Below are 132,252 nucleotides of genomic sequence, written 5' to 3'. Positions count from 1 at the left end.
CCATTCTGTGTTGGGTGCAGTCCTGTCACTGTGCTGCAAGCCTACATTACCAGCGTGTCAACCGGGGTCATAACCTGTACTGTGAGTGACAGTCCAGCCTCGTTTCTGAAATGCTGGAGGGGGTGAAACTGAAGGAAGGTCACCTTTATCTGACCCAAGGTCTGAACAGTGCTAGACTGCATACAGAATAGGCTTGCTTGAACAGTGCTAGACTGCACACAGAATAGGCTTGCTTGAACAGTGCTAGACTGCATACAGAATAGGCTTACTTGAACAGTTCTAGACTGCATACAGAATAGGCTTGCTTGAACAGTGCTAGACTGCATACAGAATGGGCTTGCTTGAACAGTGCTAGACTGCACACAGAATGGGCTTGCTTGAACAGTGCTAGACTGCATACAGAATAGGCTTGCTTGAACAGTGCTAGACTGCACACAGAATGGGCTTGTTTGAACAGTGCTAGATTGCATACAGAATAGGTTGCACGCTCCACATTTGGGTGATAACATGTCATTGGAATAACACTGCTGCTGGATGTGAGAGCACAGGATTCAGAACTGATTCAGAACCTCAATGATTATCTTGATTGTATTGGTCCTGCCACCTCAGTATTACTATTTGCTATCTTGCCCTTGACGTAAACAGTTCACACCTTTCAGGTTTTTCAATGCTGAGTTTCCACAGGCCTGCTTCCATGCATTATGCATCACATGAAGTTACTTAGTGACATTAGTGAACAACTGGTTGCCACAACTTTTTTTTTTTTATGTCTTAACTTGTGTTTGGAACCACCAGCCTTATTTGTGCTGACGACCTTCATACAGCAGATCTGTATTGAGGTGCTTTGAGTTAATTTCACAATTAACAGTTCCTGTTTTAATTCATAAACCCAAACACATTAAACAATCAGTTCATACATCAGGAAATGGTTCAGCAGAGTGGGACTTTATGGTAAAGGAATACTGCAGCTACCAGTCTCCGCTCTAACCGAGGAGTTTAAGTGCGCCAAGGTCAGACTGGAAATGACATTAGTAGAGTCATGCGACAAATGCGTAAGGGAGGCAGCACCTGTGTTGAAAACTGGAAGAAAGTGGGCGGCAAAGAAAGCTGTGGGGGATGCAAAGGCTGCCCTTCGAATTGGTGATATCATGGGGCAAGCTCCTCCTACATGGCACAAGGCAGCCCCAGCTCAACGGAGGAAGCTGGTAGTCAACGAGGTGCAAAAGCAGGAGGAGAGGATTAGGTGTAAAAGGCCATTTCCCAGGCCAAGCAGAGAGAATGGATGAGATGGGAGAGTGTGGAACAACGCAAGATTGGCTGGCAAGACCTATGGTCAATGGAACAGCGCAGGATCAGTTTCCTCATCAGGTCAACATATGATGTTCTCCCATCACCACAGAACCTAAACCTCTGGGTAGGAGAGGATCCCTCATGTCCTTTGTGTTCATCACCTGCAACATTAAGGCATATTTTGACAGGATGTAAGGTGGCTCTTAGCCAAGGACGGTTTATTTGGCGCCATGACCAGGTGCTACGATGTTTGGCCTTAGCATTGGAAGACAAGCGTAACATGACCAATAAGTTGCCACCTGTTCCATCAAAACATTACACACAAAAGACAACATTCCTCCGCCCAGGAGCGCAACCACCAAGAAAAGGTGTTAAAACCAATCCTCGCCCAGGACAACTGGCAGATGTTGGTCAAAGGCTTATATTTCCACCTGAGATTGCCACCACTAATTCCTTTGATCAGATATTGTCTTGTGGTCTGGATCAGCACGCCTTGTTCACATGGTAGAGTTAACAGTGCCATGGGAGGATGCTGTAGATGAGGCGTATGAGAGGAAGAAACTTCGGTATGCTCAACTAGCCACTGAAGCGGAACAGCGAGGATGGAGAGTCCAGGTTTACCCAGTGGAAGTGGGTTGTCGAGGATTTGTGGCACACTCTACAACCCGGTTTCTCAGAGACGTCGGATTCAGTGGCCAAGAGTTGCATCGCACAGTGAAGAACTTATCTGAAGCAGCAGAGAGGAGCAGCAACTGGCTGTGGTTGAGACGGAAAGATTCTGGCTGGGGATCTCAAGCACAATAGAAAGAAAGAAACGCTGATGTACGGGTAAGTAAGCTGGGCTGAGTTGAGTGGGGGACGGAGTGGGGTGATGCTGGGACACCAGAATCACTGTCGAGCCCTCTTGAGGTGTCGTGGGCTAGTCGACGAAACACCGAGGATGGAAGGTGCCCACTTGAAGACCCCAGAGATGTACCCTACTTCAATGTACCCTGCTCAATCCAGACGCTTGTCATGCTGATGCGCTGGGGAGACCGCACTGTAGTTGATCCCCGGAGCCAGCATCGCAGCCGTTGTGTGTGCTGATGTGCTAGGGAGGCAATAAGCTGATCCCTGGAGCCAGCATTACACTTCAGCCATCAACAACAGACAGAAGGATATCTACATCATCATATGGAAGGAAGCGCAAATGGATGGAGACACAGATAGATCACATTAGTTTACTGTAAAGCTACGTCTTAGTTGGTGCTTATCTTGGCGAAAGCCGAGTTCAAATCAGCATGAAGTTTTAACATCTATTCTCGTGTAATGGAAATCATAAAAACAAAATGAGCAGTATTTGTGAATGCAGTAGTAAACAAACTGTTAACAGAGTTTCCTGTCAAATAAAGCGTGATAATAAGAAATGGTCAGTCCGATGCTATCAGACCCTACCTGCTAGTATCACAGAGATCCATACGCGGTGCGAGACTGCAGCTTGACCAACGGCCGGCCCGTAACAAGACATGCTGTCATTCTGGCCGTCATTTTTCCAGGTGGAAATGTTTGACATGCCTTGATGGGAAAAGGATGTGCAGGGACTGGTGTTTAATCATGAGAACACACAAACGTCATGCCTGCTTTTATCTTCATTCTTCCAACACCCAATAAATAATGTCCAGTCCAACTGCTAAACAACGTTTAAAGCACAATGTTCTAGCAATGCAATGTTTAAAGTTCTACTGCTTAATAAAACAAAAACGAGAGTCACCATTCACCCGGGGAAGGGAAACAAACCCGTGATATGCTTGAAGTCAGGTTCAGTGTAGTCATGTTACAGCATGAGGCTGGGCTCCTCAGCTCAGTATAGTTGCCAGTGGTGTGAATTACAAGGGTTTTGTTCAGTAAAGCTACAGTGTCTCACAATGAAGTCTGCTTTAAAATCAAAATGTATTTTTAGCAGGGCAAGGCACACGCTACAAACACTTCATCTTCTATAGTTTCACCTTTTGTGTACTTTACTTTAACAGACTCTGCTTACAGTCCAGTTTCTTTACATTTCTCAAAAGTAATTTAATTTGCAGGTTAGTTGCAGGAGTGATAATAAGTGGGAACATACATTGTTAAAACGATATGGATTATTGTGACACATGCAGTTTATAAATTGTTAACAACTCTTGTTCAATTTGTACTACGTTAACCTATTTATAAACTAAATGAAAAATGTATAATAAAATAAAACCTGAATTTCATTTGATAAATATTACTACAGTAACATCTATGAAGTGCCTTTAAATAAATCTAACCCTATTTAGTAGATATTTCTTAATGGGTTATGAACTAAAACCATGTGTGACCTAATAAAATAATGATGCAGTGTTTTGACAGTAGCGCACACCAGATTCTCACGTATTACTAGTCTTAACTGTTCAACCAAAGAGTTTAGTGTGAGTGTGTGAATTTGATATGGACACGATGACATCATGGAAATCTTGCTCTCAACGTCCCTGTTATGAAAGAGGTTGGCTGCACCAGCTACACTTCACAGACACACTTCCAGTCAAGAATCACTGTCTCTCCACCATTGCAAGTATTGAAAATCAGTTTTCTTCAATTTTATTAGCATCTGCAATGTCATCGTTGCCCCCTTTTATTATTGTACTGAAGATCAAATTTGTCCTTTGCTTATTTTGTTTTGTTTTCCTTTCATCATGATGTGCAGGCTTTTTAAATGAAATGCTTGAGAACATCTAAACTGTAGCTTCCTGGTAACCACCTCCTGTGCTGTTGGTCACATGCTTTGATTGCAGAGAGGTATCAGCCTAGTTTGTTTTAGTTTTACCCAGTGATAATGTTAGTAGTGCTATAGATATGGATAAAACATTCATTTATTGTGGTTATTTTTTTTCCAGAAATTAGCCCTCAGATGTAATGCAATTGTTACCTGTTCTCTTTGTAATGTCAATAGTACTCAAATATCATGTCACCCTTTAGTGAGCAAAGGTAGGTTTGTGGATTCTGGCCCTCTTTACCTGTCAGATAAAGCTGTGTTTCCACAGCCACAAACCCATTCTGAACTCCATGCTCCTTGAGCACACTGGTCCAAAGATTGCCTTCTTTGAACAAGAATGGTTAGTAAGGCATTCTCAGGGCCCGTTGAGTGAGCATACATGGTTCAAAACAGGAAATGATGTCAAGGGTCAAAATCCAATTTTTGGAAAAGATGAGTGATTAGTAAACATTTACAAAAAATAAAGCAGAATTTTTTTTTATCATTTAATATTATTTTTTTAATGTATATTATGTTACATATTACTTATATGTTTAAGTAAAATTGATGTTTAAGCACCTAAGAATAGCACAGTTTACTTCTGCTGTTACCACAATCAGTTTGTGAACCATACATTTAAAAACATTTTATTAAAAAATATAACAAACACAATTTTTTGCCTCCGACATGTTCCCTTTTTCACCTTTTGTATGAACAAACTGCTTGAGGGTTATGACCTGCTAGAAATCTCCAGCGGACATCATGAACCGGATTATAATTTGGTATCCCTGTGTGTCTATAAGTGCAACATATTTCAACAATATCTCTTATCTCGTTCCTTACCTCCAACTGAAAATGCACAGTAAAATCACATTCAAACTCCATAAACCATACTGTGAAAGTTGTGTGTATTCAAGGGGTTTTACCATTTTTACAGCAATAATAAAGAATATGACAATGAGGCGGTCTTTAATAGGGTAGATGAAGGAGACAGAGTGACTCATCTATCACATCTGTAGGCTTGTTTTCTAGCCAGATATCCTTGACTGACCCATTCAGAGTCTCAGTCTTTTTAACAGGAGAACAATGCCTCACATGAACAGGAATGCTTTCAAACTCTCAAACAGGGTCAGAGAGAGAAATCTGGACGCGTTTCATGGGATTTCTGAATTTAGTATATCTCCCTCACATTGGTTGTCCGCACTCATAAAAGAAGCAAGTTCAAATAATTATTGCCTTGGAAGGCACGTGTATTTAATTGTATTGTTATTCTCCCATGTTGTATATTCAGTGTACAAAGTCAATGTTGGGGGTAGGGTTTGTTAAGAATGTTTAAAATATGCAATATTCACGCACAGAAAGAAAAAAATAAATATAAAATTAACAAGGTTTGCATGAAAAGTGATGTCACCCAGTGACAGGCAGTCCTAGAAAAATACATAAATGATTATACTATATATATTGTAGTGTATTGGTCTTGTATACAATGGGACCTTTCTTCATAGTGTTGATTCAAATTTGAATTTCAAACAATTAGTGGATACTTTGTTAAGAAGATGCAAATACAGTATGTGTACAATAAACATCTAAACAGCAAGGTTCAAAATTATAATAATAAAAAAAAACATGTCATCTCAAAAAAAAGTTGACAGTGGCACATTTGACTCTTCATTCAAGACTATACACTATACATATAATATCTATTTATCACAAATTACGTCTCAGCACAAACATTACCCAGGGAGAATGCAGCTATCTGTCCATTTCTATCTTGCTAGTGAGGGATCCATCTGTGTTGAGTATTACAAACTGGACACAGAAACAGGGGTAACATTGATTAGAAAAAAGAAAAAACATCTTAAAGTGCCAGTTTCAATGATAAAATTGACTTACTGCAGTTGAACTTGAGTTCTGAGAAATTGACAGAAACATGCAGTAAGTTCACAGATTTTCCATCTGTACATCAACCACCCACCCCTTCCCAGGTGGCATGCCCATTATAGACCGATAAAGAGCAGGGAAGGTTTAAAATAACTCAGCAGGCTGGTGGGGCAGAGGAAGACAGACAGCAACAGAACTACCACGAGAGGAAACTAAACAACTACAACAATGAGCTGTGACCTTGACAGACAGCGACTGAGTTACCTCATTTCCCTGGGCAGACACAGCTTGTCCAGGTGGCATGTCTAGAAAAGGCCTATGTGTATAAAGTGTATGGTATTACTGTTCTCAACAGAGACTTGTTGGCTCAGGCTGTCAGTTGAAATAGAAATAAACAATGCTTTAAAGCCCATGCTCTTAGCTGTTATTAGCATTACAATAGTCTTATCTTTTCAGTGTTTAATTTTGACATGGATGAAGCTAGGTTGATACTGCCCCCTATACAATCCACTTCTTCCTGTTGTATTAGCACTCTTCAAACTCCTAGACTATGGATTCAAAGGGGTGGGGGGTAGGGGGTGGGGGAGTAGGAGGAATCATATAATTATCAGAATGCAACACGCATTCCTGTATAACAGCCATCACTAAAACGTGCAGATGGGTAAAGCAAAGAATAATACAAAGTAGGATCAATCCTACTTTAAACTGTGTTTATATCTACTACATTATCAATGTATCAATTAAGCACAAGCTGTACACTTGTTACAAAGCATGTTTTTTTTTTTTTCAAATATAAAATAAGTATTCAAGTAGTTTGTGACTAATGGTAAACATGTCAAATGCACTCACGTGCCTCGTGTATAATGGCACGCCACAATGCTTCTAAAATGTGTAACAGGGTGTGTGTTATATATTAACAGTTATGGTAGCCATAATACCTCCTGCCCAGGAAGTGCTTGACTTGAGACAAAATGAAATTCCGAAAAAGTAAAATATAAGCAGCAAATTGAACTTGTGAGGAGGTTGTAGTGCAGTGGTTCTTAATCCTGAGCCTCCTGGAAAATGAGATCTCTGGTACTACACTAGGTACACTGTACAATAAATCTCTGTTTGCTACCTCTGTTTGCTCTTCATTTCATTTGGAGAGTGACATTGTTCTGGATGAATCAAGAGTTTAATGAAACCGCTCCCCTTGGGTTGAAAAAGTGACCGCATGACCAATTGTCCACTGCCTCTCACATTTTCAACTCTGGGCAACAGTATCAACTCCAGTCAATATTTGTATATTATTGAATTTAACTATTGTTTACTGTATTAAACTATAGATAACAGCACAACTATACAACAGTAATTTTTCGGTAACACTGCCTTACACAGATGACCTCCGAGTTTTGCCAGGGGTTTTGTGCAGTATTGTATGGCACGCTGAGTCACACTAGACTGTCTGGGTCAAACCCAGCATTACATTTTACATCTTCCCATTTGCGACAACACTTTCTTCACTAAGCAATCCCACAGATTAGCAGATAGATTTAGGTCAGGGTTTCGAAAGGGGGGGGAAGGGTAGTGAATAGAGGTCATGGACACCCTTACGATATATATTGTGACAGTCAGAGATATGTTTTGCATCTTATGTTGGCTCTAACTGGATTATAAGTAATACAGTAATACTGTACTGTACATGTACTCCTGTTGATTAAGTGACCAAAATCTCCTCCAATCTAGCTACTGAAATAGAAAATGTATTTCTGCATTTTATATAATTCTTTCCATGTAAATTGGGTATAATTTTGAAGCTCAATGGGAAAAGCAAATGTTCAGAGAAAACTAGCAAGAAAGAGGAAGCAGTACTGTAGATACATCATGTTTAGGTACAATACTTCAGTTCTTTTTTAACTGTAGTTACTAATACTAGAGGGTACAGGTATTTTTTACTGTAATATAGCATGAACTCTTTCAACACTGCAGATCTGCACACATGTCTAGGAAATAAAACTGACTTAAAACTGCAGACCACTAAGGTGGTATAGGAAAAATACAGTAAATCCATTAAAAACTAGATTCCGTAAAAAAATAAAAAAGTCACAAGTTTGTGGTCGGTAATGTCTGTGCCAAGTTTCATTGCAATTCTGTTAGCTCTTCTCAGAGATATGCATCCTCCTGAAGGTATAATAATAATAATAATAATAATAATAATAATAATAATAATAATAATAATAATATCTTTATTTTTATATGGCGCCTTTCATAGTGGACCACCATCACAAAGCGCTTTACAGAGGTAGGCTGTGAACTGTGCATACTGATAATAACCAGTATTCTGTTGTTCTTCAGAGTACTTTTGGTATAGCTGTCTAAACATCTGTGCATTCATTTATGATAATTAGAAAGTGTTCACAGGAAAAGTCTATTGGACTGGAAAGCAGTACCTAATTTGAGCTACACCATACTAAGCACCAGTGCAGTAAAGAAAGTGAGAACTGAGCTAGTCATCTGACATAGAGCTTTTGTAAAACCCAGACAATTTTTTAGTAAACATCTTTCAAATGAAATGGCCTTGAATATAGACCAACGCAAATATGACTGTCAAGTACATTTATCTGTGCAAACAATTGTGGTAACTAAGCAAGAGATTTAATTAACTTACCATTTACTTACCAGCAACAAAACTTGGAAATAGAAAAGTTTCGATTTTTGCAACTTGCTAGCAAACACTACACTGCCGATTGCTCACTGTTGCACAGCAGTAGTTGCCAGTGTAGGATGGTCCTTACAGTACTGGATGAATACAGACTTTCTGAGGAGAGACTGTAGGTAACACCCCCTTTAGTTTTAGTGCATGAAAACATGGACTGTCACAAGGAATGCTTGTTGAAGTGTGTAAAAACACTATATCAGGTAAAATAGAGCTTTGAAAAATGTAACAAATGTTTCATGAAATGCAACCTTTACTTAATAATCAACATTGCTTTTTATAAAGTCAGTAAAGCTTTTTTGTTGTTATGCTAAAACATTTTACAAGCTATAACTTCAGCTATCATTATTATGATGCAACAGCCTTGTATAATTATTATTTATTTCTTAGCAGACATAATATATAAATAATATGTGGCACTGTACAGTACCTTTCAGATTAGCCCTCAATAGTGTTTAAGGTGTGGAACCAGCTGTGAATCACACTGATTAAAATCAGTTTGACTGTGAGCTTTGGTATACTGAGTTGTGCTACACATTAAACTGTTTACACATAAAACAGAGTGAAACTCAAACAAGGATGAAGCACAAGGCCTCGGTTATGCAATGCGAAATGCTACTGTCAACACACTTAAGGTCTAAAGTCCTTTCTCACACCCTCTTAATGATGCTAACCAAAAGGCACCTCATTACACTTTCCTGTAACTTTATAATCAGTAATTAAAGCGTAGCATTCATCCAAACACCTAACCCCTAAAATCTCAACTTAATTATATTCATATCCAGTACCGTTTTGTCTGACAGGCGAGAATTATAGTTTGCAAATAGCGAACTGTAAGAAAACCCAAACAGCAAAACCCCCAAACTAGCGCTTGTCGCTGCTGTTCGTCATTAGTCAGCTCGCCGCCGATATTGTTCAGACCTGAAGCTCATGTTAAAACAGGGCTAGACAAAGGTCGGCATGCAGTTATCAACACCATCAAGAAGGCACGAAACCAACAACCATATGAGAACTTGAAGCATGTATGGAAGCTACTGGAAATCAAGATCAGTAAACAAAAATATTGTCCTACTTCCTTAATCAGAAGATCCGGTACCTTTTTGTTTACAAACGAACCCGTTCGTAAGCCATCAGAAAAACCATCAGAAGAATCCCTCCATCAGTATTTAATAAAATTACTGTGGCTGTTTGTCTGCTGCATGTGTGCAGTCTTTAATTGTAAATGGAAAAGACAGTGAACTGTTGAATATGACATGAATTGGCTTTGTGTAAACGAAGTACTATGCAAACACGAAGGCAAACACGTTTTGCCTGCATATGTTTGACAATGGTTAAACTTTTATGAAAAGTTCTAAACATTTCATTATTTTTAGTTCAAATGTTTGTTATCCAAGTCTTAAAATTCCTCAATTATTGTAAGTATTTTTTAGCCAATAGGCAGTATTTAACCATATTTTAATCTATTTTGACAATATATTTCTCTAAATATCTGTGCAGAAGAAAATATGGGAGGGTGTATTTCTGTAAAACAAATGACAAAAGCAAGTGACATGGATTACAGGTTTACCAAATTGAAAATGAGCAGACCTAATCTTTGTAGGACAGAACTTCTTCTGCAATGAATACTAGACAAATCATTTCTGACACAGGCTTTGGAAATAGGTTTTCTTTAAAAATAAATAAATAGCTACAAAGAGCAAACGTGACATCATGTGTTTGTAGCATTTTCTTCAAGGTGAATGAACAGCAGAATGGAAAGTACACACTTGCCAATAAACAGTAAATTGGATTATTTATGGTTCCTCAGCCTATACTGTTGATGAGCTTATTTATAGCAGCCTTGCCCTACACTATGCCCTAGTCACCTCAAAAAAGACCCAGCCATCCATAGTTTAGCAGGACTGTCCTCAGATGAACGTGTCCAGTTATATTTGCTGTTGAATGATTCATGTAGTCGCAGTACAAATGGGGAGCTGTATTTGACTGACCACACCTGCATGCCTGTCTAAAGGAAGTGTTGTAACAAAAACCCTCATACAATGAACACGATTCAAAGCATAATTTTATTGTAAGGTGAACACCTGAGCAACTTACACACAGCAGTCCACTATTCCGTGTTGGATGTGTGTGGAAAAGATCAGTGAACAAAAACAGGTTTACTATACAACTGCAGCTGCTTGCATTTTTCAATCCATTTCATGCAAACAGACAAGGCAGGAAATAAGGATCTACTAAATTACATTTTTTATTTTATTTATATTTTTAAACAACCTAAACGTCTACTTTAGTCCATTTCCAAACGGACTTTGGAAGAAAGCTTTGTCGCAACTCAAAGTAGTATTGTAGTATTCTAGAAATCATCTACAAATTTGCATTGGTCATCCCAGTTCCTTGGCACTCAATTATGTGGGTGTCTTCATTAGAATCCTGATCCTCTGCCTTGGTAACTGTAAATTTAGCCTAAGAAAGGGAAAAAAAATAATCTTATGAGCACTACTACAACATGAGGAAAGAAAACCATTTTCTTTCAATGCCAACTTTTTACTAAAAGTTTGTGACAACTCCATCCTCCCATTTGAATTAATCAAGCCACATTCAACACTGAACCTATTTCGGGTTTGTCCAGTCGACTGAAAAAACAGCAGTGATGATGGGCCATGGAATCAGGATTTATCAATAATCCAAACAGCTGCAGAGATACAAACTGCCACCATGCAGATTAAATAGGGGTATTTGTGGATCAAGATCACAGAAGCCAATATTCAGAAGTGCACGCAAGCTTCTTTATTGTATTTGTGCCTTTAAAAAGTATGTGAAAAACACAAAGGTCAAGGACTATTTGAGCTGATATTATCCTACAACTGAATATTCACATGCAGTCAAGAGTTTCTGGCAACTCTGAGCTTGAGTGGGTGAAAATCAACTTGTTTTTTATACCACACCCTGTACTATATCTTGAATAATAATAATAATAATAATAATAATAATAATAATAATAATAAACCAGTATGGCAAACCTCAATCTTTTCCATCGCATACAAAGAGGTTTCAAATGGCGGAATCACATGTATATGGGTCTACTATATACATTTTCCCCTGAATAGATCCTGATTGCAATTCAAATGACCGAGAAAGGAATCCTCAGCCAGGCATGCTCCTCCACATACTCACCTTTGTTAACTGTTCTGCAACGTGAATGGCAGTCTGGGTGTGGAGTGTTAGAGGACCTGTCCTTATTCTTGACGTGCCATTTGCTAATGCCATGAAGATAATCATCTGTTCGTGGAAAGAAAATAAAAACATTGCATAGCATTAAGATATTGTACATGCAAACAAAGCAGTAAAATGATAAAACGTTAAACGATTTATCCATCCAGATATTTTAACGATGAATAAATAGTGTTGAAACATCTGATGCTGTAAAACTATGGAGACAAAGAACATCTTATTGTGCACACCCTTCTAGGTACAGAATGTCCATCATTCATGGATTGATTTGGTTTTGAGCAAATTAATCTGGACTCCGATTTTGGTATTGCTGTAATACATAATGCATTTTGAAAGCCCTAATGTCCAGTATAGTTGAAGCAATAATATACAGCTCAGCATTAGCTTGGTCATGAATTCAATAGATCTCTTACTTGGTCCTGCATATATTCATCTACACAACCGTTGTGTCTTGTATTCCTCAATAGCATCTCAGCTGCTTCGCACCCAACCTTATCAGCATAGACACCTAAGAAGAAAAACAAAGTAATTATTTTCTTTTACTTTATATAAAAAAATATATGCAGAGGCACAGAACAATAGGAGTCTGGTAGCTGATAAAAGGGAAGTTTAAATACAAAATAAAAAAAAACACACACACAATACTGCCCTCTACAGGTAAAAGATTTCCTTCAAACCCAGTAAATGTATAGGCACTGTGGCCAAACTGTTGCACTTCCTTACTCCTGAACAACAGCATGGCATAACAGTAATGTTAACTATTTGGAGAAACCCTAAAAGGTGTACTAAGGTGTTAACCCATTTTCTACCGCTTCCACACTCTTATTTGCCCGTCTGCTTTAGTTCAGCTTTCTGCCTTAGATTCAAGATCACCTTTTACAGTTAACTCCTCCAGGACCAGGTGTTTTTTGGCTGTAGTTGACTCTCTTCCTATAAAAGTTCACTAAAAATCTTGCAAATGGTGTCCTTTTTTCAGAACACTCTGGGGAACATTTTAAAGTACTTCAGAAACCATATAAACTTTGCTTTTTCTCCCCAAAAATATTTTGTTTTTTTTGTTTGTTTTAAGTACATTTTATTATGTATTCTGCTTAGAGATAAAAAAAAGCGTTATTCTATGACCCGAGTAACCTTACAATACTTCCTGAAAGTTTTGAAAAACATTGATGTTTGGGCAAATTACAAGACATTGCTTCACCTGAGTGATTGCAATGACATAATACATGTTTATTCTCAGGGTCTTTATAAGTAGGGCATCTAGTTTTCAGTTTTTATTTTCCTTCTCTCTCCCTCCCTTTAAACCTTAATTAATAGTTGTTAAGCCTTAACTGAATACCAGATTGTTTAAATTAGCAACGCACGACTAGAAACTAACACAGTGGAAATTAATACGCTGAATGCGGCGATCAGAGTCAGAACGAAATGCAGGTTCAAATAGAATCAGGGGAGATCAATGCACATCGTTTGTGAACTCAATCAAGATATGAGGGTAAAAAGAAACAACTTCCTTTAGTAATTAGTGTTTGATTAAGAAAGCAAATTGGCTAAAAATGTTTAAAGGGACATCACATGATCAAAAATAAAACCTGAAAACTAGAAGCCCTGTTTATAAGCAATAATGGACATTACTCAATTTATTTTCTCAAAATAAATATTTATAAATAAAATAGTTACTCATTTCATCATCATCAGCAATACGGCAATGAGTTCATGAAATATTATACACTTACATCCACTCGTTTCTTGATATTTATAAATGTTGTAAAACCATATATATTAAAACACGAGACAGAATAAATGTTCTAAGATAAGTCAAATACATCAGATTTACAGTGTTTCCCCTTTTTTTATTCACTCTAAACAAGTTCCTGTGATGTTTTCTTTCTGCTTTTGGATCTTCCTGGCTGCTGTAAACTGTCTCCGCCCATAATAAATGCCCGTCTTAGCGACGTCACACGAATAAAAAAAAAACTAATCAAGAAGTGAACGTGAGTCCCTCCCCTATCCACCGATGTGTGTTTCAAGCCTGTACTGTAAAGTACAGTGGCCCTGTAAGTCATCAAAACCAAGTTCTTTTTTTTTTTTTTATCGTGTTTACATGATCACAGTCCTAGAAGCCCATTTCAGTATGATCGTGTTAACATGACCCCAGTCCTTAAAGGGTTAATACTTCACATAACCAGATTACTGCAAATCCAAATGAGAAAGGATGCAAAACAGGATTTAAAAACTGCTTATAAAAAACTCACCCTTTTTCCCTAGTGCAGAAGCAGCAAAAACACAGCCTGTGGAAGACTCTGCAATGAGGCTAGAATGAGGGTAGGGAGAGAGAAACAAACAAACATTCTGGTTACTGAAACTATTTTTAACTATAGGTAAATAGGAAATTAAATATTTTTCTTGTAAGGTGAGGCATAAGTAGCTCTAAAGCGTAGTGGCTACTAATAGTTTTATATAATATAAATAAGATGTATAACTTAACCACAGATGAATCCTGTCTTTATGGTACAGTACACCCTTGCTATAATATAAACTGTTGGAGTAAGTTAATGATGAGATTGTGAATAAAAGTAGAATGACATGTACCTGATCGTGTCATGTATGAAGTTTTCTGCCTTTGCTTTATCTTATTCGTTAAATTAAAATGCAGTACAAAAAGCAAAAATCCTGAATTGAAGCTGAACTTTCCAAATCAATTTGACACGAATCGTTTCAAAGTGCACAAAATCTAAATTCAACGTGCAAGAATCCCAAACTGAGCTTTTATTCCAAATCAACCTGACATGAAAAGTTCATCAGATCCTCAATTTCTTTGTTGTTGTTTTTTCTTTAATCAATTCTGCATTGCCACATGATTGCTGAAAAAACAAGTGTGCTTTGACAACCTATATTCATAAGAGAGATGACTCCTTTTTACAAATGATCAATAGTTTCCAGCTTTGTTGCACATAATAAATTTCATTTTGGATGCATAGTTATACAACATGTATTATTTATAAACAAAACAGAGTTTACTTCACTGCGGAGGTGCCATCCCGTGCGTACAGGCAGAGATGTTGACAGTGTGCATTTATATTATCTTTTGTTAATTTTATTTTTATTTGGGGTCCAGGGGCCAGGTTTGTTATAGCCGAAGGTTTGTTATAATGAAGGGTGTTCTAGCGAGGGTGTACTGTATATGGTTTCTTGCGAGCTGCACTTGGGCAAAAGGATCAAAAAGCACCAGCTGAACTATTCTGTCACCCCAAAAAGTAAGGAATATGGTGGTATTTTACCAGACAGTTATTCCACATAATTTAGCACTGTCTGCCCCTCTGAATTAACCTCAGAATTATCATCAAAGGCATAAACAAGGCAACACTGTCTTACCTCACAGGGTTATAAAATGACTTAACCTGATGTATTATTTAACTGACCATGAGAAATGTGTGCAACCAGGCTCCTGCTTAATGTGTGCTGAACAGATTGCACTTATCACAGCAGGAGTAAGTATCAAGGACAGGGACTTGTTTGCTTAAACAGCTGTCTCCTGATCATTTAAAAAATAATATCCCATAATTGAGGGTAGTTCTGAAACCCAGGCATGCAGGTCTAGCGTGCGTTTCAGTATGAACAACATGACTGGCCTTTATGTTTGTTGCAGAATATCATTTTGCTCTTTGCTGCTTTATTTATTTATTTTTTTTAAACCTACCAAGCACTAGCTTCTACAAGATAAACTACTTCCTCCTTGTACCCAATCATTTCCTGTGCTGGAGGTCATTTCACTGGATGTTAGACTTTGGGATCACTGTCTTTACTGTTGTACAGCTAGAGGGAAATGCATCCCCTGTATGCTCAGCAGAGGAAACATGTTGAGGAAGCTTGTTGAATTTCATATGGCCTGGAGACTCACCTAGTTAAAATGTAAAGGCTGTGATATCAAGCAGCACTTGAGATGATTCTGGGTCTGGAATCTGATTATTAAAATATTAGGATTTACTACTCACATGATTCCATTCCCATTCCCAAAAGACTCGTCTTTCTTCTCCCTTACAGCCTGGATATTAATGTAAAGGTCTTTGATCTCTTTCCTGATGTATCGAACAGCTGCTGCCGACATGTCTTTTGCAAGCTAAACGATTAAAAGAACAACAAGGACTTATCATTTGGAAAGCGTCGGTTCCCAGTATCTAAACATATACTTAAGAGTATTTTAAGCAGATGGGTAAGTCAAGAAAAACAATGATGCATCCACACACACAAAAAAAAGCATCCAATATGAAAACAAACAAAACAAAAACAATTAATTCCACATACAGACATTTGTAATTCATAACAATAATTGTGTTTTAATGGACACTTGAAACAACCAATGATAGCAGGGATCTCGATTGAGCTGTCCATTCAGAGAAGAGGGATGTAGTTACAGGGAGTGGCTTAGTGAAAGCTTGCCAATGCTTTGCTTCCCAAACTGTTCACGGATGAGAGGTGGTGTCAATGTCTGATAGCCATTGCATTTAAACGTGAGTGAAAAAAATAAATAAAACACACATCTACTTTCACATTTTATTTCAAATAATATTTTTCCCCCTTAGTTATATTCTTCTATAAATACTGCTAACAAGCTAACGTGTTCAACAACACTTATAAAGTGAAGAAGCGTTTTGTTTTTTGCTTTTGAATCCCTAGGGCTGGAATTTGATGGTAGCTATTGGAATGTGTGATGATTTGTTAAACTGTAATATCCGGACTCCTACTTAAACATTCATAAACTAATGTCGTTGTCTCCGACACTGCCATTAAGCAGTGCTGCTTGTGAGCGTGGGTTTTCACATGTCAACATTTGAAAAAACAAATCTCAATCCCACCTATCAGCCTTACCCCTTTCTGCCCTGATGCATATTAATGTGCAAGATGACCACTGAAACCTTTGATCCTAAACCCTGCATAACACTTCTCTAGATACATGCAAGACACACAGCCTCCAGATTCTGATGGTCAGCTTGTGCTAAAGAATATCCTTAACAAGCTTCATCATGAACGGGCTGTATGTACGGCCGTCTCACTCATACAGTATATCCCAGTCACCCCCTAGCAGTGGAGACTCAATAACCACCCCCCCTCATCATCATCATATTACATTTTATATTAATAGCCTATGTTTATATTACTGTCAATATTGCTGTTTATAAAAGGATTGAAGTCATGTACTCAAAAAGCAAAAGCAACACAATGTGTTTTTAATCCTACCCTTGCTTGGATGGACCACCTTCTTAGGGGTTGAGGGAGCCCTTCCGTGTCCATGTCCATTCAGTCCTACATACCCAGTGTCAAATTGTTTGAGACCAAAATACTCACTACAAGCACTGAACCAAGAATAAGGCTAGTAGTACAATAACCCAGAGAAAGCCCATCAAGCCTAGCCTGTTGATCATGGGATCAGTGTCACGTATGTGCCCAGCACAACCCTGACTCCTTACCTTGTGAGGCAGTACCCCTGCAACAAATGCTCTTCCATAGATCTTAGTGATGGTGCCACGCTCTGTTAGGGTAACGGGAGTAAGCTGTTTCACTGGGTTTGTTTTCACAATAATTTCTCCACCTCCCTTGGGATAGTAACCTCTGTGATAAAACAAATATGAAAGCATGGAACACATCCTAATTCTGCTGCAAGGTTTTCTGTAGTGTCAGTGCTGTACAGTCTCAGTTCATATATTATATAGCTTATCTAGCTAGGATAGCAACACCAATAATATACCTGCAGTAACCATCCCTGGCATCTACAACTCAATTCAATGATGGCTTATTTTATTGCAAATTCAGGAAATCATTATAATAGACATGTTCCTTAAACGTTAGAGCATGCTTACAGCTGTCATAACAGCATTAACACTTACCTCATCTTCAAATCACAGTCAAAATTTACACCAAATCTTTCCACCATTGGCTTGAACACCTAAGAGACAAAGGCGATGCCATTCATTTAAGGTTCATCTCTCACTACATGTGGCACAGTATATGCTACATTACCTGCACATTTCTTGAACGAAACAGTAGTGTGAAGCACTATGTAAGAATCTAAAACATCCCACAGCTCTGTGCAATCATGAAAATAAATAAATACTAAATTAAATGATCCTGATCAGAAAGATTTACAAGGTTTCTACTGTTATTTTATTCCTCTGAGAACTTGACTTTGTAATTGTTTCAAAACAGGACCTCTAACAATGGTACATCTACTGTAGTCTGCATTCACTTCCTGTGCTACAAGTACTTTATTCCGAAACTCGAGGTTCTTAAGTGCAGCACAGAACACAAGCAGTTTTTATAGTTAATTGTTAGCTTTTCTGCTGCTATAGTGACGATAAGCCAGTTGGTAACTCAATTTTACGACAACACAAAAAGACCAACTTCCTGTCAAATGTTTGTCTAGTTTCTTTTTGGGTTACCCGAAACAAAAATAAGCAGCATCCTAATTATATTATTTACATATAGAACAAAAATGCAAGGTATGCTCCCAAGAAGTGGTAACCAGTTCTGCAGGGACGACCAGCACATGTACAGTCCTTACCGTTAAGGTGTAATCTATCTGGGGTGCCATCTCAGCATTAGTTCCTCCTTTCAAACACAGCACAGAAGGAGAGTCTGCAAACAGCACACATGGCAGGGATACTTGCATCAGCAGAACTACACTCCTAAGAAAAACAACAATTTGCATTTATAAAATGTTTAATATTAAGAATATTCTTAACCGTTGTTAACTTTGCATATGTGAAATACAGGTTTTAGCCCCGGTGAAGAGTGTGTGTTTGTGTGTGTAATATACACACACACATACTGTGCAAGACTAATATTTTGTTCATGTTAAATGTGTTCAAACAGCTGAAATTATCTTTGATGAACAACTGAACTGAACCCGACAAAACCACGTCAAAATGAAACAGGCTTCTGTGGGAAACTCCAGTTCATTGCCCTAGGCGTTGTGGTTTTGGTTTTCACAATGCACATCAACTTTAAATCACGTGTGTTCATTTTTTTAAGAACTATTTGGTAGAGTGCAAGTAGCTATGTATTCATTTTAATCATGTAAGGAAGTAGTATTATTCAATTCATAATAAATAATTTCACACCTCGTTGGTTGCCAGTATATAAAGAGAATTTTATAACAAACAGCAAAGAGAAAAGGCTCTGCGTCAGCTGTCCTTCAGTGGGGGGGACTTGAAGTAAAGAACTGTGTTGCAACAAGATGTAAACAGATGTAAACAAGACATGCCAAGATGTTGATAATTAAGGTATGGAGTTTGGTTACATATTAGGAATTCTGCTTGGAATCCTATGTAACTTGCTGTACACTGTCCATGTCGATAGTATAGCTTCTCATGTCCAGTGTTGGGTTATGCATTTGGTGTCCTCTGCAGCCATTATCTTCCTCCAATCAGAGGTCATTTGCTTCCGACCAATCAGAAGCGGTCTTCTAGGGAGTCTGTCATTGCTGGAGGACGAGTGACACTTATCCTGTAACCGAGTTTTTTTGCCGAAATAAACTTTTACAAAACGTGACTCCTTATGCACTGATAGCGTCAGTCCGTCATACCGCATGTATGTGGACTTAAGCGTGGAAGGTATTTGAGATTGTGTTATCGACTTGTATTATTGTTACTTCTGTGTAGTATTTGCATTGTTTTTGTAAGACAGATGAGCCTTACCCTGCAGTTTTGGTGTCGGCTGTGTAGTCTCCTCCCTTGATTTTACCAGTTGTTAAGGTTATTTCCGTGGATCCCACTTCTCCCCCTTCAAGCTGACCTGCGCACAGATCTCGGACCAACTCAAGTCCTGAGAGATGTTGAGGCCTAAAACAAAATCAATCAAATCCATTTACCTGAACACAGCATAGTGTACATTAATTACAGCACACTTGTCAACTAATTAGAAAACTAGTAAGATCTTATGAATGTTACATTTACATGGTTAGCCTATGAAAAACGATCACCAAACAAAAGTCAGATATTATGGCAGACTCTTGATGATGTTGTTTAAGTTTGACTTGCAGTTAAAAACATTTTTAGAAGAAAAAAAAATGTTTAGGAAAATACTTCAGTTTATGTGCTCCGCAGCTTAAAAAATAAACAACCAAAAACACAATACAGTATAACCAAAACGTTTGATCGACATTTCTGTCCGTATGAGAACTGTAAACATCTTAATAAAAAAATGAAAACGGTTGAAAATGGGTTTTGTTTTCATCATACCATGTGCGTGGGAGTTAACAAAGGACCAGATGGGTAAAAAAAAATCAATGAATGTAGTATAGGCTATATTGTACAAAAAATAAATAAAAAAATCATACACGTTTTTGTCTCTGAACTTGACAAACCAGCTTTCATCCCGCTGCGGTTGCAAACTGTGATATATAGTGGGTAGAACAGCAGGTAAATCTACATTTAAGAAAGTTGGCCTTTCGTCTTTGTCGTCTCATTCACACCGCCCTGCGGTTTCTCCGTTTAGACAAACAGATGTACATTCATTCCAACCTTGGTATATGAATGATGTTGTTTATAGCTATACAATATCCGGATAACATCACTACCCGTGCGTAAACAGACAATTAGATACTGTCAAATGGTTTATGAAATAGTCATAAATGGGCATAAGTTACCTCAAACCTGGGGTACTCCTTCCAGCCCTGACATTGTTGATTTTGATAGATGCGCCTTGGATGCAACTTAATGCTGTCGACACACGAAGGATCTGCCCTCCCTAAACATAAGATTATTTTATAAAGCGTTAATTGAAATTTACAAAACAGACTTTTTAATATATGCATATTTTTTTTTTATTTCTGTGCAATACTTACCCCCTCCATTATGCTTCCATCCATTTCAAACGTTGTTGCGGCCATTTTCTAAAAAAAAAAAAAAAAAAAAGAAATTCATTGTCCAATAAACTTTAAACAGTTTTTCCAAACGCAGTTCAGAACTCTTTTGCTGTGATGATTCAAGACACATAACTATATTGTTGTCAGTCACTCACTCAGTGAGTCAGGCGCGAGTTGATCGCCGGGTTGCAGAATCAATGAAACAATGCCTACTGCTTGCACACATGTATTGTTTGGGCCCCCTTCTTCCACGGTTTTGCTATTTGCCTCGAATTGATATAGAAAAAAGTTGCGACTTTACCCTACTTCTTTGTGTAGTTTTACTTTCTTGTGCAAGTTATTCACTTTTGTTCGCAGTAGACAGCTACTCAGATCCGCATCAGAGGTAGTTAAATGGACTGCGCCATATTAATAGAACGAGACATGCGCACTAGAGCAGAGGGAGTTCCGGCTCCTCCACAAAGAAATGTTTTTGACTCAGTAGTGCTAGCAGTATAGTACAGTTCTTCAGTTTAAACGGAGATTGTGCTTGCGTTGCCACTGGCACATCATATCAACCAGGGAATGCCCCGTCTTCACGTGAACTATATACAATGTGTTGTTGTTTTCCCTTAAAGCTGCAGACTCCCATAACAATGTTAAATTCTTCCATAATTTAGCTTCAAATCTGGTTCCATTTTATTATATCCCCAAAGGGTTTTATTATTATTATTATTTATGTCTAAGCAGACGCCCTTATCCAGGGCGACTTACAATCGTAAGCAAATTGGGACACGTTTGGGACACGTTTTTTCCACCTGTGTTAATCTGTGAGACAAATAAATGAGTGCTACCTGTTTTGTTGCAGCTCAGGAAGAAATGTAGCTACTGATTTCACTCTTGCCCTTTGAGCGAGATGGAATTAATCTGAGAATGCACTACTGGGGGAAATATATTTGAAGGCGTAACAGAGCTTATTACTGTAGTATAGAGGCTTGCCTATTTGCCTTGCAAAATGCAAGAAGTGGCTTATGTGTTTTATAATTATGAACATGTGTTTTTTAACAATTCATAATCTGTTTAACTTCCTAGTGCCACCAACAACTAAAGCTACCGTTAGGGTCTGTAAACTAAATGAATGTTAACGAGTGTCCAACAAAGGTTAAACTACAATGGAATTGAAGGATGTAGGAAACACCTTATACGATTTATATATATAAAATTGTATCTTGGCTTCTATATTCTCATCACTGGTAATGCATTTAAAAGAAAGCAAGGCTGATGTTAATTACAAAAATGTTGGTGTCTTTGGTCAGTTCACCTAGAGAGAAAAATGGACTCCACCCCTTCAGCATTTTCTTTTCTGTCATATACCAAGCAGCTGCTTCCCCTAATGACTGACATGCTTTGCAGCCAATTACATACTTTGACCCCAAAGACACCAGGAAGTGACAATACCTGAAAGCAAAACATATAAACGAGGGCTTCTGTTAACCTTTGCTGGTACCAGATATCATTTTTTAACAGAAGCCTGTGGTTTTTGAGACCGACAAGGCACACTGAAATCCAAGAACTCCAAAACCTCCTGTATTACAAAGGGCACAATATCATACTGTAATTCTAAACCTTGCCTTAAAAACTTAAACACTCAGTATTTTTTTCTAAAAGCTTTTAAGCTTTTTAAAATATTTAAAATAGCTGAAAAAGATGTATTACTCACAAGCCACATAGCCAATACATTTGATACTTGTATTGTAACACTTGAAATGTATTTGCTTACGATTGTAAGTCGCCCTGGATAAGGGTGTCTGCTAAGAAATAAATAATAATAATAATAATGATACAAGCAAGGTGTCCCATTGATATGCTATGGCTTGAATGCAGGCTAAGATCAGTGCCTTCTTAAAACACAGGAGATGGCCAACGACTCCTAGTAAAAAAAAAAAAAAAAAAAAAAAGCCTTTTGGGGTTTACAAGTGGCGGGGTTATTACACCTTGACTGTAACGTCAGAACTTGAATCTTATTACAAAGATAAGCTTCTGCATCATAATTCAGTCCTGTATGGTACATAAGTCTATTAGCTGTAAATGCATGATACGTGTGCCCCAACATGTCATCATATCAAACATAGTTAAATAATAAACTTTGAAAATTAACCTCTAAACAATCTCAATTCCTTGTCTTGTTCAAACACACCTCATGCAAGAATACCACTTTTTACAGGAGTGATGACCACCCGGGTCATTCTACATCATTCTTAACCACCAGGAAAAACACTTAAAAGTGTCAGATAATGACACAAAATATATGTTTTTTGTTTTAATTGTTAATAAAACATATGTAAGACAGTTATATTGCAAACCATTTTTTTTATATATTGTAGAACACGGTCAGTACCATGAAATTGGCTTGTCCCTCGGGTCAGGAGTCGTGGTTTAGTGACATAGTTTGAGTTAAAAAATATATTTTTCTCCCCCTTTAAATGTCATAATACAAAGGAAAGTATTATAGTTATTTAGTGGACTACTTAAAAACTAAAATATCAACTAAATATTATAAATAATTTACAGGGAATAGCTGTCCCTCAATTTCATGTCACTGGTGTTAAAATTTATAAAAACCACCACTTTGAAAAAATACAACATCCTTGCCAACTTCTTCCTGGGATAAAGGTTCATTGGAGGTGGGGCTGTTTTGAAGAGGCCATGGTGAGTGTGCACTCTCTCTTCATATGTTAGCAATTTGATGATTAATTTAGTAATTTCATGCAAGGACTTAAGATGTGTTACTGGTGTTATACAGTTTATAGTAAGGGGAAAGGAAATTTGTTTAAAATAATTGATCAAATCGCATGATTAAGTGATTTATTTACAATTTAAGAAGTGTGGTTTGAGCTACTGTGGCCGCCATCTTAGATATGCCATCTTGTCTGCAGATTTCTCACTGGTGTTATCATCACTGGTGTTACTGTTCCTGCTGGTAACACCAGTGACATGACGACTTTAAATTCAGGAGACATCTGTTCAACATCAGATGGCAGTACAGCATCTACCGGACCCTGAGGGAAAACCTGACCAATGATTGCCTGATCCATATAGACTTTAGTGAGAACTTCACTTGCAAGTACGCTTCAGAGATCCAGTCAGTTCACTTCAGGGCATCACACAAGCAAGTGACGCTCCACACTGGTGTCCTCTATGTGGCGGAGGAGCCCCCCATCTCCTTCTGCACCCTCACCCAGCAGAAGGCATGATCCAGCAACCATATGGGCTCACCTGGACCCCATCCTGGACATGATAAAACACCAGTACCCTGCCGTGCAACACCTTCACTTCGTCAGTGATGGCCCTGCCACACAATATAAACAGAAGGACAACTTTTACATGGTTTGCACGGAACCTTACAAGAAGCGCTTCCAGGGGACTACGTGGAACTTTTTCGAGGCCAGTCACGGAAAGGGTGCTCCGGATGGAGTGGGGGTTTCATTAAAGAGGTCAGCCGACCTCTTGGTCCGCCACTGGAGAGACATAATAGATGCAATGTCTTTCTACCAGGAGTTGAGGGACTCTGGCAGTCAAATACAGTTGTATTATGTCAGCGAGGAAGAGGTGGAAAGAAAGGCAAAGAAGATGTCTGGGGTACCTCTGGTAACCATGAAAGGAACCATGCAAATGCACCAGGTTGTAAGTATCACACCTGGCATCCTAAAATATAGAGACATAAGTTGGCGTTACCCTGGCATTATACTGGAGGTCGAAGAACATAATGTCAAAGTTAAGTGCATGCACAGGAATGGAGTCAACAAGTTCTACTGGCCAAGCCCAAGAGATGATATCAACTGGTATGGGGATGACCAGATTGTTTGTCTGATGCCAGAGCCGCTGCCAGTGAACAAAAGATCAGATCAGATTGACCACAGTATCTGGAAGTACTTGGAGGAGCACCTGAATGTGTGAAAGTGAGAGATGGGAACTGGCTACTAGTGAAGAAGCCGTCAGTGGCTAGAAAGCAATGGAGACTGGCTCGGAGATAATAAGAGATGGACGCGACATAATAACATGGCAAAGACAAACATATCTCAAGTAAAAGTGAAGAACAGTTAGTACAGGAAATATTCCATGAACATGTTTTAATGCATACAAAATGTTCGTATCAGTGCTGTTGGGAAAACCAGTTTTAGTTTGCGTTCAATGTTAGTGTTTCTAATGTTCTAGTGGACATGTTTTGGATGTTTGTATGACAATGTTGTGTTATCAAAGACACATTTTAGTCAATAGGCTTCATCTTTTGGTCTTAATCTTTGACCAATAACCTTCATTTTATTGTTCATATTAAATCAACACATCTTCTGAAATCTGAAGTTATTTATAATGAAAAATATTACTAATAAATTGATAACATTTGTTTGAAATTATGTCATTGGTTTCACATTGCGTCACTGCATTGCGTCACTGGTGTTCCTGCATGGCATATTGGTGTTCTGGCATCAGAGTTGCCCAATTTCATAGAATATGTTTTTTGTATCTACCTAACTGTTGCTCCATTCATTAGTAAGCATTTTAAGGATATGATCATTCAATTTTGATGACTCAACCTCAATTATTTCTAATGTTACAACAAAAAACACAATGGTAGAAATAGAAAAATGTCACACAACAGAACTTTACACATACCTGTTTAAAGTAAATTATTACTAATCAAAACAATTTCTTAATATTATCATTAACCTTTTCTCTCTTTGATTATATATGCAAATTAAATAGTCAAATTACATTCTGCAAAGCCTGAATTGTCATCTAAAATATAGGTAACACCAGTGACAAAAAGGCAGCACAAGCATTTTTTAATGTAATGTAGTAAAAATATAAAAATACATTAAGCTGTCATTTATGTTGATTTATAATGTTAAGGGGTTAACTATTATCTCTAGCTAGACTACCACCTCAGCAACAATGGCTGGAATTTTCACCAACGATTTACCAGCCACACAACGTGCATCTAGTTTATGATACTGAAACAAAAGGCTCTTGCGTTCCCTGCCCACCAATTATCGCTTTGTGATTGGTCTTTGAGTAAGGGGCGTCTATCTGTCGTCAGTTCCGGATTAAGATGGCGGCAGTGACTGTACTGAGGTGTTCAGGCAGGTTTATGGGACGCTTGGTAAGGTTAAATAGAAAACAGAGTTTTGTATGATCGTATGGGAGATAGCGGGAAATCGCGTCAAAGACACGGCGCATAGTCATAAAATGCATGAGGTTAATAATGTACATACAGACCAGAGTTCTTCTTACTCAGTTGAGTAACACTAGTTGTAGAGGTTAAGTAGTCATTCCTGCCTGTGTAAAAAGCAAAATGCAAGGTATGTGACTGTACAAAATCAAATATGAAAAATATAAAACATATGTTATATATATATATATATATATATATATATATATATATATATAATGGCTCAAGAAGACGACAGGAGACTGGTGTGATTGGACATTATGCCTACAGCTGATTTGTTTTGCTGTGAATACTCATTGCACAGCAAATATGCATTGTTTAAAAACCAGTAAACACATAGGCGTGTTAAATGCTTCATTTGCCATGCCCTTGGTTTGCACCAGGCACCTCATACCGTGTGTACAAAGTGGAAGGCCTCGATGTATTTGTCGATTTTATAAACTTCCTTTGCATAACTCGGTCATTGCAAAATAATAGTTGGCAGGATTGTATTATGGGTCAAACCAGATAGATACACATAGTTGTAGGAAGATATTCATTCTGTTCCTGAGAGAACACCAACATTGTAGTAGTGTGTTTTCTAAAGAACCCATCAGTGTTAAAGTGGTTAGAGTTTTATATTGTAGTTTGTAACCCTTCAAATTAGATATAGGTTATGTCAAGCAGATTTTGACATTAAAAAAAAAAAAAAATCATCATGTAAATCTGCATTATCTCCATATTGTACACATGTACCAAGTCAATTTATATATGGTGTTTATTAACATAGACTTGCATACTGTACCTATTATTTGCATTTCAATTTATCTTCCTGTTTTAAAGACTATAAAAGTAATCTGTTTTTTTTTTCATCTACAGATCTGTGCACCCCAATTTAGATCCTGCACTAGAGGTCGGTTCATTAGATCTGACTACATCCTAAATAAACCCTCTCTAAAGATCGGCCAGCAGAGGAGGTTTTTCAGAAACACCCCTGGTAAGTGGCTTTCCATCTGAAGTGACTTTGTTCTGTTTTTTCAGAAATATGCAGAACATTACAAAAAAAAACAAATACATCAGACAGTCTGTGCAACAGTTCATAACACTTTGTCTAACTGCATGCATTAGAATTCTTCATATACCTTTGATAGGATTATTGTACTTGCCTTTATTCACAATATCTTGGTTTAATTATCCTAAATTTAGCAGCAGTTATGCTTACAGTGCAGTCTTTCCTTTCCTTTGCTAGGGGTGTTACTGTATTGTCTGTTTAATCTCCTGAACATTTCAACTTTAGTACTACATTTAAACCTCTAAACTTAAACGTATCGGGGATGTGTGTATCATGAATTTGTCTAACACTTTGTACAGCATTTAGTTGCATAGGGAAAAGATTTGGAAGATATACTGAATATGAAATAAACATGGCTATTTTGTGCACTTATTACTATGTATAACACTAAAGCTTAGACATGTATTTGACCTGCATATTTTGGACAAAGATTAAAGTTCTAGGCAAAATTCAAAACGTTTAACTTTTTGCAGTTGCTGCAGGACAGGTTCTGCAATTTAAGCTGTCAGATATTGGAGAAGGGATTACAGAGGTAACTGTAAAGGAATGGTAAGCTGAAATATTCTGTTTAAAAATACAAAAAACAGAACCCATGTGACTGTAGTGGAACAAAAAGTATAATATTAATATTTGTTATTATTTTAATAAAAGCTTTTGTGTCCATGTACATGTTTTGTTTTTTATTTTAATAAGCTTTTGTGTCCATGTACATGTTTTGGTTTTTAAACTCACAAAATATGTCATTCCTTTTAGTGAATAAGGACAAACAGCAAAACTCTTTTACCTGTTCAATATAATTTAGGTTAGGGATTCCACTAAAGGAAATGTGCAGTTTGGCCTTGGGTTGTACAGTATTTTAGCCACTTGGTGGGGCTATAACCATAAATAATGGAGTGAGTCTAATTCGTTTTGAACAATTATATAGTTTTTTCTTTCTTAGGTAATTGTTGGTTAATTCAGGTTTCATTGTTTTTAAATATGTTATCTATGAAAATACTTAAGCACAATTCAAATATTCTTTTGTTTTGAATAATCTTAAAATCTGTAATTAGGACTATATTAAAGACATCTCTCAGGAGTGAAATAAACATTGCTCCCCATCCACTGACCTGATAAGTACTTCTCAACAGTAGAATGTTAGTTATCAAGCCTTGTACATTGGTTTCTATTTCACAGTATCCAGTCATTTATATTATGGTAAAGATATGCAGTCATTTTTTTCTGATCTGTTTTTTGTTTGAATATTCTTCCCAGCACAGAGTTGAATGCCTTGGCCTGTAATACTCTCTCTTCCCCTTGCTACACACAGGTATGTGAAAGAAGGAGATACTGTCTCTCAGTTCGACAGCATTTGTGAAGTTCAGAGTGACAAAGCATCTGTTACCATCACCAGCCGCTACGACGGTGTCATCAGCAAACTGTATTACAATGTAGACGATACAGCCATTGTGGGCAAGCCTCTCGTGGATATAGAAACAGAGGCTGTGAAAGGTAAGAGTCAAATACTGCAGTGAAGGCATTCCAGGCTGTGAAAGGTATGAGTCACACACTGCAGTGAAGGCATTTCAGGCTGTGAAAGGTAAGAGTCACACACTGCAGTGAAGGCATTTCAGGCAAGACCTTATTCAGTGTGTGCAGTAAAAGAGCACGTTGGTGCTTTATTTGCCAATTTTTTCATGTTTATTATTATTATTATTTTTTACACACGGTCATAAGATGTTCAGCTGTACTCGAAATGCTAAAATAAATATAATAAGTGTTTAATAGTTTTAATAGTTATGGATGATTAGTAATACAAGATTATTATTATTTTTTTTAAATACACTTCTCAATTTTGTGTGTGTGCTTTGTAAGTCCATTGTAGGTCTTCTGTCATTTGTTTTTTTGAATTTGCTGCCCTGGAGTTCTTTCCTTGGCTTCCTCGTGTGGGTCGCTCATCGTTTTATTATCAGTATATTTAGGTCAACGATAACTAGGGTCTGCAATGTTTAATCTGGAGCTTATCATGACTGTGTTTGTTTTGCAAGTCCATGAGGTGACGTCCACATGCCACAAACTTACCAAAGCAACAAATATCTAGCTTAACAGACCCTGTAAAACCAGTTTTTTTCCGGGGCTTTCGTTTTTGATATACTGTATGATATTAGTGTTTTCGGTTACTTTCCAAAATGCTCGAGCATTTTTTTTGTCAAAATATGTATTGTAACTCAACAGTACTTGCACACTTAAGTTGTACCTTCTTTTGCTGTCTTCCACAACGAAATCCCTATGGTCACGGGCACATTCTTCTGGGGTTTTTGTGTGTAGACATTTTTGTACATTTCGCCACAATTCTGTTTTAAATCCTCCGTATCTTAACTGTAATACAGCTTTAAATCCTGCTTGCAAGCCTCCATCCTGATTGTAATCTTGTTTTAAATCTCGCAAGCGGAGTCTCCAATAGAAATGTAGGAATGTGCTGTTACTCAGTAGTTGGGGCGGGTTTAAAGTGTTCAGAACGAATCAATGATAGATACAAGTCAGAAAGGCGGGACATTGCCCAGCAGCACTGGGAAATGTATTAATTATTAATTTTGTAGTATGTTTTATTTTTTGTTAATGGGAAAAGGGTAAAGTAAACGTGAATAGATTAGATTAACAATTTCCACAGTCTTTACGGTGTTTTCCGGTGTTTATTGGCTATCCACCAGTTTAAATTTTTTTGTATCGGGTGTTTTATTAGGTTTTATCAGTTAAAACTGAAAATCAGAAGCCCTAACTATAATATCGCAGCATGTTGCTGAAACGCACGCTGGCTTTGAGAACAGAGTGCTCTGAATGTCAAGTGGAGAGAGAAGCAGAGTGGAGACCCCGCCCCCTCCCCTTGCTCTCACCTAGCGCTTCTCTGTCTGGAGCTCCCTCAGCTTTAATTGCCCCCCCCATTATCTTTCCCTTTCCACTCATCTGGCTGGACTTTCGAAGCACAGACCAGCCCAGTGTGAGCTTGTTCCGCATCATTGTTTAAAAACAAGACCCCTTCATAGTTCAGTGGTTATGTTATTTTTTTATGAGCTAACCTGCTGGGAAGCAGCTAAATACTGCGCAGCAAATTGAAGGAAATCAAAAGACATTCTAAACAGAATACATCAAAATACAATTATTTTTCAAATGTATACAATGTTTAAATAAAACATCTGATTACTTCCCTCTCTTCAACTGTATTTGAACAGATTGGTGCAGAAAGTGCATTGCATGAATTAGACCAATAAAATCAACTGCTAAGAAACTAAATGGCAGAACTTCTCAAAACTGTTGCACAACATAAAAACTAATGAAATATAACAGCCTTATAAATCTCATTAATTACAGTGGTGTGAGTAACATAAGGGGAACTGTCCCGTTTTAGTTAATTTTAGGAGGACAGGATGAACGGGCAAATGCATCCTCCAAGATTCAGGGAACAAGCCTGTTTTAGCAATGCCTTTCTGTATTCTTTGAAGAGGGGATTAGGTTGTTGAGTTGCCAGCTGATCTTGAAGTCTGCGTTCAAAAGCTTGAGCTCAGCAGGGGCGCAGAGACCTGGGCCACAAGAGGAAACTTCTACCTGCAACCTAACAAAGAGCCATTATTGAAGAGTTTATTAAATACCCAACGGGAAGTCCGTAATGCGCTCTGTAGAATTCCATCCAGTGACCCTCCGTCAATAATTAAAAGAGCTGTCCGCAGCGTACTGGAACAAAACTGCTTCCTAGACATGTCCGGGAAAGCTGAAATAGCATGAGATCGTGAACCTAGTGAGAAATGGAAACCAAGCGCCCTGGTCATGCTGGCGAGGTTCATGTTAGCTCAAAAGATGGAGGTTCAACCCACAACACTACAAAGTTAATAAAATAGATGGCCACTGGTTTTGTAATACAATACCGTTCACAAAAAAAATGGTTCCTGTTCACTTTGGCGAGAAGACATTGTCAAGCTCTTCATACCAATTTGCTCCATTTTTGGATTAAGAAAAGCAAAAGTTTTAAATCTTATCAAACTAGAAACCAACAACTTGTAAAGTTAATTGAAGGCATCAAAGGTGTGCCTACAATGTTTGTTACTTTCTTCATAACATTAACAAAAATGTGTAAATCCCACAGCCTTTAAGGACCTTAACATTAATTAAGAGGGCTTTGTTTCCATTGTCAGTAAGCCTAATACTGTACATAAGTTATGCCCAAGTACAATTTTGACCTTTATTTGTTCTTTTTTGAAGGAGAATTGTAAGTGTTCCTGTGCAAGCTGACTGTGTGTCCTCTCTTTGTGCAGTCGGTGCCCTGGAGGAGGATGTGCTGGAAGCCCCTGCAGTGTCCCACGATGAACACACACACCAGGAGATCAAGGGACAGAAAACGATGGCCACCCCTGCTGTGCGCAGACTCGCCATGGAGAATAACGTAGGTTCAGACCTGACTGCCGGGGTTATTGCCGTTCAATTTATTTGTTTATCCAGAATACACAAAGCTATATCTTACAGTGGCCGAATAACAAAACTATTTTTTTTTTTGTTACAAATTTTCTTTAATATTTTAAAGAACAATAGAGAAAAACAAAGAACATGCGTTATATAGGATATTTAACGGGTAAGAAATTAAATATAAGGTACAGCCGGGTTTTCTTGATGTTTACAGAGAGAAGAAATCAGTACACTGACTAAGCAGGAACTTCAATACATGGTTAAACTTGTAAAAAGCTCAAAGAGCTACATTTTAGCAATAACTGCTCCAGTCCCACCATAAAACTGGAATCGCTGTATAGCGCTTGGAGTTGCTAGGCTGCAGCAATGAGTCGTGATGGATAGTGATGCTGCTTTTCAGCTGCACGGCAGCGGTGTCCTTTTACTGGTGGTCGTGAATCCTTTGTCTTGTGTGCGAAACAGATGGCTTTTAAAAAAAATGTATAAAAAGATCATTAGTTAGCAGGGTAACAGGGTTGCTATGGATGCTGGAGAGATCGTAAACTGGATGATTCTAAGCTGCGTGGCTGAACCAGGCAATAATCCCAGGAGTGTTATTCAGGGAACGCAATTTCAGAAGTGTTTCCATCAATATTTTTTTATTTGTATTTTGGAGAGCCTTTGTCATGTGCTTTGCCAATATTGTAGTAGACTATACAAAGTATAACAACACTTTTTTATATATGGTACAAAATTATTTGGTGTCCATTCACAGTAATGTCTATATCAATAAATATAGAGCCATTCTATTCGTCTATCTGCAAGTGTTCTTCTGCTGTACCATTCATAAAAGTATACTTTATTTTTATGTTATTTTGTTTAAATGGGAATTTACGTTGATGGTTCTATTTTAATAATTGAGGGTTCATTCTTCTGTGATACTTGAACAGATCAAGCTGAGTGAAGTTGTGGGCACCGGGAGAGATGGTCGGATTCTTAAAGAAGACATTCTCAACTACCTGTCCAAGCAGACTGGGGCTATTCTACCTCTCTCTCCAACCCCAGAGATCGTGCCACCGCCACCACAGGCTAGGACTGCTCCCCTGCAGCAGAAAGACAAGACACTCCCTGTGGCTAAACCTGCTGTCACCAAACCTGTGTTTACAGGCAAAGATAGGACAGAGCCACTGAAAGGTAAATCGTAATAGTGAAGGGAAGATCACCGGCAATATACTAACCTGATATACTGATATGGGTTCCTACACTGGAACTATTTGATTAGTTATCCTAGGATAGTCTTTCTGTAAAATTACTAACTGCTAAAAGTGAAGTTTTAATTTGTGAAGTTATCAAACCCCCTCTCTGAGCACCGCTTGGGGTTAGTGGAGCAACCACCTGTTGAACGGCCTGCAAAATCATTTTGAAGTGTTTTTCAGGGTTTCCAAAACTGGGACTTCTTAAGTAATTGCACTGCTCTTATCAGTGCACCCAAACTAGTTATACATTTGCGCTTCATGTGAGAGAAATGCATGCTTGGCATCCCTGTGTCCTCAGTGCAGTCATTCCATTGCAGGCTTCCACAAGGCGATGGTAAAAACCATGTCTGCTGCCTTAAAGATCCCTCACTTTGGCTACTGTGATGAGATCGATCTGACCCAGCTGGCTCAACTGCGAGAAGAGCTAAAGTCCATGGCTGAATCGAGGGGAGTGCGACTCAGTTACATGCCCTTCTTTATTAAGGTAAAGCTGCCGTTTCGAGGTTTGTCATGGGAGAGCTGGCTTGAGCAGTTATGTTCTACATATGCAGTACAGCCCATGTATATTGCTAATTGCAGTAACATCCTTGTATAAATCATTCTACACTCTTTAAACTTTTTGTCGGTGCAGCCTAACAGTGCAGTGGACTAATTACATTTAACAACTCAAGTAAAATGTATAAAATAATAATTGTTTCCAACAGGCTGCTTCCCTGGGACTGCTGCACTATCCGATTCTCAATGCTTCCCTGGATGACAGCTGTCAAAACATCACCTATAAGGTAAATGATTAGGTCTATGATTTCATTTTTTATTGTAAAAAAAATATTTGGCACCATGCAATTCATTTACTTTATTTTTTTTAAAGAAAGCCTGCAGTAAATACATGGCAAGGCAAACACAGACTCGAAGCTTTACAAGGGAAAGGCACCATTCAGCTCTGTACCCTTTCAAAGAGGTTTCATCTTGCTCTGATTTGAAGAGCCTGTGAAACGACCCTGACGCAACAAACGATTACTGTGAGATTCATTTTTTTTATTTTTTGGTACCAGGCTTCTCACAACATCGGTCTTGCTATGGACACACAGCAGGGTCTGATCGTCCCCAATGTGAAGAACGTTCAGTTGCTGAGTATTTTCGACATCGCTGCTGAGCTGAATCGCCTGCAGACTTTGGGAGCAACAGGACAGCTGGGAACCAATGAGCTGACTGGGGGAACATTCACCATTTCCAATATTGGATCAGTAAGAGGGTTCACAGCTTCTTTCCAAGACTGAAAAGTCAGGAGTAGGATTTTTTTTTTTTTTTTTTTTTAAATATAATTTTTTTTGTATTGTTTTTTATTGATTATCGTATATACTATAAATCAGTTTGGTGACAGGTGTGTTATAAATGTATTCAATTATCAGGTATGGAGAGTTATTCAAAATAAATGAAAACCTGATTGTAATTTTGTGATCATTCAAGTTGTTTTCAAGTGCATCCATGTAGGGTTGTAAAGACCTAGTTACACAGTCCACAAAGATAACAAGATAAATTCATATACCTGGAGACAATATACTGTTAATACACTGACTGTTGTCTTCCTAGATCGGTGGAACGTACGCTAAACCTGTCATTCTACCTCCTGAGGTGGCAATCGGAGCTCTGGGAAAGATACAGGTTTGTTTCAAATATGAAAATGTAATTCAGTGCTTAAGTTATTATGCATTCTCCATAGAGGGTGCATTTATATAAGTGTTAATAATTCTGCCTCAACTTGTGAAATGCAGCTACTTATTAGTTTCCAAATGATAGAGGTGAATACATTTAACACATGCTTGCTTTGTTTGTGTCCGTTTCCAGGCCCTGCCCAGATTCAATGCCAAAGGTGAAGTTGTAAAAGCTCACATCATGAATGTCAGCTGGTCAGCTGATCACAGGATTATTGACGGAGCCACAATGTCCCGTTTCTCCAATTTATGGAAGTCCTACTTGGAGAATCCAGCCTCTATGCTCATGGATCTGAAGTGAAAGCCACCAGAACTCTCAGTAACAATTCCCTCCTCTTTGTAACAATGGATAAACTGTTACCAGATTATAATGTACACTACGTTTCTGCCCTCTGCTATTCCACTTGTATTAATACAGTCTAGTATACAAACACACGGTTCCACTAAAGATATTCTAACTGACTAAGAACTAACATGTAGTGACAGTCTTCTTTGAGTGTTACTGATGGTACTACAGTCATGGTTACTGTACAGTTATGAGTTGTTGCTTTGTTTTTTCTATATGTTTTCGATTACAAAGGATGATCAACGCTGGTGTATTTATGTGGTTCAGGATAGATGGGATCATATATATGGTTTTACAGGAGACAATGGGTGTATAGTACAGTTAAAAGGCATAATTCTGAATTTCAGAAATGGGAAGATCATGTAAGTACCTAGATTGTAATTCAACATTTTAACAGATTCTTGTTGTAATCTTAATGGAAAGGTTTCAATAAAGTTTTAGCATGTGAAAGACTTGTCCTGCTCCTAATTTTCTTACCATTAGACTATTTAAACAGAAATCCCCAGCACGGGAGGGGCAGTACTAGCATTTAGGGACCAGTTCTGGGCAGCAATGAGACTGACATGGTATAAAATTGTACCATTGTGATTATTTGCTTCAGGGCCACCACGCAATTAAGTCCACAGTCCCCATTTGCTCCTATTGACAGCAACATAAAGCCTGCTTCAATATTCAGGCAAGTATAAGGCCACCATCAGCAGTTCCAAATGTACCAAAGTGTTCAATTACCTCTTGATTAATAGTTAAAAATAAATAAATAAATAAATAAATAACCTAACCATCTGAAAACCTGGATGCAACAGTGTTACTCCTTTGCACATTTGATTTAAAAAAAAAAATAATCCTATAAAACAGTAAATTAGAAAACTAAAATAAACAACATCTTCAAGATAATTGACAAATGTTTTGATTACGTACCATCAGCAGTAAGGCTACATTTCTGTTGCCTTTTGACTGGGCTTATTAGCTAGATTTCATGGTTATATAGAAAAAAAACTTGGAAATGTCCTGTCTTGCAATTGTGGACCATTGACTCATGCAAATGTGCGAGTGGCTTACATCCATCACATCATTGAGGAAACATCAAATGTCATTGAATTATATATTTTTTTACATTTCCCTTACTCAGTGGCACCATGAGGTACTACTTGGAATTGCACAGGCTAGTATTGATGATATTAATCTAACCCAGAGGAATGCAAAGTTGTTCTGTTGGTAGAAATCATTCTTTATGTGCCAAAACGTGTATAGAATACAAACCTAAATACTGATGAGAGAAAAACTCTCTGCATATGGGAGTGAGACGAGGCAAATGCAAACCAGTGTACGTGTGACAATCTGGTACCACAAAGAAAAGTCATTTAGCTCCAAAGTCTATTGTTGCTATAGACCTTCAAAAGCTTGAATGACGCTGACCTTTTGGTTACCTAAGATGTTAATAGCTTATTAAAAGCCCCGGGTCAGTTCTTTAGTTACCAACGTGGAGAGTTGATTGCTATTAAACATTTAGAACAGAGCATCTTTGATGTGAGTTAATATCAAATCTAAAAGTGATTGACAACCAGCTGTGCAATAATAATGAAAAGCCTTCTTTCACTCCATTGGTGGGGGGTCGGGAAGTATGTTAGTGACGTCACTGGAACGCTGGCAGGAGCGTTCCCTTTCTAATCTGAAAAACAAGTGTTACAATACATCACTGGCTATGTGTAGCCTAACCTACGCGTCAAGCAGTCTGTGGGGAGTACAAATAACCTGTAATTGTAGAACGGGGGACGTTTCTTGTTATTTAAACAGAAAGTGGTAAGTAATGATCATGTATTAAATAAACGTTCCCATTCTTTACTGAAGATTTACTCGTTTTAACTGTTTGCCACTTGAATGTGCAAACCTTACTAAATGTTGTTTTTTTTGACAATTGAAAGACAGTGAACGATTTCTAAATTGGACTGATTTATATATAACATTGAAATAATATTTGTGTGTGTGGTGGGGGGGTTGCATTGAAAGAAAACTGACATTTCTTGATTTAGGTGACACAACTTGTAGTGCAGAGGAATTCATAATGAAACTATTTTGAGGGATTGCAAATGCTTGGGATGCACGGGCGATAACAAATTGAATGTAATCTGTGCGTAAAAGACCCTATACCTTCACCGATTATTTTCTATATACATACCTGCCAGGTTGCACCGAGAAGGAACTTGCAATGGAAATGGAAAAACAAAGAAAACCGGCTAGCTGTGATGCAGTGAAAGCCTTGTGCAGTACAGCAGGCACGGGGACAAAACCGAGAGACCCCCAGAGGCTCCACACAGCAAACCTTGCGAAAAGGGAGCGCCACAGGAAAAGAGGCAAGGACACCTGGACTGCCAAGTCGAGGGAGATCAGCGGCCAGAACATGCGCTCCATCAATTCCAAAAGCATCGCAGCAAATAAGTCGTTATTCAAAAACCCTGTGGATAACTGCTACCAGCCGCAGCCAGAGAAAACGTTTTCAGCGGAAGAAGCCCGTCTGGTGATGAAAGCAGTTGTAGAGGAGCGACTAAGGAATGCGGAGTACGATGGAAACGCGTGCTCAGCGCTGGCACGGGAACTCGCAGACTGTGTTAAACACGCGGTGAAGGACCTGCTGTTTTTCGAGAGATATAAAATAATCTGTTTCGTGGTTTTGGGACCTGTCAAGCAGTCGGACTTGTGTTGTTGTAGTCGGAGCGTGTGGTGTCCGTCTGCAGACACATATGCAGAATACTGTTTCAAAAACCACTCGCTTTTTGCCCTCTGCGTTCTCTACGCCGTGTATTCTGAATAAATAACTTAATCTTAAACTGCTGCAATGTTTCAACGATAAATTAAACAAATTGGGTCTGGGTCTCTTAATTCGTACGCTACCCCCGAAGTGAAGATGCTAGCTATTTGCTGCCCTCTTCTGGATTCATTAAGACATTACCAAGACACCGATAAATTTGCCAATCTTAAAAATTTCAGACTACAGTTTTGAATAAAATCAGAAATAGTTGTTACTTATGTCACCTACTCATCCGAGAGAAGCTGCCGCTGGATTTCAGAACATTTTACAGCACTCTGGATTTCATCAACCTATGTGAATTTATTGTGGTCTTGTGGTTCGAAATTACACCTAACTCCAGTTAAAAAAATGGAAAACGAAACAAGTATAACTTGAAAATACTTGAAACTGATATATATATAAAAGATATATATATATATATATATATATATATATATATATATAAGCAATGAGAACGTTTTTATTGGACAGCACGGTTAAAAGTAGCAACAGCACATTGTTAAAATATAGGCTACAAGTGGTCAATTATACTTTCCACCATAATTAAGATTTATCAAAACGCCACAGTGCAAACTACAATATTGCAATAACTACACGCTTCAAACAACATTTTAATATGTCAATTATGTCAACAACAGTAAAAGCGACCAAATATTTATGTAGCTACAGTATTTAATTAAACAAAGAAATCTCTTTCCCGCCTAGCCAAAATAAATAAATCAATTCCACAACAAAACACATGAACATGGAGCAAAAATGCATCCCCAGTGAATACGTTTTGTCACACTGTTATGATTTTTACTAGATTGCATAGGTTACTTAAAAACTTTTAGTTATAGCTCAAATCTAAAAAACAAACCACATAGGCCTATATTTAAATTAGAACACGGTTGTTTTACTAAATTTAGGATTTAATCGATTTACTTGATTGCTGACAACTGTGTCCGAGACACACAGGCCCCATGTGATCGCTTCTATTCCCAGCTTGTCACAAGTTAAAATTAGACGCACTCCCGTCTTGTCCTGTCCCACCTCGAGTCATGTTAGCAGTGGCATACGTGCTAATGCAGGCGCATTAATTTGACATTGAGAAGCAAAGCAACACCTTGAATGGATATGTTTCCATTCCCCCTCATTTTTTAAAGAAGCGATAATTTAGGTAAGAAAGCTGTTTCTTTTGGTGTATGGAAGTGTACTGTATAATGGCTTGAAGGAGATTGAAGTCAGATCCTCAAATCCAGGGACACACTCCTGGGGGGGTCAAGGACAGCTGACAGCGGGAGAGCAGTGAATACTATTGCAAAACAAGTCTTTGTAGATCCGTGCTTTTTAAAACATAGTTTTATTTATGAAATCCCCATTGCCTTAGAAAATGTTATGGGAAAGTGTAAATAATATTAATAAACGTAAGGATGTGGCATGTGCATATTTAACATTACTGTATGTTTTCGTTTTGCAAAAATCCAGTCCTTTTAAGTGTATCACGGTCATTTTACACGGTATGTAGACATTCCCCATGCCTTTCCCATGCTTAGAAGTGCATTTACCATAGTTTACCCTGGTTTGCCATGTTTTTAAATATGCGTTACCATATCTCTCTGTACTTTACCATGCTTTCACTGTGCTTCATTACACTTTGCTATGCATTTACTATGGGGAATTTTTATTAGGGCAAAAACCTTCTTTGAGTTATTAAAATACACTGCAATGACATGGGGCGCAGAGCTTTAACGCAACGAGTTATTTATTATTCAGAGCGCATATCACACTTCGACAAACATTCTTTAAATAACTCGCGTTAACGTTTTAGAATATGACTCAAATATTGTATTATAGTGTTGCATGCATATACCACGGTTAATAAACACTTTGTAGGATTTCTTTGGTAGTCTACTACTGCACTTCAAGCATTCTTCTCTCGTTTACCGCATTTGCCCTCCAAGCATCAGGGATTATGTTGTAAAAAGGTGTGATGCACGTCTTCAGCCTGCCTGAGAGAGTGTGTGCCTCTGTTCGGAACCATGGCGGGGGTAGCGGTGTGTTCTGGAGCAGTAGCCTCAGCCAAAGCGCTATGGGAAGTCAGGATACGGAAGCATAAAGAAGATTTAGCGAAAGATAGAGCACTGCATGACAGAGCGTCGGTGGGCAGGTAAGTCACGTGCAATTCTAATCTATTTTATTAAAAATGTACACTTTTTAAATCTATGTTTTTGATTTCTTCTATGGATTATAATATATATATATATATATATATATATATATATATATATATATATATATATATATATATATATATATATATATATATATATATATATATATAATGGCTCCTTCTATCCAGTAAGACAATGATTATTTATTCCACCCAATTGAAACGCCCTCTCCCCACCATATCAGCAAGATTATTTGGAAGTTGCTCTAAAAATGGGCTCCATATGTTAAGAAATGACTCCTCAGCCTCCCTTAAAACAACACTCAACCTTTCTAGGGGAAGGACTAAAAATCTCTCCATACCACTGATTAACGGTTGGTGAATATATCAGAATACATTTTCTAACCACAAATAACAGTTTCCTATTGAGTTTCAGTTGGGTGGGGCTTAACATAGTCAATTTAGGAGGCATGCCCAGAATAAAAAGCCAGGGATCTTAGTCCAGCCTACAATCAAACTTTTTCTCTAATTCCTGCTGGATCCCGTTCCAAAAGCAGGTTATCAGTGAGCATGTCCAGAAGTAAAGAACATAAGTTCCAGTACACAACCTTTGTGTGTCTAATCCATAGAAAGCCATAAAAGTGTTTATTCGAAATATCATATTTTGTTTGTGTGTTGAAATGACATTACATTATATATAAATTAGAGGGATCAGTCCAGAGGACAATCCTCTTCTGCCAACAAATGTAATAATTTCCCTCCACACCCCAGTAGTGTTGTAAATGAGAGGATTATTCTTTAATTCAGGTGTCACTTGACTTGCACCCCTGGTTAACACACTAATCAGCAAAAACAGTGAACAACACCATACAACCCAAGTGGACTCCGGATCACCACAGATCCACTGCAAAATGATGCGCGCATGACCAGCCCAGTTATATAAAGACATATTTGACAAAGCCAAACCCCTTTTCTCCTCTGGTAATTGCAGCTTTTTAATCAGATTATATATTTCAGTTGTTAAATAAACCCGCAACAGCATAGAACAGGATTCACAAATATCTTATTAATCCATAAACACATTTTAATTGGTTTTTAAATTGTGTTGTACATAATGGTGTAATTTCTTTTAACATTGAACCTATGTAACACCATTTATACAATAATGAATATACCATTATAGATAAAGTATCTTATAACGGTTTACCTCAATGAAAGCACTCTCTAATTTCAGTTTCTATGCTTTCCCTTGCTTGTATTACGTATCTACGCATACCTGTCAAGTCTCTCGAGAGAGCTTGATTCGCCGGTGAGACTCAAGAAACTCCTGGTAATTTACATTGCCAATTGTAATGCATTATTACCTTAAGTAAATGTTCTCTAAATTTGTTCTAACATACAGAATAGAACACAGTGTACCCTAGCTCCCATGATCTTCTAGAAGGAACAAATATTGTCATCTAACATAATTAATGCTGGTTTTACACAAAGTGTGACATGTACTTCCGTCAGCCTTCCCTAGATGGCAGCAGCAACAAACTTTCTCTAGTGGATTGCCACTGCTAATGGAAATTATGTAAATCCAAATTAATTAATGGTTATAGTAAGATGGCAGAATGGCCAACGTATTAGAAAAAAAAACACAAGTACTCTAATTTGAAGTTGAATACAGATTAAAAATTGTATCAGTAAGCATGAGGAAAATGCTTTGTTTCATCTGTCTCCAACATTTTCATATCAAACACTGTGATGGCAACAGCACAAAGGGTTTACTAAGCATTTACATATCACAGTCTTCTTTTTCATGTCTATAGAGGGTTTTTAAAACCTTAACGCTTTCTGCACTGCAGACCTGTAATACAAGTCTGAAAAAGATAAGTCCACTGAGAACTGCAAACCGCTGTTCCAGTATAAGAGGGAAGACGTGAAGGCCACTGGGATACGTTTCTTTTATGAAAAGCCACCAGGATGTGAGGACTGACACAGAATGATACACAAAATGATTCTAAACAAGATGAATATAATAGTTAAGATAGCTGTGGCGTTTCATACCCTTACCAAGTTGATCTTAAAGGGACCAGTACAAATGAAAGTTTTATTTGTATTTAAATACAGTATTGGTTATTTAAGGGTTAAATCACCTTTTAAGCGTGCACTAAGTTCAGGGCTCTACTATGGTAATTGCGAGGGATGTAGAGAACACTGATGCCTTGATATAAGGTTTATAGCAAGTCCCCTGTTTAAGATGGGGGGTAGCAATTATAAGAGAGGGTTCAAAGACAAAGACAATGAACAGACATACAAACAGATATGGGGCAGAGGACAAAGGCAACAGTGTCATCTGTCAGTCAAGTTGGGGGGAATGGTAAGGGTTTGTTCTTTGTGAATATGTGCTGAGGGGAAAGATTTGCATGTTTATAACCAGTGTAAAACTGTATTCATATGTTTCAAGTGTTTGACTGCAGACTGCCCGTTTCCAGCACCTACATTCAGTCATTCGTAAAAAAAAGTATTACAGCTTAATTTCTGTTTTTTAAAAGGACATTTAGCTCCAGTATTAATATGTGCATGTACCAATTGGTGAATGTGTGTTGAAGGGATATTAATTAAACAAGTGCCCCCTAATACACATCTCATTTCATGTGCTGCTAGGCTGGCGAATGCGTGGGAAGACAGGATAGCCCTAGCGAAGCTGAAAGAGAAGGTTGTAACTGAGGAGGGGAGGATTGTCTTAAGGATCGAGAAGGAAGAATGGAAGGTACAGTCCAACAGAGTTTCATTTTACAAAAAAAAACAAAAAAAAAAAACACTGAAATGTATTTAGAGGCGAAAAGGGGCGGTTTCTTATTTGCTTCATTAATTTATAAATGACTATCAAAAAGATATCAAGCAAAGGAAAGTGCATTAATGAGGTCTGTAATAAATAAGTTTCTACTCTGTGAAAGTTTCTCTCCTTTGTGTATATGGTAATCTGATGGGGTACCAGGTTAATTAACTCTTGAGATGTCTTTACTGTAACTGTAATTCAATTGCAAACCTTTTCAGCTAATTCAGAATGACTATTCAAATACTGATTTGATGAAGAAAAACCTGTTCACCCTTATAAAAGTTTCCCACAGTAAAAGCATAGCAAAGTGAAATAAAGCATGGTAAGGCATAGGTATGCTTTGTAAAGCCCAGATAGGTATGGTAAAGCATATTAAAAAAAAAAAAAGACAAACTACCAAATTATTGTGCAAACTTACTGTGGTAAACTTTTATAAAGGCATCCCAGCACTGTTATATACTTATATCATGTAGGTATTATCCTTTAATTCAGACATGTGTTGTTTTTCTATTAATACAAGTAGTGTACAAGTACTACAGCTGAGGGTGTGTTAAAAATAGTCATATCCATTCAAATTTGAATACTAACATTATATCTATCTTTACTCCTATAGTACAGCATTGTGCTTTTTATTTTCTATTTTTTTTGCTTCATTATACTTGGTGCATATTCATATTTTCACATTTTCAAGCAACACCCAGGGAAGATGCCTTTCACCTGCGGTGTTTATAGAAGTGCTAATGTTCCCAAGGAGTAGTTTGAGACCTCTGTATTTAATTCTCGAAGGGTACTGTAACACTATTTTCTTTCACAGTCTCTGCCCTCTGCCCTGGTACACATGACTAACCTGCAGGAATGGCAGATTCACAGAACGGGACTGCTGAAAATCCCCAGATTTGTAGGGAAATTTGACAACCTCCTTGTGCTGGATCTGTCAAGAAACTCCATCACCGAGATTCCCAAGGAAATAGGTCAGATACTAAACCTTTTAAAATACATATACAGTACATTAAATCCACAGCCTGGCCACTTTATTAGGCCCTGTCTACCTGACTGGATTTGGCATTGTCTTGGTGTGAGGCATGTTCTCCCGGTAGGTAGGTCCCTTGATTAAACATGGTTTCAGATCAAATCATAGAATAACGCTGTTCCATGGCCACCACAATAGCTGGATCACAATCCAGTTGAGCATGTCTAGGATGAACAGCACGTCTGTCATCACAGCCCTCTACCTACCTCACTGCACCAGTTGGATTTTGACAAAAGGGGCCTAAAGGTTTGATTTCATCAATTTATACCCAGCCAGTATAAACTACTCCTGGATAACCAGTTCTGTAAAACGTTCCAATCAAATCCACTCCTAAGACCATTAAAAGGAGGTCTCTGAAAAAAGGAAAATCACCTATAATCTCTACCGGGCTTGGCTAGACAGCAACACTCATTACCTTGTGCTTTATGTAACTATACAGGCCAGCTGACCAAACTGAGAGAACTGCTAATCAGCTACAACAAAGTGAGAAGAGTCCCGGAGGAGCTGAGCGACTGTGAGAGCCTGGAGAAACTGGAGCTTGCCGTTAACAGGGACCTGAGTGACCTCCCTCCCCAGGTATGAATCTCCAGAACTGGTTACTACTGATAGGAAAGGCCCCTGTCATACAGCGGCCAGGCCCAGGTCACAACCTACATTGTCATGGTGTGCCATTGTCATTTTCTTCTGCTTGGTATATGCATACAATTTTTTTTTTACTCCTTAAGTTAAGCAGACTGAAAAACCTTTACCACCTGGATCTGTCACTAAACCAGTTTACTACAATCCCAGACACAGTCCTCAGCATGCCAGCACTGGAATGGTTGGATATGGGAGCTAACAAAATCCAAAAGCTCCCTGAAGACATTCACAGGTGCTTTTTATTTTTGTGTCTGAATTTTAATGTAACTTGTGAGTCATGCGGCAGTATGTCAGTCAAAACAGCAGACTTTAGACTGTGATAGAGGGACGATATGCCACTTACAACATCTCTAATTTAAATGAAACTCATTATCCCTTAACTGAAAATAACAGCTGTATTAGAACTTTCATTAACTGGATTTCAGTTAGAAAGCCTGCAGCTACAGTCAAAGCACCTTAACACAGACTTACCTAAAAAATGAAATACAATATTTGAGTTATTGCAATAAGAACCACTCAGCATGATCACAATCATAATAAAAGATATGATATATATATTTTTTTAATTTAAAGATATTTTACATATTTTTAAGACTGCGCATGGACTGTTGAAAAGTAACATTGAGTAACATGCATTGTAAACTACTACACTCTGAATTCAAATCTCTGAACACTAACAGTTCGATTGTTTTTAACCAACAGAATGGAAAATCTACACACCCTGTGGCTGCAGAGGAATGAGATTACCTGCTTACCAGAAACAATCAGTAAAATGAAAAACCTGGGCACCCTTGTGCTAAGTAACAACAAACTCCAGGATATCCCAGCTTGTATGGAAGAGATGGAAAACCTCAGGTAGTGTTGCACTTGAGTTCCCTTAAATATCAGTTCATGTCACTGTTCCCAGTATGAAAAGATTCTTTAATGTATTTGATACCTGCAGGTTTGTAAACTTCAGAGATAACCCGCTGCCGCTGCAAGTAACTCTACCGCCATGTGACAACCCTGAAGAGGACGAGGACAGAGAAATGTTTGGAAGGGAATTCATGAAAGCTTACATCCAGGAGTCAAAAAACAAAGGTGACCAGCAGAAATGACCATTCTTTTATTGAAAAGTTACCTGTTATCAGTACTACCAGTTAAACAGGTCCAGCATTACTACGACATTGGATTTGATTAAGCAGATGCCTTTACTTCAAATCTTATAAACACGACAACTAAAAACTTTTTTTAAACTGTTTTTAAAGAAAAGGAATAAAACATGCTGGTGTTTTTTTGTTTTTCAGAAATCAGTTACACTTCTGTATTAACTGTGATGATTGATGCAGTGGAACAGAAGATTTGCACCTGACATTTGTAATTTGGGACTATCGCTTTCTTTAAAGCGATTCCAACCTGCAAAAATAGTTTTGGACTATCAAAGATAAACCACTGCTCACTGAGGGATGCGTGAGGAGGTCACCGCTGGTCCTGTTGAAAGAGGAAGGTTTATGAAGAGTTGAAACACAAACACGGTCGCTGGTTTAGAAGATGGAGCTAATCAATTTCACTGTGATTCTGTCAGTGGCATGTTGGATGTAACGGCTCAGTGTAGCTGTCATCAGTCTTTGGCTGGTACAGCTCTAAGGAGAACGTTCTCCAAAGATATCGAAGGACTGGTGTAATACCGTAAAGTGGCTGCATATCCTTTCTGTTGCAAGTAATAAATCCTGCCTTGATCTATCAACAGCTTGCAGAGACGGCCTACCGTCTCCCGCTCTTCAACAGCAGGCATCCTAGAGACAAAATGACAAAAAAATGTAATTAATAAATACACTTACACATACCGTACAATACCAGAAACAGATGTGCTAAGGTACTGATCAAAAAATACCCCACATACTACAAAAAAAAATTAACCCATTGGTGGGTGTAGATTGATCAGATTACTGAATCAACCCCCCCCCCCCCCCCCCCCCCCCCCCCCCCAACGTACAGAAAGACAACCAATTAAAAAAAACTGATGTGTGTTTCAATCAATAAACATGTATTTTTTAAAACAAGTTTAAATCAACCAGTTTGTTTTACAAGCTAGCATGCAAAATGCCAGGTTAAAGGGGTAACAGTAATATACAATAGGCACACAGTTAAGTGAGTGTTAAAGTGGCAACAGCCATGTACAATGGGCTTTGTTACAAGACCGTCACATTAAAAATATAGGAATAGTCCATCCCAGAGGCAGGGCTTAAATACTTACCCTTCTAAATTGTATGCTAAAGTATCCCCATCTTGGTCATGTTCCTCAAAATCCTCTTCTTGCTTGCCGTTGCCACCCTCTGGCAGCGCTGCATCACTGGCTGGTTTTCTCATGCCACAGGTAGCCCAGCTCGACATGCGCTGAAAGACGCCGAACTCTTGTGGCCCAAGCCCTAGAGACCTGAAAAACTCCCTCCCGACATAGTGCTTCCAGTCACACCTGTGATGACAGCACAGCGCTATGGAGATTCCAGCCACCTTCAGCCTCTTCTCTGCCACGGTTTCACTGGCAGGCTGTTCCTCATCTACACCGGTCTCTGTGTGAGCTGGATCTGTCTTCAAGCGTTTCCGCGGTGGCTCTCTGTCTGTAACCTCTTCGCTTGATCTGTCTAACAAGCATCTCAAAGCAAGATCTAAGAGAAAATAAATCCAAGAAAGAGTATTTTTTACAAAAAGCTCCATATCACTTACTCATGTCTTGTGTCAATATGCTGCCGGGATCAAGTTGATTAACTTCATGCCATCAAGAATTCCTTCTGCTCCCAAGTGTTTACAGCAAAGGTCACAACGATATCGCTCTGCTGTCGATGGAAAATAATAGATTCAGTTTCAATTGAATTTCAACACAGTTCCAGTAGTAGATGGAAACAAGTCATTAGGGGCTCCCAAGTGGCGCTTCCAGTAAAAGCACTTGCGTAGAGTGCAGGATGCGCCATATAGTCTGGACGTCGCGAGTTCGAGTCCAGGCTGTTCCTTTGCCGACTGAGGACGGGAGCTCCCAGGGGGCGGCGCTCAATTGGCCGAGCGTCGCCGGGAGGAGGGAGGGTTAGGTCGGCCTGGGTGTCCTCGACTCACCGCGCACCAGCGACCCCTGTAGTATGGCTGGGCGCCTGCGGGCTTGGCTGTAAGCTGCCCGAGAGCTGCATTGTCCTCCGATGCTGTAGCTCTTGGGTGGCTGCATGGTGAGTCCGCAGTGTGAAAAAAAAGTGGTCAGCTGACGGCACACGCTTTGGAGGACAGCGTGTGTTCGTCTTCGCCCTCCCGAGTCAGCGCAGGGGTGGTAGTGGTGAGCTGAGCAGAATAAAATAATTGGCCGTTCCAAATTGGGAGAAAATAATAAAAATAATTGGCAACTACTAAATTTATAAAAAAGAAAAAAAAGAAACAAGGCATTATTGTAAGAGTAAAGGAACCACCTACTGATGAAGTTCAAAATTACCTGACGATTTAGAGTTGCAGCACAGCAACATCGACACCTGAAAACAACTATTCTCTTTATATAAAAAAATAAAAAAACACAAAATGAATAAAGTATTGTACATGTACATGGCTGTTAAAGTGCTTTTAAACAGAAGAACACCTACAAATCTTGAGGTTCCAGAATATGTTGTGTAGCAATCCCAGCATTCCGATGAAGAATTTCTAGTTTCTTGCTAACCACTGGTTCCTATGGTTTCACAGTTTCAATAATATGCAGCAGTAATGAATGAATTACCTGTAGCGGCTCCACACAGATGTTTGCCAATTCCCACTACAGGCATTTTCTCTTTGATTAGGAGGGGAACTTTGCCTGTAAAACAGAGAAATAATTACGTTACCCGATTATCAGGCAAATAAAATATTAAAAACAGCTAGACAACCTTGTGAAGTCTTACTTACTTAAACACAAGTGCTGAATGTCAACGTGCAGCCTTTCAAATACAGATTCACTACTTTTGTGTTTACCATCTACCTATAAAACAAAATGAACAGAAACTGTCAACAAATATACTCTTTGTTTGATTGAAGTAAATTACAACCAATGCCTGTATAATTCAAATTTGAAGTGGGTTTAACATACAAGGGTATAGACTTTACTCCATGCTTTGAAAGATTAGTCCAAGCATGTATTAGTGATCTTACCTAGGGCAAGATCTAGGGCAGCACTGAGGCAAACACTTAAAAAAAAAAAAAAAAAATAAATAAAAATCCCAGAATAGTCTTAAACCTTAAAGCGAGTGGTTGCTCTTTCTACCAGTAGGAAATGGGTGTTTCTTGATCCTTGCAAGGCAATGTCTACCCAGTGCGAGAGCTTTCCTCTTCCTGCACCAAACTCCACAAAACACCTGTCGGGACCCAGCAAGCCCAATGCTTCCATGTTACCAAGAAGGGATGCCTGCAAAATAGCAATACAGCCCTTATTTATAAAGTATTTACCATTGTGCAAATCTTGCCTGTGCCATACAGTAAATGTTATTGATGTTTTTGGTTTGTTTTGTTGCCAATGATTGACAATGGAATTACATGTAGAAATATTAAAGCATTATGACCATCTGGCACCCACCCCATACCCACACTGTATATATGATTGCAACCCAGTGGGGTATAGGTTGATGGAAGTGACCCCTAAGTCCAAAGCTTTACCTGTTTTTTTTTAAGCAATGGATGTATTATATTACAGTGAAAGGAAATGGTTGTAGGTTATGTAGACAGCTCAATCTAGTTTACATAAGGCAGAAACTTAAAATTGTAATCGCAAGCAATAAGAGCTTTAATATTTTAAACATAATTCAGTCATCAGGGGTTCCTTCATTTTTGGGAATTGTATAGTTCCAATGTTCTGTCCCTCAGCCAGCAAACAGTAATCCTTATGTATTTCTAATGCCTAAAACAAAGTAAGTTATAGAGCTTCATTATACCCCTTGACAATTCTGATCCACAGCCTATGTAACTACTTGTAAAAACATTTTTTAAATAGTGGCATACCTGTTGTTTTAGATGTTTGAAGGCAAAATCCCCATTGTTTGGATCGTTTAAGGCTTCTTGTAAAGCAAAATGTGACAATATTTGTTCTTCATGCTTATGATTCAGTCCTACAGATATATAAAAAAGCTTTATTAAATCATTGATCAAATATTCTAAAAAGGGTTGTGCTATATTAATATGAGCCTACACACAAACATCAAGAAGCTGAGGTTCCAAAAGTGGCAGATTAAATTGTCACCAACAATATTCCTGCCAGTTGTTTTAATACATCAGTAGTTTAACACCATGAACGTTCATAGAGTACTGTAGGTAGTTCACAAATGAGGATAGCCGAATAACCCACGAGCCCCCGAGTGGGCTGTTTACAGCTGCATTATAAGTGAAATACCAGTATGAAGTCCTACTGGAAGGTTTTTGGACTACTTAAGATCCAGTGATACTGACTTTTCTTTCATAAATTAATTCTCTTATCTAAATGTTAAACAGTTTTCTTACATTGAGAGGTTACTCTATAAGTGAAGCAGACACACATTTCTGCAAATGCCTTTATTTCATTAAGAGTGAATGGGCACATCTGAAGCAGGATGCAATAGGTAGACCTCTGACTATTTCATTGTAACAATGACAAAAGCCTTAGCCTGGTCTATTATCCCAATAAACGCAGGAAAAAAAAAATAATAATTCAAGCAACTGAAATAACCATAGCCATTCATACAATCTTACCAGCTGCTGCATGTTTCAGCTTTTTAATGAATACACCCAGTTCTTCCTTAGAGCGAGAGGATAGTGTAATCTGAAAGATTTATACATTGGAAAAACATTTTTAGATACTTTTCTGTTTCAAGTTGTCAGAAGAATACAAATAATGCATCTTCTTTACCATCATTAAACTTAGAGCATACCTGTTCTTTACTGGTGTCTGGGTCTTCTTCTAGGCCTGCATTGACATCTTTAACATAATACACCTAGAGAAGCATAAAGAAGATAAAAAAAGAACTATTGATCAATATGTCTTCAGTCCTGAGAGCTCAGGCAGAGGAGGTGAATTGTGTAACTTAAATCATGTTAAATTAAAGCAAGGAGGCATTATATTACACCTCTAAATTAAATACATTTTAAATAATAAAAAATAACCTAAAAACAACTGCATGACTAGATGCATAATCTCCAGAACAACACAGGCCTTTTACGGACCAAAATGATTCACATGGTAACATGATGTACAAAACAGTCACAATTGGGCTAAATAAGGACTTGGTTAAAGCTGATTGGGGTTCTAGGGTTTTAAGCTCCACCACAAAGGGAAAGTAATACATTTTATTGCATTGTGTAACAGGGTGAATGTTTTGGGAGTAAAAAGACCACCCACGCCCCACTGAAGCAGGCTCTTGTCTGGAATACTGTGACATAATGTACTACCTTCTTGCTGTCTTATTAGATACTTTTCTACAAACACTTACAGGTTTAGGCTTCTCCCTCGAGTTGCACTTTTTAAGATGCTTTTCAAGTTTATTTTCAAACACTGTGCTGGAAAAGACAAAACAAAATGACATGATTAATATACTCTGCAATTGGAGATCCCATATTTCATTGGTACGGTCAGATTTTAAGGCAATAAATGAACAAAACTACTCCCAGGTTAATATGTAATGCTAAAACTGAACATGCTTCTGTGGTGAGTGAGACCTGCAGTTAATGGATGCTTGCCAGCCAATGCTGATATAATGCCTTTATGGAACAATGCAGATTTAAGTTAATACACCTGCTTTCAGTGTTCTTGTCAAACCCAATTTTGAGACCTGATTTTATTGAGGGCTATTCTACTGCTGAGGAATTAGGTCATAAAGCATATTATAGCCAGATATCCATCTCGCAGAAAACAGTAGACCCGAAGCACAGAATCACATGAACGGTAATAAAAGAATGATGTTACCAATAATAATACAAATAACTCACTGTTTGGGATCCAAAGGACATGGTATTCGTTTTACATCATCTTCTTTCTAAAAGAACAAAACAGAAACGATTTCATTACCAACAGAAACATGTAAATGGCTGGCAAACAGGCATTTCTTATTCTAGAAGAATTGTTCATATTATCAGTTATCTATTCAACACAGTATGCTTGTACCTGAATTGTGCTGACACTGTGAATGATTATACAGCACCTTATTAAGTTTATCAAATTCTTTACAGAAGCTGACAAACAACTTAATATGGAATTCTGATTTTATGATAAATGTGTACACGAGGAAATCAGTGAAAGATATATCTGTACAATTTCTGTAGATTTTCATTTTCAAAATCTAGCTAACACTGTAACGGGAAACAGGAACCCCACCAACATGACGTCAGAGGTCTCATTTTAAGCGTTTGAAACACATGGCTCATCGTAGGGTTTATTAATACAGCAGTAAATACTGCAGCCTTTAAACTGGTTTGTAATAAGACTGCAAGAAGGCAATGGTACAATACCCCAGGTTAGACGGAACAAATACAAATTTTGTTTCACTGTATTTGTATTGTACTTAAACGTGTTCTCAAGAGGGGAGTATAAAGGCAGCATTATAAAACGTGCTCTTTTGTGTATAAGTTAGACAATGAGGCTGGCTGGCTCATTCTTAATAGAAAAAAAGTTGAAGATTTAACACATAACACCAATCACTTTCTCCTAGGAGACTTAATAGTTATAAAAGTTACAAATGAAGGTTATGCTTTCTAACAAATTACAAGCAGAATGTAGTACTGGTTTCACAGACCTCGATTAGCACTAATCTGGGACTACTTTAGTTTAATCAATCCAAGATTAGTACATTATTTGTATTTGTCCTAAACTATGACAGTGGTGGCATTCTTAGGATACTGCCTGACAATGTTTCCCACAAAACCTCAATTTGCCACGTATTGTTAGCTAGCTTACAACATACTGCATTTTTGTTTGCGTTTGCGTGTTCTCCGCAGAACGTTTTCCCTTCTGCAACAACCATTTTGCAATAACGCTTCTTTCTCTCCACAAAATATCCACATCTCCCCAGCAAAGGTCCATTCACACCATCTGCCCTAGTTTCCGCCATGTTCCCAACAGTGTACAAACCAGAATCCAGTAACACGTTTAGAAACGAGGGGTAGACACTATTTATTTAACATCACAGGTATTTGTAACACAGATTGTCCGATCGCAGTTTTATTTACAAAACCGAACAATTATATATTAATATATATTGAAATTATTATTTTTTTTTTTTAAGTGCCAAACTAGTAAACTGTACACTCCCCCCCCCCCCCTATATATTATTAGCATGGTATTGCCCACCAAAGAGACTACGAAACGGTAGCAGAATTTCTGCAGTCGTGTTCAGCTATTTCTTTAATGAAAATGCTTTGTATTGCAGTCAGTCTGGTTTATATATATATATATATATATATATATATATATATATATATATATATATATATATATATACACTGCGACAACTACTTCAAATGCAAGCATGTTTAAAAGGGGGAGGGGGGTTAAAGGGCATAACAAATATAATTAGTTAATATTTTGTTTTGGTGTCACTTCAAGTCTTTACATAATCAAACTGAAATCTGATAAAATGCCATGGTAACAGCAAAGTAAAAATAAAAACGCATAAACATTCTGGGAACTAACCGGGTGCTCTACAATGTACAAAATTACAGTTTAAATAGAAAATAAAACACACGACATAAACCTCGCACAAAATACCTCAAAAATAATTTTGCTTTGTAAAGTATTGTGTTGCTACATTGAGAGACGTTGGCGTGGATACCTGCCACAGTGCAGTTGCATACAGTTTCAATATTTCATCAGTCCAAAAGGTAAAGTTGCCAAGGTGACTATGGCAACACAGGAAATCAGGGACCTCCCTTTTAAGAATCAACAAATTCCGGTTTCCGCCTTTTAGAGTAACGGCCGTCCGCGGGAGTGAAGCGGCAAACTCAAAACAGAAAGCTGAAACATATTTTTAAAAATAAAGTAAACGGAATACCGTAAAATCACCAACATTTCACGTTTAATATCAGGAATATGAGCTTACCATGACAGAAACCATTTTCAACCAGATACTGCAGGCCCAAGTCAAGTGTAAAGACTGCGAAGACAGGTAAGAAAAAGTTCGGATTAATCTGCATTGTATCTACTAGATCTAGACAGGCAGTCAAACAGACACTTTATATATTTATATGACCTGTCTAGTATTAAAAGTTGTAATTGGTTGAAGTAAAATATGGAGCTCTTGTGCTTTGGCAGACTCTAGATATTATTAACTGATTACTGGAATGCAGATGCACGGATCAGTATAGTTCATTGTATACCACTGTCAGTTGCAATCATTAACCATTCCCAGAGTTTACAATTATTTTTCAACAACTAGATGATTCTTATAATAAAAACTGCGAAAGAGATGCGTACCTTAAAATGTATGTGTAGCCTAGGTTTTGCACCTAAATGAAACTGAACTTGTGCACCACATTTAAATCTCGGGCTGTGGCTTGATTTAAAAATGTTCCTCTTCATATGAATTGCAAAAGTCCCTAATATTGCATGGATATGGTGATAAATTGTGCATGGTGCTACTGATATGTATAGAAATTCGAATTACAGCACTATAAAAAGTGAATTTTCAGTTGATGAGTTAGTTGACTTCTCTAATAAGACCTAGGTGGTATAGGTTTTAATGGGAATGTGTTTACGTAGCCTTCTGAAGTATTGCCAAATACAAACAGCATTTTAAGTATTATACATTGCATAACCACATACTGCTGAAGGGATAGAAGGGGAAGGATAGTGCTCTGCACTGTGACCTGATAGCCTATTAAATTGGGTGCAAGACACACATTTTTCAAAAACTACAATATATCTCTATATAATATACATGAAAAATCAGTTGTTGTAAGTATTTCATTAATTTGTTATTGGGTCATTCTGTGTCAAATCAACCACATTTTGCATAAATGTCACCATACACCTCAGATTTTCATAACATAGATAATGCTAAATTATGAGCAAAAAAAAAAGTTGTATAACTCTTCTCAAAATAGTTTTTCGAGATATGGCAGGTTGTGGAAAAATCAACCTATAGTACTGTAAAAAGCCAATAACTTTTGAAATATTCATGATAGGGGTGCAACTTTTCCTGTTGTAAGTTATGCATTTCATGGCTAAATTGGGCTCCAATGGTCATCAAGGAATCATTTTTTTCGGCAGTCATGTTTTCCCACAGATGTGCCAAAATGAAGATGTGGCGTCAAGTTGAGTTTGACGCACAAAGGGAGACTTAATAGGGGTCTGACTTTGTCCAGAATTTCCTCTATTTCTGAGATACTAAGGATTAGCCAGGCAGAATTGCATTGTCAAGGCATCGTCTGTTCCAGGGGAAAAAGCCATTTTTTAAAAATAAAAATCCTATTTACCAAGATTCACGTACATCTGAGACACCTGGTGACATGACTGGTTGTGTTCACACGGAATTACCTTATTATTTTTTTATCATTATTTTTTCTGCAGGAGAGCCAATATTCGAGTCAGCATTGAACTTCAGTCCACATCAAATCCAGTCCACAAAAAAGTGAGTTTAATGCATGGCATTGAAGTTACAGCATTACAAGATCCATAAGACTAAAATAGTTTTGATTAAGACTGTTTGCATTAATAAGAATCCTGGATGTCAATTGTTGGTCCTGCATACTTGTTTAGCAACAACTGTCCTGAAGTCTAACGCACAGAAAAATTTCAGATTTTATAGAGAGAGAGAGAGAGTTCTTGTGCATTTAGTACAAAAATATAATATATGCAACACAAAATGTAATTTAATAGTACTGAATTATTTCTAATTTGTATTCAGTTTGAACCTAAATATATTTTGTTCGAGATCTGTGCAAGGAGAATATGGATAGCTTATGTATTCAACATTTTTTTTGGTTTGGTTTACAGGATTTGGTAGTACGGATAACAGATGACATAGATCTGTATTTTCTTTACAAACTTGTTATATCAGAAGAGGATTTCCAAAGGTATGTTACTCTTTGACTGAAAGTATTGCAGTTTCTTTCGACACCCTGCAAGTAATGTTTTACATTTAATCAATTTACTATAAAATTGCGCTGTTCTATTTTAAAAATGTTAGAAATATTTCTCTAGATTAACTTCAGCCTTATACCATCATCTATAGTGCCAAATACAAACTGCATTTTAAAGCATTTTTGTACAGTTTTGCAAATGGTCTTACATACAGTAAATGCACAGTGCAGTACAGTACCACAGTAAAGAAAGGGGAATGATGTGGTATGACCAGGTAGTATTGCATTCAATCTGTTGCTTTTATGTGCTATGGAATGTGATACATTGTGTAAGAATGAACTGTATAACTAAGATGTGATGTTCCAAAACTATATAAAGCACATTTAATTATTTGTTGTTGTTAAAAATGATTTGTTTTAACTTCAAAAGAATGAGTATTTGTCATTTAGAGCTTTCTTTATATTTTTACAGCTTAAAGGTCCAACAGGGTCTCCTTGTAGACTTTTCAGCGTTTCCACAAAAATTCATAGATCTCTTGCACCAATGTATCCAAGAGCAAGACAAAGAAAACCCAAGGTGAGTGACTAAATCCAGTTTTGAGAGCTGACAGACTGCTTCACTTGTTTTCTGACTATTTACTATTTACATTACTTTTTTCTTTGCTTACATGCAATTTAAAAAAGTGCATCTAAAGATATACTAAAATCAGAACACACAGTAAAAACTGTACACATTTCCTAATCATCAATATTTAAAACGGCAGGTTACATTTTACACTAAAATGTCATTCATGTCAACTACATTCTTGCATAGTTCTGTTTTCTCTACATTATCAGCAAACAGACCTTGTTTTTTTGTTTTAGGTTGTTTTGAGTTGTTAGATGACTCATCACTCTTTATGCTAAATATGCATACAACCTACAGCAACAGGAGGTTACGAATAATTAGCTCTATTACTGTACAAGAATCAAAACAGAAAATGTACAATTGGATTGTCTTTCCCCAAATTGTTTTTGTTATACTGATAATGTTTTAAGGGAAACGCTATAAAGCTGATATTATAAGGTGTGACCTTTTACATACAAAAATATACAAAAATATATTTAGAAACAAACTGTACTTAGAGTTATTAATTTGCCTTTCAACATTTCATATTTACTGTTAACACTTTATATTATAATAGTTTTTGTTTAAACTTATTTCCTTTTAAGTTTAGACTACAATTTTGCAAAATATTACATGTCTCTAATATCTATTTTTCATAATATATTTGAGAATGTTTGTATTATAAGATTGCATATATGTTATTAAAAAATTCTGTTTGTCTTGTACATTAGGTTTCTACTGCAGTTCCTTTCATCAACACCAGTATTAGACCACACTCCTGCCCATTTAAACATAGTAGAGACAAATGCCTTCAAACACCTTACACACCTTTCCCTCAAACTCCTACATGGTACAGATGTGGAAATAAAGAAGTATTTGGCAATCTGTTTAACGTGTGTAAAGGTAAGTCAATATTTGCATTGCAGTTTTCCTGTAATATATTTTTGGAGCATCCTTAAGTAGCACTGCATTACATTAAGAAAGATCATTAAGTATAACTTTTGCTTATGGCAATAGGATGAAAGGTTGTTGTTGGAACAGAAGCTTCAGAAAACAGAGGAAGATCTCTCCAGGCAGTTAAGCTACACACAACAGGTAAAGGTTTCTGTGTAAAGGGGTTGAATATTGAATCTACTGTATATTATCTATATGACTATTTAATATTATGCAATAATGCAGAAATAGCCACTATACAAGCAATCATGATATGCTGCTGAAAAAACACATCCCAAATCCATTTGAAGGATGCTACCTACTTTGTGTTTTATCTTTCAGTGCTGCTGTTTTTAATCTTGACGATTCAACCCTTTGAGTTAATTGAGGCTCAATGTAAACTTAAACCTGTAGCATTTATTATGTTGCCTAAACTGAATAACAAAATCCTGTAGAGATGGGTCCTCGGGGGAGAAATAGTTGTTTAAATTATGAAGTCTGATTTTTTGGGGGGCCGTTGTAATCTTCCATGTGGGAAGAATTTAACCCCATATGTTGTTTTCCTTCTAATAAGAGATGAGATAGGAGTTGTTGTAGTTTTGGGGAATTTGTGTATTTGTACTTTCATGATGCCTGTTTAATTGGATAAATATGTGTTTTTTTTCCAAATCAATGAATAGACTCTGTCAGAAAAGAGCAGAGAACTTGACAGATTGAGATCTGAATGGACATCCCAAACTACTGCCCTGTCAAACAAGCATTCTCAGGAGCTAACTTCAGAGAGGGAAAGGGCACTTGAGGTACAGTTGAAATGAACCCTTGAACTGTGCTGTCACTATGCAGGCACGTAGTTAAGATGTAAACTAGTAGGGAGCATTGCAGAGATAGCAGGAGAGTCTGCCGATCAAAGTTTGTAAATTACCATGAAAAGTAGTTGTGATTTTATTAACACATTTTGCCTGCTCCAGATTTTTACTGTCTCACATGGCTAGCAGTAATGATGTTGTCTTTCTTGTAAACCGTTTATGCTGCTTTCCTTTAGAGGGCCAGACTTCAATCTATATATTTTCCTTTCAATACAAAATACATTTGCTGAAAATTATTCTGGGGTGTGATTCACCTTATTTGTGTTCAAAGAAGTAATGTAAAAATATAAAAAATATGTATAAAGCCAACTTCAACTTTTATTAGTTAACCAGCTAGTTACTACTACTTGTAATCTATAAAGATATGCTAAAGCAATATAACTTTATAAACTCTATTTAATAATATTACATTAATAAATGCTAGGTATGAGAAATTTGCATTTTGAATGTAATATGGCACCCAATGATTTAAATCTAATACTTGTCAAATCTACACTGCAAGTAGTTCTATTACTTAGTTAATTTAATTTAATTATGAAAATTCTAGTTTAAAAACAAAAAACAGACTGGATCCCAGAAATCACTTTTCCTTGAAATTTTTATTTCATATATTGGCAATAATAAAACATGTCTTCTGTTTACAGGCCCAGACAAAGTATCAGCAGCAGTCTGAGCAGCAGCGGAGAGAGTCGGAAAGTCTGCATCAGAAAAACATAGAGCAACTACAGACCAGACTAGTCGAGCTCGAGACATGCAACAAAGAACTGACAGAACGGAAATACAAATCAGAATCAATCATCCGGGACCACGCGGCTAAACTTGTGGGCCTGGAAGATGTAAGGGCATTGTTATGTTTCATTGGCCAAGATAGGATTGCAAAATCTTACATGATCTTACATGTGTTTTCATTTTAACTGTGCATTTGTTAGTAATGGACTGGACTTGCACATTATTACTTACACAAGAATGAAATGGCTAAATCAGATATTTTTGTGTTGAATGTTGGAGGCTTTCTATTTATGAACATGGCAGGCTTTGCACACGTAGTTGCAGTGTGAGGTTCCCCACATTGTCCTGCAAGCAGACCCTGGAGGCATTGCCCTCGCGGTGCGAGGGAGCAGTTCATTGAGAGCCAAGTTAGACTTGACCTTCAGACATGACATGCTTGTGCATTACCCAATGTGCCACCAAGCTGTTTTTTTCTGTGAAAGCAAATATAGAAATATTTCTAGGTTTGCTTTTTACAGTTTTATTTATTTTATAATAGATGCTATTAATTCATGATTTCAGTAGAGTACCACAATATTTTCTGTTTTACCTAGAACTAAGGTGCAGTACCTCAGAACTAATGGGGTCCTCCAGCTTTAATCTAATTTTACTGCAAAAATCACAGAAAGGTCATGCTGGTAGGCAGGAGTTTAAACACTAAGGGCTTCATTTTGAATGACAGACACAATACATGAATCTCTTGGCTACTGATTCTTTTAATTTTAATATTGCACTACTCAGTCTTCTTCAGGCATCATATTCTGTTCCCTTTTCGATAGTTTACCTGATTTTATTACTATTTCTTGTTAGGAGTCGCACAGAGCAAAGCAAGAGGTCCTGTCGCTGCGCCGGGAAAACTCCACCCTGGATGTGGAATGCCATGAAAAGGAAAAGCACATCAATCAGCTGCAAACTCGTGTGGCTGTGCTAGAGCAAGAGATCAAAGACAAAGATCAGATGGTGATCAGATCAAAAGAAATGTTGGATGCCACTCAGGAACAAAAGGTAGCGGAGCATCTTTGCAAGATGATAATTTAGGGAACAAATAATACATAGATGAGGGCTATGTGAGAGTAGTACATGAATAGCAGTGATTTGGCCATGCATATCAATGTAAGATTATGTGATGGATGATCCAGTATGTTAATCCTCACACGCATAGCTGTGTAAAATATGGGGCAGATTATGCAAAACCATGTATTCCAATGTATATATAGTGCATGTGTATAACATGAATTATGAGGCTGACTTGAACCCCTTATGATGTAGATGTAGCCACCATACGAAGTATTTCTTTTTTTACAAATATACAAACACCAGTTTTGTGGCTAATGTTTAAAGGACTGTTGGACATAGCACCATTAATTATCTTTACAGTTTTGGAATGAAAGTTGCAGTGGTTTGTTTTAAATATAATTGTTTTTGGATTTTCAGCTGACCATCGAAGAAAATGCAGAGAGAAGACAACTTCATGTTGGAAAACTTGAGGCAACAGTTCAGTCTTTATCGGAGGAGTTGATTAAGGTATGGTAAAGAAAGCAGGGTGAATTCATTGTTGTTGAGTTCCTATAGTTTGTAATTAATAGAAACAAATGGAAAATTCAGATTATCCTTTGAGGATATATATATATATAATTTTTTTTGTACCTCAGGCAAATGAAATTATTAAAAAACTACAAGGAGATGTGAAGATTCTGGGAGGCAAACTAAAACTAAAGAATACGGTTACCATTCAGCAAGAAAAACTGTTATCTGAGAAAGAAGAACAATTGAAGAAGGAACAGAAAGAGCTGCATGATGTTCAGCAGGCTCTTCGACTGAAAGAGGAGGTGGTGAGGAACAATGTGTGAGATGTGCAGTCAACTCACTCACTTCTGGGGATCTTACCCATTTCTTAGTCTTTCACAGAAGAAATGCTTTGTAACTGATTCTTTTCTTTTCACTTGTAGGCATCAAAACTGCAAGAGCAACTGGAAGCTACTGTTCAAAAATTAGAGGAAAGCAAGCAGCTGCTTAAAACTAATGAAAATGGTTTGTAGTTCCAGCTTTAAGTAGCATTTTGTGACCCAGACATTATAGAACAATTGTGTGCAGAAAAAAAATCACCTACCAAATTCTACCACAGGAGAAAGCTCATCTTGGTCTTTGTGTTCTTCTTCCCCAAACAAAAAGCTATTATTATTATTATTTATTTATTTATTTATTTATTTATTTAGCAGATGCCTTTATCCAAGGCGACTTACAGAGACTAGGGTGTGTGAACTATGCATCAGTTGCAGAGTCACTTACAACTATGTCTCACCCGAAAGACGGAGCACAAGGAGGTTAAGTGACTTGCTCAGGGTCACACAATGAGTCAGTGGCTGAGGTGGGATTTGAACCGGGGACCTCCTGGTTACAAGCCCTTTTCTTTAACCACAGGTCCACACAGCCTCTTTATTAACTTGATAAGAGGTAGGTCAGGGCCAAATTTACATAACTTTTGTTCAAAACTGCCCCTATGGAACACGTAATTACATTTTCCACAAGTGTAGGTAAATAAAACGGGCTGTTTTGATTGATTGATTGATTGATTGATTGATTGATTTGATTCTTTACCCTAGCATTCAGATTGGTGCTACGTGGGTTGTAAATTATTTTGTGAAAAACTCAATTATTTGTTTGTTCTTTTCAGTGATCACATGGCTTAACAAACAACTTAATGAAAACCAGGTGACAAGGAAGCAAGAACCATTAGGAACGTTTGACACGCCGCCTGGTATTTCTTCCAGTGGAGGTTTCAGAACTGGAACTTTAGCTCAGAATATGGTGGTAAGACTAACATTATTAGTAATCCCAAATTCTTTGATATTTGGGCAGTTCTAATACTGGAAAGAGTTTGGGGGTTTTAAGATGCTGCTGCTGTTCCTTCCCATTTTAGCCTATTGGTTACTTGATTCATATTATCTTTTGTGGTTGATCATTAGCGCATTACATAAAATAGATTATAAGTACAGTAAAACCAGTCTAATCCAGCCCTTCTGTGAACAGTCATTCTGTATAAATTGACATCATCAGTCCCTATTGAAAATAGAAGCTGTTTATTCTGGTATGGTACATTTACTGTAAAATCCATGTTCACATAATGTGATTGATAACTATTTATTTTTAAGTACAGTATTAGATTTTACAATACCTCTAATCCGGCACACTGTATAATCCGGCACAATTTTCCGGTCCCAAAAGATGCTGTAATAATTTTTTGGTTCTGTTGATTAGCATTCTACAACCATGCCACTTAGGTTTTTCTTTTAGCTACATATTGTAATCATGTATTTTCAGCAGTATTAATTTTCCTTTTTTTTAAAGCTTCTTTTTGTTAAACGTCTTCCTTGTGTTCCTCCCTTTCTCTCATCTTTTCAGCTTGAAAATCGACCCCTTCACTCTGCCTCGGGAACAAACTATCCTGTTACCTCTACCTTAAATTCAAAGCATTCCTTCTTCCCACAGTCCTTTGCTGTTAGCACTGGCAGCTGTCCATCCTTAGTACTCCACAATCAGAGCTATGGACCAAAGGCAGGCATATTTTGTCATATACTAACTAGTACTAACCAGTTGTAGCCTATTTTTAGTACTAAATTTAAATGTATTAGACATATTTTTAGTGCAATTCTGTAAAATAATTTTCATCAATTGAAGCCCTCTGCAAGAATTAAGCACGATTATTGAAACCGACATGTATTTTCTGACTCGCAGTGATCATACAATTAGTTAATAGGTGTTTTTGATGAATAGGGCAGGAAACCTTTTTTGTGGAGGCATTTAAAACTTCACTTCTGTGCCTCACTTTTTAAGTCGTGGTGACCTGTACTTGCACTAATGGCTTGTTCATGGCATGTTGTTTGTATCCTTTCTCTGCACCAGTGTTAACAGATTATTTTTTACTGCACAGGTCCAGTTTAATCCTCTGATGTCTAAACCCAGTGTGTCTCCTGTCGACATGAAACCTGGGGCTCCTACAGCACAAAATGCACATGCCTTCTCAAATAAAGAAAAGTATGTATACTGTAGAGTGTGTAACGTTTAGAATTTGTTATACAAAAATGTGCGTGTAAATGTGAATTTAGTTGTGAAAGTGTTTATGTATACATTTTTTTTAGCAATTTAAGTGTAGTTTTAAACACATCACTAATTTTTTATTTTTTTTAATATATTTTTATATTTGAGGACTGATGGATTTTATGATTTGGTAATAAGTGTTCCAAATATGTGAGTGTGTTTATTATTAAAGTTAAAATGTTTATTAAATACACAGGAAGTATTTATTGGTACACTTTTAAATTCTAAGGAAGTTACACTTCACCAGTGCCATCAATCAGTAATATAAATAAACTTACCATTTTACTTTAAACATTACAAATACAGTACTTCTGTGTAGTAATAATAAAAACAAAAAATAGTATTCCTATTAGTTTGTCTCCGAGTTAGTCTTCGTCATCTGGATGGCTATTGCCAAACTCATTGACCCGATCTTGCCCCGCCCCAAGTGAAAACTAAAAATTCTCCGACAGCATTGAAAATCTGTGTTTTTCCGCAGCAAACGGATTCCTAGTTTTTTTTTTTTTCTCTTCTTTGAATGAAAACTACATCTATTTTGTGATGTGCATTTCTTTTTAGTGGTGAACCTTTTGGGCTGGAATCGAAGTATTTTCAAAAACGTGAGGACAGCATTCCTCTGCGTGGAATTGTACCAAATAAAGGTATGTGTACAATAAATGCTGGGAGTCACAAATGAGTTAAGGGCTGTTTACAACCTTCAAAGGACTGCATTGTCTGAAACACTAGAACATTGTTCATGAGGGTGAGCTGCTACAAGACTCCTTGTACAGTGAAAATCTAAAGGTTGATTTACAGTCTTTAATATGGAGTTTTAGACTTTTTTGTTTTATAGAAATGGTTAAATGTTTTACTCTTCCTTTTGTCTGTTTCTTCAGATGTGTCCTAAAATATTACACCTGCAATACCTAATGTACAGTATGAGTTTTGCTGTCAAATCTGTTAATAGTCTTGTTGGGAACCTCTGTGCTCCCAAGTTTTGTAATTCATGTAAACATTTGTGAGATAATGAGTATTCTCTCCCCCCTCCTCGATTTACAGAACTCCAAGTTGGTGCTGCACATTCGTCTTCTAAACCAGGACCCTATTCTGCAGCATCTGCCTACTTCCCTGGACAATAGCCAGGATTATTAAATGTTGCGCTCAGTTCTTCCAACCCCCACCTGAATTTACTGTACATTTTACAGAAAGCAACTGTATAGTGAACTGAAGAATGTGAGGTTTCAGTTCCCTTTTCAGAAATTTTAAAGCAAATGTAAAGTGATCCATATGCACTATTGTGCATATGTTATTAACTAATATGTGTATCTATTGAATAACTGAACCAATTTTTAACCTCAAATATTGTAGAGAAGTTGAACAAGCAGCCCATTTCCTCCAAAATACTTTGTTTCGGGATGTTGTATTTATTTCTCAAAAGTTATTTGCATGTTCAATTTTTACTCTACATCAGTGCTTATTTAACCATAACCAAATATAAAATGAAAATTAGGGCTTTAAAGACATTCATCAAAGTAATTTAATTTGGTGTGCTAAGGTTGTAGGAGTTGTGGGATCCTGTGCTGCATTGTACTTTTCTAGTTCACCGTTGTGAGGTATCCTAATACTGTGCATGTATTTCATACCCAAAAGGTCATTTTAACTACTCCATTGCCCGTAGTTTTACTCTAATTTTCATGCAGTTTCCATAACTGTCTCAGTAAGATTTGTACAGAATTTGCATATGAATTTACATTCTGAACAATGTGCATTCATTCAAGAAAATGCAGATAAGTGTATTACGCTTATGTCATCTGGATATAAGGAAATTTCAAATGTGAAATATTTCTTTATTTCTTTACAAAACGGTTAATGGGGTCCAGTGATACTTACTGAAGATGGGACTGTTTCAAACAATTACATCTGAGTATAACAGTATCTAATTATTCAAAAATGTAAACAGAACTAGTCCTAGACAAGTTCTTCATAAATTCATACCACTTTGAGATTAAAAGAAGTGGAAATTGAATTTAAATTCTTGGATTTAAAAATCAAACTGTTCCAAATGTATATTACAAGGAAATAAAAAAAAAAGAATGTTAAAAGTTAGTACTGTAACTGGTTTATATTTACAAAACCTTAACAGGTATAAAAACAATACGGTTTACTTGTTTGTGGTTTGGAAAGCAAATTATTATTACTCTACCTCTCTTGGACAACCTTTGTTTTTTAAATCATTGATTTATTTTAATTGTTTTGCTGTGTACAAATTGTAAAGTTTTGTTTTCAATCAGGAGTGCTGTTTGAAAAGCATTAACTAGTAATGTTTTATAGAAAAATTGCAATGTACATATTTTCTTTCAGAGATTTATAAGTGATGTTTAAATAAAGCAATGTTTAAGTCTGCATGATTTTGAAGTTAATTTATTGCAGTACTGCATTTTTCATAGATGAAAGTTTAAACTTTGCACTGTTTAAGGGTAATTGTTCCTTATGGCTAGTAGGCCATACTGTTTTAATTAATCTTTGCACTGTCTGTTATATATTTCCAATTGTAAAAGTCTACGAGATGGGTATTAAATCTTAAGAACGGAAGAAAAGTTTGAGAACCCATCAAGACTCGTCCCATGTGAACTAACGGAGACAAGATGAGGTTGTCCGAGACCTGTGAAACCAGCTGTAAGTGTTTCATGAGTCACCATCTCAAAGTGACGACTGGGCCATGCTGGAGAACAGACTTTTCTGCAGCTTCTTTGAGGAATACTTGCACAATTTTCCTAAAGGTTTTGTCATGTTGAATCAATCTATACCCTGCTTACAGTGCTCTGACTGGTGTTACTATATTTCTGTTTGTTTCATGGGTCAGTTGGGGGTGTCAGAGAAGCAAACAAAAAAACTTTGCAATTTGAAATACATGTCGAGCTGTTAGCAATTCACATAAAACAAGTCACTCACAGTACAATAAAATATCACTTTATTGAACTTAACCTTTTTAATATTTACAACTTTTAGGATTTTGTCAACAGCTTCTGTTCAAAGTTGAAAATAAAACATGGCATAAAACAATATAACAACCACAGAACATGATGAAAAGCTGTTTAAGCGTACAGTACTTTATACACTAATCATATCTTAAACAAAATCATTCAAATATTACAAGAGCACTCAAATATACAATTTCAGAGAAATTAACACCTGTTTTATCTTTTCATATATGTGATCAGTTATTTGGTAGATTAGCATCTGTTTTTATGTGTGACAATCAGAACACTTACTGAAGGCCACTATAAAAACAAAGATCTTACACTTCAAGGCTATAGATTTAGTTTAATAAGACAAGTTTGAGGTCCATTATAAGTCAACATTATGTGGTTGTGTTTAAAAGGCAGAGCTGCACAACATTAAAACTTTCTAGTTCATAAACTTGCTACTACAGGCAACATTAAATTGTTAATACTGCATTTGTAACAGTGCAAAAAAAAAAAAACTTGCAAAGTACTATTGTATGTTAACAAATGTTTATTTTGCCTGTCAATACTTCTTCACATGTCAATACTTCTTCACATAGCTTTACTTGAAATCCACTGATGGATTGTTATACGCATATATATATATATATATATATATATATATATATATATATATATATATATACACACATACACATACACACACACACACAGACAGGTTGCCGCCTCACGCATAGAGATGTACGAATAAATGAGGCAGTCTGCCTCTGGAGTGCGACTTAAAAAAAAAAAAAAAAAAAAGATTTTTAGTAGTACCAAGTTCATTCAACTTTTCAACTTTAATGAGGTCCCAACTTGACTTTAAGAACGATTATTTATTAAGGCTTTTCATCAATAAAGTCAAGATACTATATAATTATGCAAGTTATCCACACTATCTTTTTATTACGTTTGGGTATGCATACAGTTTTACTCTAGGAAATAATTGGGTTTGCCAAGGAATTGCTTTTGTGTTTTTTGTTTTATTAATTTTTCCCCCCCACTTCTCATCAAAGCAGAATGATTGAAACAAACACACTGTGTTTAGTAACATTCCAGTTCTACATGGCACAAGTACTACAATAAGCCATGCCAATATAGAATTTAAAACCAAATAACTTTAACTTCCTCCAGAACCAAAAATCAAATAAATAAAACTATTGCAAATAGTGCCTTTGGACTGATCTCTTTACAAATGGTACAATTTATTCAAACGCCTAACACTAATTTGAAATGTACATGTCTGATATCTTCATAAATAGATAAAAAGAGGAATGTGAATCCCCATCTGCTTTTACTATTAAACAGGCTATAAATGACATCATACATTTGGGTCCTGTAATAAAGGTTCTTTAGCATCTCCAGGCACCGGTAGACTGTGAGGGTGGCCGTGGTTTGCCAAGTGCTTCTTCCAGTTGCTGCTTCTTACTGCCATATTTGTGTGTTCAGGAATAAACAAGGCAACAAGCAGAGCCAGCAGCACAGAACATGCTCCAAAGAGGAAGGGAGGGCCAGGGATAATTGAACTCTGGGGGGAGGGCTGAGGGAGAAAAAGCATTAATAGATGGGAACAGCAGATTACAACACTTTACAATTCAAAACACACAAAAACAGTACAATACAGAATTGTCAAAAAATCATATATTACGACAGATTCTACTTAATAAAAAAAATGTAAGGCCATACGAACCGTTTTATAAAAGCCCATTTTGATTATTTAGATCACATCTGTACTTCCTGTATAGAAATCAGAAGCATTTGGAACATGCATGACTGCTGGGGTAGAGGGTTGTATGCAATAGGAAAATGAAAAACTGCAATCCCAAATGAACGTGGAACAAAGGGAATTATACCATCGCTCTGTGACCCAAGTCAATTTAACAGTTACAAATATCCTACAAATATTTAGTGTGGACTGGTCTAAAGTGTAATTTGGAAGTTATCCCCACTAGAAACCCCACACATTCTTAAATTTAAAACTACCATAGGCTGTTGCAGAAACTGCAGGGAGATCTCTGGAAAATCATTAGAAGACAAGGGACCACATTCACCAAGCATTTTACCAGCTGTTTGCAATCAATATGTTAAAGATTTCCAACATGAATTGTGGCTGTTTATTTGTTTTTTTTTTTACAAAACAAGCTTTTGTCTGTGTAAAATAAACAAGACACAAACTTTGCACAGGAATAAACACTTAAATCTAGCTCAACAGGAACACAACATGTACAAGTTGCTTGAATGAATCACTGGAACCCTGCTCCCTGCACAATTGTTCACAAAGACACTATAACACCTGCTTAGGTAAAGTAGTCTCCGCATACAGGAACACCTCCTAACAGAACACTTCGGCTAAAAGAACAACCTTGTGGTGAAATTGATTTTTCCCATTGTAAATGCTCCGCCTAAAGGAACAGGAACTTCGCTTAAAAGAACACATTCTTGGCACCGATAGAGATTCATTCACAACTGATACAGTACTGTTTTGTAACCCGGTATCTCGTCAAACTTAAATTCAAATGGTTTATTCAATCTTTTCAAATGTGACTTGTCATCACGTGTGTCTTGAGGCACACTGGATTAATTTATTCAAAGAATTTTGAATAAATCAAATCAGCTCTTTCCAGAACCGCCATCTTTATCATTGCCTCGTTTTGTATTCTGATTTCCACTACGAGTGCACCACAGCACTACAAAATGGCATGTAAACAAATGGGGAAACATGCCGCTGTTTCTCTTGCTACAAAAAGCTGGAAATTGTTTGAGCTCTTGAAAAAAACCTTAAAATCAGACACAAGTCACTGAGCAATTTGGTGTTTCCCATTCTGTTAAATAATTTTGTGTCTTGAATATTGCTCCTATACATGTATTCATAATTAAATCTAGAGCTGCTGCTGCATTTAACGCGTGTAGGGGTGCTGTGTTAATTTTGTTTGACAGTTTATTAACGTTAGTTTGTCCGTTACTTTATTATTATAGTTTATTAACATACACTTGCTTATTGCTTTTCTCTTATTCTGTTAATTTAATATGTTGATGCACGTGCATCATGAAAAGTAATAAACAAATATTTATGTATTGATTCATATCGTGTCTGGTGGTGAACTGTGTCTTCGAGAACACTTTGCTTGCTTGCCGAGGGGTGTTCTCTTAGCCGGAATCTACAAGATGTGCTTTTAACCCTTGTGGGTGTGTACCCAGTGTACCAGATGCAATGGAAAACGCTCCTTACCTGCCGATCAAGTGTATTCTGGTGCGGTACAGACACACTGCCCCCTAAACTTTGACCACTCGCTGGTAGTTCATCAAGTTCTACATGAAAGATATAGAAAATAAACCCATAGAGTGCCGGTCCCAGGCCATTGCAAAGCCCTCGAATTCCAGTGATCATTCCTTGGACGACACCTGGAAACAGCAAGATACATAAAAAAATCATAATCTCAGGTTAACAGGGAAACTTTAAAACCCATACTAGTACTACCAAAATTGTAACTGGTTCCCTTTTTCTGTGCTGAAGACCTTTTGTTTATTTTATTTTTTATACTTTAAAAAAGGTTTAAAAGTTCTCACAAATTTAACTGACTGCACTTCATAATATACAGACCTTAGGAACTACGGTAACTTGAATTGTTTGTTTCTTTCACAAGTATACCAAGAAAGCCAATGCTAGGACATGTCTATGCAATGTAAAAAATAAAGCTATATAAACCGTAGCTATCCTTCTCTATAACCTTAGGTACACATCTCAATCCTGCTAAAGAAAGATGCTCAAAGAGAAGGCCATTCTTTTTAGTACAGCTTACCTTGCTGATCCGGGTCTGCTGTCCTTGACACCAAAGCACTGACTGCAGGGAAGGTAATGCTAGACATTGCTGCAACGGCTCCTGCTGCCCACATCATCCTATTAGACAAAGGAAGACAGTACTGAGGGCAGCCACATCTCGGGGTCAATGCACAGGAACTGCATTTACATTTACAGCCATTGATGAGATTTACAGAAACACAAGAAGAAATCTTAAGACAAACGTTTTGAGGTCAAGTGTTTATCCAGTTGCTGTTTAGTACCTCTACATTTAAGATTTATAATGTCAATGTGAACAGGTACACAGCAATGGAGAAATAATAAACTTCAGCTGTTGGTTACAGTTTGTTTTCTTTAAAAAGTGTTATCCTCACACCATCTACAATATGCAGATTTCTGGTTTGTTTTTGTTCAGCATACTAGTGATCTTTACCATCCAACAAAAAAGCTGCTGGAAAACCGATTAATTTTACAGGGCCCCGAATGCATGTTGACACCCATTCCATATCAGCAGCCTAGATGAATTAATATCCTTTACCAATAAATGTAGACCTTTAGAAACTCCCTGCAGCACAGAACACAGACCAACCAAAAAGAGATGATGTTCATGCATTACACCTGAAAGCTTCCAATTTCAATAAAGTCAATTAAATACCATGCAGCTTTTAAAACATGACCATCAAGACCCAACAGTACAGCAAGATGGTGCATTACATACCAGGGTTCAGATCCAAAGCCATACCAGGCAAGCTGTAGGATCTGGAATCCCAAACCCAGTAAAATAGTGTTCTTGTTCCCAATGGAGCGCATCAGCAAACTCAGCACTACAGTCTGAAACAGAAAAACGGTAAAAATCATAAAAACGTGGCGTTGTTGGTACAACCATATTCCAATATGCATTACACACTTTTTAATAACACATCATGCAAAAACCCATATTTGGGTTATCATTGCTGTAGAATTGTTTATGGACTAAAGTTTATGCTCAACTATATGCACTTTTCTAATATCCACAATATGACGTACCAGTCAATTTCAAATGTCAAAAAGTAAATACTTACTTGTGCAACGATAGAGAGTAAGCCCAAGACTGCTATAAAATCAGTAACACTTTCTGGTGAAAACCTCATGATCTAAACAGAAATGGACACTTATTAATGTTGTGGAGAATTACAGGTACACAGACACTTATTTCTGTCAGTAAGCACTCCAAGATCTCCAATTAATTTGTACTCTGAAGTTTCATATGCATTTTGATATATCAAACACAACTGCTCTCTAATACAGTATGTGTAAACTGATAAAACAAAGTCTAAGTGTTTTTTTATTCAAAAGCATTTAAAGATGGTTATTTAAAGTGCGATGGTGGTTATCTTATCACCGGCACTGAACTCACCTGTCTGAGATACAGAAAGAAGCTGGAGTACTGGCCTGCTTCAGGGAGGTAGGAAAGGAACACGGTTATGCAGATCAGCAGCACTGTTGAATCCTGACCCACTTTTTTAAGAGACTAGGAACAAATATGAAGAACCACAATCAATGCTCTGTATAGATGCAGGCGGAATTCTCTTATTCCTTTCATATTCTGCGTTTATATGGTAAGTGGAATATTCCTTTTATGCCATTAACGCATACGTACTTTGATTCCCAGTGCTGACTGTAGCAGAATAGTTTGCTTATTGTAAAGAGCTGGTGGTGTGGACATATTTCTGTTATTTGTTTTTTCAGATATGGAATCTGATATTTTGAGATTGTGTAGATGCTTGTGGGTCTTAATTCAGTGCAATGTGTTCACACAGATATGCACGCTTGTAACAGGGAGACAGACTGAAGAAGAGTTGCCTCTGTTCAGCCAAGCACATCGTCAACAAAGCTTAGAGTCAACAAATGTACTGTGGTACTTAAGAAATTTTGAAAAATAAATAAAAATAGATAATATGTATGTGATGACACTGACAGAATTATTTTCCTTCAGTCTTGTCAGTCAGCTGGTCAGAGTAACTTTAGATAATACACTTATTGCCAATTTTGTAATACCAGTACAAAGTTGTGTGAATAAACACACCTACAGCAAAAGCACAGATGTGGGAAAAGCTTGCAAACAGTAAAATGTACAATATGTGCTTGTTTCTTGTAGTTTTAAAAGGTTTTTTTTCCCATCGTCTCCTCTTACATGGCACGGGATGTGCTGAAAGTGTGCACTCTCTCACGGGATTTGCTGAAGGGGTGCACTCTCTCACGGGATGTGCTGAAAGGGTGCACTCTCTCACGGGATGTGCTGAAGGGGTGCACTCTCTCACGGGATGTGCTGAAGGGGTGCACTCTCTCACGGGATGTGCTGAAGGGGTGCACTCTCTCACGGGATGTGCTGAAGGGGTGCACTCTCTCACGGGATGTGCTGAAGGGGTGCACTCTCTCACGGGATGTGCTGAAGGGGTGCACTCTCTCACGGGATGTGCTGAAGGGGTGCACTCTCTCACGGGATGTGCTGAAGGGGTGCACTCTCTCACGGGATGTGCTGAAGGGGTGCACTCTCTCACGGGATGCACTTTCGCATGCTACACCGAGTCGGTGCAAGATTGAAGTAAAAATTGATTGATTCGCCCCTCTTCTCTTCACTGCTGTATTTGTTATTGCTTGTGTCTGTTGGGTTATGTGTCAGTCGGAATATGCTGTTTACATGGTTTTATATTCCGCTAATACTCCGCATACTACTGGAATATGCCACCTCCAATATTCCGAACATGCAGACGTGGAATATTCCTCTTCATATAGCCGAATATGTTGTTTACATAGCAGAATACAGTGCCTTGCATAAGTATTCACCCCCCTTGGACTTTTCCACATTTTGTAGTGTTACAACCTGGAATTAAAATGGATTTAATTGGGATTTTTACCATTTGATTTACACAACATACTTAACACTTTGAAGGTGCAAAATATTTTTTATTGTGACACAAAAGTTAATTAAACAAAAAAAAAGACATTTGTTGGTTGCATAAGTATTCACCCCCCTGAGTCAATACTTGGTAGAAGCACCTTTGGCAGCAATTACAGCTGTGAGTCTTTTTGGTTAAGTCTCTACCAGCTTTGCACATCTGGATCCTGCAATTTTTGCCCATTCCTCTTGGCAAAATTGCTCAAGCTCTGTCAAGTTGGATGAGGACCATTGGTGAACAGCAATTTTCCAAGTCTTGCCACAGATTCTCAATCGGATTGAGGTCTGGGCTTTGACTGGGCCATTCTAAGACATTCAGGTTCTTGTTTTTAAACCACTCCAGTGTAGCTTTGGCTGTGTGTTTAGGGTCATTGTCCTGCTGGAAGGTGAACCTCCACCCCAGTCCCAGGTCTCTTGCAGACTGAAACAGGTTTTCCTCTAGAATTTCCCTGTATTTGGCTCCATCCATCTTGCCCTCAATCCTAACCAGTTTCCCAGTCCCTGCCGATGAAAAGCATCCCCAGAACACGGTGCTGCTACCACCATGCTTCACCATGGGGATGGTGTTCTCAGGGTGATGAGCAGTGTTGGCTTTGCACCTCACAGCATTTTGCGCTAAGGCCAAAAAGTTCAATTTTGGTCTCATCAGACCAGAGAACCTTTTTCCACATGTTTGCTGCGTCTCCCACATGCCTTTTGGCAAAATCCAAATGGGATTTGATATGGGGTTTTTTCAGCAATGGCTTTCTTCTCGCCACTCTTCCATAAAGCCCAGCTTTGTGGAGCGTCCGGTTTATAGTTGTCCCATGGACGGTTTCTCCCATCTCAGCTGTGGATCTCTCCAGTTTCTTCAGAGTTACAATTGGCCTCTTGGTTGCGTCTCTGACTAATGCCCTCCTTACCTGGTCAATGAGTTTTGGTGGACGGCCTTCTCTAGGCAGAGTCGCGGTTGTGCCATATTCTTTCAATTTTTTAATAATGGATTTAACGGTGCTCCGGGGGATGTTCAAAATTTGGGATATTTTTTTATAACCCAACCCTGATTGGTGCTTCTCCAGAACTTTATCCCGGATTTGTTTTGACAGCTCCTTGGTCTTCATGATGCTGTTTGTTTAGATATGCTCTCTAACAATCTATGGGGTCCTTCCAGAAACAGGTGTATTTAATCTGAGATCATGTCACAGTTTAATTGCACACAGGTGGACTCCATTCAACTAACTGTGACTTCTGAAGGCAATTGGTTGCACCAGAGCTTATTTAGGGGCGTCACAGCAAAGGGGGTGAATACTTATGCAATCAAGACTTTTCAGTTTTTTATTTGTAAATCATTTTGAAAAATATATAGATTTTTTTCCCCCACTTCAACATTATGGACTATTTTGCATAGATCAGTGACAAAAAATCCCAATTAAATCCATTTTAATTCCAGGTTGTAACACTACAAAATGTGGAGAAGTCCAAGGGGGGTGAATACTTATGCAAGGCACTGTATATATTCGGATTATTGAGTATTTCGAATACTAGTGGAATATTACTGGCCATGTAAATGCTACATTAGAACATAAGAAAGTTTACAAAACGAGAAAATGAGGAGGAGGCCAGTCAGCCAATCTTGCTCATTTGGTTGTTAGCAGCTTACTGATCCCAGAATCTCATCAAGCAGCTTCTTGAAGGATCCCAGGGTGTCGGCTTCAACAACATTACTGGAGAGTTGGTTCCAGACTTCCACAATTCTCTTTGTAAAAAAAGTGCCTCCTATTTTCTGTTCTGAATGCCCCTTTATCTACTCTCCATCTGTGACCCCTGGTCCTTGTTTCTTTTTTCAGGTCGAAAAAGTCCCTTGAGTCCATTATCAATACCTTTTAGAATTTTGAATGCTTGAATCAGGTCGCAAAGTATTCTGCTTTGTTCAAGACTGAATAGATTCAATTCTCATAGGATATGCCTTTAAAACCAGGAATAATTCTGGTTGCTCTTCTTTGTACTCTTTCTAGAGCACCAAGATCCTTTTTGTAACGAGGTGACCAGAATTGAACATAATATTCTAGATGAGGTCTAACTAATGCATTGTAAACTTTTAACATTACTTCCCTTGATTTAAATTCAACACTTCACTATATATCAAAGCATTTTGTTGGCCTTTTGTTATAGCTTCCCCACATTATCTAGATGAAGACATTTCTGAGTCAACATAAACTCCTAGATCTTTTTTTTATTTTTTATAGATTGCTTCTTCAATTTCAGTATCTCCCATATGGTATTTATAATGCACATTTTTATTTACCTTACACATTTCTATATTAAATGTAATTTGCCATGTGTCTGCCCAGTTCTGAATGCTGCCTAGATCATTTTGAATGACCTTTGCTGCTGCAATGGTGTTTGCCACTCCTATTTTTGTGTTGTCTGCAAATTTAACAAGTTTGCTTACTATACCAGAATCTAAGTCATTAATGTAGATTAGGAAGAGCAGAGGACCTAATACTGATCCCTGTGGTACTCCACTGGTTACCTTGCTCCATTTTGAGGTTTCTCCTCTAATCAGTACTTTCTGTTTTCTACATGAACCACTCCCTAATCCATGTGCATGCATTTCCTTGACTCCCTACTGTGTTCAGTTTGAGAATTAATCTTTTATGCGTGTCTTTGTCAAAAGCTTTCTGGAAATCTAAATAAACCATGTCATATGCTTTGCAATTATCCACTGTTGACATTGCTTTATCAAAATGTGAAAAAAAACATTGATTAAATATTGAAATAAAAGGTTACTCTGCAATGCCGCGATGGACTACTGCAATAGCTTTGACTGCACTCACTGCGAATGGATCAGCCTGTTCCCAGGAGATCGGGGCTCCCCACGATGCCGGCCTCATTTTCTCCGGCAGGGATTCTGGGACAGCCACTAGGATGAAGCAGATATCCAGCAGCGCTATGGCTGTGGCCAGCACTACCACCAGGCTGTCCCCATATACTCTGCCAAGGTAGGCACCGATAGCTGGGCTTGTCACCAGACTGGCGGCAAAAGTGGCAGATACCTGAAATTCAAATACAAAAATATATTAAATCTAATATAAAAAAATTAAAAAAAAGAATCCACAGTATTTTACCATTTCAGGATATACATACAGCACATTCTTAGCTGGGGTTGTTTACAATGGGCATCTTTCCAAGAGTGGAAACCAGTTATAACCACAAGACATTACAATAGAGTTTAAGATATGCGTACTGCCTGATACACAATAAATGCTAGGCCAATGAGCTGGTCAGCTGACAGTCAAGCCTGCTGCTGCACAATACTGCTCAATCCTGAGAAGAGGAGCTGTGATTATATGTAATCACCAAGATATTTAATAATTAACCCTATTACCCAAAATGACTAATTAAATAAAGTTTAATATTTATTAGGGCTGTCAATTAACATGTTAATTTTTTTTGGAGATTAATTATTTTAACATGTGTTAATCCCATTGACGTACTTCAATTCCGGCCTCGGCAACACTGGATTGAGTGTCCGAGTGCAGTTATTGTTTAAATAGAAAGTTAAATCACCGAATCACGTATGGAGCAAAGCACTAAAAATTAACAGGAGTTTTTTTTTTTTTTTTATGTTACGTTCCGATGGCTCACTGGACAGAAAAAGACGCTTATTGGCTACTGTGAAAGTGAGTTCCAGTATCGCACAAGTACATCTAGTCTGCTGCATGTTAAACATGCCTTCACTTCTCAAAACACACTAGCAGCTCTTCTGCAACAGACAACAACAATACAAAAACAAATTAAACCCACCAGTTTCGACAGAAATTCAGGATTGTTGCAAGCCCATGAATCAGGCTACATATGAGAATCCTAATATGCTGACCAAGCTTGAACCACACGTTTTATTGTGTTGGTTATATCTGTAATTTCTAAATTATTGCCCCTACTAAGTTTTGGTGATGGTCTCAATGGGTACATTTCCTGGTTAAATAAATAATAAATTAGATGGACGTAGTATTATATCAATTTAATATGCGACTAAAAATGTTATTTTTAATTATTTATTTACTTTTTTTTTTTTTAATTGCGATTAATTATTATTTTATTTATTTATTTTTTATTTTTTTAATTGCTTGATAGCCCTAATACTTATAAAACATTTACAGAACCTTTCACAGCAGGTTCTCCCCCACCCCTCTAGTTCTGAAACTAGTTTTTACACATTTAAAAGACCCAGTTCCGTATAGTAACAATTGTAAGTCACCCTGGATAAGGGCGTCTGCTAAGAAATAAATAAATAAATAAATAAATAAATTAATTAATTAATTAATTAATAAATTAATAATAATAATAATAATAATAATAATAATAATAATAATAATAATAATAATAATAATAATAATATGTGACTATTGAGCTGCAGAAAGCAAAGCGGGTTGGACTCAAAGTAAATCGCAGAAGAACTGAATTGCGCAATGGGAATAATGTTAAATTAAAGCAAGGAGATGTATTTGCTGTTGTCATTATAGAAATTCTGAATAAACAGTGTCCATAAGGCTAAATAACATGTTTCTGTTAAACTTAACACAGTTGTGGATCACTGCAGCTTTAAATGAAGCGTTGTTATAAGTTAGTGAATTGAGTCAATTGTGTGTTAAGAACATGCACATGTATGAAAGGATTGCAAGTCCCATTACTCTTATCAATCTCAGACTTGTTGCACAATATATAAAACAATGGACTGCCTGTTAGTCTGACAAAACTATGATTGTACTACAGTGGAGAAGTCCATATATTTTAGCCTTGAGTTTAACAGGAATAGAATACACAAGGAGTTAAAACAGGCATAGTCGTGCTTTCCTGTAACGAGGTTCAGTGCAATTGCGTTTTGAAAAATTGATGAGCGGTAGATACACTAAAATGTCAACACATGAGCTGTGGTGAAGTACTTACCAGTCCATAGGCCATACTCCTTTCATGTTCCTGGGTTATGTCAGCTACATATGCAAACACCACAGAGAAGGTCACTGCAAAAACTCCAGACACTGAAATAACGGCAAAATACCACCTGAAAGAGAACCAGGGACACTCAATATCTCCAAGCACACAACTCTACCCTTTGAAATAATACACAAAAGTACTTCTTAAGACTGTAAATCTTTCTTTAAAAAGAGTAAACGTTCACAACTTAACCACAGTATAATTTAAGAGTCTCAATGCATAACTGGTTTTCATTTACACAATTAAATCTTATTGTGGATTATCCACAAATTCAGATGTTCTCTTTCTTAAATCGAACCACGATTTGTAATAAAAATAATTATCTTCACAAGATGCAGTGCGGTCTACCGGTTAGCACAAAAAGGCAGAGCGCCTCATATTTCCTGGGTTCAATTCTCAAATTCAGTGTGTGACCCGAGACAAATCACCTGCCCTCCTGTGCAGCAGTCCTTGTTGTGATGAATACCCATTTAGTAAAGCCAATGGATTCTTACCCTGAATACTATTACATTTCCACAAGGATAGCTTTCCTTTGGAATGGCTAACTACCTACATATAATAAGATACTAGTGTTACTGGTAATTTCACGCTGAACCCTAAAGAGACTGTGTCTTATATGATTGAGCAGCAGAAAGATTCACAAACCAAGGGCTTATCTTCATAAGTGGAATGGGTGCACAGGTGAAGAACACTGTTAGCAGCAGAAAAGACTTCCTTCCCCACACATCTGAAAGGGCTCCGATTAGGGGAGCGCTCAGGAATGATAACAACCCCTGAAAAAAACACACAGGAATTTAACTCTTAGTGGACAGAAATGGAAACAGCACAATGCAATATCACACACACACTCCTTACAGACCAACAAGACCTCGACATCTACAAATATTTCCACTAATTCCACTAAATCAAATTGACCAGGATTGATTGCGCTAAATTAACAAAGAAGTACAATCTAAGGATCGATCATTTTTACTTGACTCAATATGAAACAATAAAGAACAATAGAATATGAGCTACTACAAAAATTGCTATAGAGAAGGGGCAGTCCAACTTAAAATAATTTAAAGATTTATTTTATAAAAATGTTCTGTTGTGAAATGAAGTGTAAATATGAAAAGTTATCCTTATAGGAGTAAAATAAAGTCATTCCGAGGGTCTATCTATGGTAAATAGATAATATCTGGGGTACCACTGCACTTGGGTTGAATTGCTCAGTAAAATCTTTTGCAAGATTTTAAATACCAAAAACATGTTCATTGGTTCTGTATTTATTCCTCTGTCCCAACAATAATAAACTAAGTATATGTGGCAATCTAGCCATTTCAGTCCTGATTCACCCCACCCAAGGATGCAGAGAAACCCCTGAAGGGGATCTATGAAGGTCTGTTTATATTAGAAACAAGCCAAATCACATCATTTGCCTAGCAAGTGACGCAGCGATTGTTGTATGCTCTTTTTTAGACGAGTTTACAAGCATACTGTATGCAATCCTACCTTTACTCCTTGGATTAAGCCATTCATCAAAAATGTATGCTTCGGGAATGTCTCATGCAAAACCTACAATATAGGGAAAAACAGATGTTGCCAATGAAAAACAGAAAAGAAAATGTTTACCCTTTATGCATCATTGCTTTGAAAAATATATAAATATTTATTTGGTTTAGCATCATTATCCAAGCCCTTATGACAGTGACTAGACACAGTGGACCTCACTGATTTGCATATTAATAGCATGCATTCCCTGCCACTGCACTTAATACAAAATGAGATCAATCAGTATTATTATGATAAAGCACATCACCATGATAACCCTTATGTATAACCATTGTATGTACATGTGAAAATGTACAGGACAGGGTCCTCCATATACCAGGAGATTCCGACACTCAGTATAGCAGCTTGTGCCACAGACCATATTCACAATTGAATACTAGATTATTTTATCCAAATTCATTAAGAGTGCTAATATATATGGCAGCTAACTACAATGCACTGCATACTATGCAATAAACAGCTTTACTGGTTAGTCCTGCAAAACTATAATGTTTTCTTAATTGCAACAAATCTGGCCAACAATGTGAATTAATCCACTTAATGTAAATGTTAAAACCTGCGTGGTTCAGGCAGAAAACTTTAAAACATTCACTTTAAATGTAAAATGTGCATGCACCAGACTAAAGACTGTATGACTCAGTCCAATCAGTAATAAAGACCATCTGCTTGAAGACCATATTTATATAAAGGAAACTGCTCTATGTTAGCTTGAGCAGGTTTAACCTGTATTCTCAGGTTAAACCTGCTCAATTGACCAAGAGAATAGCATGGCATTGTGGATTACTTGATCCTGACAATTATCTTTTGATCACGACACAATTTTCTTTAGTTCACAATAATCAAACCATAGATGAATATATTATTACTGTTTTTTAAGCTGTTTTTGTAATTGATGCTTTGAAGGTAAAAAATAAATTAGGTATCTTTCCGACATTTCAATAATTTACTGGTTACAAGTCGTTGTTTTTTCCTAATTCCACCTTTCCATGTGCACCATGAAACCAGTCTTTAAAACTCAAAACTGTGGCTGCTGTCTGTTCCATCTGCAATTTCCCTGACAATAGTGCATGTATTCACAGCCATTATGTTCAGCCCACATGTTTCTCTGCAGTTCGAGATTTAAAACCAGCCTCATTAAGTAACTTCCACAATCTGCGTAAATCTGAGATCGAGTTCCTCCCGCCCGCAATCCTAACTTGGCTGACAGAGTCCCAATTGAAATCAATTTGATCTAGACCGGCTGCTGATACAAGTGAACAAATCTGAAGTCAATTCCAATGTTTAATGAATCTTTCAAACTGTACTACACCTTTAAAACCCTGTTTAAACATCAACTAAAGCTGACTATTTTGTTCTGTTTACAAGAGTAAGCTTCACAGCTGCAGTAGATTAAATAAATTAAAACATTTGCAAATATGCTCTGAACAGTTTTGTTTTAATCGCCAAGGACAGTTGGGCCACTGTCTGCTGCCCATTGCTGAACTTGGACAGAAGTCTCACTTAACAGTTTAATTTGATCAAGCAATTAAAATGAGATGAATATACAACGGATAAATGGGGCTAAATAATATATGCTGATAGTCAACCTTTTTCCATTAGATGCTCCACAGTGAAACACTACTTGTGTATTCTTGCACAGAGCAGTCAGTAGATGTCATTTCAATCTGCTATATAAAGAAACTAAGGCTGGCAAAATATTGATATTATCGTATTAGCTTTGATCTTGACCGCATTCAGAAGTATGCTGGAATTTCTGGAACCTGCCTCTCCTGGATGTCCTCTTACCTATCCGGACGCTTAGTATGCTGGACGCAGTGGCGTTGCAAACCCGGTCACTTGTGGTGTCCCCCAAGGATCTGTTCTTGGGCCCCTTCTCTTCTATATCTACATGCTTCCCTTGGGTCACCTCATCCGCTAACACAGCCTCATGTTTCATTCCTATGCGGACGACACCCAGCTCTACTTAAAACTCAACCCTGGAAGCCCCTCTGCCATGGTCCGGCTCTCGGCTTGAATTCGACAAGCCTGGATGTCTGCCAATTTTCTTCATCTGAACACTAGCAAATCTGGACTCCTAGTAGGATCTAAAACTCAACTTAAGAATCTCAATATAGCTGCCTTGGACTGTATGCTTCTGCCTTCCCCCACAGTACGAAGACTTGGTGTGCTTCTTGACAGCAACCTCTCCTTTGATGCCCACATCTCCTCCGTGGTCAAATCTGCCTTCTACCATCTTCAAAACATCTCCAAAGTCCGTCCCTACCTTTCTCTCCATGCATTTGTCTCCTCTCGATTCGACTACTCTATATGGTGGTCTCCCGGCACGCACCGTAAATTGACTGCAGCTAGTTCAGAATGTCGCTGCCAGGATCCTTACCAGATGTAAAAAATGTGATCACATCTCCCCCCGTCTTGCCCAGTTGCACTGGCTGTCTGTAAAGTTCAGGATTATTTTCAAAACTCTCCTGCTCACCTACAACGCCCTTCATCACACAGGTCCCGAGTACCTCCTCAACCTGCTGACCTGCTATGTCCCTGCCCGCAAGCTGAGGTCCTCTGACTCTGGCCTGCTTGCTATCCCCAAGCAAAAGTGCACCACACTTGGAGAACGCTCGTTTAGCTTCATGGCTCCAACTCTTTGGAACTCTCTCCCAGCTTTGGTGCGTGATGCTCCCACTGTCGCTTGCTTTAAATCAGCTCTCAAGACCCACCTGTTCTCTCTCGCTTTCCATGCTCTTTAAGCCTGATATCTGCTATTAGCTGCAGAGTTGCTGCTACGGTTTCTGTTTCATGTATTCTGCTACTATCATGTATTATGCACTTTCCACTGTATTTTATGTACTATTTCATGTATTATGCTACTATCATGTATTATGTACTCTCCACTGTATTTAATGTATTTTTTTTTTTTTTACTGTATAGCATGTATTATGCATTTCTCTGTATTTAAAGTATTATGGATTTTCTTCTTGTTACTGCATCTTGTAAAGCGCTTTGTGATGGTGGTCCACTATAAAAGGTGCTATATAAAATAAAGTTTTGATTGATTGACTGATTAATTGATTGATCTAAATGAACACAATAGCCTTTTGTTATGCAATGCATTAGGTGGCAAGATAAACACGATGGCAAGACTAGCTATAAATATAACATCGGAGAGCATTCAAAAATACGCTAACAACTTATTGCAGTTCTATAAAATACTGTATTCATTTCATGTATTAATATATAAAGATGTGCAAGTAAATATCTAATACGTCTATATCTAAAGATCTCTCCGAATGCAAAATGAAAACTTCATGCACTGCAGTTTACATATTGTTGGGCAGGAGATCGTTTAGGAGCAACAATAATTTTGGAAGGAAAATATTAACCAAAATATTTAATCAAAGCCAAATTTACACAGCAACATAAAACATCTGAAATTATCCAGAAGTCAAATCTCTTGAAGTGAATATGGGGGAAATTTGCCAGTTTTTCTAAATAAAATGAATCCCAGATTGTCTAAAAATTATAATGTCTCCAGAGATAGTGGTATCACAATTGTGTAGATGACAAATTAAAAAACATGCCTAACTTAGATCTATCAGTAACACAAAAAAAGTAAACTGCCATCTAGAACTGCTAAAAAGAAACATAATACAATTAAATGATAAATGTGTCGATTAGAAGTCTTTCAATGTCTTAAATAAATAAATAAAGAAGAGTTCTAGTTTAAATGTTTGCCATTGAATTCATTATGTTTCTTTTCGTAATACAAGTGTGACATGCAGTTAGGTGGATGCATGGACAAACAGACAGGGCACCTCACTAATCAACTATCACTTCAATTACATTTCTACTCCACATGTATAGGTTCTCATCTCTTACCACCAGCGTGGGTGCTGTCAGAAGACCCCATGCAAAAAACTCCAAGAAGATGACAATCACTGCATGGTACACACTGGGTGCTCCTATTCCTTGTGGCTGGGGAAAAAGCAAAAAAAAATGTATTTGAAAAGTAAATAAAAAGAATGAGCTGTATAAGGCACACCTGAGCTAATGACTGCTATGGTTTGTCTAAGTTAGCTAGTGTGTGATTAACTAAGCCCATAGAAAAAACCTTAATTGTTAAAGTGCTGTTCAGTGCAGGATGCTGTATCTCTGGTGAACACATGACCAGGGCCACTTCTATGTAAAGATGTCTTGTTCAGGTAAAAAGCTGATGTTAGGAACATTACACTCCACTCTCATGTCAATTGATTGTTCTGGTCAGCATTCTGACTGCTAAGGCATTCTTAACACATTTGGATTTGCCATTTAAACTTTTTTTCAAGTTTTATTGAAATCCCAGTCTCTGTAAGAACGGGATTTTTTTTTTCTTTCCTATTTCTTTCTAGAACTGTCTATATACATTTTTTTTTAAAGGCAGTTTTTGTAAAAGTAAGAATACCAAGTAAAGGGAAGCAAAGCGCGAACTCAGTTAAGCAATTCTGACGTCAGAGGTACACATGTACAGGGGGGGTGGGGGTGGGGGGGGTGATAACACTTCATGGCACCTGCCAGCCCCATACCGACACCAAAATCAACAATAAGCACCAATTATTGAGAAATAAAATAAAGAACAATTTAGACTGCTAAGCTAACATAGGGGTATTGATTAAAAAAGAATACACAAAATGTTGGCTGTTGTTTCAGCAGTCTAACTACATCCCGACTCTATACATTTTTCTTTTATGTATGAAAAGGAGTTTGACAGCATGGAATGGATAATAATGACACCTGCAAGCAAGCGGCGATGTGTGTATCTAATAACAGGAAATAAAGAAATAACTATTTAAAGCAATAAAGAAAACCAAAGTAACGGTCAGAAAAAAGTAACACCTAGACCTATATGCTAGAAATGAGTGCAACTGAGGAAAAAAAATTGGGTGTGAATTTAAATCCCTACAATCAGGTATTTTCCAATACATATGGATTCAAATCTGTACATGAGAGCTTTTGCAAGTACAGTGCAAACATGTAAGTGATTCTGACTAGGCCTTTTAAAACCATGCATCTTGCATACTATATATTTACTGTTCTCTTGCAACACTTTCCAAACTTAACTACAAGAGAATGTATTTTATATCCCCATCACTTTACACTGGTGTCTTCTTTGCAACTTCCATTATAAAAACTCGGAAAAAACGACCCGATCCTAACCCCAATTGAACAAAGCACTAGAGTCGTGTAGTTGCCACCGTCAGAAAGTTGCAGCAGCAGAACCAGAGACTTATGTCGTAGGTGTAAAGATGGTCTTCAGCAAACTGAAAAAATTAATACGCATCTTCACACCAGGGCGCGCATTGTCCGGCCTGCTGTCCGGCATACCTCGCTGTTGATTGTGATGGTAATCAGGTTCCGCTTTTTAATTTCAACATCTTGCGCCGCTTGACGGTTTCCTGTTAGTACAATATTCTCGGAATTGCGGCCGTTTCTGACATTTTGGTGCTGTTACACTATTCGAAATGACATCATCGCAGTACAGCTTAGCACAGATTCATATGTTTGCTCCAGGTGAAGTATGGGTAATAAAACACATTGAAATCGCTGTGTTTTTAAAATGTACGATATCGTATCATTTTATATACAAAGGGCAAACTAAGATGACACGTTTTGCATTTGTCGTGTGTTAGTATTAAGAGATACATAATTGTATTAAAACATCTGCAAAGAAACCCTTAATTGCACTCCCACATGTGTAATTTAATAACCATAATATGGCGTGTTTACATGCTCATAAGGTGGTAAAATGCGCGTACAAACATAACAAACTAGTAATATATATATATATATATATATATATATATATATATATATATATTCATTTATTAAAATTTGGTGAGGCAAAGTATTTTTTGCACTTGTGGTAAACGCACTACAAATAAGGCGTAGTAAGCAAATGGTCTTGCTGTAGAAATAATACAGGACGGCATTTTTGCTTTGATTTGACGATTCACTCCATGTATTAAATTCAACAATACAATACATAGACGCCGACAGCTGGTACAGCAAATATGACTCAACCGATTATAAACAATGATAGTGATTTGTCCGCCCCACAAGTGCATACACTTCCCCCTCCCAACTCACCGTGCCTCCATCCTTGATAATGATCTTCTTCGCCAGCATAATACTACGGTTTACCCGCTTCTTCTTCTTCCCCTGTGTCATATTACCATCCTAAGCTTTCTTTTTATTGAACTAACTATCAAATAATAAGAAAAATAAGTACAGAATGGGAGAGCGATGGAAATACCGTTAACTCCGTAAATGTTCTCAGGCTATTCAATCACCTCAACACCACTATCTTGGGACAACAACACTAGCGAGGCACGCTGGCGTCAAATCGCACGATTTAGGGGCCGGCCACTGTGACGTCACGTGACTTAAATACCGCATAGCTCTCTGAAATCTTTCTGTTGGGTTGTTACTAAAGTGCATATATAAACGCCTGCTTTTGACAATGGAAACGGAATTTACGTATTTTACATTACTAGCGGAATTACAGATAAACGGTACACTTCAAATACCGGGAATTTAGAGAGCTAGGAGATGATTTGATCGACCTATACTCAGACAGGATACACCACCTGTACTAGATAACCACAACTGTGATGAAACTTACTAAGAGCCTTCTTTAACACACATTGTTAAGTGAATCATACTTTTGGGGTATATGGAGTCTGTCAGTATGACTGACTGTCTGACTGTATGTCACATTTACATTTTAACATATACCTAGATAAACTCCTTGTCTAATTGGGATGACATTTGCTATGGACATTTTTTTAACATGAGCATATCAATGATATTATCATAATCCGCGGGTGTGTGGAAACTGATTGTCATTTTCGGTCTTTGCATACATTGTTATTATTGCTATTACAGAATGGACGGTGTCATTAAAGAAGTTTATGGATTGAAACCAGAATCATGGCAAGCAGCACCCCCTAGGGGTCGCAGTGGAAATGATGACAATGTGCAGAAAATCGTTGATAACTCTATCTACCAATTTCCAGTGCTCTGTAACCAGTTTCACCGCCATTGCTGAATTGCTATTTCCAACCATGCCAAAGAAAGGCGGTATTTTTCTTTTTTAACTTGGAAATGTGACACCAGAGATTGGCCAATACACATGGTTCTTATAGAATGATACTGTTCTGTTTGAAAGACAGTGGCACATACGATTTAACAGGAGCACACAAGGACAGGGCTTCAGTATTGTGTGCTCATTTTTGTTTATACACAACATAAATGTGATGTATTTTGACAGTACCCGTTTCTACCAAAGACTACAGATATTTCAAGCCATCACTGACACAGCCCTGTCTTCAAGCAATCCACGAATGAATGTAATTCCATGTAATTAGCTATAATTACCAGAAGAGGGCCCTATGTGCTTATTATTGTCAAAACGGACGAAGGATGATTACAACTGTTTGTCCACAGAACAGTTGAGGGGCAGAGGCAAACTTATAGTGCTGGCTATGCTGGTTAAAAACATTACGACCTTTTCTCTGTACAATTCTAGTTGTTTACAGTGAAATGTATTGGTACACTCATTAATCCAGTTTCTTCTGTGCACCTGTGCAGCTGGGTAAAAAAAAAAAAAAAGAGGCCACTAAATGTGTATTTCACATACGAGCAGCAATATATGTTGCCTGCTAGAACTATATCATGCTAGTTTAATAAGAGGCTGAGGTAGCTGGTTCAAGAGAGTTAGTTATGTTATTTCAAGAAAAACGTCAGCATTGTGTTATTTTGAAGTAAGATTCTGAAGGCATGCGGTTGTCCTAAATGCATTGTGCACCTGGCCATACATTACCTATAATAATGAAAATGAAATACGCAGGCATAGGGTGTGTTAAATCAATAGGAATTTTAATGTACGTTCTGTGGGTCTCATGTTAGAATGCAGTAATGTTTAAGAATATATCTACACATGTTATCTCCAACATTAGTCTATGTAATTACGTTATGCAATATTAATATACATTCTTAAATAAAACCAGGGTGTAAGCTACGGTATACTAAATCATATGTGTGTGAATTATTATTATTTATTTCAGTACTGTATGTGCTATTTTATAACGTATGAATTGGAGAATATGTATCTGTATGTATGTCATGTTTGTAGCTGTGAATGTCTACGTTTGCTTACGTGTGTGTGTGTGTGTGTGTGTGTGTGTTTTAAAGGGGGAGGTGAAACATTTTGAAATCCCAGCTGTGGCTCCACCTTAATGTCATCAGTTTGTTAAAGGCAAGCATTGAGCTCGAGAGGGGAGCCTTGTGAAAAACAGCGCATCTGACAAATTCATTCTCTTAAACTGCCTTTAACAGCGAGCACTGGACACTGGATATTGTTTAAGGTGCGCATACAAAAAACAACAACAACGTAACTGTTAAGAAGACCTTGAGCTAACAGTACATCCCATCCGCTGCTATCCCGGTCCGAGCGCTACTTTGATCTTCTGCTTGGTTTGCAAAAGGGTTTTGTCTTCAAAACGTCTCAAACAAAGGTCAGGATTTTTACAATGTATTTTTAAAATGTTTAAGGGGTGTTATACCTGGGGAATTTTTTTTATTGGTCTCGTTTTACACATATAGTTTCCAAAATAATTGCTTGCATTATGATTGTTTTTTTAATTAATATGTTTGCAAATATTTCTTTTTTCAGTGATCATAATGTAGATTGATATGTAAAGTGTGTTTATCCCTATAGTGTATGTTCTTGTATAGGCAAACAATGTTAACACTTAATTATTTAAAAACCGGTGCATTCAAAACGTGACCCAGAACATTATTTCCATTGCGAGGTCTTATTTTCCTTTCACTGTCAACGTCCTCCAAAGAAATTTCAAGATGAACGTGCAGCTCTGTGGTCACGAGGGGTTAACAGTTCAGCGATGCAAATTGGCAAAACATGTTTTCTGCTTTGCATCTCCAATTTGAACGACTCACCTGGGGACAAGCGTTGTCATAATAACCTTAGGCCTCCATAAAAATAAAAATAAGTAATAATAATACAGTATCGTTTTTCAAATCCAATTACATGACAGTAGGGGGTAGCTTATTATAAGCAAATAATGCGACGAGACTGTGTGACCGGGTAGCTGACTCGCGCATAGGAGTGCCTTCCAGCAATCGCTAAGACTGCATTTGTACCAGCAAGGGATTATTATTTTTACAGTTAAGCTTAACATTTTTTTTTTTATAACGAGAGATTTCAAGAAGAAATCGACCTTGTAAGAGCACACCTGGTTAATCACATCACACATACGGGTGTACCACCACCACACAGTTAGAATTCATACCGTATATCATTAGGGAAGAGAACATACCAACACTTCAAAGCTGCGGTTTCCCAGTCATTTGAGATTATAATAGAAATGTAAAATATGGATGTCGACATTGCTGACTGCCTAGATTGCTGACGTTCCACCAAAGGGGTGTAGGGACACAAGCCCCCCTCCTTCAAACCTGCCTGCCACTGTGTCATTCGAGCCAAATGGGTGTACTCTCTTGCTATATTTCTGCAGTAGATGGATATTTTAAATGACATCTTAAATCTGTTTTGTAGCCCAGAAAACAAAAACAGGTAAAAAGGAAGGTACTGGCAAAAACTGTCCCACAAGTGCAGCGACACACTGAATATTATCAATTTGCTTCTAATGCAGAACAATTGTTTGGGACATTTGTTCTTTTTTAACCTAAAAAAATGTGCCTTATTTCAGAAAAAAAAACCAACAATATCTTATGGGGTTATAAGATATGTTATCAGAAAAAAATTAGAAGACACAAAGTCAATTACTATTAGACAAACTTTTCACATAGGGCTGTAATTGACTTGGTTTCCTATAGTTTACCCTTAAATTACCCTATGCTGTACAGTACTACAAAAAGGATAACGTATATTTGACATGCATATTGTTGATGGTTAAACATTCTGAAATGTTTAAAAGTCCAATACCTATTGGTTAACAAAATAACCCCCAGACTGGTTCTGAAGTTGTGCTCCCCCCTGGTTCTCAGATGGCTTCAGTGGACTCGCGGTTCGGTCACAAGGACACATCGGATCAGAACTTCGACTACATGTTCAAGCTGCTGATCATCGGGAACAGCAGTGTGGGGAAGACCAGCTTCCTGTTCCGCTATGCTGACGACTCCTTCAGCAACTCCTTCGTCAGCACCGTGGGCATCGACTTCAAGGTGAAGACTGTGTACCGCAACGACAAGAGGGTCAAGCTGCAGATCTGGGTGAGTGCGCCATTCAAAAGATTCATAATGTTGTCAAAAAAAGAATGATCTGGGGGTCCCAGAGGGGCTCTCCTGGTGAAGGCACATCCGCCTGGGTGCAGGGTGAGTCACAGAGTCACAGGAGTGTCCTGGCTGGGCAAAGTTCTTCTTTCTTGACTTGTGTTAGTTCTGGTGTGCCTGTGTGTTAGGGAGGCAAAATCGGCAGGGACAGTTTCTCCTCGCTGCACTAGTATCTTTATCCTCCAGGGGCCGGTAGCTTAAGTTCCTGGGTATAAGGAGGTGATTGGCATGGCATTGGAATCAGAGAATGTCCCATAGAATTGCAGAAATAGAACAACATTAATAAAAAACTACTATATGCTGTTATTATTATTTATTTCTTAGCAGACGCCCTTATCCAGGGCGACATACAATTGTTACAAGATATCACATTTTTATTTTTTTTTACATACAATTGCATTATTTTTTACACATTATTTTTTTCATACAATTATCCATTTATACAGTTGGGTTTTTACTGGAGCAATCTAGGTAAAGTACCTTGCTCAGGGGTATAGCAGTAGTGTCCCCCCACCTGGGATTGAACCCAGGACCCTCCGGTCAAGAGTCCAGAGCCCTAACCACTACTCCACACTGCTGCCCTATTGCTGTCTTCAGTTGAAATGTCTATAATTGCCATAATCTTTTGAACATTTTAATTAGAATTTAACACATGCCACAGATTCAAAAAGCTTATTTCAAGATAACTTACATGTTTGCATTCAACCTGAATTCAGACTAGATACCAAAATGACTCTTTTGTCATGCATGCCAGTAATTTTAAGCATTTTATAACAAAATATTCACCCATTTTTTAAATAATGCTTTGGGAATCAGGGTCCCATGAACCCCACCTTTTTTGTGATCAAATTAATAGCTTTAATATCATGCTGAAACTCATTAACTCTCCTCGCTGCTCCAATCTGATACTAATGGGCATGCCAGACAAAATATATCCATAATGACACCAGGAGTTAGAGATAAGCTTGGCGACTTGCCACAGGATTCTTTCTGTTTTTAAATGAGTGCTTCTTGTTCCCAGCTGTATCTCAAACACCAGCTAATTACAGATTGTCTTGCACACCATTATCTAGCTGTAGAAACAGAGATAACAGACCAAAGATAGTCAAACTGTCTTGGGTCAAGGACCCCCATGACATTAGGCATCCTGAGTGAGGACAATCACCCAGGAATCTGTAAAAATGGAAAAAAACATGTGATGTGCTCTTTCCTGTACATCTTGTACAAATGTACAGTGTTTGCACTGGATCACCACAGCATCAGTTGCCACACACATACTGACATTTAGGGTGTTATTATCCCTAACATACCCACAGTAGCATAGAAAGAGTGGAGGTATCCATACAGACACAGTTTCTTGACAATTGGATGAATATTTTCTAGCTTAGGTGTTGTATCAGTGCTGGTGCTTCCACTAAATCCCATATGAGCCTGGGAGAAGAATAAAAACCTTATTGATTTTTATGACATAAACGATAAAGAGATAGTACAGCTATGGCCAAAAGTTTTGTATCTTCCTACAGAATTAGCTCATTTTGCTTCATAAAGTCAAATGAAACCTACTGAATAATGTGACATTAACATATTGAATTACATTCCACTTTGTAGTTTTCCATATACCAAATGAAAAATGTGACATTTCAAAATCTAAAATGAAATACTGTACTACTATTATAGCTTCCGTTAGACTTTTGCGACATCATTTTGTAGTGTCTTTGATTACATGATGTTAAATAAAAGATCTCAATGATGTTCACATAGTTTGTTTAATTTTGTCTCAATCCTAAAATTCGATAAACAGAAGAGATAGAAACTGAAGCTTCTTCATAGAGTTCCAATAGGGTCCCCAGAGACTCTAAATTCTAAGATTTTATTCTGATATGTTCTCACTAAAAAGGTTGCTGTTATTCCAATTTCTTTCTACCACTCCCTGAAGTCCCACTGTGATGTGAGGCTGCTCTGGACACAAAGCTCTCTTCATTTTAAAGTTGCTGTATGGCATGGTAAAAACCTAGAAAAATGCATAGTAAAAATATGATAACGTATAGTAAACAGTCATTCAGCACGGCAAGAGGCTGCTATAACGTCAGTAGATTCTTTATGGCATTTGTTTATCCAAACTACTGTGTCGTTTTAATGCTGGACACTCTTAATGAATGGAAGTGACTAGTAGATTCCACTTGTCATATAATAGAGTTTGAAATCTTTTTAATACATTTTGTGAAGTCTATAAAGCTCCTGTAATGTGTTATTAAGTACTAATATGTTACCCCTCTGGTTCTGTAACAGAGCTTGTGTCTAGCTGGGTGCTTCACAAATCCTTATCTGTGGGATAAGTGCACACACTTATTGTAATCGGGCATTTGACTGCTGGCAATGTCCATTTAAACTCAGTCCATTTAAACTCTGTTCAGTTAGTATGCTGTCTGTGGATTTTTGTTTTCAATTAAATAAGTTCTGAAGAGATTTAAATGTAGTATCACAGCCTTGGCAGTATCTATTTGTGTATTTAAGGCAAGTTTTAACCAACGCTTAAAATTGGTATTACTATGTTTAATGTAATACATCCTTTTACAGTTCTAATAATGTCCAAAAAAGATTAGCAGGTGCACCGTTATTATATTATTAATTGTGTTTACAAATGATAATGAAGAACTATGAATCCAGGATTGATTTTCATACCTGTTTTTTTTTGTTGGATGTCTATTGTAGCTTTCATTAATACTCCCTTTGGATTTTGCCTTTGAAGTCTTTACAGTCTATTCCTTATATACATTTTTCTCTTCCTACCTGACATTTTGTTAAGTGTTGCGGAAGTACAACAGCGTGTAAGTAGAGTGAGATTGTCTTGTATTGTATTTTGACTGCCTCTCAAGTTTGTCCATTAAATGAATACAGACACATTTGAATTGCATCAAACAATCTGACACCTGGCCCCGCGAGCGCAGAAAGGCAAATACAGGATCAGTTACTGCTGTTAATTTTATGAAAAAAATAGATTTGACTGTGCTAAACCAGCCTAAAAGGGGAGCAATTGAGAGATACAATGTCGTTCTCATCCTCATACAATTTGATGACTGCCTGTAACAAAGGGAACACGTTTTTGTCATTTAACAAGGGGAACCCCGTTTCCTTCCGCTCCCCCTCAATTCAAGCCCTGGTTGAAACAGTTAAAATGTTTGTCTCGCACGTTGCGGGGTGTTTTCATGAGTTCTTTGGAGTTTGAGTATGAAATCCTACTTGCACCGACAAAAGTGTCGGTTATAAGTGAAGATAGTAGCAAGGAATATGTTTTAGATGTAGAAATGAAAGTGGCATTAGAAAAATAAAAATGCAAAAAACAAAGGAATGTGAACCTAAAACAGATGAAGACCTAACTCTCATTGCCAGTGATCGGTTTTCAAGAAGTAGGCCTACTCAGACAAGTGAGGGCTGTAAGCTTATTTGAACAATGGTTAAATGAAAGAAATGCAAAAGATATATAGGGCCTAAATTGTGAAATGCTAAACTGAAATCGCAAACTCTTTTCTAAGTGTTAAGTTTGAAATCTATAATACGAATTAACTATTTGTTGAAATGATTGTTGCGTAACAAAATGGTATTCACTTTTATGTTGAATTCAGCTGTGGCTTTGTAGCAGGAACTGTGGATTCCTTAATCAACAATATATCTGCCCCATACCACTTCTCCTCAAAGCCACATCTCCACTTTTAGTTAGACTGAATCGATCAAAGGGTCACAGAAATGTTTTAAGCACATGAAACAATATTGGTTTTGCGGCAAACAAAAAAGATTTACAAATAAATAAAGGTCCACAAATATTTTCTGATTTAATCCAACGGCAGTGGAAATCAATTACACATAGTCAAAACGGTCAACCCAGTGTGATATGAGAAAGGAAGGATGTGAGCCGATAATATCTGAAGCAGATGAGAGAATGATGGCCAGTAACAACCGACTGGTCCAACCTCTCCCCAGGCACGAAGGCATTCAGCCACAGACAAGCTGGCTGCAAACTAAAAATAGAACACAGAGCACAAGTGCCATAATATGAATAAAAGTTTGGCAAAGGCAGAGCAGGGTGGACTAATACCAGGGCATCTGTAGAATATGGGTGCCTGTTTATATGGTTGCCTAGCAACCACTACACCGGTACTGTTAGAGGGGTTTGTGGGAGGTGTTTGGCAGGCATTTCCGCTAGGGGCGCTAGGAGGTGTGGGACCTGTGGTCAGAGAATAAACAGACTTTAAGTGCAAACCAAGACTGGTCTATTTTCTTTTTACAAGCAATACTACATGGTGTCAGAGCTGGCAGAAAATGGCACAAGGACTTCAGCGCATTGCCAGATGAGTTGATCCAATTATATGTTTCCACACTAAAAATATTAGCAAAGAAATGTGACTTTGGCGTTTTAACAGACTAACTCATTAGGAGCCGAGTTGTATTTTCGGAATACAAAGCGAAACCGTGTGCAAGCAGCTGCTCCGTGAAAAAAAAACAGACGTTGGAATCTGCAATAAACATGTTAAATGAACAGTCTGAGAGAAGTACGAAAGAACTGAGGAAAGAGGCTGAAGTTTTCTCAGTACAAGGCCCACCATGCCCAAACTGCAATGGCCAGCACCCACCAGAAAGGGGTAAGTGCCCTGCATTTAATAAACGCTGTAATAACAGTGTAAAATCACTTTGCTCAGTGTTGCAGATCAAAGCCCCCCAGCAACTTCAGTTGCAACTAAACATGCCACGGGCAATTACCAGCCCAGAGTGAGAAATGCAAACAGAGTAAATGAGCTGGAATTAAAACAAGACGGTGAGCCCAGTGAAACATTCTACTGTGAAAGTGGTGATCTTACAACGGAAAAGGGGGAAATCTTCACAACTCTCATCATTACTCACAACAATGCTCAGATTAAAGTCAAGGTTGACACTGGTGCAAAATGTAATGTTATGTCAAAATTGCTGTTAAAGAAAATTGAGCAACGCATTTCAGTGGATGTCACAAACAAGGTCAACCTTGTTGCATATGGTGGACAGACAGTACAGACAGATGGCACAGTCATTCTGAACTGTACATGTGGGAAGTTTCAATTTCATGTGGTGGACCAGGACATTAAACCGCTACAGGGTCTCCCTGACAGCATTGCTTCTTGGACCAGACGTACACACTATACATCAACAAGCGCCAGAGGCTGAGGAATACAAAGACCTCTTCGATTGTGACACAATTGGGAAGCTGCCTGTAATTTATCACATGAGACTGGATGATTCTGTACCACCCACTGTGTGTGCGCCTAGGAGAGTACCCCTTGCCATGAAACAAAAAGTAATAGAGGAATTACACAGAATGACAAAGCTGGGTGTCCTAACCCCCATAGAAGAAGCCACTGAATGGGTGTCCGCAATGATAATTGCTGTAAAAAAGGATGGCACAGTCAGGATTTGCATCGATCCAGTCCACCCAAACAAAGCGCTACTTACAGTGCCTTGCGAAAGTATTCGGCCCCCTTGAACTTTGCGACCTTTTGCCACATTTCAGGCTTCAAACATAAAGATATGAAACTGTAATTTTTTGTGAAGAATCAACAATAAGTGGGACACAATCATGAAGTGGAACAAAATTTATTGGATATTTCAAACTTTTTTAACAAATAAAAAACTGAAAAATTGGGCGTGCAAAATTATTCAGCCCCCTTAAGTTAATACTTTGTAGCGCCACCTTTTGCTGCGATTACAGCTGTAAGTCGCTTGGGGTATGTCTCTATCAGTTTTGCACATCGAGAGACTGACATTTTTGCCCATTCCTCCTTGAAAAACAGCTCGAGCTCAGTGAGGTTGGATGGAGAGCATTTGTGAACAGCAGTTTTCAGTTCTTTCCACAGATTCTCGATTGGATTCAGGTCTGGACTTTGACTTGGCCATTCTAACACCTGGATATGTTTATTTGTGAACCATTCCATTGTAGATTTTGCTTTATGTTTTGGATCATTGTCTTGTTGGAAGACAAATCTCCGTCCCAGTCTCAGGTCTTTTGCAGACTCCATCAGGTTTTCTTCCAGAATGGTCCTGTATTTGGCTCCATCCATCTTCCCATCAATTTTAACCATCTTCCCTGTCCCTGCTGAAGAAAAGCAGGCCCAAACCATGATGCTGCCACCACCATGTTTGACAGTGGGGATGGTGTGTTCAGGGTGATGAGCTGTGTTGCTTTTACGCCAAACATAACGTTTTGCATTGTTGCCAAAAAGTTTGATTTTGGTTTCATCTGACCAGAGTACCTTCTTCCACATGTTTGGTGTGTCTCCCAGGTGGCTTGTGGCAAACTGTAAACGACACTTTTTATGGATATCTTTAAGAAATGGCTTTCTTCTTGCCACTCTTCCATAAAGGCCAGATTTGTGCAGTATACGACTGATTGTTGTCCTATGGACAGAGTCTCCCACCTCAGCTGTAGATCTCTGCAGTTCATCCAGAGTGATCATGGGCCTCTTGGCTGCATCTCTGATCAGTCTTCTCCTTGTATGAGCTGAAAGTTTAGAGGGACGGCCAGGTCTTGGTAGATTTGCAGTGGTCTGATACTCCTTCCATTTCAATATTATCGCTTGCACAGTGCTCCTTGGGATGTTTAAAGCTTGGGAAATCTTTTTGTATCCAAATCCGGCTTTAAACTTCTCCACAACAGTATCTCGGACCTGCCTGGTGTGTTCCTTGTTCTTCATGATGCTCTCTGCGCTTTAAACGGACCTCTGAGACTATCACAGTGCAGGTGCATTTATACGGAGACTTGATTACACACAGGTGGATTCTATTTATCATCATTAGTCATTTAGGTCAACATTGGATCATTCAGAGATCCTCACTGAACTTCTGGAGAGAGTTTACTGCACTGAAAGTAAAGGGGCTGAATAATTTTGCACGCCCAATTTTTCAGTTTTTTATTTGTTAAAAAAGTTTGAAATATCCAATAAATTTCGTTCCACTTCATGATTGTGTCCCACTTGTTGTTGATTCTTCACAAAAAATTACAGTTTCATATCTTTATGTTTGAAGCCTGAAATGTGGCAAAAGGTCGCAAAGTTCAAGGGGGCCGAATACTTTCGCAAGGCACTGTAGACTCCACCATCCAATGAAGACAGTTAAGCAAGTAATAGCAGACATTTTGCATTTTGGATGAAAAATGTGGATTTTGGCAAATCCCCCTCGATGAGGAATCGTCGAAACTGACAACATTTATGTCACCACTGGGCAGATACAAATTCCTACGAATGCCTTATGGCATCTCCACTGGCAGTGAGGTCTTTCAGAAGTGCATGGAGTAGCTTTTCGCTGGACAGTCTTGTGAGATCATCGTTGATGACATTCTTGTTTGGGGACGCTTAAGTCAAGAGCATGACGAGCACCTGCACATAGTCCTTGACAGAATTAGAGCCATCAATTTAAAGTTAAACCCCGCCAAATGCAAATTGAGTGAGTGAAATTCCCTATGTGGGCCACCTGCTGACTGATAAAGGTGTAAAGCCGGACCCAGAGAAAACCGAAGCAGTCCGGCAGATGTTGCCACCTGAAGACAAGCATGGACTGCAGCGTTTTCATGGCATGACAAATTACCTGTCAAAATTTATCCAAGGCTACAGTAAAGTGACTGCACCTCTGCGTCAGCTCCTCCACCAGAATACAGAATGGAGCTAGCAGGAACAACAAAGCAATGCCTTCACCAAGCTTATAGAATTACTCTCAAGCCAACCTGTGCTACAATACTTTGATGTCTGGAAACATGTGGTGCTGTCAGCAGATGCATCCCAGCATGGGGTGGTGTGCATTCAAGATAGTAGGCCAGTAGCTTTTGTATCAAGAGCCTTAACAGACACTGAGACTCTATATGCTCAGATTGAGAAGGAACTTCTCGCCCTCGTCTTTGCATGTAGAATCATGTGACAAAACAGACATCTATTGCTGCTTTGCTTAACCTGTGCAACCAGCCTAGAGAAGGTCTACCCTCACCAGCACAGAAGATGTTTTCCAGAGGCACTAGAACCATGATTCCTGTGGCCAAAAGCCTGCTGCGACCAAAAGTGGAAACCCACGTGAAAGAGGCTCTTGCAAAGAAGAGACAGATTGGTAAAGAATGCTACAACCGCAATGCACGGCAACTCAGCCCATTGAAACCAGGCCAAGTGATCAGAATGCAAACAGCATGAGGTTACGACAAACTAGCTGCACAGCAGAGCCCCAAAACCCAACAACTACTACGCTGACATGGATGGCAAAACCTACGTGAGGAACAGGCGTAACCTGTTACTTGTGCTGGAGACCTACCGACCCAGTGGAAGCAGCAAGTCCACAGTCTGCGTCTTCCGTGACAGAGCAGTTGGCGTCTCAGCCTGTCATCAACACGCACCCTCCAAGGCAAACATGCAGACATGCAGGTGTTTCGCACCATGTGGACACTTGCTAAGACAGTCCCCAGGATGAACAACCCTTTGTTATGATGCGCTCAGGGAGGGTGAGCAAGCCAAGCTTTAAGTTCAAGGACTTTGTGACTTGATGTACTGTTGTGCGATATCAGATTTCATGCATGTTCAAAATTCAAACAGTGGTTGTAGTGCTAGGCTACTAGTTTCTTATTTTACATATTTACATTTGTTTTGTTTATTTTCTATTCTTGTTATACCCTCGGTTCTTACTTTGCAGTTGCAAATAGGTATCTTCCAGTCATGTGCCAGAGGGGTTATCTAAACTTAAAGAGAAAGAGTGTAGAATATGGGTGCCTGTTTATATGGTTGCCTAGCAACCACTGCACCGGTACTGTTAGAGGGGTTTGTGGGAGGTGTTTGGCAGGCATTTCCCCTTGGGGCGCTAGGAGGTGTGGGACCTGTGGTCAGAGAATAAACAGACTTTACGTGCAAACCAAGACGGGTCTATTTTCTTTTTACAATCAATACTACAGCATCTTAAAGGGGAAATGCATTTTAACCTCTGTAACGAATGAACCAGAAAACCATTTGTACCACAAGCATGGTAAGAAATAAATAATAATAATAATAATAATAATGGTAAGCGTTCCATTTAAGTGGAATAACACGAGTGGAAAAACATGTTTTTCGAATGTGTCTTTGCTTACAGTGCCTTGCATAAGTATTCACCCCCCTTGGACTTTTCCACATTTTGTAGTGTTACAACCTGGAATTAAAATGGATTTAATTGGGATTTTTACCATTTGATTTACACAACATACTTAACACTTTGAAGGTGCAAAATATTTTTTATTGTGACACAAAAGTTAATTAAACAAAAAAAAAAAAAGACATTTGTTGGTTGCATAAGTATTCACCCCCCTGAGTCAATACTTGGTAGAAGCACCTTTGGCAGCAATTACAGCTGTGAGTCTTTTTGGTTAAGTCTCTACCAGCTTTGCACATCTGGATCCTGCAATTTTTGCCCATTCCTCTTGGCAAAATTGCTCAAGCTCTGTCAAGTTGGATGGGGACTGTTGGTGAACAGCAATTTTCAAGTCTTGCCACAGATTCTCAATCGGATTGAGGTCTGGGCTTTGACTGGGCCATTCTAAGACATTCAGGTTCTTGTTTTTAAACCACTCCAGTGTAGCTTTGGCTGTGTGTTTAGGGTTATTGTCCTGCTGGAAGGTGAACCTCTAGAATTTCCCTGTATTTGGCTCCATCCATCTTGCCCTCAATCCTGACCAGTTTCCCAGTCCCTGCCCACGAAAAGCATCCCCATAACATGATGCTGCCACCACCATGCTTCACCATGGGGATGGTGTTCTCAGGGAGATGAGCAGTGTTGGCTTTGTGCCTCACATAGCGTTTTGCGCTAAGGCCAAAAAGTTCAATTTTGGTCTCATCAGACCAGAGAACCTTTTTCCACATGTATGCTGTGTCTCCCACATGCCTTTTGGCAAAATCCAAATGGGATTTGATATGGTTTTTTTTCAGCAATGGCTTTCTTCTCGCCACTCTTCCATAAAGCCCAGCTTTGTGGAGTGTCCAGGTTATAGTTGTCCCATGGACGGTTTCTCCGATTTCAGCTGTGGATCTCTCCAGCTCCTTCAGAGTTACAATTGGCCTCTTGGTTGCTTCTCTGACTAATGCCCACCTTACCTGGTCAATGAGTTTTGGTGGACGGCCTTCTCTAGGCAGAGTTGCGGTTGTGCCATATTATTTCCATTTTTTAATAATGGATTTAACGATGCTCTGGGGGATGTTCAAAGTTTGGGATATTTTTTTATAACCCAACCCTGATTGGTGCTTCTCCAGAACTTTATCCCAGACTTGTTTTGATAGCTCCTTGGTCTTCATGATGCTGTTAGTTTAGATATGCTCTCTAACAAACTCTGGGGCCTTCCAGAAACAGGTGTATTTAATCTGAGATCATGTGACACTTTAATTGCACACAGGTGGACTCCATTCAACTAATTATGTGACTTCTGAAGGCAATTGGTTGCACCAGAACTTATTTAGGGGTGTCACAGCAAAGGTGAATACTTATGCAATCAAGACTTTTCAGTTTTTTATTTGTAAATAATTTAGAAAAATATGTCGATTTTTTTTCCCCACTTCGACATTATGGACTATTTTGTGTAGATCAGTGACAAAAAATCCTAATTAAATCCATTTTAATTCCAGGTTGTAACACTACAAAATGTGGAAAAGTCCAAGGGGGGTGAATACTTATGCAAGGCACTGTACATGGAGGATTACCGGTGGTGTAAAGCCGTGCAATGAAACAAGAGCGCTGATACAGTATTTGCTAAAAATCATAATCATAATCTGATTATATCTAGGCTCCGAGCCAAGCCTGCGTCCCTTTTTCCAAAGGGGCAAAGCACAGGAAGGACACCTCTTAGCTCGACTTGTAATTACAGCTATCCTGGTAACCTAGGATACTCCAGCTGAAATGGCCCCTCCCATTCTATTTCCCATTGGCCTAAAAGAGTAAATACTGTAGCTTCAACTCACAATGTAATGTTTTTTTGTTTGTTTGTTTTTTTCTTTAACGCTTTATTTTGTGTGACAAATATGTTTAGCCATTTATTGAAGTTCAACATATCCAGTTGATGTTCTTAATTGATATATTGCAGTTAACTAACAATCAAATAAATAGTTAACAAATCTGTATTATGTTAATCAGTTTTAGTTTGAAGTGTTTTGATTCACAGTAGGAGTTTTATTTTTTATTTTAGAATGCCTTACAACACATTCAACTTGTCTTAACTAGCATTCTGGTATCAGGATTCACATACGTTATTCAGTAGGTATGAGTCATGTTCATTAAAATGTAAATGTTGATAACAAATATTTATGACATTTAAAATAGACGCGGAATCTGTAATGAAACAAACGGGATATTCAATAACAATTCAACACACATACAATATATTCTAGGGTAATATAAAGTCTGCTCAATCAGTATGTTTTTAATAATACAAAATTATCCCAATGTGCTTCAACCTAAAATTATAGACACTTACTGACCATTTATCTGTTCTTTAATTTACTATCATTTTTTTTTTTTATAACATATCAAGACCATGTATTGAATATGCACTGGGTGTTTATTAACTTGTTAAGTGAATTGCAATAAATGGGTAATTGCAAACAGAAACGTATTTGTACCAGGCAAAATAAAGCATCCATTTTTTGTTTTCATCATTTCATCTAAGTGGTTCTGGTCTGTTTTTCCAATACTGAGATGCTGTCTGTGGACTGGAATTTACCATCCAGAGACTCATTTTCTAATGTTATGGTGGAAAATGAGAAAGAACCATTTGACATACTGAAATGGGAAAAGGTCAATTGGATGGAAAAATAAATTCAAGGCAAGAAATATGTTTTGTTTAACAATGGTTGGTAAACTCAAAGTTGCCTTGGGTGGATCTCTTCTTAATGAAAAGGAACCCTTCCCAGGTTTACTTTAGAAGCCTGGTGCAGTTACTTGGACCTCTCTGTTTCACTACTGCATTGAAGGAGGAGCTGCTTCTGCTTGTCTCATATAGATATGGGAGATCACCCCTTATAAACGTTTCCCATAGTAAAAGCATAGCAAAGTGTAATAAATCAAAGTGAAAGCATGGTAAAGCATAGGTAAGCATTGTAAAGAATAGCAAGGTATGGTAAAGCATATTAATAAGCATGTCAAATCATGGTAAAAAAAAATGATGGCAAATGCCTAGTGTAACCATGGAAAAAGCTTGGGAAAACTGTAAAAAATACCATGCAAAAATACTGTGGTAAACTTTTATAAGGGACAGGACACATCATGTAAACACATGGCAGACAAGGGTATTTTCTAATCTGATCTATTTGTTCTGTTATCTGTTGGCAAGTCAAGGGGGTTCTGTAAATGTGTGTTTCCGTCTTTCTTGATCAAAATGCCTTGATGAAGAACTGTTACGAGATCAAAAAAAAAATAAGCTTCTGTGCCCTTTTATTTTATAAAGGACTAAAAACTAAGGTTTTGATTTTTTGTACTTCGTTAATGTGATTTTTTAAAATGTTTTGTATGAAATATAAATAATTATGAAATTATTTTTATTTCTTAAGAATATTGTAAAAATAACATATTTACAATATTCTTAAGAAATAAAAATATTGGTCTAATTTCACGATTTCCGCACAGCCCGTGAAATCGCAATTTTCACAGGGCCTTAATTATGAACTATCATTCAATATTATGTCTATTTATTTTTTATTTTTATAAATAGCAATAAAATGTGTACTTTTTTATATTAACAATTAATTCAGGGATTGTTTTAACTGGCAGATCTTTACTTTCAGTTTCAACAGACTATGCTTCGAAGCAGATTAATTTCAATCCCTGGATATGGCCTCTTCGCAACCGTCTTTTTAGATAAATAAAAGACGCAGGCAGATTGGTAACTGGCATATCTTTACTAAACCCATTCTCAAATCAAAACAATCAAATTTTAAAGTTGTTATAAAACATGTATCAGTATTGTTTGAAGGGTAGCTCCATCCTGAATTTCAACAGTGCACCACTGGACTGGAATGTACTGTAAGATTTAAGCAATGATTTTTTTATAAAAATATTTGTGCGTGGCTTTGCAAATTTAAATGAAAAAACTTTAGAAAAAAACATGAAACACCAAATAAAAGTATTCCCAGTAGTTGAATATGCAGCACTGGGGATGTAATTAACTTGATAATTAGATTAGTCATTTCTGAGATTCGGGCTGGAGGGTGTTTTATTGAATTATATAAAAGAAAATGTCCTGGGAAAAATACAAATGATTTTCTGCCCCCACAGCCTAAAGGCATAGTTTATACAGAACCTACCATCTACATCTTCAGAATGTGTAATTCTGTAATAATCTACTGTGGGTGTTTTATAATTCTCCTTTGCTGTTTCTGCTTAGCTCATTATTTCTATATGCCCCCTCTGTGACAGTGATAACTGCGAGTTAGGAAATGGAAAATCTCTGAAGAAATTCACAGGGACAGAGGGACAGAAATGCAGCTTTTAAGAGTTATAAAGCTAGGTAAATAATGAAAGCAGAAACAGCAATAAAGAATAATTGAGCACACACACAATATGATATTAAACAGGTAAGAAATGAAATATTATGGATATGCAGGGTAGCAGTGTGGAGTAGTGGTTAGGGCTTTGGACTCTTGACCGGAGGGTTGTGGGTTCAATCCCAGATGGAGGACACTGCTGCTGTACCCTTGAGCAAGGTACTTTACCTAGATTGCTCCAGTAAAAACCCAACTATATAAATGGGTTATTGTATGTAAAAATAATGTGATATCTTGTAACAATTGTAAGTCGCCCTGGATAAGGGTGTCTGCTAAGAAATTAATAATAATAATAAATTATATATATATATATATATATATATATATATATATATATATATATATATAGCAGTACCCTCTTGACTCGCCAACAGATTAGAGAACAAGTAATAGATCCAATTTGACAGTACCCTTATCTGCAAAGTAATGTGGTTACGTGATGTGTCATGTCCCTTATAAAAGGTTACCATTACATTTTTGCATGTTTACCATGCATTACCTGTTGTTATACTACGCATATACCATAGTTTGCCATGTTTTTTAATGCTTCACAATACCTCAATGTTCTTTACAATGCTTACCTATCCTTTACCATGCTTTCACTTTGCTTTATTACACTTTGCTGTGCTTTTACTATGGGACACTGTGGCTTGTCTCAAGCTCATCTAGGTATAACAATGGTGGGAAAGCAGAACCAGCTCCTCCTTCATTCAGTAGCTGAATTGACCTCACAATTCTTAAATGACATTGAATCCATGCAGGTGTATTTACTAATATTTACTTATTATAAATTATAAACCCATTAACAACATTACCATTTGAGGTTTTCCCCTCAGAACCTTTCCCCTTAACAGTCCTGGGAAAATAAAACCACTAAGCCAAAAAGCTTCATGTTTGCATTTCTGGAGGAATTCTAAATATTTTGTAGTGTAGCAAACAGCAGCCATCTCAACACACTTCTCTTAAATCCCTACCCAACAACATGCTGCCTGTCTCATACCTGTTACAAACCATGCAGTAACCGCAGTGCCAGCTGCTTGAGCTAATAAAATGTGTTTAAATGACAAAGGGATGTTTGAACTACTGTCATTCAACTATAAAATGACATCATTGATGTAATTCCTCTTTTCCAGAAGAATCATGCATGTAGATAATAATTAATATTAACAGGTGAGACATAAGGGTCTGTGCTAGTCATGCCCCTCACGGCTCTACAAGCGAGATAGAGAGAGTGCATATCAATCCTGGCATCATCACCCTGTCATTCAGTCCTAGGCCACTCTGGTAATACTGTCAGCTGTGATGAATTATGTGGTGGTCTGCTTTAATGCATTGTAGAAAAACCTGCTGTGTAGGAGGTTAAAATGTGGGTTTTCTTTAGTTTTTGCAATTTTGGTGAAACCCATAGTAATGTCAGAAGGATACTTTTTTAAAAGTGGTTATAGCTAACAAAATAATTCCATAAATCTTTCTTATCATGCACTTCCATGAGCTATATAGGTCTGTGATGGGGTGCCCGCCCCTTTTATTATTTGTGTATTATTTTCATTGTGTTATCGTTATGATCATTGTATTTAGTATGATTTGAATGTATTTAAAAACCCTGTCACAAAGTCCCAACTGTGCAAATACATATTTTAATTTAAAACAAGGTGTAGCATCTGATCCCTTAAGTTTACCACAGTAAAAGCATAGCAGAGTGTAATTAAAACATAGGTAAGCATTGTAAAGCCCAGAGAGGTATGGTAAAGTATATTTAAACAACATGGCAAACCATAGTAAACTATGGTAAATACATAGTATATCCATGGGAAAACTGCAGAATTACAGTGCTAATTTACCACGGTAAACTTTTACAAGGGATGGTTCACTAGGTAAAAAAATATCTGTCAGCACTTCCATGGTAATCTCACCCGGAGAGTGAAATTGTCCCCACCCCTTCAAAGTCTTCTTTCATGTCATTAACCGACCAGCTGCTTCCCATATTGAACGAGATGCAACATGCTTTTACCTCAAAGACACTGCAAGGGTGAAATGACACAATAGGGTGAAACAATACCGGGCTTCCTGAAAATCAGGCAAGCAAACTGGCGAATGAAAGTAAGGTTTTTGGGATTGTTTGTCAGCTACACTTTAAGAACTGCATTATGTTGTGATTGAGGTTCTTGTGATCTCTGGAAGTGTATAAAAACAGGCACTTGTTTATTAAAAAGAACGTTCCTGAAGGGTTGATTCAATACTGCTGCTGCTTTCCTGGACATACATTGAATCCAACAACATTTCAATTCTTGGATTTGTTCCGAATCCAAATAAAACCTATGCAGTTTATCAAGGGTTCTTGGAAACCTTGGAATAATATTACTTCTAGAAAATTGTGTTTCATTCCAGAATAGACTGAAGAATGACATGTAAAATGTTAACTAGACAAGGGCATGTAGCTGGTCATTTGGTGGTCAAATTATAAAACAAACTGTTGGAAATGGGTGCAATGTTGAAGAGCAACTTCATACGGTTATGAAACATCACAGCTATCTTAACTAATGTATTTTTCTTGTTGTTTGCATCACATTGTTTGTCATTTTTCTGTGTCAGTCATCACATCCTGGGGACATTTTGAAACCCAGAAGTTAAAAGTACCCCTGTGGCCTGAACAGAGCTCTCCAACATGTCCTCTCTCTTAGTACAGCTGCTACATAGTATGTGCATGCAGGCGTTTTGTTAAGTATAGTCCATCTGTTTATTTGCTTCACAGCCATATTATTTGTGGCAAATAAAGCAAATAATAATAGTTGTTTTTGTTTTTATTGTAAGACCATATTTTTGTACAGTAGTTCAAAGTAACATTACAGTTAAAATGTAAGTCTGTAGTTAATGCATACCCCATAAGTTAGCATTAAAGTATGTACAGTATTTATTGAAAGTACTCATGACTTCAATGTAATGTTGCATTTTACTCACCCAAAAAACATTTCTAAATACATAGTCTAAATTGGAGAGTAAATTACTCCATGACCCAAAACCTTATCTGGAGTGCTGGATAGCATTGCTAATGATGATATAAGTAAAGAAAATGGGTTTAAAAAAACTATTTTGTTAGTACTCCTTTAAGACCCCTTGCACCTCAGGTTTACCAGCGTGATTGTGTGATTACTGTGCTCCAGTGTTAGGATCTCAGAGGTTGTCCAGCTGTAAAAACCAGGGGAAAAACTGTGTCCCTCTAGGGTACAAAAGCTTTCAAAGAAAATAAAAACCTCGGCAATGGCTGTGTGAGCCACGCTTGTTGAAGGACGGCCTCGTGGCTTGGATTAGCTGGCTGGCAGCTGTTTCATTAGTCAGCGATGGAAACGTGTTTCAAGGGCTCTGTGCAGCACTGCCCGCTCAGGCATGAGAGCTCGGGCCCCACTGCGTTCTGTCTGAAGCTGGCATGACGTCCCACTGGTCGATGGTCACCCAGGTCCACTGCTGAACAGCGTCATAAATATGGATAGAGAATGTGTTTGATCTGTAACCATTAATACATGATCCCAGGAGATTAAAGTAGACACATATACTGTATAGGCAGATACATGCATGTGTGAGCATATCGCATCGTTACAGCTATGTATACTGTAGTATATCATTATAAATGCTGTCCATGGACCTCTTGCGGTTTTCTCTTTGATCAGGCTGCATGAAAGAATATGCTCTGTCACGCTCTTGCTCCAATCAAAGCAATTTTTCAAATTTTCATTATAAGATCCTCACCCGTTACAAGCTCCTACCATTTAATGGCAAAGTTCCACTACAGTTATGACTGTTTGGTACTAAGGGGCAATTTGAGTGCAAGGGCAGCTACAATGGGATGTGGCTGCCAATGGGAGAATGTGTAGTGACTTGGCATCTCAGCCCGCTGAATTGAATGGAAATGTAAGGTCTTGTAATACAATGGGTAACCCTTGCAGGTTGGTGGTACCATGTCAGTACTAGACAGGACAGATCAAATCAGGACCAAAACCATTGCCATTGCTAGTAATGCTGTGGTCTGCTTCAAACACTTATAGAGGTACAGTACTTTATCTACATTATAGTTTTGTTACATTATTTAATACATGCACTCACAATAGATATATGAACTGGAAAATGACTCTGTGAAATATTAATGCATATAGTAAATATGAGTTAATGTTAACTACTGTGTAACCACATAAAGTTAACGTACCTGTATTTTGAAGTGTCAGATAACAGTGATATGGTATATTTTGAAGGCAATGGAACATTTGTAGACAGGAATAAAATAATGTTAACATTGTACTACTAGCAAGATACTACTCTGAATAATACTATATAGTGTTTCTTGCAAGTTTAATAAGATTACAATTGTACATTTGAGTAATGCTTTTATAGTGCCTCTTTTATATTGGTTTACCAATATCATTTTCCAAAGAGGTAAGACTAAAATTGACATTCAGAAATGGAAGGGGTCTAAGTGATAGAACCTTAAAGGGTATGTAACAGGGCGAGGAGCCCTGTAAAATGTATTATTTATTTTTAGAATGGGGTCTCCCCCTCCGCCCCTGTGCAATGTATTATTATTTATTTATTATTAGATTTATGACGGCGAGGCGGCGTGTGTTTTGTTATTGTTTCTGTATTTAGTTATTGTATTTAAATATGACGGTGTAGCCGTGTGTTTTGTTTTGTTTATTGTTTTATTTAAAATGTGTTCTGGCAGAGGCGAGAGTGGGTACTCGTCCTCTGCCAGAAATAATTAGAAAACCTCGTGCAGAAGGTGGCCATCTCCTGAATTAATTAAGTGATTAATTTGTTGCTAAATCGGGAGATGGTCACCTGCATAAAAGCCTGCATCTCGCAGCACTCGGTGGGTGTTAGAGCGGAGAGAGCGAGCAAAAACAAAACTAAAAGAAAATCCAGGATCAGTGAAGGCTACTGCCCAGCCTGACCTGGATCATTTATTATTATTTTGTGTTCGTGATTTGTTTTATTTAAAATATTTATTTTGCTCTGCGAGCACAGTTTTTTTTGTTTGAACTTTTTATTTTTGTAGTATTTAAAAATAAAACGGCAAACGCGCCTTTAACTGCAGTACTTGGTGTCAGTATTTTTACTTCCTGCATCTGGCCTGACGTCACTGCCCAGCCACCCTGTCACAGGGTATATAAGGACCTTTTTATTGTATTGTGTTACATGTTCCTATGTGTTCCTACAACTGTTTAAGTAAGGTGTGTGTATTGTTTTAATTTTAATTTTTTTACATTTTAACCACTTTTTTAAACTTTTAAATTGCATTCCACTGCCTCCAAGGTGGCTTGAAATGGATTTGCATGGACCACTCAAACTACATTTCCCATCACCCTCCTGCTCACATATGTAACTGAAATGGATGGGATGATGGGAAATGTTGTTCTGAGAAATACATGCAAGGTCATCTTGGAGCTATAATAGAAACAGCCAGAGAGCACTGCAATTTAAAAGTGAAAAAAGTGGTCAAGGTGTAAAAAAAAATATTAATTAAACAATATACACACCTTACTTAAACAGTTGTAGCAACACATGGGAACATGTAACACAATAAAATAAAAAGGTCCTTATGTACCCTTTAAAAACCAGTTGCTGTGACGTCTCAGATACGTAAACTGGAATACCTGTTCCAATGTACCTCAACCTGCTTCTGTTTAAAAGAGCACCTGTTTCAGTGAGTAGGTATTGAGTGGGTCTCAAACAGATTGTCCTATGCAGACATGCCCAGCTTCTCCCTTTTCAGTAAGGAAAAGGCATGGCAGTAATGACCCAAAACATACCTCCAGGCTATGTCAGAACTACCTTAGAAGAAAAGAACAAGACGGTAGGCTTCAAATCATGGAATGGCCAGCACAGTCTCCAGACTTAAACCCCATCGAGCTGGTTTGGGATGAACTGGACAGAAGGGTGAAAGCAAAGCAACCTACAAGTGCAACACATTTGTGGAAACTTCTGCAACAGTGTTGGGAAGAACTTTCCGAACAATATTTGATTTCCATTGTAGAAAGAATGCCACGAGTGTGTTCGGCTGTTATATCTGCAAAAGGTGGCTACTTTGCTTGAACAAAAGTTATTGTATTTCTTGCTCTTGTTGTATTACTTGTATTGTAACACTTGAAATATATTTGCTTACGATTGTAAGTCGCCCTGGATAAGGGCGTCTGCTAAGAATTAAATAATAATAATAATAATAATAATAATGATAGTCCATGGAAACGTTTACTGCAGTGCACCTGTATGTTGTGGTGGCAGGATAAACTGGACTGAACATGAGAAAAATGGTAAAGGACATGTGTGGATGTTGTAATGAGGGGTATTCTGAGCCTCACTTTTAAATAAGTTACCAACTAAAGCACTAGCAAATGTGTACAGAGGCTAGGTTAATTACGACTGCTACCATATCAGTAATCTTTTCCCCTTACTGAAACCAGATACAACTATTCCAGAAAAAAATGCAACCACTGGCTCTGGGCTTGTTGTTTCATTCACTGTTTGCTCACCTGGTGACACTCTGTGGTGACCGAACTGTTGTTAAAGTCAACAGGTCTGAGCCACCAGACTCACCGGGGTAGAAAGCTGGTGAGATTCACCAAAACAACATGGACACCGCCATGGAGACTGTCAATGTGGAGTGTGGGGAGACCAAATTAAACATTTTAGTCGACTCTGACGGCAAATCGTTTTAGAAATGGTAAATAATAGAAGTCCTACAGAATCCCATTTATTTATGATCTTGATGTTTGTATGACTTTACTATTAAATTTAATTAAGCATGTTACTATCTACACAAAAAACGATTAAATAGTTTTTAATAGAAGTTTGTAAACATCCACTTTTATATAACCTCTCACTTAGTTAAAAAATATAGAGATGCCCAAGTAATAGAAACAGCATTGGTGTGTCACTATATTGATGTCACCAAACTGTTGTTTTAATCCAGTCACTGGAATAAAACAAGCACCCGCTCTTTCTGAAAACACTCCCATTAAGCTGAATTAATTAATTAAGGTAGGTGGTTTGAAAAAATGACCACTAGGGGTGTGCACCTGTACTTTATGTCACTTCTGTAACTGGTTTTGTGTGGAGATTTTTCAGTTACTAAAGCCCCTTTCATACTCGCATGCTGTACTCTGGGTCGGAACCTTCCCGGGTCTGGACCTGGTGTCATGCAGTTTGGCTACGCGATTTAGCACTGCTTTTGATAAAGCAGGGTTGACCTGGGTGACAGACCCAAGTACAAAATGCGCATATCCGTGCCCCGGAAGCAGCTTATTACTGATGCTGTAGGCCCAAATGTCTTCATCCCTGCTGCAATCTTACTCATGGTGTGTCTCAATCAACAAAATATGGCTAAACAGAATAAACAGAAATGTTCCTTCCAGAAGTGAAACCTTCACGCAGGCGTGGCTGTTTTGATATTTCGTCGACTTACGAACGGCTGTCATGCATTTTGTCTCGCTCAACCCGGGTCAAAGTGTGTCGACCCACATCCTGAGGTTGAACATCCCTACTGCTCATTTTGAAAGCCTGATTTTAGGCGTCTTTTCAGAGGCAGACCCTGTGGTTGGAAAGAAAATATTAGTTAATAAACCTTGTTAATAAGGGTCTAATCAGAATCAGCAACAGAAGGTTATAAAAGCAACACAGGATATTGAACTACGTTCAGAAGATGTCTGTTATTTATCTAATGAGAAAAGCAGAATGTATTCAGATGTAATTTTGGAGATAAGAATAGTATTTGGCATTTGAGCCGAGTGTAGATTTACAGTGCTGTATATTATATTGACATTGAGACATGATTGTTTAAAGAAAGATAAAAAGCAATAACCCTTTATCATGCAATGAAGCATTGTCACTGACGTTATCATGTAAATAGCCCCGTTGATGAATGTAATCCTGCTCAGCCACTGGGAAAGAATGGTCTCCATGGCAACCAGGGTGCACTTTGTGGGAATCTAGCGGATACCAAATATAAGTGCCTCCGAGCCAGTGGCAGCAGGCCATTTAATTAACAATGACAGGCTGAAAGATTATAGCGCTGTTTACCAATGGAGCAGTATGATTTTCTTATATATTTTAATGAATTAAATCCTTCTCAAACCAATCAAAATGCTGGATTTTCATAGAAAATATTAACTACATTAATATTTGATGACATAACTATGCCCTTATTTGGCTTATTACAATACAATATATATTACACTAAAATATACTATTAATAATATCGTAGCGATCTCGGTTAACGCAGGCTGGCGCATCACACAGGGCAAGGGTGGGCACGAACCCGGGACCTCTCACACTAAAGCATAGTGCTGATACCGCTGTACTAAAGAGCCGGCTCCTTTGCAAGGAGCGTATATCAGGCTTATGTCTCTGTGTAATTACGTCACCCACCAGCCATGTTGCTGCCTTCCCCCGTGCACGCTACAATATAGTTATAATATAATATTTGATAATGTCTCATTGAGAATGCCTGTCTTCTGGGGAAATGCTGCCTAAATAATTTCTCCTAGCTCATTTGACACTATAAATAAGCAATCCTGTTTGTTTTTTTTTAATTTTTATTTCTGGTTTGCTTCCAGCTCTACAATAGAGTTCAAAGGTTAGCATTTGTAACATCTTACTGATGTAAGTAGTAACAGGAACATGCTTATTTGTCTGACATGTGAGATAGTGGCAAGCATGTTTGTGTGTGTGGGAGGGGGGCAGTAGTAGTGACTATAAATAACCTTTGAAGAATGTAAACAAACTGGACCATCAACATAGTCTGTATTAAAGAAGGTTCAGCTAAAGGAAGAATGTAGAACAGACACTATATATTCACATTTAACACTAACATCTTAACTACAATTAATAAGGAAAATATGAAATTGTTGCAAATGTAAAAAAGTTGCTTTCATGTTATACCTTTATGAATACATGTTTAAATAAGTTCCCCACCCTGCAGTCTGTGCTGGTAGAATAAATCCTAGTTATTGAAGCCAATCAAATTGAAATGACACTCACCTCAGCAAAATGGATTTCACCCAGTGTGCACAGAGTGCTTTATACAGATGCGCTCTGCTTTACACAGCAGTAGAGACACAGTCAATTAATTTTTGTCTCTTAACTCCATTCGCTGTTGCTTTCTGCTTTTGGTAAAAGTGACAGCACACAGATTCAAGATAAAAAAAAAAGGTTGTGCATGGCATTTTTTTGTACTGCGTATTACACTATTAAAGGACTGACTTGAAGTCACACAGAGAACCAGGCATATAGGAGATATAAAATGTATGGCAAGCAAATTCAAAGGGTAAGGTCTTCAGTATTACAATGAATTAATCACTGGAAGTTTAGAACGATGCAATTCTATTGACCTTTCACACAATATCTAATCCTTTTAATACTTAGTTAGTCAAAAAAAGGTATTTGTTTGGCTGTAAATCTTTTAGTTTTTATGTTGATAATGTTGTAATTGATAATAAGGTACATTCATTATTTTAGAATTCTTATTAGCATTTTGCTTAATATCGAAGAACCATCTGTCCAATTGTGATGCAACTTTAGCACAAGTTTGAATGTATCATAATCTAGGGGTATATTGAGGTTGTGATTTTACATACAGTACATGAAGTGAACCGCTTGTCCAATTGTGATGCAACACGGTAATGTAGAACAAGCTTTTGAGTGTTTCACAATGTGAAGGGGAATTGGGACAGTCTGTCTCATGTAACTAGAATTTGTTCAATTCTAATGAAAGTTGCAAAAGACATTCTTGAGAGAATTGTAATCTGCGGGTATATAGAAGATGTATGTCTATGTCACACATTTGTACACATGCATACACTGCATGTAGCTTGTTTTTGTAGTCATGTGTGAGTCTCCTCTCTCTCTCTCTCTGCTCTACAGGACACTGCTGGACAGGAGCGCTACAGGACCATCACCACTGCCTACTACCGGGGCGCTATGGGCTTCATCCTCATGTACGACATCTGCAACGAGGAGTCTTTCAACGCTGTGCAGGACTGGTGAGTAGCGCTCGCAGAGAGCTGTTCAGTACACACCGTCCAGTTCAAAATCACCTTTCAATGAGACTTCCGAGTGGCACATCCAGTAAAGGCGCTCCACGTGGAGTGCAGGATGTGCTCTATAGCCTGGAGGTCGTCGGTTTGAGTCCAGGATATTCCACTGCAGACCATAGACGGGAGTTCCCAGGGGGCGGCGCACAATTGGCCGAGCACCGCCCGGGGGGGGAAGGGCTTAGGTTGGCCAGGGTGTCCTCAGCTCACGGCACACCAGCGACCCCTGTAGACTGGTCGGGCGCTGCGGGCTTGCCTGTAAGCTGCCCAGAGCTGCATTGTCCTCTGACGCTGTAGCTCTAGGTTGGCTGCATGGTGGGCCTGCAGAGTGAAAAGAAGCGGTCAGCTAACAGCACACGTTTCGGAGGACAGCGTGTGTTCGTCTTCGCCGCTCAAGAGTCAGCGCAGGGGTGGTAGCAGTGAGCTGAGCCTAAAATACAATTGGATATTTCAAATTGTGAGGAAAAATAGGGTAAAATAAAAAAATAAATAAATAAAAAAAATTTAAAAATCCCTTTCCATATGTGAGGCTATCGCCTCACAAGCCAAATTTGAAAATATTAACAGGAATTTCTTGTAAAATTATACGCACATATTTGATACATTTCTGTTTTTGTTTCCCTGAACTAAAAAAGAGCTTCCATATGGCATTAATATCATAGCCCACGTAGGCAGAGGAGGGTTGCTGTTAGTTTACAGCGTTACAGAGTGGACAGAAAGCTTCAAAGGGGAGGAGGGCTTAGCCAATCACTTCAGTTCCTTAGCTCTCTCCACCAGGCCACATTGCCTCCCGGTCTCTCAGCTATATCCACAAGGTCACACTGCCTCCCAGTTCCTCAGCTCTAATTAAGCCTCACTGCTTCCCAGTTCCTCAGCTTTAACCACTAGGCCACACCTACTCTCAGTCCCTTAGCTCTAACCGTTAAGTCTCCCTGCCCCCCAGTCCCTCAACTCTAACCACTAAGCCACATCTACTCCCAGTCCCTTAGCTCTATTCATTAAGCCTCACTGCCTCCTAGTTCCTCAGCTCTAACCACTAGGCCACACCTACTCCCAGTCCCTTATCTCTAACCGTTAGGCTTCACTGCCTCCCAGTTCCTCAGATCTAACCACTATGTCACAGTGACTCCCAGTCTCTCAGCTCTAACCACTAGGCTACACTCCCTCCATTTCCCTGCGCCAGGTCATGCTCCCCAGCTTTCCTCAGCTATAACCACAGGACCACATTGTGCAGCCGGTGTCCAAGGTTTGCCTCTCAGTAATGCTCTGGCCCGGTCTGCCCTCAAGCTGCTGCCGGTAACAGCATGCTGCTCTGTAGCTGCAGGTTTCGAGAAAGCAATCTGGTTGAATAAGGTTATTGTTCAATGTGTTCACCATTGCAGCAACAGATAATCCCTCTTGTACACAATCACTTCTTGCACCTGGAGTGGGGCTTAGCCACTAAATAAATCAATTGTACCTCTCTCTGACCTCCTGTCCTCTGCTGTCTGTGTGTGTCATCTTTCTACCTATTGTAGTCCTTCTATAAGTCAGAGATCTCAATTTGTGAAAGTTGTAATGCGTGAGATTACAAGAACACTTATATGTGTCATCACTGTTGGATACGGAGCACCCATTCTGTACTAATTATAGTTAAACAGATACAAAAACAAGCATTGAACAGCGACATAAAAGCCTATCAGTAATTCACAATAAATAAATAAATAAATACAGACAAATATATAAAAAAGTGTGCTAGGTTTTAGACAGGTAGGTGACATATGTTGTCACAACTCCACAATATATTAATGTAATAAACATTATAAGCACAGATCAATACAGTTTATCAACAAAGTCCTCAGTAGCTGCTGCTCATAAACCAGTTCCCTGGTTCACATTCACTCAAGTAGTACTGCAGCATAATGTGAACATTACAGCCCTGTAATCTATATTAATAGGATTGTCTAGACTTCTTGCATATACTATTTCTGCTGTACATTGCCATTGAATTTAGTTTTAATTGGTATAGAGTTCAGTATGCTGACATCACTGCCTGAATGGAATGGATGTTTTGTATGGTGCAAGCATGAGAGTGTGACACAAGGTCCAAATGCTTGAGTCTCACAAGTCACACGTGTTACTTGAGGTATATGTATATGTTTACAAGCAATACACTATAGTAAAAGATCAACAGTGCTTAAAAAAAGGTTATACGTTTGTTTGTACAACAGAGGTCTGCTGAGTTATTCTGTGTACTGATGGCAAAACACTATCAGAACCAAAGAACAACCACAGCATCCACGCTTATAAAAATTGTACACAGCAAATCAGATTCAATATTTTATGCATGAAATGGTTACAAGTTTTGGATGCATTCTTGTCTGTAAAGTTTGAAAAAAATCAAACGTTGACATCTACAGTATATTAAAATGTTCTGCACCATAGTACCATGGCCTCTCTAGGCTGCATACAGTTGAAACCACTGCCTGGCTAACCAGGTAGGAAATGTGTGGTTTGAAAGTCAGCACTCGGATTGAATTAATATCCCATTAATAATCTGTCCATTTATGACATGTATTTGCTTCAACCTTGAATAAGTATCAAGTCATTATGAACAGACGCTTATCTGCACTCCCAGGGACATAAATTGGATTTTGATTAAATTTGGGGCGGCGGATATAAGACAAGACAGAGGGTTAAAAACAAAGTAATAACATTTTCTAAAATTACTGTGAGTCATTAATTCATGGGGGGTGGGGGGGGGGGGGTGAACATTTGAATACAGAACAATATTGACCTGGATTTTATTTTATCATGCAATTAACTGGAACCCCTCCTCACATTTTAATTATATTCCCATTTAACAATTATTCAAATTAAAAGAACCCATCATTTATTAAGAAAATACCCTTGAAGGCCAAAGTAAAAAAAAAAAATTTTCTTGCATTTAGGTATAGTTGCATTTAATGTCCACATAATTGATAATTGCCACAGACACTATAAAGCAAATTGAAACTGAATTGTTGGGTACAGATTAATAAAACCTTAGACTGGGAAGCACATTTGGCAGATTTGGCCAACTCTGAGTCTTGTCACACTGAAGTTCATAGGATTTTTGTTCTGGTTACAACTTTTTCAAGCTACCAAGCCCACGAAAAGGGGAATTGGTGTTGATCAGCTGCTGGTATCTGTGTGGATTGATGTGAAAAGTGTGAAAAGCAACAATCATCATCAGTCTAAGCAGCTGTTTCTTGACTTGTTTCACTTGGAATGGTAATTAGCCCAAGCAACACCAATGATCCTCATCTGTGGAGAGTTTATAATAATCGGTTTGTGCAGCACGAGAGAGGGAGAGAGAGAGCGAGTGTACTATTACTCATTTTTTTGTGTGGGGTGCAATCCTACCGCCCCAATAAAAAGGCCCCTTAATATTAATGTGGGCAAGCAAATAACAACCTAAAACCTCTTAGCATGTTAGTTATGGTAAGTAGGCGACACCGAGTTCACTTCCTTTAATGATTTTTTCTATTAATTAAATTTGACTTAAATTACCTTCATTTGCAGTTGAATTGTGCTTCTGTACATGTATACAGAGAGAGTCGTGGTAGTGGCTTTAGCTAAATGATTATTGATGTGTTCAAAGAAACTGCAAATGCATGACCAAACTTGGGAATTGTAGGGTATTGCAACAACTATTCTCATTCCACTCCTCTTATGTTTTTGTACAGATCTAGACACACTTTGTGTTCTTCATCTTGTTGAAGAATAGGCATTAAACGGGTTGCAGCTAATAAAATGATTCCACAATTCGTAGCTCTTGGGCACTTCCATTCACCATAGGTCTTAAATGTGCAGTTGTGAAAGAACCACATATTATTGCAAACGTGTATTTAAATTTTAAAAGGTGATATCTACTACTTCAAACTCTCTGTTACTTTATACTTGCACTTCCTTGGTCATGTAACCTGGAGGGAGACACTGTCCCCACCCCTTCAATGGCTTCTTTTCTGTCATTAAGTGACCAGTTGTTACTGTAAAGCCTCCCTCTCATTAAGGACAGTGTGATGTCGAGATAATGAGATAAATTAGCTCAGGATCTAGACATCATTTTTTACGATTTTGTTTCCCAATGTCCTCCAATGAGTCACTGTAAATTGTCCCATCAGATCACATTCAACCAGCTTCCCCCACACACGTGGTTTACAACCAGTGCTTTTACTCCAAAGACACAGCTGAGATTAAATGACCTAGGAAGTATTGCATCATGTAGGGTTCTGTATGATAGAAGGGGACATCCAGAAATCTGACTTCTCCTAGGGTGACAATCATCTGGTATCGTACATCATCCTACACTTGAAGACATTAAAAAATAAATGTTCATCAGTGAATTTATAATATTTGGTTAAATAAAAATAGTAAAACAGCATAGCTAATCTTAATATGAAGTCATGTGCATCAGATACAATCAGATACAGAAACATTTCCACATCAGTATAAAGGTCTTTAAAAGGTGGACATAAAAAAACTAAATATTCTACAAATTAACATTACTGTTTTTCAGGTAAGCATTTAAATATTTAGGAACATTTGTTGTATAATAACACTAGAGAAACTGATACATTTTGAATGTGACAACACATTTTCTTTCTGCTTTTAATACATATTAGTCATCTTTTAATACAGTTTAGTCATGTAATATCTTGAAATACCTAGTTTTAGACAGTGAAATGCTGTGAACTAAGCATATTTTTTATCGTGAAAAAAACTACAGCCCTATATAGGCCTGACTGCAGCTAGATAATTAGAGTGAGACTGAGCTGGAACACAGGAAGGGATTTGGCACCTGGGAGCAGTAGCAGCATTTCTTAATTACATACGGTTGTCTTTGAAATGACCCTGTGTTCCAAATGTAATTCAAAAATACACACAAGGAACCAAAAGATATTCAAAAGCAGTGATAATATTATATTTAAGATATGCTTTTTCCCTGCTTCTCCCAGGGCGACCCAGATCAAGACATACTCCTGGGACAACGCACAGGTGATCCTGGTGGGAAACAAGTGTGACATGGAAGACGAGAGGCTGGTCCCAGCCGAGAAGGGGAGAAGCCTTGCAGACCAGCTGGGTGAGTCCATCGAGAGGAGGAAGAGGGGGGTGTATGGGGGACCCAGCTGGGTGAGTCCATTGAAAGGAAGAAGAGGGGGATGTTTGGTGCACAGCTAAACTTCCTTCCTCGAAGACCCGTTACCAAGGGTGACAGTTCTAAACATTATCATCCTGGCACCTTGAAAGATGGTCCCAGTTTTTTCATGTCTGTTCTTTAGAGAATGTAAAATCAGGATTCACCCAGCTCAGATTAAAGCACTGTATCATTTCAAGTGCTGTAATCAACCTCAGAAACCAACCTGTCAAATAACACGTTGAAAGTCAGTAGTGTTTGACAGCTGACAGCTATAGAACCCTGGAGTGACCTAACACGTAATGTATACTTATGAGCACCACTATGACAAAGAATTGATTGTTTGAAAGACTAAACAAACAGAGAGCACTTGAAATTTAAATCTATTAAAATTGCTATGCGGGGTGGTGAAGGTTGCTAGTGTAAACAAACAGACAAACTGATAATATAGTCAACACAAACCTCAGTTTCAGTTGCGGCTGGCAATTGTAAACACAATGTCTCTATATTTGACTTTTGATACAATAAAAGGGAAGAAATACTGTTAATCTGAATACCGTACACCTAACTAATGGTACATTGTTGGTGGTGTTGTGTTTAGGTGACTGTGGCAAAGTGGTTTGCAGTGCGCAGGTGTAGTGGTGATGTGATTATGAAACAGGAGACAAACAACAAAGTTCACGGTCCAAACAATATGTTTATTTATAATCCTGGTCTGGTTAGCACAAAGAATAATCCTAGGTAATACACAGCAATGTGTGTGTTGCACTGTTCCAAAACAACGGGCTGCAGTCCCGAAATAATAAGATGCAGTTCCAAAGAATAAACACAGTAGAACACACACAAAGACACACACACAAGTCCAGAGTGAGTGCTAAAGTGCTCGTGGTGAAATACAATTTATTCGTACATAGTTGTGAAGTGTCCAGCTTTAGTGCTGGCTTTTAGCGACAGCTCCGGATCGTGTTAGCCGTCTATTAAGAACAAAGAAGTAGATTTTAGGCACGACAATAACAAACAAAACATTCGTGGTAACTCATAGTACTCCTTTCTCGGTTCAGCTTAACAAAAAGGAACATATCACCTAGCCACGTCCGCTTTTGTACACCCCCTTGGTTAGCGGTTGCCACATCGCTTTCCGTCTGGAGCGATGACTTGATGTACCGTAGCTCCTCCCCCTTTCTAGATGGCCGACTTCCACCTAACTCTTGGAATGAATTGTCTGACCATCCGGTCCGGGGCACTCTGTTCCCTTTACACAGCAACCTCACAGGTCAGGAGGGAGGTTTATAACCAAGATTCATTCTTTCTCTGTCACAGTAACCTTGAGAGACCAGATTGTGACCTTCAAAGCAGGTATTACTGATCGTCTGTCTTAGGGCTTATCTACCTCTCACATCACAGACAAAGCAGGCACAAAGTGAACTCTGGAGGCGGGTTTTAACATGTAAAATGTAATCTAGTTAGCCGTTTGGAGGGTGGGGGGTGTAGGTGTAGAGAGTCAAAAAATACTGTTGAGTATCCAGTGGACTAGAAAGCTTTTTCGTGTGAGCCTGTTAAAATCTCTGCATGAATTCACCTTAGTAACTGTTGTAAAGTGACTAAGCATTCTTTATTGGCTCCCAATTGCTCTGCTCTAACCACTCGGCCCCCCTGACTCAATCATTTAGTTTTTTCCCGCAAATACGAAATAGCATGAAATAAAACGAAATGCAACATATTAAACTAAATAAAACGAAGTGCATATATAAAAAGAAATAAAACGAAAAATCATTATAAAGCAAACATAGAATGACATTTTTAAATAGGGAGGTTTATACAAAAAATACTTTAAATAGGTACTTGCAGTCGTAGTTGTCAAGGCTCAGCCATTACCATAGACACGGTCTGAATGAAAACAGAAGCTCTGACTAGCACTTGTGCACATGTATAATTTGGAGCGAATCGTTTGGGAATTCAAATTGTGATGAAAGAGTAGAGACGTTTGTCTCTAAAATACCTAAACTGCACATAATAAACAGGGGATGTATGCAGCTGACAGTGAAAATATGGCTTGTTTGTTCATATTTTGAATTAGTATGCTAATTCTTTGTTTTATTTCAAGTGGTGCAAACTGTGCACTGGAGCAAATGCTGTTGTGGTTTTGAATAAATTTGAATGCATGAATCTGCTTTGCTTCACGTTTAAATACTGAGAAACCCCAAGCTTGTTTTGTATGGAGCCCTGCTTCAGTGCAATGGGATTGAAATACGGTTTCTGTCATTTTTTTTAATGGGTAGATTTCTGTATGTGCAGTTATTGTGACCAGCCCCACAACAGTCTAAATATATACATTTTATCTTATTGTATTTTTATAGAGGGCATGGGCAGTATTTATTGTAAATAGGCAGTTCATTAAAAATAGTGGTGTAGTTAAAACACTATGTATACTATACTATTATTGATATGCATCTATTTGAGTTGTTTTATTCATGTGTATTTGTAATAATACAAAATAAAATGAAATTTATGAAAAATAAAACAAAAAATTATAAAAAATAAAAATAATTTCACGGGGCTCTACTCAACTCTAACCACTAGAGATGAGTAGAGCCCCGTCCACCCAGTCCCTCCACTCTAACCACTAACCCACACTGCTTCCCAGTCCCTCCTGTGTAACCACTAACCCACACTGCTTCCCAGTTTCTTTGCTCTAACCACTAGACCACACTGCCTCCCAGTCCCTTAGTTCTAACCAGTATCTCACACTGCCTCCCATTCCATCATCTCTAACCATTATGCCATATACTGCTTCCCAGTCTCTCAATTCCAACCACTAGGCTTACTTGCTTGTATTGATTTCTAATTATATTCTTAAAAAGAACACAGTGTTCACAGTGTAGCTGGACTGTTATCTGAATTTACTGCACATCTTTTTTTTTTCCCCACATTGATCCAGCATCAGCATCCCCCTGCCTCCTTCATCAGCTTGACAGGCTGCACTAAAGCAAGCAGGCTGGAGACTTTCATCTGGCAGGTTGCTATGACAGCACTAGCTCTCAGCCTAATTAGTTGACTGACTGATGATGGCATTTTATTAAGAAAGAAACACTCACTCCTGTCTGTACACACACTGCACTAGTCCAAACAAGCAACAACCTTCTTCTGTTTTGAACCCAGTCTTGACCAGCTTACCACTGTAGTACTTCTTTCTAGGTCAAGTATTTCAGAATCTCCCCCTAACACAGTGGTACTCACTTAACTTATTCAGCCCTGTCCTTGTACCAGCCTCATTTGTTGAACTGATCAGTTCAGAGGTTTGTTCCAACCATGCCTTTAATTGTGAAAAATAAATATAAGGGTGAATCAATTATTAAGCATAGGTTATTGGGAGTAACAGATTGTGGGGATGCATTCTCTGTACACCTTCTGTAGTCCATCTGTTTGTCACACTTACATTTTTACATGTATCTTCTTCTGCACTGGATATCATATCAGTACTAATATCCCAGCCTACTCACACAGGACTTATTCAGAGTCTGTCTGAGACATTGGCACTACAGTAGCACTCCATTGGTTCTGTACCTTTGGGCAATGATAACACAAGAGCAAATCTTTCTTTGGTGGTCTCCATTCAATGTACTGTCTTTCATAGTCTAACCCTCTATACAGATAATGTAAGAAAGGTGTTGTGGCTAATGAGCTTTTGTGGCTGTCTTTGTGGGTTTAATCTTGTTCAAAAGACTGTACTGCAGATTCCAAACAGCATATATCTGATTCAAGACGATCCTGTCCCTGTGAAAATCTATAGTCCATTGATTGAGCTCCACTGCGAAACATACTGTTTGTCAAAGGTGTATTGCTTCATATAGTTTAAATGTGTACTTACAGTATTATGTGAGCAATTGTGTGTACAAGGCAGTAACTGTCCTTGAGTGGATGACCCCATGGATGACCTTTCCTATTTCAGGTCACTGGTGGGGGGGGGAGGGTCAAGATGGGGTCATTGTGAAACTGAACTACCTACTTTACAGTGTCTCATTTTGATGGTGGTTAGTTTTGCTGTTTTGCCCAAACACTCTGTTTGTAGAGTTTTACTTTTTCATTGAAGTGCAGTAAGATACGTTATATACAGTGGTTTGCAGAAGTATCACCCCCCTGCAAAGTTTTCACATGTTGTTGGCACCTGGGCGTACGCCATAACGCTTTTAAATTAGACTTTACATGTAGAATCTACACAAACTACTCCACGTTGATAAAGTTAAAAAATGCATATAGAATTTAAATAAATAAGATTAACAGAGAAAAAACAGATTAATCTCAGTTGCATAAGTATTCAACCCCTTTGCTACTGCAGCCCTAAATCAGCTCAGGTGCAAATTATTTGTTTGAAAGGTCACACAATTAGTGATCAGCCTGTGTGTACTCAAAGTGATTTAACTTGTAGATAATTTCCCTCAGGTATATAAAGACTTTCAAGCTGCAACTCACATAGTGATCCAACAAAGCAGCCATGAAGACCAAGGAGCTTTTGAAACAAGTCAGGGATAAAGTGGTAGAGAGGCACAGAGCAGGAGAACGGTACAAGAAAATTTCAAAAGTGCTGATTATCCCTCTCGTCACAGTGAAGTCCATCATTAAGACGTGGAAGATGCATCATACCACCCAGACACTACCCAGATCAGGTCGCCCTCCCAAACTGAGCAGCCGGGCAAGCAGGAAACTGGTTTACAATGTCACTCTGAACCAACAATGACCTTGAGAGATCTGCAAAGTTCTGTGTCTGAGATGGGAGTCAGTGTTCACACATCAACAATAAGCCGGTCCCTACACAAAGCTGGAGAGAAAATTTGAACTTTTCGGTCTAAATTACAAGCGTTGCATCTGGTGCAAGCCCAACACTACACATCTCCCAGTCAACACCATCCCAACTGTCAAGCATGGTGGTGGCAGCATCATGTTATGGGGATGCTTCTCTTCAGCAGGGACTAGGAAGCTTGTCAGGATAGAGGGGAGAATGGATGGTGCAAACTACAGGCGAATCCTTGAGGAAAACCTGTTTGAGTCAGCCAAGACTGAAACTGGGGAAGAAATTCACATTTCAGCAGGACAGTGACCCAAAGTACAAAGCCAAAGCCACACTGGAGTGGTTGAACAAGAAGAGAATTAATGTTCTTGAGTGGCCCAGTCAAAGTCCTGACTTGAATCGAATCGAAAATTTATGGCGAGACTTGAAGATTGCAGTCCATCGACGATCCCCAACAAACTTATCAGAACTGGAGCAATTTTCCTGTGAAGAATGGGCAAACATTTCACCATCCTACTGTGCAAACTAGTAGAGACCAATCCAAAAAGACTCATAGCAGTAATTGCTGCAAACGGTGCTTCTACCAAGTACTGACTTAAGGGGCTGAATACTTCTGCAACCAGTACATTTCATTTTGCACATTTTCTTTTCAAGTTTCGATGACATTTAACCTTCTCTTCATATAACAGTGTTCAGTTTAACCATTACAGCTTTGAATAAAAAAAAGTTTGTTTGAAAAACTGTGCATACATTATTTGTAATTCAACAAAATGTGACATTATTGGTAGGGGGTGAATACTTCTGCAAACCACTGTGTATATATGTTTGTGTGTGTAGATATATAATTATGCAAAATATAAATGCAAGCAGAACAAAACTCTGAGCTTATTTTTCTCAGTTTTAGCCATATTCAAGCTGGCAAAGTCGTTGGATGTTGTTGGAACTTTACTGGTATAATTCAAGTGATACAGCCGGTATCAGATGCTTTGTATTGTAATTATTATATGATACAAAAAAAAAGATACCAGCTGATTTTTACAGCACACTCACTCTTGGCAAAGTCACTTGTGGGCATCCGCTTAGACTCTTTTTGGGATGGATATCAGCTCTTTCATGTTGCTCTTGTAACCCTGGTCTCTGTTCCTCTCCCCAGGGTTCGAGTATTTCGAGGCTAGTGCCAGAGAGAACATCAATGTAAAGCAGGTCTTTGAGCGGCTGGTGGACATCATCTGCGTGAAGATGTCCGAGAGCGTGGACACGGACCCTTCGATGGTCAGCGGAGCCAAGAACACCCGGCTGACCGACAACCCTCCGCCCCTGCAGCAGAACTGCTCCTGCTAGTGACCGCTCCCCAGCCTTTAACCTCTGACCCGTAACAATGTTGTTTACGTTTTGGGGGGGAAGGGGGGATTGGGATATTTCTGATGATTCAAAGAGAAAAAAAATCACACTTTATCTAAAGAGTCCTTTATAAAAGATTTATAAAATATACAAAAATATAACTCCTTGTACCCAGTATCTTGCTTCTGTAAGATAGTTATCCATGGTTAGTCACCTGGGGTATGTTTATATGTATTTAACCACTTTGCATCTACCCTTACGGTAAAGTTTGTAAAATCCCATTAGGATATCATGTAGCTGTGTATTAACTTGAAAAACCCATCAAAACCATAAACAAACCACATTACCAGCAAAGGCAATGAATGAGGTACTAATATTGCAAATGATAACAAAATGGTACCACAAAATAGTACTGCAATAGATTACTGGTATTGCTTATTGATACCTCTGTGCCACCAGTGGTACTGTATGTTTATATATGAACATGTTACCACTGTGGTGCCCTTCTACCAATGGCTTATCCCATAGAACCATTGCATTGCCACGCTACAGTGATCCCTTAATTAAATTCCACATGGGTTATTGTATTTCTGATTAGAAGGAAGTTGTCAGGGGATGGTGGGGAAGGGATTTTCATTTCAAATCCAGATTTAAGCACAAACACGGGATCGGCTGACTGGAGAAGCACAAAAGTCATTGGAAATCAAAGGGTTATATTAGCTTCTAATAATTACCCAGAAGAGAAACGGTCCCTTCTCATCGCACTTCCGCCGTCATCTGTCACACAATTAGTATCTCCTGATGAGGCGTAGCGAAGCGGAACGATGCCTTTCCACAACGCTGTGTTAATTAGTCCCCATCTTTTAATCACCTAGCGGTTCATTTGCAGTGCAATGCAGCATGTCCATCTTTCATACAGGGCTCTTAAAGTAAACCTGTGCTGAGGTTTTTGTCACTTGAATTCTTAAGGGATTGTTAAAAAAAATGATTTATTTATTTATTTATTTATTTATTTATTTATTTATTTATCAATCAATCAAATCTACTGAAGGCTGTGTGCCTGTGATACACTGCTGGTTGCACAGACCCTGATGAGCACTAATCGCCGAGACAATCTAATGTTACCTCAGGTAAGGTAGTCCAAGATTAGAGCTAATCAGGGTCTATGAAAGCAGACAATAAAGATCCCTATTCAAAAAGCTTTAACACATGTTTTGATGAACGAAACAGTAAACAGGGTCAAATTGTGACATTTTGCTTTTTTTCTGATGTTTGCTCTCATTCTCAGTCTTGCTATCAATTTATTTTGTATCTTTCTTTGAGCTTGCGTGAGAATCTTAACTGCCGACAGTGAACACTGACTTCCTCATCCCATAACAATCTATTGAAATTACATTTAGAATGCTGTAGAACACTTTCATGAACTGCATTTAATTCATCAAAACAAAAAAGTATCTAAATAAAGTTCAAGCTTTTTGAGGGACCCAGGGACGCGGTGAAAACATAATTGAGCGTCGGTCACCAAGATGTTTGTTTTTTCTTAAAACGGGTGGCTACTTATTTCTTTGGCTTAGTTCAGGGGACCACATATACAGGTATTACTGTACTTATATACTAAATCTATATCTATACAGTTTAGATTCTGAAACAAGAAGTTGGCAGGTGTAACCACTAAAATTAACCTACACATTCTAATCATAATAACTCATTATCACAGAGAGGTAGGGGCGACGACACAAATATCTTCATGTATAAAAATACAACAACAAAACAGCTGAACATTGATGAAGGGCACAAATGTTTGTCTACTTCACTTTTAGTCTCAGAATAAAATTGATAGTATAGTTTTCACTACCATAGCTTCAAAAGCTATCCTTGCTCATTGTGTGAAGAGAAGGTTGGGTGGGTTTATTTGTTGTTTACAGTAATGTTAATCGTATAATATAATGAAAAATTACGTGCATGAAAAATGTACACTTTAGACATTCCGTCAGCATCTATATTTTAAAGCGTGAAACACTGCCACTTATGATAGGACTGGCAATTCTTATTCACAGTCTACAGGTTGTAATGTGTCTTATCAAATACATGTAATGTGTGTTTTTGAATGCATAGAATGGTTATTGGTTATTGTTAAATGTCCTTTTGTTATTAGACAGAGGGACCAATCGTTGCAGCTAGCTTACAACTAAACTGAATAAAAGAAAATGATCTGTCTTTAAGAGCAACTTGGTGAAACATACCTATTCTTGTGGTTTAGAATCACTTTGTATATAATTTTCTGTTTCAGTTATCACGTCCTTGTGAGTTTTTTTTTTTTTTTAAACTCATAAGTCAAAAGTGTCTCTTTGGCCTCTATAGAGTTCTCAAACATGTCTTCTCTTCAAGTACAGATGGTACACCGGAGTGTAACCATTAACCTGTCTCCCTGCAACACCCGATTGATGTAAAAAATACCACATTTGTTCTATGTGACATTTCTCAGTGATGTGTTTCATACATCCTCGTACAGCAGCGTGTTGCACTCTGGTGTACCAGCTGTACTTGTGAAGACATGTTTAAGAGCTCTATTGGGGCCACAGGGGTGCTTTTAAATGACTGAAAAAGAAAGTATATACAAAGTGACTCTAAGCAAGAAGACAAATACATTTGTTATCAGAACTATTAATTGTTATCTCAAAACCCATGCTCTTTAAGTCTACCAGACTAAAAACCCTGGACCATTCTGCCAATAGTCATGATTTGGGCTAACAAAGAATCGTATGTCATTTAGACCAAATCAGATCTATCAAAATCAGATGTTTAAACACCTTGGATAGATGAACAGTTTGAAACATTGAAACCATTTTGAAACCATTAGGATACTAATATAATACCAGTGAATTAATCTGAAAAAACACTAGCAGTACCATAGCAGACGACATCTTTACCAGCAATAGCAACACAATGCATTTGTAACAATTATTGCACAGTGTTCCTGATGCACTAGCATACTGTCAGGTACTGATAGTGTACCATGGACATGGCATATGCATTGTTTGTTTATTCCATTGTGATGTCATTGGTGTGTCAAAATGTAATACCACCCATACCACTGCAGCTGCCCTTGTGGCACCCCTTAGTACAGAACCATTGCATTGCCATTGTGGTGCCATCTTCAGCTTCATTGCCATTGAGGATCGTTTGATGTGGGTATAGGGAGAGCTGGAGTCTGGCACTGTCCTTTTTCTAATAGCTATACCACCAGCCTTTCACAGGAACTTTTGTATATACCTCTTTTTTGTGAAACGCGCAACTGTATTTCCTAATTAGCTGTTTTTGAATATCCAGTCTCTAGTTTTGTCCTTGGATTTGTGTCTGTGTGTCTTGTGGGATTATGTCTTGTAGGAATAGTGCAATGCATACTTCTCAGACTCGGGCAGGGTGGTGCTGTGGGGCTTTTTCTTTGGGGAGAGGGCAATATTTCAAAGGGTTTATAAAAAAGGGGAGTTTATTAAATGTGTAGCATGGTTAGTTGAAGAATATATATATATATATATATATATATATATATATATATATATATATATATATATGAATAACCAAACTCCTAGCAGGAGAATTGAATGGATTTGTGTCATGTCTGCTAATTCCAAAACAAATTACCTCTTACCAGAGGGACTTAAATGGGCCAATATGTGCAATATTATTGTGTGTGTGTGTGTGTGTGTGTGTGTGTGTGTGCCTATGAATGGGATAGTAGTTCATCTTGTGCTCAGTGTGTGCTCAATTTTATTCGATTTATGGGTTTTTAATATCTCCCCTGCCAACAGCCCAAGAGCGACGGATTCAAGCATGGATTTAAAAATTCAAGGCTGAAACCCAAGCCAGGATGACGTGCAAGTCTAAATTAATTATAATATATATATTAAACAAGCCTCTTTCTTTGTCTGTTTGGCTCGGGGCTCACCAACTTGTGTGTTTAAAACACCTTTTCCCTTGTTGAAAATGCCTGCTGTCATGAAAAGAGGCTTCAAGATAGGTATCTAACCCTGCTTATTTGCTTAAGGGAGTCACGGGGGGTGCTTCGTAGAGGTCCTAATTTTGGGTGAATTTATGGGTTTTTATCGCAGTCATTGGTGTTTGCCACTTGAGCTGGAAAAGATTAATCTGCCTGACAAATGCATATTAAAACAACTATGCCATTAGCTTGTCTTTCTGCTCGCTGCAAGATTACAGCACTGTATATACTGAATCTTCGAACACAAAAAGTCAGTCTATAGATGAACTACAGAGCCATTAGTCACAGTAAAAGACTTCAGTTTATAAAGTACTATGAATACTATAAATTTACTGCTGCATTAACTACTTGAGGCTGTCTAACAGTCTGAAACCGAGTAGTAAATTATTTATTAGCGGTAGTTAAGTAGTACAACAGTGACCAATAAGTCATATTTATATAGTGTGGTTTAAGTATGATATTGTTTGCTAATACTACTGGGATCCACTAATCCCTGCTTAATTTGATAGACTAATGCTCTGAGGTATTAAAAATGTAGTTTATTGAATTTCCTGTTTGAAATTCTCAGTACTGTACTGTCTATATACCATGCGCTGGCTCTAGGATCCCCAGTACTGTGTTCTCTGTTTTAAATATGAGACTCGTATCCAAATTCAAAGTTAATGTACCTACTAACCATCCCTTTATGTAAATTTTAAAAGAAATACGATGTTGGACTATTACCAGTGCTTGTGAAAAGGCTGTAGAGTATAGGCAGTGAGCCTGATTTTCAAAAAAATGCTAAAATATAGGCTCATTTTAAGCTAATCTCATTTTACTATTTGGCGTAGTATGGAGGAAGGCCAACGTGGCCTTTTTACTCCATTGTTCCAGCCACGTCTTTTATTATCACATTTGCTTTGAACGGGTACTTAATATCCTCAACCATTTAATTTTATCTATAGTATTAGAAATTTAGGGAGATTGGACATCCAGGACCATGTGAAGCCCAGCCAAAAATATAACCACATGACGACCCAAAAGAAAGCATCTTTGCTAGCCTCTATTGGTGACACACATGCTGTATTGACTGTAAAAGGGCTGTTCCTGGCCTTTGTTATTAAACTTGTGACACATTCCACTCTTATTTCTAAAACACATCGCACCTTCCATTTAGAATGTCACTAGCTCCTTGTAAATAAACGACTCAGGAAACTTTGTATGCAACTTGGGAATACAACTTGCTAAGAAGATTGCAGAGGAGGATTCGAAGAGTAAGCCAACTGTTTCATGGAACAGTATGTCAAGTGTGGTTCTGTAAATCACAGAATTGACCTTTTCTAGTTTTTAATTGTAATATCGGCAAAACACAGAAGAAATTGAGGCGAGCCATAACCCCACTGAAGGAACTGTTTCGGTTTTAGTTACCCACTCATGACCTTCGTCAAGAATGGTCCATGAAATATGGGCACTGCAGTTATCCCACCAATCGGGATGGCAAAATAACCTACGGACCATGGAGTATTCCGTTTAAATAACAAGTACAATATAACAAGTGCAACGTATTGAAAATACGTTTAGATTTAATCCTAAATTAGCTTGTCGATGCAGTGTAACTTGGAACCGTGTGATTCACCGTTGATTCGTCATTCTGTTGTTGGATTTGAATGAATGTAAGATCTGGTAAAAAAGTTTTCTTTGTTTTTTTTAGAAAACACAATTGGCAGTGGTGTTTAATGCAGGTTGTCAGCTTATTTTAGATGTTTTACTAAGACTGACATTGTACTTTGTGCATTGTTACAGCAAACAGATAACTGGTTTGTGCTCTTACTTTGCAATCACTTGGAAGGATTCTGTAATAGAGAAAACTACAGTTTAAGCTTTTTAGTTGTGTAAGGCTGGTAGTATGCTTTATAGAATGGGGTTGGGCTATGAGTAATTGGATTTAGACTTGGTATGATGGTATGGCTGACATGTACATGTCACATTAAAGAAGAACTAGTCTAGAAAGAGCAGGGTTTTCATAAAGATTCATCTTCTTTATCATTCATTTCCATGACCCTATTCACAATGATCCTGGTGTAACAGTGAAAACATCCTATTTTTAATGTTGGTATTTTTAATATTTTAGTTATATATGTTTATATGTCTGTGTGCATACTTAGGGGGTGGGGTGGGTATATTTCATATGCAGTTGTTTTTTAATGCAAGTAACTGTATCATCTTCTGAATTCTTAATGGCAGGCTGTTGTAGTGTGCTTAAATTACAGAAGTAACAAGGGTTGGATCATTTCAATCTGAAAGCAAAATAGGTTAGCATGGGGTTTAATTAATTGTTTTCAACTGTATATAATAATCTTGGTTATACAGCACAAGTTGGGTGTTCCAAAATGTATTTATTTTTCAAGTTTCATAAGGCCTATTGCTGCTGTAATGTCACAATAGAGGCTTCGTCAGTTCCAAGTTCCCCACAGCAACGGCACTTTTGAATCTGTGAATCAATAATAAATCACTTCATTAAATCTAGTGTCATAAGTAAATGGTTAATTACATGTGGGGTAAAAAGAAAACATACAGGATCTTTGTGGTTAACTCAAAAATAATAATCGATTTAATACAATAATAAGTTACTCACTTAGAAACATTGTGTAGCCCAAAAAACAACAAGTGCTGACCTACTTTCTTTTCCAGATTTCACACTGGTATTAACAGAACATTGAGGTAGTCATTAAAACTGTACAACAAAGGTGTTTTTTGTTTTTTTCTGATACCTATTAATAGGAACATATTTTTGATGTGGTAAACTTTCTTTCTAATCACCCTGTATATACACACTAGCTTTCAATGCCACAAAAATCTTCAGGTGAGAACTGGACACTGGAGGCAAAGAAAGTTCTTCTTACAGGTCAGTTTAGCCTCTGAAAATGAAAAAAAAAAAAAAAAAAATCCTAACATTGGTATCTGGAGTATAACATTCTGTTGTTATAGAGGTGTTGTCATAACATTGTAATGGTGAGTATTTGTAATGTATATGAAATGTTGTTATATTAAATTTAAAGCATGTATATTTATTTAAAAATAAGGTCTTAGTCCTGAAGGACCAATGTAGCATTCTTCACAGCTTCATAAAGGTGACATAACACTAAATATCTATATTCATAATCACTCTGACACCCCACAAAACATGCACATAAGTATTCATAACACGTTGTCATACAATTTGCTACAAACCAAATGTACTGTCATTGAAATTGCAGCCTTTCAAGTGCAAGCCTGGCACTCTTACCCATTTACACTTATACCGTCATTAGTGAAATCTATTCAATAGTATTGTTTGCTAGCATTATATTAAGAAACGTCATGACAATACATTTGACAAAAAAGAAATACTTCTCTGCATGTTGACTTGAATGCTACGTATTGTCCCAATTCAAATAAAGCGTTAATGGTTATGGTTTAAAGTTAGCATTTTAAAGTTATGGATGAAGCCTTTTTCATGATCAAGCTGTGGATTTTTATATATATATATATATATATATATATATATATATATATATATATATATATATATACTGTATTAGCAATACCTGTTCAGATATTAAAAGATTTTAAAGTCACTTCTGTTTGTGCTGCTTCTACAGCCCAGCTCTTTTGTTCTTGTGAAGTGTAACAGTTGAAGCGACGGGTCTGTGTTTCAGTGGTAGATTACTATGTGCATTTTAGAGATTGAAGAACCTGTATCTTTATAAAATGACAGTAATGATCAATAATAATAAAATTAAGTGAAAGTAAAATATGCTGATGAAAGTCAGTTTCCTGTGTCTTTATTGTATTCTTTATTGAGAATTTAAAATAGAGGGGTATCAAGACCAAGGGGGGGTTTACTCCACTCAATGATAAATATATATTTTTTGGAAAGGCCTTGAAACAAGCTATAAAATGAAACTAAGGTTACTGGTCTAAGCCACGTGGAGAAAAAAACTGGTCAAAATATTCATCAAGGGGGGCATTTTTACCACTTATAAAAGTTTCTCATAGTAAAAGCATAACAAAATGTAATAAAGCATAGTGGAAGCATGGTAAAGCATAGATAAGTGTTGTAAAGAATAGCAAGGTATGGTAAAACATTAATAAACATGGTAAGCCAGGGTAAGCTATGGGAAATGCATATAACCATGGGGAAACAGTGCAAAAATACCATGGTAAATTTTTGTAAGGCTTTCAGACACTTTATAACCATGTGGGGCATGAGTTGCACAACTCTTTGTGCACATCACGATATCGCCATGGTTTAGTGTGCATTTACCTCTGTAATCCAAGAGGTAAGTAACAGA

General features: G+C 37.9%; 8 protein-coding genes across 14 annotated transcripts; 5 read left to right on the top strand and 3 right to left on the bottom strand.

Moving 5' to 3' along the window:
• Positions 1-10,659: 10,659 nt before the first annotated feature.
• Positions 10,660-21,201, bottom strand: LOC117402744 (RNA 3'-terminal phosphate cyclase-like). Of its 3 annotated transcripts, none has more exons than XM_059031841.1 (12): positions 20,856-21,201; positions 20,680-20,727; positions 20,482-20,582; positions 19,532-19,675; positions 18,397-18,520; positions 17,723-17,781; positions 17,306-17,447; positions 15,833-15,957; positions 14,093-14,151; positions 12,257-12,351; positions 11,787-11,891; positions 10,660-11,075 (listed from the first exon to the last, which is right to left on the bottom strand). In XM_059031841.1, the coding sequence occupies exons 2-12, from the start codon at positions 20,722-20,724 to the stop codon at positions 10,977-10,979; spliced, it is 1,098 nt and encodes a 365-aa protein (XP_058887824.1). In that variant the 5' UTR covers positions 20,725-20,727; positions 20,856-21,201; the 3' UTR covers positions 10,660-10,976. The 3 variants fall into 3 exon arrangements, with proteins under 3 accessions (XP_058887824.1, XP_033860068.1, XP_058887825.1); XM_034004177.3 differs by having other exon boundaries at positions 21,002-21,201; XM_059031842.1 differs by having other exon boundaries at positions 21,007-21,201.
• A 4,517-nt stretch (positions 21,202-25,718) lies between these two features.
• Positions 25,719-35,137, top strand: LOC117403119 (lipoamide acyltransferase component of branched-chain alpha-keto acid dehydrogenase complex, mitochondrial-like). Its single transcript, XM_034005129.3, has 11 exons — positions 25,719-25,840; positions 26,768-26,885; positions 27,434-27,509; positions 28,270-28,451; positions 31,247-31,374; positions 32,324-32,567; positions 32,947-33,113; positions 33,334-33,411; positions 33,682-33,873; positions 34,220-34,291; positions 34,475-35,137. Exons 1-11 carry the CDS (start codon positions 25,790-25,792, stop codon positions 34,640-34,642), a joined length of 1,476 nt encoding a protein of 491 aa, XP_033861020.3. The 5' UTR covers positions 25,719-25,789; the 3' UTR covers positions 34,643-35,137.
• A 1,762-nt stretch (positions 35,138-36,899) lies between these two features.
• LOC117411114 (dynein light chain Tctex-type 5-B) lies at positions 36,900-37,496 on the top strand. Its single transcript, XM_034018270.3, has one exon. It carries the CDS (start codon positions 36,900-36,902, stop codon positions 37,494-37,496), a length of 597 nt encoding a protein of 198 aa, XP_033874161.3.
• Positions 37,497-37,932: 436 nt separating this feature from the next.
• On the top strand, positions 37,933-45,558 carry lrrc39 (leucine rich repeat containing 39). 2 transcript variants are annotated; one of them, XM_034005162.3, is made up of 9 exons: positions 37,933-38,652; positions 39,437-39,642; positions 42,298-42,403; positions 43,287-43,443; positions 43,942-44,078; positions 44,228-44,373; positions 44,844-44,996; positions 45,085-45,221; positions 45,428-45,558. In XM_034005162.3, exons 2-9 carry the CDS (start codon positions 39,515-39,517, stop codon positions 45,490-45,492), a joined length of 1,029 nt encoding a protein of 342 aa, XP_033861053.3. In that variant the 5' UTR covers positions 37,933-38,652; positions 39,437-39,514; the 3' UTR covers positions 45,493-45,558. The 2 variants fall into 2 exon arrangements, with proteins under 2 accessions (XP_033861053.3, XP_058887823.1); XM_059031840.1 differs by having other exon boundaries at positions 37,933-39,642.
• trmt13 (tRNA methyltransferase 13 homolog) lies at positions 45,232-53,297 on the bottom strand. 3 transcript variants are annotated; one of them, XM_034005152.3, is made up of 11 exons: positions 53,183-53,297; positions 51,078-51,124; positions 50,582-50,648; positions 50,024-50,086; positions 49,845-49,914; positions 49,122-49,228; positions 48,364-48,531; positions 48,036-48,108; positions 47,872-47,946; positions 46,378-46,789; positions 45,232-45,916 (listed from the first exon to the last, which is right to left on the bottom strand). In XM_034005152.3, exons 1-11 carry the CDS (start codon positions 53,195-53,197, stop codon positions 45,742-45,744), a joined length of 1,272 nt encoding a protein of 423 aa, XP_033861043.3. In that variant the 5' UTR covers positions 53,198-53,297; the 3' UTR covers positions 45,232-45,741. The 3 variants fall into 3 exon arrangements, with proteins under 3 accessions (XP_033861043.3, XP_033861034.3, XP_058887822.1); XM_034005143.3 differs by lacking the exon at positions 53,183-53,297 and adding an exon at positions 52,049-52,237; XM_059031839.1 differs by lacking the exon at positions 53,183-53,297 and adding an exon at positions 52,042-52,150.
• On the top strand, positions 53,027-64,817 carry LOC117403112 (spindle assembly abnormal protein 6 homolog). Of its 2 annotated transcripts, XM_034005094.3 has the most exons (17): positions 53,027-53,248; positions 54,652-54,712; positions 55,078-55,157; positions 55,636-55,740; positions 56,502-56,673; positions 56,788-56,865; positions 57,384-57,503; positions 58,214-58,405; positions 59,148-59,342; positions 59,772-59,861; positions 59,990-60,169; positions 60,287-60,368; positions 61,012-61,148; positions 61,740-61,892; positions 62,269-62,372; positions 62,994-63,076; positions 63,474-64,817. In XM_034005094.3, the coding sequence occupies exons 1-17, from the start codon at positions 53,184-53,186 to the stop codon at positions 63,551-63,553; spliced, it is 1,977 nt and encodes a 658-aa protein (XP_033860985.3). In that variant the 5' UTR covers positions 53,027-53,183; the 3' UTR covers positions 63,554-64,817. The 2 variants fall into 2 exon arrangements, with proteins under 2 accessions (XP_033860985.3, XP_033861007.2); XM_034005116.3 differs by lacking the exon at positions 61,740-61,892.
• Positions 64,818-65,362: 545 nt separating this feature from the next.
• LOC117412195 (hippocampus abundant transcript 1 protein) lies at positions 65,363-85,065 on the bottom strand. The gene is made up of 12 exons (XM_034020312.3): positions 84,802-85,065; positions 82,558-82,653; positions 78,628-78,690; positions 77,779-77,906; positions 77,086-77,200; positions 74,973-75,191; positions 70,615-70,728; positions 70,280-70,351; positions 69,937-70,049; positions 69,220-69,317; positions 68,649-68,821; positions 65,363-66,959 (listed from the first exon to the last, which is right to left on the bottom strand). Exons 1-12 carry the CDS (start codon positions 84,880-84,882, stop codon positions 66,741-66,743), a joined length of 1,491 nt encoding a protein of 496 aa, XP_033876203.1. The 5' UTR covers positions 84,883-85,065; the 3' UTR covers positions 65,363-66,740.
• Positions 85,066-86,924: 1,859 nt separating this feature from the next.
• LOC117410076 (ras-related protein Rab-3B-like) lies at positions 86,925-131,725 on the top strand. Its single transcript, XM_034016469.3, has 5 exons — positions 86,925-87,230; positions 88,744-88,968; positions 112,485-112,603; positions 117,634-117,758; positions 123,752-131,725. Exons 2-5 carry the CDS (start codon positions 88,744-88,746, stop codon positions 123,937-123,939), a joined length of 657 nt encoding a protein of 218 aa, XP_033872360.1. The 5' UTR covers positions 86,925-87,230; the 3' UTR covers positions 123,940-131,725.
• The last annotated feature ends 527 nt before the right edge of the window (positions 131,726-132,252 follow it).

This window comes from Acipenser ruthenus, chromosome 10 (genome assembly GCF_902713425.1).
Source record: "Acipenser ruthenus chromosome 10, fAciRut3.2 maternal haplotype, whole genome shotgun sequence".
Lineage (NCBI taxonomy): Eukaryota > Metazoa > Chordata > Actinopteri > Acipenseriformes > Acipenseridae > Acipenser > Acipenser ruthenus.
Note: the sequence above shows the minus strand (reverse complement) of the source record. Positions and strands in the feature narration are given on the sequence as shown.

Bases quoted from the DNA above. Each gene is read 5' to 3' on its own strand.
- LOC117402744 (XM_059031841.1), bottom strand. From the start codon at position 20,724: ATGGCCGCAACAACGTTTGAAATGGATGGAAGCATAATGGAGGGG. The intron at 20,583-20,679 runs GTAAGTATTGCA...TCTTATGTTTAG, and splicing joins ATGGAAGCATAATGGAGGGG to GGAGGGCAGATCCTTCGTGT. The intron at 14,152-15,832 runs GTGAGTAGTAAA...CCCTCATTCTAG, and splicing joins GGGAATGGGAATGGAATCAT to CCTCATTGCAGAGTCTTCCA.
- LOC117411114 (XM_034018270.3), top strand. From the start codon at position 36,900: ATGGAAAAACAAAGAAAACCGGCTAGCTGTGATGCAGTGAAAGCCTTG.
- trmt13 (XM_034005143.3), bottom strand. From the start codon at position 52,195: ATGGCGGAAACTAGGGCAGATGGTGTGAATGGACCTTTGCTGGGGAGA. The intron at 48,109-48,363 runs GTTTAAGACTAT...TTTGTTTTATAG, and splicing joins GAGCAACCACTCGCTTTAAG to GTAGATGGTAAACACAAAAG. The intron at 47,947-48,035 runs GTAAGTAAGACT...TCTGTTTTACAG, and splicing joins CATTCAGCACTTGTGTTTAA to GCAAAGTTCCCCTCCTAATC.
- LOC117403119 (XM_034005129.3), top strand. From the start codon at position 25,790: ATGGCGGCAGTGACTGTACTGAGGTGTTCAGGCAGGTTTATGGGACGC. The intron at 33,114-33,333 runs GTAAAGCTGCCG...TGTTTCCAACAG, and splicing joins ACATGCCCTTCTTTATTAAG to GCTGCTTCCCTGGGACTGCT. The intron at 33,874-34,219 runs GTAAGAGGGTTC...TTGTCTTCCTAG, and splicing joins CCATTTCCAATATTGGATCA to ATCGGTGGAACGTACGCTAA.
- LOC117403112 (XM_034005094.3), top strand. From the start codon at position 53,184: ATGACAGAAACCATTTTCAACCAGATACTGCAGGCCCAAGTCAAGTGT. The intron at 55,741-56,501 runs GTGAGTGACTAA...CTTGTACATTAG, and splicing joins CAAGACAAAGAAAACCCAAG to GTTTCTACTGCAGTTCCTTT. The intron at 61,149-61,739 runs GTAAGACTAACA...TCATCTTTTCAG, and splicing joins CTTTAGCTCAGAATATGGTG to CTTGAAAATCGACCCCTTCA.
- LOC117410076 (XM_034016469.3), top strand. From the start codon at position 88,744: ATGGCTTCAGTGGACTCGCGGTTCGGTCACAAGGACACATCGGATCAG. The intron at 88,969-112,484 runs GTGAGTGCGCCA...TCTGCTCTACAG, and splicing joins GGGTCAAGCTGCAGATCTGG to GACACTGCTGGACAGGAGCG. The intron at 112,604-117,633 runs GTGAGTAGCGCT...TGCTTCTCCCAG, and splicing joins TTCAACGCTGTGCAGGACTG to GGCGACCCAGATCAAGACAT.
- lrrc39 (XM_034005162.3), top strand. From the start codon at position 39,515: ATGGCGGGGGTAGCGGTGTGTTCTGGAGCAGTAGCCTCAGCCAAAGCG. The intron at 43,444-43,941 runs GTCAGATACTAA...GTAACTATACAG, and splicing joins CGAGATTCCCAAGGAAATAG to GCCAGCTGACCAAACTGAGA. The intron at 45,222-45,427 runs GTGACCAGCAGA...TTTGTTTTTCAG, and splicing joins CCAGGAGTCAAAAAACAAAG to AAATCAGTTACACTTCTGTA.
- LOC117412195 (XM_034020312.3), bottom strand. From the start codon at position 84,882: ATGACACAGGGGAAGAAGAAGAAGCGGGTAAACCGTAGTATTATGCTG. The intron at 78,691-82,557 runs GTAAGAGATGAG...CCTATATTGTAG, and splicing joins TGACAGCACCCACGCTGGTG to GTTTTGCATGAGACATTCCC. The intron at 66,960-68,648 runs GTAAGGAGCGTT...TTTCTCCCTCAG, and splicing joins AGAATACACTTGATCGGCAG to CCCTCCCCCCAGAGTTCAAT.